General features: G+C 47.5%; 4 protein-coding genes and 3 pseudogenes across 5 annotated transcripts; 3 read left to right on the forward strand and 4 right to left on the reverse strand.

Annotated features, from left to right (window-relative positions):
• Positions 1 to 10,377: 10,377 nt before the first annotated feature.
• Positions 10,378 to 34,580, forward strand: RELT (RELT TNF receptor). Its single transcript, XM_066621797.1, has 10 exons — positions 10,378 to 10,423; positions 11,967 to 12,080; positions 14,057 to 14,235; positions 19,395 to 19,480; positions 20,087 to 20,338; positions 29,819 to 29,899; positions 30,576 to 30,657; positions 31,267 to 31,491; positions 31,737 to 31,917; positions 34,506 to 34,580. Exons 3-10 carry the CDS (start codon positions 14,084 to 14,086, stop codon positions 34,515 to 34,517), a joined length of 1,071 nt encoding a protein of 356 aa, XP_066477894.1. The 5' UTR covers positions 10,378 to 10,423; positions 11,967 to 12,080; positions 14,057 to 14,083; the 3' UTR covers positions 34,518 to 34,580.
• On the reverse strand, positions 25,460 to 25,576 carry LOC136646289 (5S ribosomal RNA; annotated as a pseudogene).
• Positions 34,581 to 40,648: 6,068 nt separating the features above from the next.
• Positions 40,649 to 41,369, reverse strand: LOC136644009 (zinc finger protein 79-like; annotated as a pseudogene).
• Positions 41,370 to 50,645: 9,276 nt separating this feature from the next.
• On the forward strand, positions 50,646 to 55,344 carry LOC136644010 (zinc finger protein 502-like; annotated as a pseudogene).
• Positions 55,345 to 57,182: 1,838 nt separating this feature from the next.
• Positions 57,183 to 77,628, reverse strand: ALG8 (ALG8 alpha-1,3-glucosyltransferase). 2 transcript variants are annotated; one of them, XM_066619123.1, is made up of 13 exons: positions 77,538 to 77,628; positions 76,404 to 76,482; positions 73,685 to 73,878; positions 72,324 to 72,433; positions 72,042 to 72,109; positions 71,007 to 71,133; positions 68,980 to 69,083; positions 67,693 to 67,813; positions 65,994 to 66,133; positions 64,916 to 65,055; positions 62,831 to 62,928; positions 58,966 to 59,038; positions 57,183 to 57,709 (listed from the first exon to the last, which is right to left on the reverse strand). In XM_066619123.1, exons 1-13 carry the CDS (start codon positions 77,618 to 77,620, stop codon positions 57,478 to 57,480), a joined length of 1,569 nt encoding a protein of 522 aa, XP_066475220.1. In that variant the 5' UTR covers positions 77,621 to 77,628; the 3' UTR covers positions 57,183 to 57,477. The 2 variants fall into 2 exon arrangements, with proteins under 2 accessions (XP_066475220.1, XP_066475221.1); XM_066619124.1 differs by lacking the exons at positions 76,404 to 76,482; positions 77,538 to 77,628 and having other exon boundaries at positions 73,689 to 73,760.
• Positions 77,629 to 82,671: 5,043 nt separating this feature from the next.
• Positions 82,672 to 84,312, reverse strand: KCTD21 (potassium channel tetramerization domain containing 21). The gene has a single exon (XM_066621896.1). It carries the CDS (start codon positions 84,285 to 84,287, stop codon positions 83,505 to 83,507), a length of 783 nt encoding a protein of 260 aa, XP_066477993.1. The 5' UTR covers positions 84,288 to 84,312; the 3' UTR covers positions 82,672 to 83,504.
• Positions 84,313 to 89,871: 5,559 nt separating this feature from the next.
• USP35 (ubiquitin specific peptidase 35) lies at positions 89,872 to 121,246 on the forward strand. Its single transcript, XM_066620629.1, has 11 exons — positions 89,872 to 89,946; positions 99,898 to 100,594; positions 102,472 to 102,607; positions 107,482 to 107,611; positions 108,682 to 108,783; positions 109,859 to 110,017; positions 110,906 to 111,099; positions 112,304 to 112,397; positions 113,363 to 113,469; positions 118,097 to 119,333; positions 120,062 to 121,246. The coding sequence occupies exons 2-11, from the start codon at positions 99,913 to 99,915 to the stop codon at positions 120,233 to 120,235; spliced, it is 3,015 nt and encodes a 1,004-aa protein (XP_066476726.1). The 5' UTR covers positions 89,872 to 89,946; positions 99,898 to 99,912; the 3' UTR covers positions 120,236 to 121,246.
• Positions 121,247 to 121,896: the final 650 nt, after the last annotated feature.

Consider the following 121,896-nt stretch of genomic DNA (forward strand, 5'->3'; position numbering starts at 1 on the left):
CTAGGAAATCGTCTCTGATGTCCTGTGACTGCCTGGTTTCAGATGGATGTTTGTGGTGCTCTAGTTGGGGGATGCTGAGTAGGGCGGAAGAAGAGCCTGCATCAAACTGACCTACTTTTCCTCTGGGCCAGGCCTGCTGAGTCAGCACTTTTGTCTTCTGCAAGGACTAGCCAAGCTTGGGGATGATCTGGAGACCAGTTCTGGAGCATGTGCCTTACCTGCAAAGTGATGCAGTTTCAGCCCCTGCATTGTCAGGGCCAAGTTGCTAGGGACCCTGGGATAACCTCCCCCTCCCCCATGGAACCCCTGCATGACCCCTGATGGCAAATTTGCACTGAGTTCAGGGGGCAAGGTGACCCCTCTGATGGGTGTGAACCCTTAGCCAGTGCTTGATCTTGATGCCACACAATGTTAACTGGATATTCTTGGGGATGTGGCTGTAACTCAGTAACAGAGCACTCACTTTGCATGCAGAAGGTCCCAGGTTCAGCATCCCCTGAGAGGACTGGGTAAGAAGATCCTCACTGCTCCAGTCAGTGTAGATGTGCCTGGGCTGTAGGGACTGGCCTTTCTCAGTTGCAGCTTTTGATTTCTGCAATTTCTCAACACTAATTTTGTCACATAAGGACTAGAATCTTGACTTTCACTTGAAAAACTGGGAAGAGGGGAGGGGTTTTCAGGAAACCGCCTCATCTGTGGTCTGTACTTACACAAAATCTATTGCATTGGCAACCTTCAGTCTCGAAAGACTATGGTATCGCGCTCTGAAAGGTGGTTCTGGCACAGCGTCTAGTGTGGCTGAAAAGGCCAATCCGGGAGTGACAGTCCCTTCCACACCGGGAGCAAGTGCAGTCTGTCCCTGGTCTGTCTCCCTGGCTACAGGCTTTCCTTCTTTGCCTCAGTCTGTTGGTCTCTTCAAACTGGGAAAGGCCATGCTGCACAGCCTGCCTCCAAGCGGGCCGCTCAGAGGCCAGGGTCTCCCACTTGTTGAGGTCCATTCCTAAGGCCTTCAGATCCCTCTTGCAGATGTCCTTGTATTGCAGCTGTGGTCTACCTGTAGGGCGCTTTCCTTGCACGAGTTTCCTTGCAAAATCTATACAGTCCTCCTTAAGGCTAATTTCTTCAGCAAACTTCCTGGCCTGGCAGTCGTGTGCTGACTGCCAACCAGGCTACCTTTGCTCTCTCTGGCCTCTCGCTTTCTCCCTGGTCACAGTGCAGAATTTAATCCCTGTAGGGCAAGGTGTGGGTATCCCCTATATTTTGTACAGCCTCTGTGCGCTTCTTGCTACCAGCAGCAGCTTGAGTTTTTAGCCCTTTTGCCACCTTTCCAGCAAATTGGTGGCTGCCATCTTGATAACAGCCAGCCTCCAGCAGTGAGCGCACCCTGCGCATGAGGGAGTTAACTAAGAAGGAAAGCCACTCAAGCCCACTTCGGAAATGCTTGCCCCACTTGGCAGCTTGCCACCTTGTCTGGCCTCTCCTTGCTCCTCTCTCTTGCTCTACCAGCCACTGGAAAGAATGGCCACTCCAGTGAGGAAAGGCTGGGTTTTGGCCAACATGCTGTTGTCTTTCTCCTGCGGTTTGCAGAGGCCTCCTTGGAATCTCACAGCCTCGTAACAGAAGCGCCTTGTGACACCATTTCTGGGAACAATGACGGGGCCCACCCCGCCCTGTCACACGCGCGCACTTGGCCTCTCACACAACAAAGGAGCCATCTGTGCCTTCTCCTAGCAGGAGGAGGGTGTTTGAAATGCCACAGCTGGATGCGGGGGGGGGGGGGCTGTGTGCATGTGTCAGATGGCAAGAGAGTCTTGAGGATTGCAGCATTTAATCTAGTTGATTGACTGAAACTGTGCGCTCAGTGAACGAACAGCAAACTTCTTTAATACAAGTACTTGTAAGAACTGCTGATGGTTGTTGTAATCATAGCCACCCCCCATCTGTGAGACATGGGGCAGTGGCATAGCTTCAAGAGGGTGGAGCGGTTAAGTAGTGCAGGCGCCTTAGTGCACCGTGTAAGCAGCCCCTCCCATACCGGGCAGTGGCAGCAGTGTGCAGGCCTGCGCATGGACACATGGAAAGATACACAGTGTGTGTAGGATAGATAACATGGAACTGTAGCCTTTCTGCCCTAGGCACCTTTGCCAAAGTTGTCACGGTTTTGTGCCTTGATCACAAGAAAGGTCCTACGGATTTGCCATAAAGTGTTTGGGGTCAGGAAGGAAATCTGTTTAAACTTACTATTAAATGGAAAGGAAAATGAAAACAAGATTACAAAGCGCAGGGAGGTTAACCTTTCCCTGCTGCTTATGGCTTGGCTCACTTGTTTGAATCACCTGAAGTCTTGCAGGTACTGTTTGGTGTAGCTTACTTAGTTCACGCCTAAGAAAGTGCACACAGGATTGGTCCCACTTTGGGAATTAGAGGAAGCGTGGTAGGTTTATCAGCTGACCAGGTGAAAGCTGTCCTGACCTGCTTCTGTGGCTCTTAACAGCCATTTGATCTGTGGAAATAAACAGATGAGGTTCCCCTTGGCTCTCAACTGTTAATGGTTGTGGTTGAGCTGCTGTTAAAAGCACAGGGGCAAGTTAAAGTTGGCAACCCTAGCACATGCTGTGCTGTGAAGAGCTTTAGGTTAGAATATGGGTGTATCTTTCTTCCTCCTGAAAAGTAAGAACAGTGTGCTGTTTTATTTGCTTACCAAATATCTTTGGGCCCTAGATGTCCTTTCCAACTTCCTGCTAGAGAAGGGGAAAATGTGGATGTCCTTTGAGATGCATGTTGGAGCATGAGTCAGGGAGTCAGAAGGTTTTTGGTATTTCCTGTGATCTGTGAGGTGGGCCAGCAAAGGTGAGATTCATTGGGGGAAGGCGTAGCAGCAGGGATTTCGAGCACCAGAGTTTAATTCTTGTGTGAGAGACTAGGACAGATAAAGGAGAATGTTTCCTCACTGAGGTCTAGTAACTTGGGATCTGCTTCATCAGGTAGAACTGGGTGCACACAGCTTGCTTTACCACAGGGGGCAATTGTCGTAAAATGCTAACATATAATCAGGTTAGTAGCCTTCCAATCCAAGACTAACACTTGGAGTGGCTGCTGCCTTCCTGAGTAGATCAGACTTGTAAAGAGCTGTGCAGTAAGAACGGTCTCCAGGAAACTAGGCAAGGAAGCTTTCAGGGGAGAGAAGCTTTTACGTAAACGTCTGTGTCGAGAGCAAGTGGGACTAGTGTAGGGATGTGTGTAGAGGGAAATGCGTTATTGTGATATGTGCAGGGCTTGGCAAAGTGTGTTACCTGAGAACGGAGAGACTTCATCTACTGTAGAGCCAGACCTCCTTTCCTGCCCTTTGGTCCATCTCTCCAAACGAGCCTACTGATCTTCCCTCTCTGGAGGAGGAATTAATGTGACTGCTGCCCCTACTGAGAAGCTTTTGCTGCTGCGCAGGCGCTACCAGGCCCCCTTCCTTCCCTGGAGGCTGAATGGCCACATCCTGAGGATGTTCACTTTCTGAGGAGATGACAGCTTTGCTGGATGGATCCTCATTAAGGGCCTCTGCAGCAGCCCCAAGCACCTTACTTTGGCAGAGGTTCCCTTGGATGCTCTGAAATGGGGGGGGACGGACTTCTTTGCCTGGTTTGAATTCTGCAGGGAGGTGCCAGGTGTTTATTTCAAGGTAACAACTTCTCTAGGGATCGGGCTCCACAGAGGTCCTGAAGTTGCTGCCTCCTGTTTTTACTGACAGGCCCTGCTCTTTTAGGGGCAGCCTGGCCTGTAGAAATTAAATTGGTGGAGCCATTCTCAATAGCCATAGCTGCCTTGCAGGAGCGTCACTTTCACATGCTGTTTAAAGGCACAGGACCATAGCAAATGGAGAAAGGTTGCTGCTGTGCCTGCAGACAAAGGTTCTCCAGCAAGCACAGGGTTAATAGACCAGTACCATTCTGCTTTACAGTAATCTCCCCCAGTAAGCGGGCAGTCAAAACCAGACCTCTTGGCTGCCTCAGGCATTCATTTTAGCTGGAAAGAATCTACTAGTCTGAACCCAAGGAGAAAATAGAGCTTTTGGTTGTCTACACCGCATGCAAAACCTGCTGCAGAGGGGAGGCTTGCTCAAATTGTCGTTTGCGCTGGGATCCTATAGCTTTTCTTGCACTGCCACATATCCCTAAACAAGGGAAAGCTTGTCAGGATCCCAGTGGAGGAGCAGTTTGGAAACCTGACTTGCATGGAATGGAAAATGTTGTATGCGTTGCCATAATTCTGAAGGCGACCCCTGGAGGCTGGGGATAAGAATAGGCCCTCGGTTTGGCTGTACTTGTCGTAAGAGGCGACTAAACAGCCACCGGGTAGATGGGACTCGTCAGCCTGGGAAGGCAGCTCATCTGAGAGAAGGAAGACTCTGATCCCAAACCTCCACTGCCTTGTGGCTACATCTAGTTATGGAAAAGGCTTCAGGAGTCAACCTTGAGGCAAAATCCGGAGCCGGAGTCCCTGAGGCAGTTCATGGCTGAACACAGTCATGTTCTGGCAACTCCTGCGACGCTGCTGGAACCAACCGTATTGGCTTCTGCCTTTCCATTGGACCATTTCAGCGACGTGGAGAGGGGGGATTTGCTGCATGGGAAACAGTCTATCCTCCATATCTACTTTACCCAGGCTTTGTGCACTGGAGAGGACACTGTTCCAGAACCGCCATTCAGAGCGCGATCCCATAGTCTTCCGAGACTGAAGGATGCCAGCCCTAATTCTGAAGGCAAAGTAGGTGGGAAGCTGGGACTGTCTTTCAGGGTTCTGTGTGTCTCTCCAAGCGTGTCCCTGGGTGCCTGCTGGGTCAAAAACATGTGGTGGTTGGGTCAAAAATGCGGGTGGGGGGCTCTGAACATGGCACGGGGTGCTTGTGACCTCCTGTTACAGCCGTTGTGATCAGCTCCCAATCTTAGGAGGACTCTTTTAGGAAAGACGGTTAATCTTGTGGACCCCCCTGCCCATTTCTCCAGCCTCTTTTCTCATAGGAGCATCAAGTGTCTAATTAAAGCCTTTGATTTGCTAAGGCTGGAGAGTCGGGTTGAGGTAATTACCTGGAGCAGTGCCGGAAGGGGACCAGTTCCTGAGGGACAGACTGGCCTCTTTGCATGGTGTGCAGCCCGTTCCTAATGTCTTCTACTTTTTATGGTGTTTCACAAGCAGGATTGTTAAGTTCAAGAAGGTGGCTGGAGAGTTGACCTTCCAGGGTAGTTGATGGCCCTGATCAGCCACTACCATGTTTTCAAGGGAGCCAGGGCTGAAGGGCCAGCAACGGTAGCTCCATCCATGAGCTGACACTCTGAAGAGGGGTGGCAGTGGTCCAGAATAGCTTTCTGACCTTCTGCCGGAGTTTGAAGATCCCTGCAGAGAGCCTTTCTCCAAGCCTGTCTCGGTGCTGATTGTGCCAGGCAGCTGAAAGCTCCTCTAGGCTTGGCACTTGAGCAGTTTCACAGCCTCCTGGGCGGCAGTGCCACCTGCAGTGCATCCAACAGCCAGGGCCCGGGATGAGAGTTCAGCACTACGGTAGAGAGGCCAGCTGGGCCCCTGGCCATGTTCCCAGGCTGCAAGTTCCTGCTTTGCCAGGGAGCTCTGGCAGCAAAAGGGCGTCTAGCAGTGTTAAAAGTGTGACAAATGGGGCTTCTCCAGGGAGCAAATCAATCAGGTTAAATGAATACTTGGCATTTCATTGCAGGCTCCCTTTGTTCATTTAACCTCCTCTGGTTCACTCTTTATGGCTGCCATCTTGGTAGAGGTCACTTCTCTAATGGTGCAAAGTTCCTCTAAAAAGTTGTTGCAGCAGAAGACTTCTGATAGTGTTGCATGGCCGTTTCAGAGGGGAATTTTGGTTGGCTGAATTTCTTTGAGGCTGACAGTTCTGGGAATGGGGCTGAAATATTCCTGGTTCTAGCCTGGAACTGGAGTACATATTTAACTTGCATGCCCAATCTTGTCTGATCTTGGAAGCTAAGCAGGGTCAGGCCTGGTTAGTACTTGGATGGGAGACCGCCTGGGAATACCAGGTGCTGTAGGCTTATACCATAGTCTTTCGAGACTGAAGGTTGCCAACCATTTAACTTGTATGATGATATAATACTTAATGGTTTTTTTCCCCCCAAGCATCTTGTACAGGGGACTTTCTTGTGCTTGTTTCTGACATTACATTTTCTACAAATTAATGTTGGGGAAGGTACAAGGATAAGGCAGGGTTGCCTTGTGGTTAGCTTTTTACTGGGTCAGCAAGTGAATGGGGAGGACAACTGGTAGTTCTATCCACTGCCACAATCCCAAGCTAAAAAGATCAGGTGGGGGGACCATCTGGGGAAACTACCCTTCCAGGAGAGCACAGAACTCCAGGACCCCTTATTTAAAATAAAACCCACAGTAACATTTGCAGGATGAAGAGACATGACAACCCAGTGAATTACCCACGAACAGGAGCTAAGCTGGCAAAGAGTCAGAATGTAGCAAGTTTATTAAAAATCCAGGTGAAAAGGAATTAAACAAGAAGGGAAAAGTGGAGGGAGGGAGTCGAACAAAGTCTAAACAGGCAGATGAAAATTGGCTGAACTGGGTTGGCTGAACTCAACAGTATGGGTGCAAAGAAAAAACTTGACCAAAATTTTGGTCAATATCAATAACTTTATTGATACAATAAAGTAGCCACAGCTAGCAGAGAGAACTGGGATGCCAAGCTACAAGACCTCCAAGGCATTGTGAAACCATCAGGTTTGCAGGCTGGTTTAGAGTGAAACCAGCAAATCCAGAAGCATCTGGTGGGCCACTGTGGGTTGCTCCACTAAGTGGACTTTTGGTCTCCTCCAGCTGGGCTTTTCTGCTGTGTCATATTTTGGCAAAGAGGCTGCCTTGGAGAATCGGAAGGAACCAAGAGGTATCCGATATTCAGTTATTGCACAAGCCAAGGGGGCCCATATAAATAAACCCGAAACGGAAAGATGACTCCGGCTGCGGGCGGAAGCCTCTACACCTCTTGTTTCCTTTTCTTTTAACTTAATCATAGTTGATTGGCTTCCTCCGCAATTGGCTGTAATTTGCCGAGATAAACAGTACTGCAACAGCGTGTATGTGGGATAGAGGTAAACACCAATATTAAAGGGAGGCCACAGTCTGGTCAGATGACAGGGGGCCTGGATTTGCCAGACTAGCCGAGCCTTTGTGGCTAACACTGCCTCCTTCTTCCCAACAGCTTAGTCGCTTTGAGACGACCATCGCAGGATGAAGAGGAGCCTACGTTTCTGTTCTGTCATTGGTCTACTTACAGTAAGTACAATTTGCGGATGGGCTGCTAGTCCCTGCCGTCCCCCCTCCAGTTCCCCCAGTTCTTGTGGAAGGGTTCCAGATTCTTTGCACACTCAGACTTTGAAGTCTGTATCAATTCTGCCACATGGATGCTGTTTTCCAGTTGCACAACGGAGGGCATCTCGGTGGCAGTGGTGGTAAGCAAGCCTGCCTGTTGCGTAATTGCTTGTACCAGCTTGTTCCGACAAGGCAAACTTTTCTGCCTGTTCCTCCAGTGCATTCGTTTCTGATTGATGCAAAATCATTATAAAATCAGTGAATCTGTTTAGAGCTCCGTTCTTTTGGGACGTTTTCAGGCTGGGAGAGGCCTACAAGACCTCTCCAAGGATTTGCGCAGCAGATGACTTTGTTAGGCCAATATAATAATAATAATAATATAATACAGATATTTCTATACCGCCTTTCTAGGTCCTCAGATTTCTCCTCAGACTTTATTCAAGGTGGTTTACATGTGCAGGCAATTTAAATCCCCGTAGGGATTTTTACAATTTGAAAGGTTCTATCTTTCAAGAAACCACAACATTCAGATGTTTCTTTCTGATCTGGTTTCACATTCTGGCCTCCATCCTCCCACACTCAGAGCAGATGGAATAACTCGGCTCAGCTTGCCAGCTGCTTCAAGGTCGCATGGTGCTGGTGGCCTCGAGCTGGCGACCTTCGGATGTTATCTTCAGGCAAATGGAGGCTCAACCTTCTAGACCAGACCTCCTGCCCTGAGGTATACACGCAATATACACGCAAGTGCTCTCTCTCTTTCTGGGTAACCTGCCTTTCAAGGCAGTTGTAGGGGCAAAATGACAACCCATCTCAAGAAGCCCTGAGCTCCATGGCGGAAGAAGGGGTGCAAATGCAAAAAACGCAACACGGTGAAATCAAAACTGTGGCTGTTCTGTACAGAGAGCCAGTGTGGAGTAATGGAGTTCAGGCTTTCCTTGGAACTCTTCTGTTCAAATCCCACTTGCAGCATGAAGTTCACCAGCTGACTCTGGGCCAGTCTCTCCTCCAGTCAAACCTAAGTCAGAGTTGCTAAGGAGGAGGTGGGGAGGGCACATACAGCACCTTGGAGTTCAGATGATGCTTTATTGTCGCAATCAACCTGACACAATTAAGGGTGTGCATGCTCACCGTACGTGTGTGTCCTCCACTTGTGCCTGGTCAAGATTGCCTGCCTGCGTGTGTGTGTGTGTGTGTGTGTGTGTGTGTGTGTGTGTGTGTGTGTGAGTGTGAATGTGAATGTGAATGGGGGAGGCGTTTATCCAAACCTCCTCTCCATACAACTAACCAGCGGTGCTTGGGTGAGGGGGAGGATGCACATGAACCATGAGGAAGGGTGCACCTCCTTTATTACATGGAATGGTTGGGATGATAAAGTATGGTCTGAACCAGGCTCCTGAGTTCCCTGGAGGAAGGGTAAGATGAAAATGTCATGAATAAATAAATGGCAGGCTTAGGGTGCAATCCAAACCCCTTATGTCAGTGCTTTCCAGCACTGCAGTGCAGTGCAGCACAGCAGTGCAGTGCAGTGTAGTGCAGTGCAGATAAGGGCAGTGCAGCTCTGAGGTAAGGGAACAAACATTCCTTTACTTTGAGGAGGCCTCAGTGAGTGATCCCCAACTGCAAGATGCAGCACACGTCCCACTGGCACCGCTATGCTAGTGCTGGAAAGCACTGACATAAGGGGTTAGGATTGTGCCCTTAGTTTGTTAGAGATGATCAGTTTTTGTCTTTGGTGAAGGGGTCTCCAGTAAGATTATAATTTACGAGATTGCTGCTCCATATCTCCAGTCTTAGGGAGATGGTGATGTTTTGCCCTGTTAATGATTTTATTTGTTGTTGTTTAAGTTTTTTTCTTGTTGAATATTTGCCATAATTTCAATTCATTCATTTTATACCACCTCAGGATAAACAATATTAAAATAAAGAAATTACAAATGAGCATTTTCCCATGTCCAAAGCCATATTGAAACCAGCCGTCCAGAAATGAAACATAGAACTGTGTCCACCAGAGACAGAGCTAGTGTTGTAGAGGTGCATTCTACTGGGTATGTCTATAAGTTTACCGTAAACATGTGGCTGTCCTAGATTTCAAGGGTGGGGTGATGCTGAGCTGGGGCAACAAGCTGCAGCCTTGGTGAGTCATGCCCAGTTAAACCAAGACCGTAGGGGACAAAAGCCAGACACACTCTTAGGTGTCTCCCAAAGATCAGAGTCTCCCAGAGATGGGCAAATCCAACGCAGCTTGACTTGAGTCAAGTCACAAGTCTCTGCCCCTTTAACTTGACTTGAAAACTAGCCCTAATGGGTGTTCACCTCTGTTTTGCTCCCACCACTCGGGGAAGGGGAGGGACTGCTTGCACACTGCAGTGAGGCTCCCTGCAATACTTAGTGCTTTGCACCCCCTCTAGCTGTGCCGCTGGTTTGAACCCAAATCAGTGGTTCGAAACCTTAAGACACAGAAAGATCTTTCAGGGTGGTTAGAAGTGGGGCCTTGATGGGTCTCCCTGGAGAGAGAATTCCCATATTGCGGTGTCTTCACTGAGAAGGCCCTGGTACCTAGCAAGCGGATCAGAGTATGTGGGCAATTCAGAGAGCAAGGTGCGGGGGAAGTCACAAAATAAACTGGTCCCAGCAAATTAAGTCTTTGAAGATTAACACCTGCACTTGAAATTGAGTCAACAGTCAAATGGGAAATAAATGTAATCTGGGCAGATTGCCCCCCCCCCCAAAGAAAAAAAATCATGGTGGCTATGCTTGGAACCACCAGTAGTTGTATTTAAGGCAAAGTTCATATAGGGGATGTAACAGTAGTTCTGTCTGGACTGTGCTATTTTCTTTTCCCTAGCGTGCAGCTTGGGAGTGCCTGGTTGAGTTGATAACTTATGGGAGGCACAATGAATGAAGCTTGTTAAGACCGAGGCAGCCCCGAGCAGCCTTGCACTTAAATATCCCATGGGACTGGCAGGCTGAACTTTGCTCTCACCTCCTTTCCCAAAATAGACTGCCAATTGAGGGCATGTGATGTATGAATCCCAGCCAACAAAGGGGAAAATTTGAGGGGAAGTGAACATCGCTGTAATGGCAGGTAACAATGTGATCTTAACCATAGCTTTGGATGCCACATGTGCTAGAAAGCGGAGCAGACCATCATTATGGCAGGGGGTTTCTCTGTAATCTTCAACTGGCCATGAGTCAGCTTTTGCCAGCGTAGGCAGATCTAGACGCTAAGAAATGCTGCTCAGGGAATGCGGTTTGTAGGAATCTATAGGATGGTTGCTAACAGCTGATACTTCAGTTCCGGCAGAGCAGGAAAGCAGAAAGCAGCATTTAGAATGGGCCTGTGGTCTGTTCTGCTCACTCTTCCGGTCAGGGATGTGACTCTGTTGGGCATCTACTGTTAGAGTTTGAAGGGAGTGATTGACTTGTGCAGGGATGCAGGTGCGGGTTGTCTTCTTCCATTGATATAAATGAGGAAACTATTCTAGATGGTGGGAGCTCCAGGTTAGTGTCGGAGTCCTCTTGGCTGGGACAGGTTCTTGGATCTGGCAAGAAGACCCTCTACTGTTGCAGAAATATGCACGCTTGGCAACGGGAAAGAATAGCTGATGAATTCACTCTGAGCTTTGTGTAGGCAGTGGAGTTAAGAGCAGTCACTGTTTTCTTTGTCTATTTTCTTTTCACCCCCGCCCTGTTCCAAGAGCCTCCATCTCCCTTTGGGCTGTGTTGCTGCTAGGCAATGCCGGCTATCGTGCAATACCGACTGAGTCAGCAGAAGGAACCAAGAGGGAGCTGGGAAAGAGGGGACTTATTTGATTAGGGCAAGGCTACATGTCACACGGACCCCCATCTTTGCAGTAACCCAGAACCAGACTTGCTGCTCTGCTGTTGCCAGGTTGAATGTGAAATCTTGACAGATGGAAACCTAGGAAGGCTTGTCCTGGCTCTCCTAGTTGGTGGTTGGTGTTTTTAATCTGGAATGATTACACTGGATGCTGGCAGTTGCCTGCTGCATTAAGGCTTACTGCCTGTTGCCACATTTAGCAGACCAGTCCTATTTCAGGAGCCTTCACCATGACTAACAGACATCTCGGCCCCTCTGGCATCTGTATTTACCCCATGGTTGCTTTTTTGTATTTGTGTCAATTTGCATGATGCAGTGGCGTAGCTAGAGGGGGTGCAAGGCACTAAGTTTTGCAGGGGGCCTCGCTGCAGTGTGCAAGTGGCCCCTCTCCTTTGGAGCCATTGCAGGAGGAGGGGCTGCAAAACCCCTTTGCACCCCTTTGCACCCCCTCTAGCTACTTGACCGGTGCTGAGCTTGAAAAGGCTCTTGGATAGTGGGATGTGAGGCCCCGGGGAGCTGCACATTTCTCTGTTCCCACTTGCAGCCTTCAAACCAAACCCCAACTTTTGTAAAGTTTTTCTGGTCACCTGGGAGCCATTCACAATGTGCCACAGACTGTTGGCAACCTGGTTGCTGGCCAGGCTTCTTATGCGCGGGGGGGGGGCACTCCCTGGGGATTGAATGAACCATTTGAGCCTGACTCATGCGCGCGCACACACACCTTTGTTTCCACTCCAGAACGATGTGAACCTGAGTGAATACCAATTTCTCTCCCTGTGCTCCTCAGGCTTTCTGCTGGCATCTGACAGGGGTGCAAGCGTGTGGAGGGCAGGAGTACTGGAGCACCGAAGGCCGCTGCATCCCCTGCCAGGGGTGTCCGCCAGGAGAGGAGCCAGACCGAGTAAGCTGACTTATCCTTGATGCTTCTAGTTGCACACTGCACTGTAGGTGTGTGGAGGGGAGTTCCTGTGCATGTCTTCCTCTGCCTGTGGCCAGGACTGCAGTTGTGTTACCAATCTGTGGGGGTCCAGAAAAAAAAAGACTCCAGCTTTGAGAGCAGGATTACGGTGTCTCTCTGCATTCATCTATTTATTAAACTCATTGCGTAGCTAGAGGGGGGTGCAAAGCACTACGTTTTGCAGGGAGCCTCACAGCAGCATGCAAGCAGCCCCTCTCCCTCCTCTTTGGAGTCATTCCGGGCAGTGGGAGCAAAAAGGAGGTGATGGCTCCGAGGGGGAGGGTCCACTTGCATACTGCAGTGAGACTCCCTGCAAAACTGTGTGCTTTGCATCCCCTCTAGCTATGCCACTGACAAAACCAACCAGGTTTCTAGTCTTTGTGGATGTGCAATTATGTTTGAAAGTGTGACGGGGATTCGTACTGAAGTCTCCAAAGCTGGAGAGATGGTGTCTGAATCATCTTCCTTGTGGTTGGGCCTGAGTGGCACATGCCTAGTAGAACACCAGACCATAGTATGCAACTTTGTTCAGTTTGCATAACGATGCAAGTGTCAGAATTCAGCAGATTCAGCCCAGAATTTTATTCGCCTCCGCAAAGAATTTGTTAGCGCACAGAAAATGCAACCCTGTTTAAAACTTTGGTTCATAACATGGGCTGCCCCCAGTTTGTTGAAGAAAGCAATTTCAGGCTTATGGGAGGGGAGGGTTGATTTGGGAAACCGGCCTCTGTTGTTCTTGGGCACTGAGTGAGAAACCCACTGTTTAGTCTTAGTCTCCCTGGAGCCTTTGAGATGTCAAAGACAAAGCTAAAGCCCAAACCCTTTACAGTCACAAATTTAAATTTCTGTTTGAAAACTAATGTTCTTGTGTTCCAGCATGGAGCCTGCAAGTCAAAATGTTCCTCTTCTGTCTCCCTGGGGACATTTGCTGAGCCATCTTTTCTGTCTGGTTTTGTTAGCTCTCTTCCAAAATGCCTCTGCAATTAACACTTTCCCATAACAACCAACTCCAGACTAGCTGTATTTTGTGAGCCATGCACCAAATATGCACCTCTTTCTGAACAGGCTCCACCATCTTCTGTTTGCTCCAACGTCTCCATTCTGGGGGAAGTCCTTCACTGCCCCTCTTTCTTCCTGACAGCTGAAGTCACTGCAGATGCATGGATACTGGCAAAAAAATGTACAAGAAACTATACATCTGTGCAGAAACGACTCATGCGCTGTGTGCCCCTGCTGCATCACTGAGCACCGTTTCCTGCAAGTGACGTGCGCCACCAAGCCACAGCATCTAGATAGCAAGCCACTGTGATCAGTTGGCTTTTTCCAGGCTCAGCATGTCGGCAGAAGCTGTGTCAGCTTTGTGCCTCGGCAACCAAGTCTCAAAGCGATGGCGGCATGAGTTGCAGCCAGGTCTGCGCATATTTCATGCTTTCGTAGTTCTGCTGCGCAAGCACAGAACTCAGCGTTTAATAACTAACCACCTCTTTCTCTGCCCCAGCTGCTTAAAATTACTCATGAGGATTCTATGACATCACTGCAGTTCTGTCAATAGAGGGAAGGAGACAGTGGCGTAGCTAGAGGGGGTGCAAAGCACTAAGTTTTGCAGGGAGCTTCACCACAGTGTGCAAGCAGCTCATCCCCCTCCCCTTTGGAGCCATTCTGGGCAGTGGGTGCAAAATAGAGGGAGGGGGAGGGGCCGCTTGCATACTGCGGTGAGGATCCCTGCAAAATTTAGTGCTTTGCACCCCCTCTGACTATACCACTGGAAGGGGCAGCGTGAAGGTGACTTATAGCAGCAGTTGATTGTATACAGTACTAGAAATTATCGCTAGAAAGAATGCATTTAAAAGTGCTGCTGCCCCTGCCTGATGTGTAATGGCTTCTTGTTCTGCATTTTGTTGCTTTTTTTCCCTCCATAGAAATGTGGCTTTGGGAAAGGACTGGGAATGATGTGCAGGCCTTGCTCGGCAAACTCCTTCTCTTCCAGTTATGGGTTGGACCTCTGTTCATTGCATAGCCGCTGCGAGGGCAAGAAGAGGGTTCGTGCCAGCTCTGGAACTGCGACGGCAGACACTTTGTGTGGAGACTGCATGCCAGGGTAATGTTGCGTACTGCTTGATTGCAGGGCCACCATGCCTGCACTAACCTCTTATGCGGTGGGGGGCTTCAGAGTGTTGTACTAGCCAGTGTGGAACCTCACGTGGGATTCGGTAGACCCCACATCTGTACAAATGCTTTGCACAAATGTGGTATTCCGGCAGACTGTCTGTGGATTTCGATTTTGGTTGGATTATTAAATTTATTTCATAAATTGCATCAACCAACTTTTATAACAGGAAAGAGAGATATGCAATGCCTAAGGCCAAATTGCTAAAATGTGGCAAGACTGGAGGGTAAAGACAGGTTAAAAATCAAGCCTGATATAACCAATAGCCAGAAACAAATTGCATTGATGCACAGAACTTGTGGCGACTACAGTATTTCAATTATTTGGTCTCCTTTTTAATAAGTTTACATTTTGCTGTGGTTGATTAAAGGCAGCGCATGTGTTCTGCCACTATGCTGTTCACCCTCTGAGGTCCTCCAATTATTTCTTTGAACGGTTCATTTCCTCTTGTTGAAAGTTTGGCTTGGAGGGATAGTTAATAAAGCTTTTCAAGGGAACAACTGTGGGAGCAAAGCACCTCCCTAGGCTCAAGACAGACTACTGTGTATCTTGTGATCTTGTGTTTTGCCCCACCCACACTGCTCCACCCTCTGCCTCAATTTCCTCTGTGAAATCCAGAGGGGTGGCTACAAGCACCTGGGGCATTGAATGAGTTGGATCCAAAGAAGCATGAACGAAAGGGAGATGACTGCTAATGCCCTTCTCCAAAGGCTTGTTCTAGCGGAAGTGTTTCTGCAGCTCTGTCATAGGTAGAAGTCATAGCAGTTCTTGTCCTTGTGCAATTGGAAGACTGTCTCTGTTCTGGGATCCAGTTTTCCTCTGCTTCCACAGCATCCTTGCGCGTGAATAAAACAGCCTTTTCATGAGTGGCAGTTGCCCCTGCATGTTGAAAGGAGCCTTTTAGAACCAACTTGTTTCATTAATAGGCACCAGTGAAACATTGCACAATTCAGCATCCTGTGTGACACTGCAATGAAGCTGAGATAAAGTTGTCATGTGAGAATTTTCCTTGAATTTTGGGTGGTCAGGAAAGAAAAGGAGGGCTGAAAACTACAGTCAAGTTTGGGGAGAAGGGGGAAGAGAACTTAACACAGACTTTTGTAATGCTCTGGGTAGTGGGCATCATTTTCCCAGAAGCCCCTGCAAGAGTGACACTGCATCATCCTGTAGCATCGTTCTGGGAGCTTTGGGAGGTGGGGAAGGGCTGTCACTGGAAGGGCATGTCTGGAGCTGTGAGTTTAAGTATTGCCATAAGCCACCTTGGTTTATCCCACTTCCACAACAAATGTTGCCCCCCCCCTCCAAAATTCCCAAAGTGGACCTCCAGTTTCACAAGTGGTGAATGGAGCTGTGGAAGTGTTTGTGGGCAGAGGTGGGCTCCAGCTCTACTAGTCAAGGGGATTGGGTTGAATGATGTAGCAGCTTGGGGTGACCAGACATCTCAGATCTGCTCTGAGCAGCATCCCAAGACTAGCATGGTTGGTTGGTTAGCATGAAGGTACTCCGCACTATAAGTAGTTTCTGAGACCTAGCAAATGGCTACAAATCAGAGCAGACTGTGCAGGGCTGGGGGAGCAGAACTTGGAACAGGGCTGGTTCCCCTGTTTGCCCATACAGAAGGGCACTGGTGGACTGCCATTTTGAGGGCCAAGAAGAAATTTCTTTCAAGATCAGATTGGCAATGAACCCCCTTGTGTCTTGTGGGTGGGTTTGGGGGGCTCAATATAACTTGGTTTTGTCTATCGAATTCTAAATAGTTTCCTTTCCACCGTCCCTTTGCCCTTGGAATGCAATGACCCAGGTGGTGCTGCGAGTTCCCTGGCAGCTGTCTGCATGAGTCATCTCCAGCCGTCTGCCCCGTCAGCACCTCTCTGGGTCATGCCTCTTCTTGCTCATGCTGGCAAGGAATGGGGTTTGCCAAACTTGCTTTTAGGGAACTGTTTCGGCAGAAAAGCATGTATGGAGCAGAAGTGCTCCGTGGCTTGACTGCCAGGGTACAGGAACACATCTGCCCAGGGACCTCTGTGTGGATTCCAGAACATTACAGAGTGGACTGTCCATTTACACGGGGTGCCAACTGTCCCATCAGGCTCTGTCACTGTCCCACATGAACTGACAGTGTCCCAGCACTGTTCTGGAGCTGTGGAGGACATGGATGGAGGCCACCCAGAAAGAGATCCATGCATTCACCAATTCTTTTTTCAAGGGAGCAGATCTAGCCATGGCAAGAGATGCCACAGCTACATTGAGACCGATAACAGCAGGGACTCTTCATGGCCTTTGAAAGTGTTTGGAAACTTCAACTATGTCGAGAAGTGGCTGGATTGCAGGGTTGTGCATTGTGGGGGCGGCAGGTGGCGTAGAGCTGCCCCACCCATTCGCATGTGGGTTGAAAGTGCATGCACACCTCATATGGTGGCAGCACTTTTTGAAGGACTTGGTGGGACGGCTCTACCTCACCTGCTGCTCCCATACTGCATATCCCTGCTGGGTTGGTACCCAAGATCAGTTTTATGGAGCATGTAACTTCACTTTCGAAGAGGGGGTTTTCCCCCCCATGAGCACAGTTTAGCATGTCAGTTACCACTTTCAAAGATCTAAATGGACTGGCCATAGGATACCTTCAGTGTTATTGCTCTGTGTGTGGTCCTGCCCACTCTCTCAGCTGGAGGCTTCCATCGCTGGCTGAAAGTGCGCTTGGACGAGGGAAAAATGCCCCTTTGGTGAAGATGCCCAGAATCATTTTATTTTGGTGGTCTTTATTTAGCAGGTTTTATGTCCTGCTCTTTGCTGTTTATGGTAACGTGGCTTATATATGGAAGGGAACAATGAAACCAACACCAAAAAGCAGAACACTGCAACATCCAGTGAAACCCCCATAGCACAAAACTGGAGTCCAGCAAGATTTAAAGGCTTTCTAAAACAAGAACTTCCTGCCTTGAGAGGGTTAATCTGATCCCTTCCCAGCAACAATCTGCTACTGCTCCACCTTTTTGACTCATAAAGTGTTTGATACATTTTTGGGGGATGGATTATTTTTGAATATTATATGCCACCATTGGGGTTGCTGCTCTGGCAAGACATTGTATAAATCCCCCAAATCAATAAAATAAATAAGCCCATAACATGCATACAAGCAAGTACAAGCCATGATGTGTATGCGCAACCTCCTGATTTTAGGAATGGGTTAAGTCAGAATGCCAGATGTAGGGGAGAGCACCAGGATGAGGTCTCTTGTTATCTGGTGTGCTCCCTGGGGCATTTGGTGGGCCGCTGTGAGATACAGGAAGCTGGACTAGATGGGCCTATGGCCTGATCCAGTGGGGCTGTTCTTATGTTCTTATGTTCTTATGTTCTTAAGTAACCCATTCTGAAAATTGCTGGATTGTGAGGCAGGCTGAACTATCGAAAGCTGCTGATGGAACCTCCATTGCTTCAGGACTTAGAAGGCCTGCTTGGTCTGGGACAGGGTGTTAATTCTGCCCCTCATAAATGACAAAATTTTTTGGAAAGATCAGCTGCCTGGAAGGCTTGCAAGCTTGCAGACTGGGGCCTAGGAAATAGTCTAGGTTGGAGCATCCAGTGAAATCAATAGGTGGTCACAAGAATGACGTATACCAGCTGCCTCCAAACTCTAGCCCATGGGCCGGATTTGGGGTTCAGGAGAAGCCGTCTGCTCTGTGTGTGAAACTTACTGTTCCAGCACACCACAGCTTGTCATCCTGAGATTGGGATGATGCGATGCTCTGGGCAGTTGGAAATCTGGTTGCAGTGCCCACTGAGGCATCACTCCATAGGTGTGGTTGCCCAGAGTGTCGCATCATCCTGCTGTAGGGACATGATGAGTTGCAGCATGCCAGAATGGTAACAGCCGGTCACACTGGGCAAGCAGCGGTGCGCAGCGGTCTCCAATTTGGAGACCGCTGGTGTGTGTGTATATATATATACCAAAAAGACTGCATACAAGGCCTACTGCACCCCCTCGCTGCATAGCCCTTCTCTTTAGAGTGAAAATAATTCTTTCCATTGACCTTGTGGGTGTGCTTGCCTTTTAGTTCTTGCAGCCCTCGTGTTCACTGTCAAGAATACAAGAGCAAGCAGGCTCATGTGTTTGTGACTCTGGTTTGAAGTCCTTGTCTGGGAGGGGTATCCGGTTAGGGCCTATCTGCAGCGAACCACTGCTGGCAAGGTGAGTTCTTGCAGAGGATGGCTAAGCAACTCTTCCCAAAAGCCACATTCTGTATATCAAAATCGTGCCACTCTTGCGCACCAGGAAGCGTAACAATCCCAACCCCTTGTTAGGAAAGCAGCAGGGAGGAAAAGGGGGCCGACTCAGTGAGTCATCCCAGGCCTTTGGCTGAACCTGGTGGAACTTGTGTGCTCCAAGCCAGAGGGAGGCAAGAAACTGGAGGCTTCTGCTGCGGTCATATTTTGCTTTCTCGAGGCTGCTGACTCCGGTGCAAGTAAGCCTGACTAATCTAAATTCCCGTCCTGATTTGTAAAAGGGTGGAACAGGAGAACTGCCGGCTTTTTTTCCCTGCTTCCTTAATCTTCAGCATCTGGGTTCTTGGTGGGAATTGCTCACGACCACGTCACAGTAACTCAGCCACCTCTGCATGGAGCTCTGCAATTTTTGAGCAACGTGGGGCTCTATCCTTTGTCATAAGATAAAACGCATCCTTTATTTAAAAAAAAAAACTTTCATGTATAAATGATTGTGGCAGCAGACAGTATCAAGATAAAAACAGTTGTATTTGTGTTGGTGCAGAAAATCCCATTTGGAATGCTGACTGAATATGGTTCTTGTGTTCTGATAGTATCTGGGCTCCTCCTCTGGAGACACGTGGCTCCTCGTGCACTAGAAAGTAGTGTGCGTGACACAGATGGGTTTGGAAGTGTACCATGGAGTCTGGGGTGAGTCACACATGGAAACTATCGTAAACTGCTTCTGTGAAAGCAGTGATGTCAAGCCCCAGAAGAGGAGCACTTTAGAAAATGTGTAGCAATTTTGTTCCTGATGGAACAGAGTGGAGTCTCTGGACAACTTGGGCTGATCAGCCACTCACCCAATGCTCTCTTGCCCCTTCTAGGTATTACAGTCCAGAAGGAGAGACAGATCCAACAGCCATCTGCCTGCCCTGCTCCTCTGCCCCTAAAGGCATGCCTGGATGCCCAGGTGAGAACAAAGAAAATGAAGGGTCCTTTGGCTGCTCCTGCTCGTCTTTGGTGCTCTCAATCAGCCCATGTCACTTGAGAATCCTGTCCTTCCATCAGACGCCATCACAAGCCGCTTCACCTGCAGGCTTTTTGGGCCCCAGTAGCATAGCCACAGGGGATACTGTAACTGCAGTGGGCACTGCAATGCACCGTGTAAGTGGCCCCTCCCCCTCGCCATGAGACCCATTCCAGGCAGCGATGGCAATGTCTCAGCACCTACAGTACTTACTGCGCCACCCCCTGGCTATGCTACTGTAGTTCAGCATTGTCTGCACCAGCAGGCAGCAGAAGGCAGGGGCCTCTCTCCTCTCCTGCTGCCCGACGCTTTGAATTGGCTGCTTGGGGCTGGACTGCCAACCTCCTGCATGCAACCCCTGTTGCTTTCTGATGCAGTGGAGTGCTTGGCCTCTGATTTGTGTGCCAAATCTTTTTGTCATGAATGGGCTCTTCTGTGATGAAAGACAATATGTACCTCTCCAGGGGTCCTCTGGCTCTTCATCCTGCTGCAATGGTTTTGTAGCTGGCCCTTGATAAACCACTTTTCCTGCCCCCCCTTGTCTCCCAGGGTCCAGGAAGTGGCTGACACGCCTGGCTCGGAACGCTGAGGCCCTGCAGAGACGGGATGAGAAGGTGGCAGCCAATGGCACCCGGGAGGGGAAGCCGGAGGAGAGCACCACGCAGTACGCAGTCCTGGCCATCGTGCCCGTCTTCTGTGTGATGGGTCTGCTGGGAATCCTCTTCTGCAACCTGTTGATGAAGAAGGGCTACCATTGCACTGCCCAGAAGGACGAAGAGGGAGCGAAATCCGAGAGGAATGGTGAGGACAGAATGCAGTTGGGGTGGGATGTGAGGCCGCCTCAGTGGCAGGTACAAAGCACTTGTATTGTCTCTGGCACAGTTCCGGCATCACTGTTATTGAGGCTCGCTCTTAATGTGGATCAGATGAACATACACATGAAGCTGCTAACTGAGTTGAGACCATTGGTCAACCTAGTTGAGTTTTCCCACACTGACTGGCAGCAGCTCTCCAAGGGTTCAGGCAGGCTTTTTCCTCCCAATCCTACTTGGTGATGCTGCAGGGATTGAACTTGGGACCTTAGAGCAAGTGCTCAACTCTTCTGCAAAGTGTCACTTGTGAATGTCATTAAGGCAAGAGAGAACATAAGAATATAAGAACAACCCCACTGGATCAGGCCATAGGCCCATCTAGTCCAGCTTCCTGTATCTCTCAGCAGCCCACCAAATGCCCCAGGGAGCACACCAGATAACAAGAGACCTGCATCCTGGTGCCCTCCCTTGCATCTGGCATTCTGACATAACCCATTTCTAAAATCAGGAGGTTGCACATACACATCATGGCTTGTACCCCGTAATGAATTTTTCCTCCAGAAACTTGTCCAATCCCCTTTTAAAGGCGTCCAGGCCAGATGCCGTCACTACATCCTGTGACAAAGAGTTCCACAGACCAACCACTCACTGAGTAAAGAAATATTTTCTTTTGTCTGTTCTAACTCTCCCAACACTCAATTTTAGTGGATGTCCCCTGGTTCTGGTGTTATGTGAGAGTGTAAAGAGCATCTCCCTATCCACTCTGTCCATCCCCTGCATAATTTTGTATGTCTCAATCATGTCCCCCCTCAGGCGCCTCTTTTCTAGGCTGTAGAGGCCCGAACGCCATAGCCTTTCCTCATAAGGAAGGTGCCCCAGCCCAGCAATCATCTTAGTCGCTCTCTTTTGCACCTTTTCCATTTCCACTATGTCTTTTTTGAGATGCAGTGACCAGAACTGGACACAATACTCCAGGTGTGGCCTTACCATAGATTTGTACAACATGGAACATGGAAGGCATGGAAGGCAGCTAGTTTGAACCCAGCTATGCATGTCTGCAAATGCCACCCGCAAATAGGTGATGGTGACTGTGATGTGGGCGGGTGTTGCAGCCCATGCCCACCTGCTGTGAAGCTGACCCCAGTCCCAGCCTCCCCATATACATATTGGCAACCTTCAGTCTCGAAAGACTATGATATCGCGCTCTGAAAGGTGGTTCTGGCACAGCGTCTAGTGTGGCTGAAAAGGCCAATCCGGGAGTGACAATCCCTTCCACACCAGGAGCAAGTGCAGTCTGTCCCTGGTCTGTCTCCCTGGCTATGGGCCTTCCTTCTTTGCCTCTTAGCCTCAGACTGTTGGCCAAGTGTCTCTTCAAACTGGGAAAGGCCATGCTGCACAGCCTGCCTCCAAGCAGGCCGCTCAGAGGCCAGGGTTTCCCACTTGTTGAAACCCTAAGGCCTTCAGATCCCTCTTGCAGATGTCCTTGTAGCGCAGCTGTGGTCTACCTGTAGGGCGCAAAACAGATGGGGATCAAATGGCAAATCTGACAGAAATTCATCAGGTTACCTTAAGCCAACCATTTTCTCAGGGTCTCGGCCCCCCTTTGCAAGATGGTGATTTTAGAAGAACTGGATTTGCTTCTAGATCTTTTGCAATGGGTTACAAGCCATGATGTGTATGTGCAACCTCCTGATTTTAGAAATGGGTTATGTCAGAATGCCAGATGCAAGGGAGGGCACCAGGATGAGGTCTCTTGTTATCTGGTGTGCTCCTTGGGGCATTTGGTGGGCTGCTGGGAGATACAGGAAGCTGGACTAGATGGGCCTATGGCCTGATCCAGTGGGGCTGTTCTTATGTTCTTATGTTATGATGCATGTTGAGAGAATGGGTGTGATGTGATTTGGAGTACTTAAAGCAAGCTACACTTTCATTTTAGATCCTGTCTTTTTAGCAAATTGCATGAAATGGCTTGCCACATAATCAAACATATAACACGCGGCAGCAAAGATTAAAAAAACTAATACAAATAGCAGCTGCCTAAGATGACAGCATTGGAAAAAATGGTGAGCTTCTCATTGAATCAAAATTCAGAAACATATCAGCCTCTGGCACTTAGTCTGGATCTTAACCCCCCTCCCCAGCAGCCTGGCATTACACTGGGCTGCTTAGATCTCTGCCAGCAATTGAGCTGGCGCAGATCTGAATAGCCCCATTGAGTTGACTGAGGTATTAGTCAGGGTAAGGGGGAAAAACATCCCCTTACTCCAAGTTGCACGGCAGTCACGTCCAACCCTGCATTGCGTACAGTGCAAGCCAGCTGGCCTACCTGTTCTAGCACAAGGTAGGATTGGGCTGCCCTTCTTGCCTAGTATTCAGACTTCCTATGTGAGTGGAGAATCTGGCATCTGCCACAGGATTCTGATGATCCTCCCCGGATTTAATTTTTATAGCAAGTTTCTATTCCTCATGAAGTGTAGTTGGAAGCCCTCTGGGAGCAGCAAGCATTTAGTTACTCTGCTTGATGCCCACCACGCATTCATTTCTCCCTCTCTTCTTCAGAAGAGGTAAAGATGGCTAGGTGGGGCTGATGAACAGCAGCAACTGCATAGGGCACACTGTACAAATCTGCCGCTTCTCTGGTGAGAGATCAGTCTTCGGGCTCCCCTCTCTCTCCCTTTCCCCACCTTCTGCCTCTATTCCGAAATCTGATCTTCCCCTCTTTGTCCTTGTTCTGCCTGGTTTCCTCTGCACTGAGCGTTTCTCAGCAGTGCTGGTGGGAATGAAGACGAGCTGTCCTTGCTCGATTACAGCAAGGCACGCTGCAAACCTTTGTTTCTCTGCCAGTGAAGTCAGCAAAGCAGCAGACAGTATTTCCACTCAGTTCAAGACCTCAGCTCCTTTGCCCCTTAATTAAGGTAAACTTTGCTGAATCTGAGCAGCTAGTGCATGCCTTGCTAAACCTGAGCTCTTCTTTTAGCTGGGTCTGTGCTACACCATCTGCAGTTCTTGACGACCCTCTCATGAGAGCCACTGGACTTGGAATACCGAGGAGGAGGATGTTGGGATGGAAGTGCTTTGCATTCTTCTCCTGGTTGTGCCGTCTGCCTCTGGTCTAAGCCCCTAAGAGTCACCACATTTAAAACAGTGGGATGCTGCTGCCTAAGGAAGGGCTTCTGCTGGTAGCCAGTTTTGCAAAGCTAAATGGAAAGGCTAAGTGGACCTCAGTTTCCATCACTGGCACCTTTGGGTAAAGGATCTGGGATCAGATGACAGAGAAAGACCCTGATACCTGAAGCCCTAGAGAGCCCACTGCTGCTCAGGGTAGACTGCACTGAGCTAGGGATGGTCTGCCTTGGAGTAAGCAGCCGTATATACGTATGTAGAAGCTGGCCAGTCCAGCACCCACAATGGCCAGCTTTACAAATGCTCCCATCTCTGATTGGAGCAAATAGAGACGTGATGGTGGCAGCAGTGTTTGGACCCTCGCCAGGGCATGTTTTATCCTCGCGTGGAGGGACTGGGTGGTGCTGATGTGAGGCTGCTTCTGTGAAAAGCTGAATATTGCTTGGGCAGCACTGCCTGGAGAAGGTGAAAGATTCTGAGGCTGAATGCTTGGCAGGGGGTGGTTTGGACTCCAGCAGTGGTGCTGCCGTGAAGGCCAGCACGCTGCGTGGGCTTCATTTCACCCTCATTTTGAGGTCCCTGTTTACCAAGAAAAGTCCCCAGGAGGTGTCAAGTTCCTTCATGGTATCTCCAGAAACTCTTCCTGTAACCCTTTTTCTCTTTCTTTGGCTCACAGCCAGCAGGATGTTAAATGGAAAGCAGGAAACTTCTTTGCTCACAGCTCTGGGAACCACTTTTGTTGTGTTGCAGTGTGGCTCCTGGCAGAGTTGGGAGGTGTAGCCCACCTCTGATCTGGGAGAGAGTCTGGTTAGTGTATTTGCTGTACACCCAGGCAAAGAAGGGGTGGGACTAGTGTGTGTGTGTGGGGGGGGGGAATTCATTGCAAAAATGTGCTGCTGGTTGCTTGGTGATACCAGTGGCGTAGCTGGGGGGTGCAAATCTCCAAGTCTTGCAGGGAGCCTCACTGTGGTGTGCAAGTGGCCCCTCCCTCTCCCCTTTAGAGCCATTCCGGGCTGTGGGTGCATGACGCACGCCTCTGTTTTGCTCCCACTGCCTGGAATAGCTCTGAAGGGCAGGGGCCTCTTGCACAGGGACCTACAAAACTTAGTGCTTTGCACCCCCTCTACCTACATCACTGGGTATGCCAAAACTTTCTGGCATGTAGCATTAGTGGGGAGTTTTCTCTCCTTTTAAAACATGAATCAGCTATGAGGCATGCCTCTCCCTAGATGTAGAACTCTCTAATTATTTGGAAGGATGAGGACAAAGATTTTAAAAAAAATTAAGAGTATCTTTACAGTTGCATGTGATTTTACAAAATACAGGAGTTAACTTGTTTGTTGGTAAAATTAACAAAAAACCAGGAACTAAAAAAGCTATTGGAGCCAAATTTAGGGTGTGGGCTGATGGTGAGGGACTAGCAAGTCTCCTTTAGCAAAGCCCCATTTCTCTAGGGAGGGGAAGGTGGAGCTGCTCTGAACCAGACTCTCTTCTTTCCATTTGAGCTCCCTGCTCATGGATGGCTCGGCGCAGCATTCTGCAAAGTAGATCACACACCGCCTGTCTCCTCCTTTATGTGTGTGCTCAACATGCCCAGGAACCCACAGCCTGTCTGCTCAGTGCGACGGAGGAGAGAAAATGCACTTTTGTGTCCGCTCTCTTCTCCCTTGGTTCATCACCCAGGCAGAATGTGACGTTGCCTAACCAGGTGTTCACCTTTTGGCCGTTTGCCACAGCTGAAAGGTGTGGTACCAGAAGACATTCAACACCCCAGTGGAGGTAGTCTTCCTGCTAGTGTGGGCATTGTGGCGCAAGCACGTGCACTGTAGCGTCACGTGGAGAGCTAGCTGCAAATGTGCAAGTGCATGCATGCTCTGTCATTCTGCCCCTGACTAAGACGAATGCGGTGGTACCTGGGCCATTGTGCAGGATACATCTGGGTCACCTGCCTGGTTGGCAACCTTCAGTCTCGAAAGACTATGGTATAAGCCTACAGCACCTGGTATTCCCAGGCAGTCTCCCATCCAAGTACCAACCAGGCCTGACCCTGCTTAGCTTCCGAGATCAGACGAGATCGGGCATGTGCAGGGCACCAGTTGCTGCCTGGCGCTGTGTCAATCTCCCAGCCACTTTGCATAGGAACAGGCCAGCCCAGAGTAGCTTTTGAGCCGGAGATTGCCCATGCCCAGCCAAATAGCTGTCCCCCCAGGCTGTCCCTCAGACAGTGAACCATCTGTGGGGCTGCTGCCACCAGCTAGGGAGAGGGGCACTAGCTAACGACAGCAATCTGACCAGGCACAGGACCATGATAAAAAATGAGGGGGGGGGGAAATCCCTGTCCAGAAAGGCTAGTTGGGTGAAATGTAAAGGTTGGGGTAAAGAAATGTGCAAACTACTATCTCATGCAAACATAGAATATTTGCAACAAACAATCCTGAAGTGTATTTTTTAGACAGCTGAAATATGCACATTGATATTGTTTTCAGAAAAGCAGGAGACAGGGAAACATTCAGTTCTCCAGAGACTGACATGCTGGACCTCATTGGAACACCTGGAGTTCCCATGGCCAAAAATCCTGGACTAGAGACGCCAGGCTCACTTGTAAATAAAAGGAGGCAGCCCTTCTTTGGCCCCTCTCCTAAGCCTTGTCTTCCTTTGCATCCAGAGGAACTCTGAGTCACTAGGGTAGCCAAGATGTCCCATGACTGGGGCATGGAGCACAGTTTTGCCTTCTCCAACAATTATTTTGTGGGGACTACAACTATGTACCGTCTGAAATACCCAACGGAAGCACCTGTTGTCATAGCTACCATCGACACTGCTGAAGAGCGCATGCCACAATGAAAGGTTGCCCTGACCTAATTTGGCAACAAAGGGCTACTTGCCACTCCATGGCTGTGGAATAGTATCTCTTGGTGTCTGTGAAGCAGCAAAGACTCTTTTTGGCACCTGAAGGATCCACTCCTTTGCCACACCAGTGGAATTGGACTTTGCGCTGTGGAAGCCAACACTGTCAGGACTATGCCTGCCTTTTGGGTGCAAGAGGGCATCTCATGAATGTGGCCACTCTTGTGGAATGGGGCTGCGTCTCCAGGGTCCTTTGGCAGACAACCCAATATGGCTTCAGGAAGCCTGAGTTCAAATGTGGGACTTTGTGCAGCCTTGAGCCAGCTACATGCTCGGCTTCCGCTAATTCAGAGGGTGCTTATAAGCAGGAAGAAAATGGGACAACCCCCCGCCATGCTGCCACCCTTCCTCACCTCTTAGAGTTAGGGCAGGATCCAAATGCAGGTTCTGAGACGGTGGCAATGAATGAGTCACTGGTGCGTGGACTGGCAACTTTCCTCTGTGCTAAAGGGCACTACTTGTGGGAGGCTTTGTGTCGACCTTGTAGGGAGTTGTTTTTGTAACCCCCTATATGGGTGCAGTTTGTGTCACTCCCTCCCCACCTATTCGCTGGATAGCTACAAGCAGTGAAAGGTGATATGTGAGTCTGGAACCTCTTAGAACAGGGGTGTCAAACATAAGGCCTGGTGGCTAGACGCGCCCCCTGGAAGCTTTTTATCCAGCCCTCAGCTGCTGAGGTGTTAACAACTGAAATGGCAGCCCACATGAAAATGGGGCTTTCCCAAATCTTGAAATATGATCAAGATTTGCACACTTTCTCTTCTGTCATTTGCACCTAATGAGTTTCTATATGAGAACAGGGTCTGGTTTCTGGCCATTAGCTGCTTAATGATGTCACTTTCTGCTTAATGACATCACTTCCGGCCCTCAGCTGGAGTCCTGAATGCTAACTTCCCCTCTGTATGAAATGAGTTTGACACCCCTGCCTTAGAACAGTGTTTCTCAACCACTGGTAGGGGTACCACCAGTGGTACTTGAGGTGGTGTCTGGTGGTACTCATGGAATCCCAGACCCCTGACGCTTGGCCGCAAGACCAGGAATGTGACGCAACAACGCAATGGAGCTCAGTAGGCAGAGCTCCAAAGTATGCTTTCCACACTTGAAAAAGTCCTCCCATCCACACTGAGCCTCTTACTGGTGTTTGTCATGTCGTATCTGGCCTTTCAGCCCAGAAGTAACTGGTGGTGATGTCATCGCCGCTTTTGGTGGTACTTTGAATAGGTCCACCATGTGAACATAAGAACAGCCCCACTGGATCAGGCCATAGGCCCATCTAGTCCAGCTTCCTGTATCTCACAGCGGCCCACCAAATGCCCCAAGGAGCACACCAGATAACAAGAGACCTGATCCTGGTGCCCTCCCTTGCATCTGGCATTCTGACATAGCCCATTTCTCAAATCAGGAGGTTGCACATACGCATCATGGCTTGTACCCCGTAATGGATTTTTCCTCCAGAAACTTGTCCAATCCCCTTTTAAAGGCATCCAGGCCAGTTGCCATCACCACATCCTGTGGCAAAGAGTTCCACAGACCAACCACACGCTGAGTAAAGAAATATTTTCTTTTGTCTGTCCTAACTCTCCCAACACTCAATTTTAGTGGATGTCCCCTGGTTCTGGTGTTATGTGAGAGTGTAAAGTCAGTCAGACCACAAATGTCAGGCCGGAGGGGAATCTCAGCAGCAACACACACACACACACACACACACACACACACACACAAGATCTTATCCCCCCTTTTTCAGCCCACCCCACTCGCTTTCTCTCCTCAGATTTACACCAGTTTTGTGGCTGGTGTGCGTCCAAGGAGGCCCATAGGTCATCGGGGGCCTTTAAGCAGAGATAAACTGAAAATATTTTTAGATACCTCTGGTTCCACAGACCGACTACACGCTGAGTAAAGAAATATTTTCTTTTGTCCGTCCTAACTCTCCCAACACTCAATTTTAGTGGATGTGATTTGTACAACAGCATTTGTACAACGGAAGTGGGACGGTGGAGGGCAAATGTTGAGAAACACTGTCCTAGAATCCTGGAGCCACACTGATTTCATCATTAACTCCTAATAGGAAGAAGGTTGGGGTTTTGGGGGGGCGAGGGGGGCAGGTTGCTGTTTTGGGATTGTGTGTGTGTCTGGCCACTGGCTCTTCTCTCTGCTGTTTCAGCCAATCATAATGGTGCAGTAGTGTAGCGGGGGGGGGCTTGCTGTCAGAGCCTTTGGGGCAGTGATGGCAGTGCGCTGTCTGGCTACACTATTATAATAGTGTCACGTGAACGACCAGCCGGCTTGGAGCAATGTGGCAGGCGGCCTTGCACAGGACCTGAGGCCCTGACTTTTTTCAGAGATGCGACAGCTCCATCTTCTGTCTCAGGCATGCAACAGTGCAGGGAGACCGGGTTGGCTTTGCTAACATTTCCTCTGCAGCATTGTATTTAGCCCCATCGCATTTAAACAAATGAAAAGGGTTGTTTAAAAAAAAAAAATCACCTCTCTGTTTTAATGAAGCAGAATTAAGAAAATCATGCAAGGTGCCCAGTCATCCCAGTTCTGTCTGTTATTTGTAGAATTCTAAAGAAATACAGTATTAGTCTTTTAAAAATATTAAAAATTCTATATTGAAAGTTCCATCCTAGAGGGTGGGGGGTGTTCCTACTAGGCTATAGCCCGGCCCAAAGCATTCCTTGCAAGTCCAGTTCTGGTATGGCAAGAATACTGGTGTCTTAAAGGATCTCCTCTGTGGAGAACTTGTGCAAGGAAAGCGCCCTACAGGTAGACCACAGCTGCGATACAAGGACATCTGCAAGAGGGATCTGAAGGCCTTAGGAGTGGACCTCAACAGGTGGGAAACCCTGGCCTCTGAGCAGCCCGCTTGGAGGCAGGCTGTGCAGCATGGCCTTTCCCAGTTTGAAGAGACACTTGGCCAACAGTCTGAGGCAAAGAGGCAAAGAAGGAAGGCCCACAGCCAGGGAGACAGACCAGGGACAGACTGCACTTGCTCCCAGTGTGGAAGGGATTGTCACATCCGAATCGGCCTTTTCAGCCACACTAGACACTGTTCCAGAACCACCTTTCAGAGCGCGATACCAGAGTCTTTCGAGACTGAAGGTTGCCAACAACATGCCGGTTTGTTGCACTGGAAAACTTCATAAAGTGTGAAGCAGAGAAGGCAGGTTCATAGACCTGTCTGGGTCATTAAATGGCTCCCTGCTGCACAATCACACATGTCTCTCCTTCATTTACATGTGCAAACACTGTACTTCCCGTGGCAAATGCTCAAACTGCAGGGGATCCTTTGTATTAAATGGTTGATGCAGCTGCCTTAAGTACGAGCCCTTGGGCCGAGTTCAGTTGTGAACTAAGCTGGGTGGGGGATGGAACCACACCATGCAGAGCAAATAATCGGAGCATCCCACTTCAACTTGCCACCCTCTCTCCTTAGGAAGCGGTTCGGCATACAGAATAGAAGATGCCAACGAAGACACCATTGGCGTCCTTGTGCGGCTGATCACGGAGAAAAAAGGTACATCTAGACAGGAGTTGTTGCTTTGCAGTGATTTCTGTTGGCTGACATGCTGATTGGCTTGGCTTAGTTCAGGGTTTCCCAAAGTGTGGGTTGTGACCCTCTAGTGGGTCATAAGCCCATGCACAGTGAGTCACGAGCTTCGCCCCCCCCCCCCGTGCCCAACCTTGCTTCTAGTCAGTTCCAATTGGAGCCATTCCGGAGACATTGGAAGGACCCGGAGGCCTCTTCAGGGTTGCACTGGGCTGACGACCCACTCTACTGGCCTCCATGGGCTTCAGATGGCCCACAGCAGCGTCCAGAAGTAACTTCTGATTTTTTGGGATGCGACTTCCAGTTTGACTTGAAGTCACTTCCAGATGCTTCTGCAGGCCAGTCTATGGCCCATGGAAGCCGGGAGAGTAGGTTGCTGGCCAGGCGTGACCCAGAAGAGGCCTCTGGACCCTCCCATATGGCTGCACCACAAGGAGCATTGTGCCGCAACCCACCAGGGATATGAGCCCCCCTGCAGTTCAGTGTGTTGCAGCCCAGAGACAGGTTTGCTGCCTCATTTGACAGGACGACCCAGTCCAAGGCACCTCCCCCCCCCGGCCCTGGGGCAGTGAGTTCTCTGCTGTTTTTCTCCTCCTAAATGGTATTTTTGTTGGTGATGGTTCCTGTTGTTTTCTGCCCACAGAGAATGCTGCTGTCCTGGAGGAGATGCTCAAGGAGTACCACAGCAAACAAATCATGCAGCCCACCTACAAGCCAGTTAACAAGTAGGACTCTCCGCCTTTTTTTGCCTCTTCTCATGATCCAGGCTTCTTCTTCTCTTTGCAGCACCCCAAGCTAGGAAGCAAAGACACTGATGGCCCAGCTCCATCCAGCTTTCCAGGGCTGATGTAGCCTTGAAGGGAACTAATGACCTTGAGCGGCCTGTTTGACTGCCCCCGCCCCACCACAAGATGCAGTGCACACCCCATTGGCACGGCTGCACCAGTGCGGAAATGTTGGATAGGATTGGGCCCTTAGTTTTAGCTGCTTGCACTTTGGGGAGACCATCTCTTTCCTGCAGAGGGGCAAGGGAGGAAGTGGTGCAGTGGACTGTATAGGAGGCTTTAATAACATCTTTGATGGTACAGGCAGAAATTTAACAGGCGAAGCATTTCCTAACCCAAAAAGATGGAAAGAGAAACAGATTCACCCGTTAAATTTCTGCTTTTAAAGCAGCTGTAAAGGCACAGGGCAGTTCTCACGGGGGGAGGGGGGGGGAGTCTGAAACCTTCATTTTAATGTTTAATGCTGCAAATACATAGAAACTGCTACTATGGGATGTCCTGGGGAGGAGCTCCACTCCCTATAGTAATGGCCTTTTGCCTCCTTAATAGGTTGCATATCCTGCCTCAGTTACCCCACATCTGCCGACACCAGCACCACCTGCACACAGTCCAGGGTGTCGCTCCTCGCTCAGGCCCCACCTGCACTCGGTGTAGCCAGAGGAAGTGGCCAGAGCTACTCTCCACGGAAGCCACAGCCGCCATAGCAGTCAAGCCACAAAAGCCCAGCTCGAAGGCGAGCAGGCCAGGCGAGATCACCATCCTTTCTGTGGGCAGGTGAGCATGTGGAAGAAATCTGGGGTCCAAAGCTGTCTGACTGCAAAGGTGAAAACTCAGAAATGTTTGGAGTGTCCCCTTCTGTCCCCTGGGATGGCAAAAAAGTGTTTCCAGCCCATGATGCGTTGATAGGCCTGAAGATGCATTTGAGTCAAGTCCTGAAAGAAACCAGGGGGAGGCCGCTGTGAATTGTTTGTTTTATTAACAACGGTTTTATGCCATGTCATCCTTCCATGTTTGGTCAGGTTCCGAGTTGCCCGCATCCCTGAGCAGAAGCCCAGCCCCCCAGAAGTGAAAACCATCTCGGAGAGTGCAAAAGCGGAGCCCGCGGAAGCCCCTTACGCCTGCCTAGTCCCTGAGCAGAAAACCCTCGTCGGCACTGAAGCAAGACCAAAATGGCTGGTGACGGCAGACAGCCAACAAGAGGTGAGTGGCAAAAATTCGGGGGCCGTGAACCTCCAAAAGATGGTATGCCCTTTGGGCTGTTTGTCAGTTCTCTGGCATTTTTTCTTGCCCTTCCTTCAGGGAGCTCAGGAAAGAGCAGCAGGCTTTTTCCCACCTCCCTTTTAGTATTCACAATGATCCTATGAGCTTGGTAATGCTGGGAGCGGGTGATTGTGCCACCCAAGGCCACCAGGGTAGCTTTGTGGTTGGGCTGTGGAACAAGGTCTCCCCAATTCCAGTCATCTTCTAGCTCAATCAATCAATCAACAACCTTTAATGGCATCACACAGAATAAATAAATACAATCACATATAGCCCACAGATTAAAAACCACAAGAATGAGATCATTAAAAATTACACATACTAAAACACCAATCAAGACTGCCTTAAACTGTTAAAGATAAAAACATTTGCAAGAAACTTAGCAACAGGAAGCGTGATTTCTTGCGAAAAATCACATAAAAGAAACGCTGCAAGAAGGTTAGGGGGGCCAGAATAACTAGAAATGACAGGGCCCAAAATAGAGCAGCGAAGTTTACTCATCTTCTAGCTAGTACGCTGGGCTCTCTGGTGCCCAGACCATTCCTGCATTTCAAGGCAAATTGCAAGGCCTTTGGGTGAACCTGCAGCGGCAGCTCAGAGGGAAGCAAGATGTGTTCTGTGCCTGAGACAGGCATACACGGTCACCACTGAAGAATGTCCCTTTCCTTCTGTGTCCTTCGTGAACTTGTTCAGAAGCCCTCAGGATGTCACTTCCTTGCAGCTGTATTTATTGCTTATGGTTTATCTACTCATAGCTGTTTACATTTTATGATAATAGCTTAAAATCTAGGCCAGTGATTTTCAACACTTGCCCTCAAAACAGAGCCACAGGACCCAGAAGAAGTTTTCCAACCTCTGTGCTTCAAAGTCCTGTGGCACACTTTCACGGCACATCAGTGTGCCATGGCACGTGGTTTGAAAATTGCTGCCCTAAAAATAAGGGTGCTCAAACTGGTTTACATTTAAGTGCAGTAAATAGAATTTCACTGCAAAATAAATGAGACACAGCCTGGCCAATAGCGTAGCTAGAGGGGGTGCCAAGCACTAAGTTTTGCAGGGAGCCTCACCGTGCTGTGCAAGCAAACCCTCCCCATCGGAGCCATTCCAGGCTACTAGAGCAAAACGGAGGCATACACCCAGAATGCCTCCATTTTGCTCTAGCGCAGTGGTTTTCAAACGTTTAGCACCAGGTCCCACTTTTTAGAATAAGAATCTGTCAGGACCCACCTGAAGTGACATCACTGAGCAGGAAATTTTTTAACGATTCTAGGCTGCAGTCCTACCCACACTTACCCAGGAGTAAGTCCCGTTTACTATCATTGTTAAAAGCATATACATTGTAGCCTGTTGAAGTTTCCATTAAAAAACTTTCTCAAATGCAGTCAGATACGATGGTAACATCGAGTCTAACATATTAAAAATAAAATGTTGATATGAATGGGGACTCACCTGAAATTGGCTCACGACTCGCCTATTGGGTTCCGACCCACAGTTTGAGAGACACTGCTCTAGCGGTGTGGAATGGCTCCGAAGGGGAGGAGGGGCTGCTTGCGTGGCGCAGTGAGGGTCCCTGCAAAAAGTGCTCTGCACCCCCCAGCTATACTATTGAGCCTGACTCCGCTTTAGACAGCAGCGTCCTCTGAGACCAGATCTGTGGTAGCTGCAGATTTTCCCTCTTTGCAGTGTGAGCAAATCCTGATTCTGATGTCACTCATTCATTTCCTAGGCCGGCCCATTTACTGTTAGACTTGGGGAGAGCAACCTGATTCTCTGAAGGTAATCCAGTGGTTTCTAGCTTCTTGCTGCCAGCTCAGAAGGGGCCCTAGAGCTTTGCTTCTGGAAGGACACCAACTCTTAGGACTCTTGCTTTTGGGAACTGGGCTATGCTGGGCTCTGACTGCTGGAGAAGCTCTTTCCTCTGCAGGTTGCCAGTGTGCTGTAGTGGCTGTGGGACAATAGAGAGGGGGGGGACCACGCAACTTTCGGCAGGGAGGAGGACCCTCTGGGGTTCATGGTGACCACAGTGCTGGTGAGAGACAGCGCTGTGATAGCTGCCATCTCCATTCACCTTGGCCTCTAAGAGGAGTGTGCCAGGCACAAATTTGGGGCAGTGGTAGCCCTCTTCATAGGGTTGCATTGATGGCAGATTCAGCTGTTCTGAAATGGGAAGCTTGAGGGCCAAATCAGGCTGATTCTAAACACACCTTCTTGCCCAAGGTGGGTTTGTTTTTTGAATGGTGGCGGGGGGGGGGGGGCATGTGATGATTGTTGAAGTTACTTAAGGGAAATCTCTCCTAAGTGGATGAATGAATTGAATTGGTCTGTAATTTACTACCTGCTCCTCCGTGGCAAGTGCTCTTGTGAAATCAGCCACGATTGAATGTTAGCCGGGTGCTTGTTGGCGGGATGACAGTCGCCCTCAAAACCTGCAAGGCAACTCTATTCAGCTCTTCCCCCTTCCAGTCCCAGTCCCCTCTGCATCACTGCCCCCTCCGCTGGCCTCATCATCTCTCTCTCTTGACTTGCAGGTGATCATCTGACTCGGCCGTGCTGCAGCAGAGCTGGATCAGTGGTTCCACTGGAAGCCTCCGGCTAAGCAGTCCCTCGGAGAAATGCACACGCTGGGTGTTGTGGAGGGCAAAAGACGGCCCTTGTTTTGCCCCCACCCTTTGGGAGGTTACCAGCGCCCTGAGGCAGTGTGGGGCGGGTCCCCACGGGTAACGCCGTCCGTGCCAGCTGGAGTGTGATGCTCCAGAGGACACCCCTGGCATTGCACAGACTGAAAGGGAGGCGCAAGGGGGTGGAGGGGAGGAAGGGTCCTTGAGCTGTCAAGCTGGAACGTCACTACCTGCACGCCTGTTCACGCAGCACGGGATCCACTCTGTTGTTCCCATCTCCCTGGCCAGCTGTCCAAAACAGAAAGCGACCAGGGGGACAGTTTCCCGGAGGCCCCACTCCTCACCACAGAGCCAGACTCAACTGAGGCTCAGATACACACACACACACACACACTGGCGAGGAAAGGCACCTGGCAAGCTCTTCAGGCTGTACACTTGACACAAGCTGGTGTGCAGGACCCTCAGTAGGGGGGGGGGCATCCCATCTCCAAGGTATCCAAAGAGTAGTATTTTGTCACTGCAGAACTGGCTTTGCCCCCTCCAGTTCCTCAAGAACATAAGAGCCCTGCGCATCAGGTCAAAGGCCCATCTAGTCCAGCTGTCTGTATTTCTCAGTGGCCCACCTGAGGCATCTTGCTCTTCCAGCTGGTCCATTGCAAGGGGGAGTGCAGTGCAAGTATTAATATTGGTGACATTGAGTGACACGCACACACCCCTATTAGCTGAGAGCAGGACATTTCTCTGCTGGTCTGATCAGCCCATTAAAGTAGCTTGTCTCATTTCATCTGTGCCGATAGGGTGGCACATCTGAATTCTCTTGCACACACCCCATTAAAACACTTGCATAGCTCATTTCGCTAGAGGACCACCTAGTGGAGCAGCCCACAGTGTCTTCCTCCTGTGAGCAAATGATGGGTGGTGGCACCACATACTCTCTCATGCTCTTGGCTCCGCACCCTGGGGAGTCAGACACTGTACCTGTTCTATGTCACGTCAGCTGGAGAAAGAATGAAAGTGCAGGAAACACGAGTGTCCTCGGGCGGGGGGAGTAGTTACTGACGTTCCACCAAGGAAAGACCTAGACTTACAGGTAGGGCTCAACAGATAGGGGCCTATCTGCTTTCTTCATGGTCCATTTCTCATCCCACAATAGCTGCCCCATGCAATGGTACATCTTTTGGTATGGTCTTGGGGGGGGGGGCAATGTTTTGTGAATTCCATACCCAGAAGAGCAGATCAAATGACCATCTAGCCCAGATGTCTATTTACAGTGGTGGCCAGTCAAATGCCTTCATCTCCTGCTGGGGAACTTCCCGACTAGCAAAGACACCCCCCCCCAGTTCTTTGCCCTCCAAGACCAGGTACCCAGGGGCATACCCCACATATCATGTGTTTTCAGTAGGGCCGTGGAATTGGATGCAGAAACCAGCATCCAAAACCTTCTGTTTTCTTTCTCCAGAGAACCTGAATGTGTGCATGAGCTCTGCACCAGCTAGCACACTACTGCAATGACATCAAAGTTTTGCACCAAGGAATCTGGTTTGGTTAAATTTTGCAACTCGGACCTAATTGCATAAATTTCCTTATCCTGCACAATTCATTCCAGGTGAGGCAAAAAAATAGAAGTGGCTTATAAATATAGTGCTAAGGCTTAGGGCAGTGGTTCCCAAACCAGTGGGCCGTGACATGGTTGTTGGTGGGTCCCCGAAAGTTGATAGAAAGAAACTAATTGCCTCAAGTCCAGGGGCACTTCAAAAATCAGATACTGTAGCTGCTAATTGCCCTGCAAGGAGCTAAGCTCCTGAAGTTTGCAAGCATGTATAAATATAGGGAGCTAACTAGAAAAATGACCATCAACCATTTATTATTACTTAGAAATAATATTTTATTTCTAGCTCTCTTTTTCATTAAGTCTGGTATACCTCGGTGGGTCCCAACAGAATGCCATTTTAAAAACTGGGTCCTGATGATAAAAAGTTTGGAAACAACTGGCCCAGGGCCTCTTGGTTTTAATTTGAAGTTTTCAAACAACAAAAGCTGACGTTTGCTAGAATAGGAAATCCTTCTGTTTTTAATGCTGCACTTTATTAATTAGAGAAAAGGTTTGTCTCCCACCTCCTTTCAGCGTAAAATTAAAAAGATAAACCCAAGCCTAAAATGTAGCAGACACAGGGCACAATCCTAACCAGGTCTACTTGGAAGTAAGTCCTATTTGGTTCAAAAGGGGGCTTACTTATTTAGTTCAAGGATTGCAGCCACAGAGACCCAGCCCCATGTGCACATCTGACTTGGTCTTGGAAGCCATCTCCCTCTCTCTCCCCCCCACCCTCAGTGCTTGTCCACAGCGTCCTCTTCCCCGGGCTTCTTTTGTGGAAGGGGACGCACTGCACATAAGAGTGGAGTGCATAAGAGTCGGCGCACCTCCTGTTTTTGCAGTGGGGAGGGGGTTGGGCGAGTAAACCTGCTGGCTCAGGCAAAGCAGCCCTGGAGTCCAGCACCCATCCTGTGTCCCACAACGGCCAGGTCTCCAGGGAGCCCAGAACCCAAGCCTCCAGGCACTATCGCTCCACAGTGGCTGTCCTGCCCCTGAACAGGGAGATGCTTTAGCACTTTAGTGGTCAGATGCCATCACATACCTGCCATTCCTGCATTTGCCTGAGCCCTTTCGCAGGTCACAGGTTCTGGCTTGCAGCAGTTTGATCCCTGACCCCACTTAAAAATGAGACCGGTGCCCTTAGCGGTGGATGTGGTGCTTGCCGGACAGACGTGGATCCCGAACTCTGCTCGCTTTAGCCTGTTGCTGTGAACTCCTTTATACATACCTTGACACATGGGGGAGCTAGAAGGGGGGGGCAACTGAAGCTCAGAAGCCTCCCGGTTCCAGCTGTTTCCATCTAGTTGTTTACAGACCCTTCCTGTTGTAATTAGAGTTCTTTAAGCAGAGATCCTTGGGGAACCAGTGTTTTGTTACCTGTTGTCTTAGAGATTTTTTTTGTTTTTTGCATCAAATGATTTGTTATTTATAAGGGCGAAGCAGAGGAGGCATTCCTCTCCTCCAAGTGCCAGCTTTGTCCTTTGTTCTTATTTATTGTGGCTGGTTTGTGGTGGGGGGTACAATGGGTGATGGAGATGAGGGATTCTCTTTGTACGTTAAGAGGCCTGGGTAGCTTTGAAGCCTTTTGGTTTGATTTCTGTACATTGATAAATAAAAGCAATTCTGAACACAATGGCAGCCTGCACTTCCTCACCTTTCCCTCACAGCTGTTGCTTTCATCCCACAGGTTTGGGAAAGGGGGCCCTTGGCTAGGGTGCAAAGAGTGAGGTGGCTTGTCAAGTTCCTGAGGCAGTGAGTTCCGCAGCTTCTGAGCTGCTAGGACAAAGACCCAAACTGAGCCTTGGATCTCAAAGCTGGTCACTTGGCACCAGGCCCAAACACCTCCAGGCACCCACTAGCAAGCAGTCCTTGCTCTGTGCCCCTCTGCAACTCATTTCCTTAGATGTCTGAGCCAAGACAGCAGAGGGGCCTTCCATACAAGCCTGGACACTGTATGAGCAACACAGGCCAGGAAGGCCCTCAAGCAGCTTCAGACACATCTGACTTGGCTGGATTTTTTTTCTCCTGATCTATTTGACAGCCTGGAGCCAGGAACAAGAAGGCACCTGTTTTTGCACATCCTCTAACCACTGCAAGACAAGTCTTTGGGGTGGGAGTAAAAGGGGGATGGCACCGTTTGGGGGGGGGAAGCTGGTAGAACTGTAGAGGGGTGGTTGTGCTGGCATCCTAAGTAGGACCAATTGGCATTTTTCTTCCTCAAACAAGCTTGTACCTGCCAGAACTATATTTGGTTCATTGCCTGCCTAAGGCTGACAGGGTTCACTATCCTCCACACGCATAGCCAGCTGCAAAGGAGGTTTTGTTCCAGGGATGTTTTTAGCCAGACAGTAGAGCAGGGGTGCTCAAACTTTCAACTTTAGGGATGCTGAACCTTTAACAAGTGTATAGGAGAGAGAATTGCAGCAGGTGCAACTTGTCATCCCACAGATGACAAGCTGCACCTGCTGAAATTCTCTCTTCTATACATAAGGACAGCCCCACTGGATCAGGCCATAGGCCCATCTAGTCCAGCTTCCTGTATCTCACAGCGGCCCACCAAATGCCCCAGGGAGCACACCAGATAACAAGAGACCTCATCCTGGTGCCCTCCCTTGCATCTGGCCTTCTGACATAGCCCATTTCTAAAATCAGGAGAAATTTTAGACACTTGTTAAAGGTCCAGCATCCCTAAAGTTGAAAGTTTGAGCACCCCTGCAGTAAAGGAATCCCATGGGGCCAGGGGAGGGCAATGTGGATAGCAGAGATGGATGTCATCCCCTGCACCGTTCGCTCTGGTAGCAAGAGCCCCAGCAGCCACCCAGGAGACGAGGCAGCACTCATTACATTCATTTATTTCAGCGTTTCCCAAACTGTGAGTCACGACCCACTTGGTGGGTCGCAGTCTGAGGCAGATGGGTCATGAGTTGAGAATGCCCACCTTGCCTCCATCTGATTCCAAATTGGAGCCAAATGTGTGTGCACTTGGAGGCTACTTCTGAATGGTGACCCACCTCCGGAAGCCACTCCTGTATCTCACTGGGACCAGGCTGGCCTTCAGAGCCCTCCACAGGCCATGGAATGTGTCTGGAGGTGACTTCAGTGTCACTTGTGGTTTCGTGAAGGCAACTTCTGGTTGCGTCCAGAAGCTTGTTTTGGGTTGTGATGGCACTGCTGGAAGCCAGAGTGGGTCGTGGCTCCGGTAACTTTGAGAACCACTGATCTATTTTAAAGCAAGATGCAGTGCTGCTGCAGCAACCAGAGGTTGAGGGGCCCTTGGGAGCACACAGGTGGATGGGTGGGCATATTTAGCAGCACTGCAAAGAGAGTGACTGCCTACTGCAGCTGCTTTGTCTGCTCAGAGCCTCATGCGCTCCTTGCCCTGGCTTCTCCCTGTGGCTTTCAAGGGCTTGCTTCCTGGCTCCAGCAGGCCCAGCCTGCCAGTGAATGTGGGACTGAGCTGGAGGCTACAGATAGATTTTGGTAAATATCAGGAGAGGGAACCAGAGCAGGCCATTCTCCTTAGTCTCCCAGCTTGCCACTGGGCGATCACAGCATAAGCTGGTAGCTTGGGAGGGATGCAACTCCCTGTTCAGCTCATTCTGCTCTAATACAACTCTAAACTGGCTCCAAAAATCACATAATCATAGATGAAGGGAAATAGATTTTCAAACTTGATCTACATTTTCCCTCAATTTTTTTCCACTTGGGAAACAGGTTGAAGCCTGGGCTGGACTCTGCTCCCCCCCCCCAAAAAAAAACAACTTCTGGGCCCTAATAAAGTATGCAGACACACACACACACACACCTAAAGTTTCATTTCTCCAGGCCAACTCTACTTGGCCAACTCTACTTCCTCTCAAGTTCAGTGTGATTGTGAAAACCAAGCAGGATTGCAGACAAACAATTATTAGGGAAATAGTAGGATGTCAAGAGGGGCAGTGGCTGAGTGGTTAAAGGCACTAGAATGTTGGCTGGAAGGTTGCAGCCGAAGAGTTTGAGACCCTGGTGCTACGGAACAGTGTGAGCTCCTGCTCCTGGCCTCAGCTCCTGCCAACCTAGCAGATTGAAAGCACGCAATCCAAGGAGATAAATAGGCACCACTTCGGTGGGAAGGTAAGAGTGCTCCGTGTGCTTTGGCCTTTAGTCATGCTGGCCACATGACCGCAGAAGATGTCTTGGAGAACGCTGATCTCGGGGTTCACTGCATCATCCTGACTGGTGCTAGCCCCAACTTGACAGCAATGATAGCAAAGAACAGTCCAGATTCCAGCAAAGAATAACGGGCAATTTTGAAATGTTTTATTTTTTGAAAAACAAGAAGCAAAATTCTTCACCTGCATTTCAAATGACCACTGAAGAGGCAGCAAGATGTTTCCGAACCAAAATTCTCTGATGCAAACAAGGGACTCAACAGCTGATGCCCAACTGAGCAAAGTCATTTTAACACCCCTGAACTGTATTAGGGTTCTCTGCTGCGTGGCTTCTCTGGTGGCTGATAAGACTGATTAAAGTTCATTCCACACTCCTGGCACTTATAGGGTTTCCCCCCTGCCTGGGCCTCTGGTGGATCTTAAGGTCATTACTCTGACTGAAGGTCATTCCACACTCCTGGCACTTATAGGGTTTCTCCCCTGTGTGGGTTCTCTGGTGGCGCTTAAGTGCATTACTCCAATTGAAGGTCGTTCCACACTCCTGGCACTTATAGGGTTTCTCCCCTGTGTGGGTTCTGTGGTGGCTTATAAGAGTACTACTCTGACTGAAGGTCATTCCACAGTCCTGGCACTTATAGGGTTTCTCCCCTGTGTGGGTTCTCTGATGGGTGTTTAAGTACATTATTCCGATTGAAGGTCAATCCACACTCCTGGCACTTATAGGGTTTCTCCTGTGTGGGTTCTCTGGTGGTGCTTAAGTGCATTACTCCGATTGAAGGTCAATCCACACTCCTGGCACTTATAGGGTTTCTCCCCTGTGTGGGTTCTCTGGTGGCGCTTAAGTGCATTACTCCAATTGAAGGTCGTTCCACACTCCTGGCACTTATAGGGTTTCTCCCCTGTGTGGGTTCTCTGGTGGCTTATAAGAATACTATTCTGACTGAAGGTCATGCCACACTCCTGGCACTTACAGGGTTTCTTGCTTGTGTGGGTTGTCTGATGGTACTTAAGTGAATAACTGCGATTCATTGTCGTTCCAAACCCCTGGAACTTCAGGGACTTCTGTCCCGTGTGGGCTCTTCGCTGTGAAGACTGAGCCTGCTCTTTCTTTATTCCACTCTGGTCCCAAATCGATGCTGTTGAAATAAGAAAAAAAATCCTGTAAGTGACCAAAGGAAAAAAACATAGTAGTTGGGGAGGTGTGTTGTCCCTGACCCCCACCCCTAATTAAGGAAGAGTAGAGTTTCTAATAGGAATCCGTGAAGCATGGCCGCAGCTTTCTAAGTTCCCCCTCATCGCTGGTGTAAGGATCCACACCAGACAGTAGAAAGCGGAGCCCTCAGCCTTGCATCCTGCCACTACCACCTAGTTACTGACAATGACTGAAACCCTTATACTGGGGTGTGCTGTACAGGAGCGTATTGCCCGGCTCCTTTCCAGCCCAGAACCCTGTCACCTAGTCTAGGTTCCTGTCGCCTAGTCTTCCTGTCACCCGGGCAACTAGGAATCCTGCCTGGGGAGAGACTCAAGTAGTCTCATGACCCGCTTGTGGTCCAACTATGGGCAAGAATGCTCCCTGTGGGGTTAGTGACTTGTCTGTAGCTGTACGCCACTTGATTGTCTAGGTGTCCTAGATCGGGGCTCGATGACTAAATGGGTTCAGGGGGAGCAGCAGAACCTCCCTGATAGCTTGGTAGGCACAAGGAGAAAGCGATCACTGCTTGTGATAGCCAAAAGGCTGGAGCCTGGTGTTCCTCCTCCCTCTCCTGGCTCTCCCCCTGCTGCTGGCCTTGGAGCCTGTCTCCACCTTGCCTTGAGCTCCCCTCCCGCCCTGCAAGCCTGTTTCCTCCAGGTTTCCCCCAGGTAAGTCAGGGGGACCCTCACACACACATATACTTATGCAAAAACAGGAAAACAAAGCGTTAAGCTTTGGAGCCATCGAAGACAACAGTACCCTTCATGTCCTTGTGAAAGGATCTGATGATGCTGAGGAGCCTGGGTGGACATCCAATCTTGGGGAGGATCTTGAAGAGGCCGTCCCTGCTGACCAGGTCGAAAGCCTTCGTGAGATCTATGAAGGCTATAAAGAGTGGCTGTCGTTGTTCCCTGCATTTCTCCTGCAGTTGTCTAAGAGAGAATACCATATCAGTGGTGGACCTGTTGGCTTGGAATCTGCACTGCGATTCTGGATAAATGCTCTCTGCAAGTACCTGGAGCCTCTTTAGTGCAACTCGGGCAAACAGCTTTCCTACATCTCCTAAGGAGGGAGATGCCAGGGTAGTTGTTGCAGTCACCCCTGTTGCCTTTGTTCTTGTACAGTGTGATGATGTTTGCATCCCTCATGTCTTGAGGTACTCCACCTTCTCTCCAGCAGAGACAGAGGATTTCATGCAGCTCAGTGACGATGATCTCTTTGCAGCACTTTAGGACTTCAGCAGGGGTGCTGTCTTTCCCAGGTGCCTTGCCAAAGGCAAGGGAGTCCAGGGCCACGTGAAGTTCTTCTAGGGTTGGTTCACTGTCAAGCTCTTCCAGCACAGGCAGGCACTCAATGTTGTTCAGCGCTTCTTCGGTGACTACATTTTCTCTGGAATATAGCTCAGAGTAGTGCTGCACCCAGAACTTTTGATAGAAATGAGATATTTCACTCTGGTTTTTTCATTGCATTCTCAGATAAATTCTGCATCCAACGGTATATAACACAAGGGTGGTATTCCTAACCAACACGATTTTAGCGTGTCACTCACCAGTTTGCGTCACCCCCCTTGCGCATCACCTGATGTGGCTTATCTTCACACTGGGTCAAATGAGCTGTGTAAGCAGATGAGGTCATGCATGAAATGTGTTTCTTCCACATGCCTGGCCTGATTGGTAGAGTCAGGGCAGGAAGGGGGGGTTGAATGCTCTGGCAACTGAAAGTGTGGCCTTCCTAGGCCTCTGAGCCTTCTGCCATCATTCCAGTGTCAAAGTCATGCTACTGGTCTGAGAGAACCATAGAACCAGAATCAGAGAACCAGAATCAGAGAACACGGGAATCGAACAATCAATCTCCATCACTTGCAAATACTTCTGAGAGCCATCCACAAACTACAATTCCCAGGATCCTATAAGGAGAGCCATCAAAGCACTACACTGATAGAAGTCTGCAGTATTTTCCTCCTTCTCCATTTTGTACTCCAACCCCTTCCTCAAGGAAAGACATTTTTCATCCCTGTTCATTCCACATGAGGAAGTTCCAAATTCCCCAGAGACATCTGTCCTCCGCTGCTCTCCCATCGGAGCTCTCAATGCCCCTTCACTGTTTATGGAGGAATACTTACACTGTTCCTGTCTTGGGCATGTCCTGCACACAGAAGGAGAACCCAAACACAGGGGGGAGCACCCTCTAAAACACACCCACCTCCTCCAAAGGGCAGCCAAGGGACTTCCATCTCATTTATGGCACCATGTCCCAGGCTAGGGCTACCTAGATCTATCCAGCAAGAGACCCAGATCTGGGCTTGTCAGAAAGGGAGGGTCCATCAGGTGTAGCTGCAGCAATGCCCAGGTCATACAGCCTGGTCAACAACTCCCCTTAGCAACATTCAAAGGAGCCAAGGTTCCAACCTGGGGCATCTATCAATGAACAGTCAAAGGATCCTCCTTACCTACAAAGATTACATTGTCATGATTGTCCATCATGACTTCTTCATAGAGTTGCCTCTGGTATGGACTCAGGAGAGCCCACTCTTCACTGCTGAAATGCAGAGCTACCTCTGCAAATGAAATTGGGCTCTGCAAGAAAAAGGAGAAGTGTCCTATTAGCAACAGTTGACCTGCCTAGGCCAGGCCTGCAATCCAAAGGGAGAGGTGCTTCCAGTTCCAGCTTCCAAACTGACACCACAGCCCTGTACACACAAGCCCAAAAGTGAGCCCCACTGCTTCCAACGGGATGTATTCCCAGGAAAGAATATCCAGGACTAAGAAACCTAGGCGTTGTGTAGCTGCTTTCACACATTATACTCCCCATCACTTCTCCCACTTTCCAAAACATGACCTCAGTTTTTGCTGCTCTGGTTGTGGTGGTGGCTTGTCCAAGTGGGTATCTGCCCATTGAAACCCCACACACTATATTACCAGCAGTGCTTTCTACAAACACATGTAACATGCAGACGCAAGAGAGAAAGCAATGGCGTGCAGGGATCACATGTTGACAATGACCAGTCTATGTACTTTGGCACGAGTTAAGGTGTACCAAAGTTTAATGAAAATGTTTAAGGACCAAAATGGGGTTTCAACGGGGACTAACTATTCTGACACACTCACTCTTCAAGTATACAGGGGGGTTCCTACCACAAACTGGAATGTACAGTTGAGCAATAAGGAAGACTGGCTAGAAGGAGGTGAAAACGAAAGGGAATGAGAGAAAAACTCCTTCGAAAGAGCTGTGCAGAGATGGGGAGAATGCAGGGGTTGGAGGTAGATCAGCTGGGCTTTCCGGAAGAACCCTGGAGAAGGAAGGGAAGACTTTGCAGTAGAGAAAAGGAGAACATCAGTGGCATTAGTAGGAAGGAAGAGAACATTTTCTCTTCTGTCATTTGCAGCTAATGACTTTTTATGTAAGAACAAAGTGCTTCTTTCTGGCCATTGTCTGCTTAACAATGTCACATTCTGCTTAATGATGTCACTTATGGCCCTCAGCAGGCACCATGAATGCTAACTTCGGCCCTCTGTATGAAACTGTTTGACATTCCTGGTCTATACTGAGGTGAAAAGGTTGCAGCTAGGAACGTTACAGGAGGAGAAGCCAAGCTGCAAATCCCCCTTACCTGGCCTGAGTGAGATGGGGAGGTGCAGAGATGGGGAGAATGCAGGGGCAGAAGGGATGGAGGTAGATCAGCTGGGTTTTCTGGAGGAACCCTGGAGAAGGAAGGGAAAACCTTGGGGTACAGGGAAAGGAGAACGACAAGGGGGTTAGTAGGAAGGAGGCACAGTGCAGATAGCCCAGACTGAGGCAAAAAAAGCTGCGGCTGGGAACAATACAGGAGGAGAAGCCAAGCTGCAAATCCCCCTTACCTGGCCTGAGTGAGATGAGGAAGTGCAGAGATGGGGAGAATGCAGGGGGAGAAGGGATGGAGGTAGATCAGCTGGGCTTTACAGAAGAACCCTGGAGAAGGAAGGGAAGACCTTGGGGTACAGGGAAAGGAGAACATCAGTGGGATGAGTAGGAAGGAGGCATAGTACAGATAGCCCAGACTGAGGCAAAAAAGCTGCGGCTGGGAATGTTCCAGGAGAAGCCCCAGCTGCAAATCCCCCTTACCTGGCCTGAGTGAGCGGCAGCCATTTCCGTTCCCAAACAGGGTTTGGTTTCCTTGGATGTCGTTTCTCTGCTCTCTGTCAGGAAGAGAAAGGAGACCTGTGTGAGTTTTTAACCCTGTTCACCTGCTTCATGGGCCTGCTTGAATTCCTTGCCAGGGTTTAAGGTGATGGTTGCCCAGGGAGGTGGGAAGGGTCACAGAGGCTTCATGGCTACAAGCTGACTATCTTCAAATGGGGCTGTGTTCGTTTTTCTGCTTCCAACGCTAGAAGCGCCAGAGCAGCATTCTCAGTGTTTGCCCTCCACTGTACCGCATCACACGGTCCACCTATTGGAAGTACCACAGGAAGTAACTGGCCATGATATGATCACCAGTTACTTCCAGCTTGGAGCCCAGATGTGACGCAACAAACGCCAGTAAGAGGCTAGGGGTGGATGGGAGGGTTTTGTGAGCTCATGAACAGCACATGCTGGAGCTCTGTCCGCCGGGCCGAGCCTCCTAGCGCTGTCTGTTGCATTGTGTTGCTGTTCTTGCTGTCAGGTGGCAGGGGTCTAGAGGTCCTGTAGTACCACCAACCACCACCTCAAGTACCACCAGTGGTACAAGTCCCACTGGTCAAGAAACACTGCGCTAGAGGGCTGTTCTTTCCCCTCCTTCTAGCACGCTAAGGTCCTGTTTGCTTTTCCTCTTCTAGCACGCTCGCCAAGCTAGCTGTTTTTCGTTTGAGCTTGTGGCTGGAAGACATGGTGGCCTCCATGCCTTTGGGGTCAATGACCAGACCCCATTTTGTCCTTTGTGAATAGAATTGCTAAAGAAACATGCTAGTGATTTCATTTCCAGCTCTTTTCTAACCAAAAAACGAAGGCAGCCGTAGTCTTAGTTAAGAGGAGGATTGGGAGAGCAGCTTGGCCTCTCTGCAGAAACCACAGGCGTTCCTGGGGGGGGGGGGGCAGATTAGGAGAAATATCCTGAGGCATAACCCAGGAGTGTGGTGGTGCAACCCCCTCCACGCCGCTGAGTTTTTTAAAAAACCAGCCTCTACAAGCCCCAGAAGGCCCGCTGGGACCTCCAGAAGACTGAAAACTAGAAATGACCTTCTTAGGTCTTTCAAAAGTCTCGAGTGTGGGTGGTGCAGGATGGGAGGGGAAGCAATATGGGTTTTTGGCCTTGAGTGGCACAGGGGCCAGGATCGCAACTGGCACTAAAGCTGGTGGAGGGGCAGCAATCACTCTGATACCTGGGAAACCAGAAGAGATCGTTTAAGAGGGGACGGAAGGTCCTTTCATCAGGTCCTTCACCAAAGGGAGGAGGATGGGAGCTTTGCCACTCTGCACTAACACTGGGGGGGGGTCCAGCAATCCCCCTGACATCTGGTTCATGAGAAGAGATGGTTCAATGGGTCAGGCAAAGGGGGGGGAAGTTCCTGTGGGGGGAATAAGAGCACAAAGGGGGTTACATCAGGTCCTTCAGCCGGCACCTGTGGCTGCCTGTCCAGCCAGGCCTCATTTCACAGGTGCAGGAGGAGAGTCTGGACCTGGCCATCCCTGGAGGGGCCTGGGAATAGGACCCCCACACGGGGCTGCGTCAGGTCCTTCACCAGGTGCCTGTGGCTGCCAGTCCACCCTTGACAGTGCAGGAGGAGAGTCCAGCAGCCCTTCTCCCTCCTGGCCTCCCCAGTGCAGAGCCCCAGGGCCATCTCCCCCGCAGCCCCCCAGGACCTGCCAGTTCCCTTCCTAGCTTGGCCGTTCTGCACACACCTGCTGCTCTCCAGCTGCCCCTCCCTGCCCACCTCCCTTCCTCCCTGGCTGGGCTCAGGCCCTCCTGAGGATGCCCTCCTTGAGCCAAGCCTGCATCAAGGCCTCACGCTCCCTCTTCCAGGTTCAGAGTCCTGGTCACAACACGGCCTGCTGGGAAATGTAGTCCCTGGACCCAGCAGACCTCCAAACCTCATTCACAAATCTCTCCCCCCTCCCTCCTGCACAAGCTGCAACTCTAGTTAGGTCTCTCTTAAGAACATAAGAACAGCCCCACTGGATCAGGCCATAGGCCCATCTAGTCCAGCTTCCTGTATCTCACAGCGGCCCACCAAATGCCCCAGGGAGCACACCAGGTAACAAGAGACCTGCAAGGCCTCCTGGGAATTGTAGTTAAGAACATAAGAAGAGCCCCACTGCATCAGGCCATAGGCCCATCTAGTCCAGCTTCCTGTATCTCACAGCGGCCCACCAAATGCCCCAGGGAGCACACCAGGTAACAAGAGACCTGCAAGGCTTCCTGGGAATTGTAGTTAAGAACATAAGAACAACCCCACTGGATCAGGCCATAGGCCCATCTAGTCCAGCTTCCTGTATCTCACAGTGGCCCACCAAATGCCCCAGGGAGCACACCAGATAACAAGAGACCTGCAAGGCTTCCTGGGAATTGTAGTTAAGAACATAAGAACAGCCCCACTGGATCAGGCCATAGGCCCATCTAGTCCAGCTTCCTGTATCTCACAGCGGCCCACCAAATGCCCCAGGGAGCACACCAGATAACAAGAGACCTGGATCCTGGTGCCCTCCCTTGCATCTGGCATTCTGACATAGCCCATTTCTAAAATCAGGAGGTTGCGCACACACATCATGGCTTGTACCCCATAATGGATTTTTCCTCCAGAAACTTGTCCAATCCCCTTTTAAAGGCGTCCAGGCCAGTCGCCGTCACCACATCCTGTGGCAAGGAGTTCCACAGACCAACCACACGCCGAGTAAAGAAATATTTTCTCTTGTCTGTCCTAACTCTCCCAACACTCAATTTTAGTGGGTTTCCAGGAGCAGCAATGGGGGGGGGGGTGACAGAGAGCGAAGCCCCCCCCCCCCATTCCATATACTGGCCACCTGAGCACTGATGGGTCACTGACAACCAAGGCCAATACCATCCTTGGAGGTCATGGTGTTTCACAGCGGAAGGAATTCGTTGCCAGCGGACTGCAACGGGGCAGGCTGTGCTGGGCACCCACTCCCAGGAGGAAAGCCCTATCAGGCACCCAGCGGGGTGGGCAAATGCACAAAGAACGGTTGCTGCTCTCCCAGTGCACAGGTGGCCAGAATATGAGATGGGGGCCTTGCTCTCTGTCATCCCCCCCCCCCAATTGCTGCTTCTGGAAACCTCTAGCAAGATGTCAGGGGAAAGCCGGGGCTGAATGGGACCGGGGCTGGCCAAGGGCTTTCTTGCACACGAACTCTGCAGCCCCGCCTAGGAAATCCCCTGTAAAAGACAGACGTGAGTAGAAATGAATCCTGAGTCTGGCCGCAAACTCCAAGATCCCCTTGCCGGGGGGGGGGGGGAATGCTTTGGTACTTATGGTCTCATCAAAGACAGCAGCGGTTTGTGGGGGGGGGGGAAGAGAGTTTAATGTAGTTCATGTTGATGAGAGTTGTCAGTTTGGGTCCCCTGGGACCAGGGACTACATTTCCCAGCAGGCCCTGCTGTGGCCTGGACTCTGAGCCTGGAAGGGTGAGCAGCCGGCCTTGAGTCTCCTCTTGCACCCCTTAAGTGATGCCTGTGCTAGACTGGGAATCCATTTGTCTGGTGAAGGACTAGATGCAGCCCCTTTGGGGGGTCCTGTTCCCAGGCCCCTCCAGTGATGGCCAGGCCCAGGCTCTCCTCCTGCACTCATGCTGTGCTGGACTGGTGGCCACTGGGGCCTGCTTAGGGACCAGATGCAGTGCCTTTGGGGGTCTGGGCCCTTCACCCCTCCAGTAATCGCCAGGCCCAGACTGTCCTCCTACACCCGTGGAGTGGGGCCTGTACTGTAGTGGCAGCCACTGGGGCCTGGTGAAGGACCTGATGCAGCCCCTTTGGGGGTCCTGTTCCCAGGCCCCTCCAGTGATGGCCAAGCCCAGACTCTCCTCCTGCACTCATGCTGTGCTGGACTGGTGGCCACTGGGGCCTGCTTAGGGACCAGATGCAGTCACTTGGGGGATCCTGCTCCTAGGCCCCTCCAGTGATGGCCAGGCTCAGGCGCTCCTCCTGCCCCATTGAAAGAGCACTTTTGCCTCTTATTCTCTCCACCTTGAGTTTTAGCCCCTCTGCCATGCCTGACCCATTAAACCATCTGTTCTCAAGAGCTAGATATTAGGGTGATTGCTGCCTTCCCCAGTGCCGGTTGCACTAGGACAAGGGTGCCCAAACCCCGGCCCGGGGGCCACTTGCGGCCCTCGAGGCCTCTCAATGCAGCCCTCAGGGACACCCCAGTCTCCAATGAGCCTCTGGCCCTCCGGAGATTTGTTGAAGCCTGCACTGGTCCGACGCAACTTCTCTCAGTGTGAGGGCGACTGTTTGACCTCTCGTGTGAGCTGTGGGATGACAGCTCCCTCCACTGCTTGCTGTTTCACGTCTGTGATGCAGCAGTGGCAGCAAAGGAAAAGCCGGCCTTGCTTTGTGCAAGGCCTTTTATAGGCATTGAGCTATTGCAAGACCTTCATTCATTCATATAAGTTCATCTTTAATATATTCATTTATGTAAACTTATGCAAATTTATTCAAATTTTAAATGTAAATTAATTCTTTTTTTCCCGCTCGGCCCCCAACACAGTGTCAGAGAGCTGATGTGGCCCTCCTGCCAAAAACTTTGGACACCCCTGCACTAGGACCACAAAATGCCATCCCACTGCCCACCAGATACATCCAGAGGCCTTTGGAAGGTCATTCCTGTATTTTGGTCTTCCAGAGGTCTCAGAGTGCCTTCTGGGGGCAGGGGAGGCTGTGGGCGGCTCCCTGGCCCTCACAAGGTCTTGGAAAGGCCTGGAAAGGCCAGTTCCTGGGTTGCCCCCCGGGACATTTGCCCCTCCACCCTGTTCTGCAGGACACCAGTGGTTAGTGCAGAGAGGCGAAGCTCCCCTCCCAACCCTCCAACCAGTTAAGACTAGGGCTGCATTTGTTGTTTGCTTAGAAAGCAGCCGGAAGTGAAGTCTTTTGCATGCTTCTATCACAAATGACAAAGTGGGATCCAGTCATTGAACTCAAAGGCATGGAGGCCGCCGTGCTTTCCAGCCACAAGCACAAACGAGAAACAGCTGGTTTGGTGAGATGCTTTAAGAGGAAAAACGAAAGCGACCCTTTTGTGTTCGCAGGAGGGGGGAAAAACAGCTCTCTGGCCCTTCTGGTGTTGGAAGCAGGAAACCGAACACAACCTATGTTCAAAGATAGCTTCCAGCATCAGGACCGACAGCCATGATGTTCCTCCAAGAACCTGCCATATCTCCCTCTGCAACCATCACCTCAGTAGTGGGAAGGAATCCAAGCATGTACTTGAAGCAGGTATACAGGGTTAAAAACTCACACAGGTCTCCTTTCTCTCCCTGACAGAGAGCAGAGAAGAGGAATCCAAGGAAACAAAACCCTGTTTGGCAACAGAAATGGCTGCCGCTCACTCAGGTCAGGTAAGGGGGATGTGCAGCTTGGCTTCGTTCTCCTATAACGTTCCAGACCACAGCTTTTTTGCCTCAGTCTGGCTATCTGTACTATGCCTCCTTCCTACTCATCCCACTGACGTTCTCCTTTCCCTGTACCCCAAGGTCTTCCCTTCCTTCTCCAGGGATCCTCTGGAAAGCCCAGCTGATCTACCTCCATCCTTTCTCCCCCTGCATTCTCCCCATCTCTGCACCTCTCCTTCGAAGGAGGTTCTTGTCCTCTCTCCTTTTCACGTCCTGCTAGCAAACCTGCCTTAGGGCTCCACTGTGTGTGCATGTTGGTGATAGGAACCCCCTGCATAGTTTATGAATGAGTGTGTTTCAATTGAAACCCGATTTTGATCCTTAAACACTTTCATTAAACTTTGGTACACCTTAACTTGTGCCAAAGTACGTGGACTGGCCATAATCTTCAACATGTGATCCCTGCACACCATTGCTTTCTCTCGAGTGTGTGTTTGTTACATGAGTTTGTAGAAAGCACTGCTGGTAATATAGTGTGTGGATTTGAGTGGGCGGATACCCACCTGGACAAGCCTCCACCACCTCCAGAGCAGCAAAAAATGACATGATGTTTTGGAAAGTGGGAGACATGATGGGGAGGATAATGTGTGAAAGCAGCTACACAATGCTAGTTTACAGAAAGCAGCTAGTTCTGGGTCTGGCTTTCCTGGGAATATGCCCCATTGGAAGCAGTGGGGCTCACTTCCGGGCTTGTATGTACAAGATTGTGGTGTCAGTTTGGAAGTTGGAACGAAAGGAAAGGATCCCTGAGCCTCCCCTTTCAGGAAACTTGGGAATTTTCAGTGGAACTGGAAGCCCCAATGATGGAAATGCCAAGTTGAGAGGGAATGTGTCTGAGAATGTGTTTTCAAATGTAGAAATGTTTTGTCCTTTCATGGAAACTGGAGTGTAGCTCTCCCTTTGGATTGCAGGCCTTACCTAGGCAGATCTAATGTTAATATGATTTTCTTTTTTCTTTTTCTTTCAGAGCCCGATTTCATTGCTCTGTATTGCTCTGTATTTCAGCAGTGAGGAGTGGGCTCTCCTGAGTCCATACCAAAGGCTCCAGTATGAGGCCGTCATGATAGAGAATTACGACAATGTGATCTTTGTAGGTAAGGAGGATCTTTTAGCCCTTCACTGATAGATGTCCCAGGTATGAACCTCTGCTCCATTGGATGTTGCCAAAGGGAGTTGATGAGGAGGGTAGCCCCAGCCTGGGGCATGGTGCCATGTATGAACTAGAAGTCCCATGGCTGCCCTTTGGAGGAAGTGGGCTTGTTTTAGTGGACACTTCCCCCTGCACTTGGGCTCTTGTTCTGTGTGCAGAGTATACCCAAGAGAGGAACAGCATAAATAGTGAAGTGGCCTTGAGAGCTGCAATGGGAGAGCAATGGAGGGCAGATGTCTGTGAGTCATTTGGAACTTCCTCATGTAGAGAGTACAAGGATGACAAATGTCTTTCCTTGAGAAAGAGGTTGGAGTACAAAACAGAGAAGGAGGAAAATACCTTCACTGCAGACTTCTATCGGGGTAGTGCTGTGATGGCTTTCCTTATAGGATCCTGGGAAGAATCCTTTCATGCATGACCATACCTCTCTTATACAGCACATTTGACCCAGTGAACAAAACCCACATCCTGGGAGCTTCCTGACTTGGAACAAACACACAGGAACATTTGAAAACCATAGGTGGCCTCAACAACTTTGTGGCCCTATTCAGTCAATGAGCCCATATTGTTTGTAGTTAAGAACTTTATCATTTCACTTTTGTACTGTGTATCAGTCGTATATCGGATGTTTCCAGAAAAAAATTGTAACAGCCCCTGCCTTTCACGTGCCAAGTCACTTATGAGACACTGCTACTCCCCCCCCCATAGGCATTGAGCAGGATACGTAGACAATCAATTGGTGTACTGCTAGAAGCTGGTCACTCCACAGAAAGTATTACTGCCTGTAGGTGGACCACGAGTGGGATGTATGTCTCTCCCAAGGCAGGATTCCTGGTTGCTAGCATGACAGCTACACTGGGGAGGCAGGTTTGGAGCTGGAAAAGGGCTGAGGCCACACATGCCTGTGTCAGATTCCCCAGTATAAGGGGTTCAGTCAGGACCAGTAATGAGGTGGTGGTGGCAGGATACAAGGCTGAGGACCCTGTCTTCATAGCCATCTGCTCCCTGGTCTGGATCCTTACTCCAGCGATGAGGGTGAGGCCATGCTTCACAGATCCGCATTAGGCACTCTCTTCCAGGGGTCATGGACGTCACATGTCCCCAACCAGTGCTTTTTTTGTAAAAAAAAATAGGTGCAGGAACTCACAACTTTTTATTTATTTATTTTTAAACCATTTTTATACATGCGCGCGCGCACACACACACACACATTCATCCCGTGTGAGCTCCCTGATAGCAAAAGCACTCCTGCCACAGCTGGAGTGAAACACCCCATTTTTTTTTAGGTGGGGAGGTGCTCCATTGGGCTATAGGAAACTCTCTCCACTGGGCTATAGGAAAGCCTATAGTTAAAGTGTTCAGAACAAATATATAAGGTCTTGAGCCCAACTGGTGGCCATCAGTGCCTCAAGTGTTAGTTCCAAACACTTTGAGCCTAAGAGCTCTGGTGGCTCAGTGGTTAAACTGTAGATCTGTGAAGTCAGAGGCTTGGGGTTCAAGTCCCACTGAGGAATAATTTTTTTTTTTTTTTTTAAGGTGGGAAGGGTGCTCCATGGCTGCAAAATATAAAGGTTGGTTGCTAGTTGCCAAAAGGGGGGCCAGTTGAGGCTGCAAAACTCCTCAAAGTTCAGTCCCAGGCAGGCTCTTTTTTGAACTTTTTTTTTTTTTAAGTCCCAGGTAGGACTTAACCCATAGCCTCCAGCAGGCGGCTCACTCCAGGAGCTTAACTGTGGGTTAAGTCCTAACTGGAACGTAAAAAAAAAAAAAAAGTTCAAAAAAGAGCCTGCCTGGGACTGAACTTTGAGGAGTTTTGCAGCCTCAACTGGTCCCCCCTTTTGGCAACTAGCAACCAACCTTTATATTTTGCAGCCATGGAGTACCCTTCCCACCTTAAAAAAAAAATTCCTCAGTGGGATTTGAACCCTACAGACCTACTGTTTCACCACTGAGCCACCAGAGCTCTTAGGCTCAAAGTGTTTGGAACTAATAGTTGAGGCACTGATAGCCACCAGCTGGGCTGAAGACCTTATATATTAGTTCTGAACACTTTGACAATAGGCTTTCCTATAGCCCAATGGAGAGAGTGCTGGGCTGTGGAGCATAAGGTTGGAGGTTCGAATCCCTCCCTAGCCAGCAGTGCAGAGCGGGGTGGTGCAGGCAGGGGAAAAAAGGTGGGGGCAAGGCAGAGGGAAAAAAAGGGGGCGGGGTGGTGCAGGCAGGGGGGAAAAAAGGTGGGGTCAGAGAGGAGGGGGGAAAAAAAGGTGCCGGAACACCGGTGCGTTCCATTACAAAAAAAGCCCTGTCCCCAACTATCCGCAGTTCCTTTGGTATCTCACAGCATTTCTTTTCTTATTTCAGCAGCATCGGTTTGGAACTGGATTGGAAGAAAGAAGCAAGTTGCCCGCACACCAGAAAAGCCCCATAAATGTCAGGAGTGTGGAATGACCTTCAGTCAGAATAGTACTCTTATAAGCCACCAGAGAACCCACACAGGGGAGAAACCCTATAAGTACCAGGAGTGAGGATTGACCTTCAATCGGAGTAATGTACTTAAGCGCCACCAGAGAACCCACACAAGGGAGAAAGCCTATAAGTGCCAGGAGTGTGGAATGACATTAAATTGGGAGTAATGTACTTAAGCGCCACCAGAGAACCCACACAGGGGAGAAACCCTATAAGTGCCAGGAGTGTGGAATGACCTTCAATTGGAGTAATGTACTTAAGCGCCACCAGAGAACCCACATAGGGAAGAAGCCCTATAAGTGTCGGGAGCATGGAATGACCTTCACTCAGAGTAGTACTCTTATAAGCCACTAGAGAACTCACACAGGGGAGAAACCCCATAAGTGCCAGGAGTGTGGAATGACCTTCTGCCAGAGTAATGTACATACTTAAGATCCACCAGAAAACCCACATGGGAGAAAGCCTATAGGTGCCAGGAGTGTGGAATGATCTTCAACTGGAGTAATATACTTAAGCAGCACCAGAGAACCCACACAGGGGAGAAACCCTGTAAGTGCCAGGAGTGTGGAATGACCTTCAGTCAGAGTAGTACTCTTATAAGCCACCACAGAAGGCAGTAATTGGCACACAGATAGGACACTGTTCCAGAAAGAAGTGCATTGCTGCTCATGGCAAAAGGACCTGGAGCAGCACAATCTATACGACTCAATTGGATACACATCTTGGTTTGTTTTGCGCATGTAGCCAGCACTGTCATAAACCAGCAATGAGAGGCTGATGTAACAGCTTTTCCTTTTCTTTGTCAATGATGTCACTCAGGTTTGGGCTGGCAATGCTACAGACAAATGCTGTTTTCCATCAAAAATCCAAGCCAACAAGCATCAGGAAGCTTTGCTTTTCAGCAGAGAAGTGGGGCCTGGCCAAAGAGGCATGGGATTCTTTTCCATTGCTTTTCTACTGCAGTTTTCTTCCAGCCCCATATGACTCTGCTCCTCCCTTCTCCATAGAAAGGTAGTAAAGATAATAACTTTCAGTTATCGGAATTTTCTTACCTAGAGTTGCATATTATATGGAAAACCATTGCAACTCTCCCAGGTTTAGCATTTTTAAAATCTCCCCTTAAGGGGGGTGGCAAATGGTGGAAGACCCAAAGGTGATGGCACCCGTCATTTCCAGGTTATGTTGCTTCTGCCAACGGGGGGGGGGGGGTGTAAGAAATATGTTTTATTGGGGCTTCTCACCTCCCTGTTAAGAGCGGTGGGGAGAACTCAGAAGTGATGGGTTCTGTCGTCTACGGGTCTCCCAAAGGCTCCCAGCTCTGTCTTAAAGGGACCTGAGATTGGGAACCATTGGACTAGAGCCTACTTTGTCAGATGGACAAAAGGTTTAGCAAGGGGGCAAGCTGTGCTCCAGTCCACAAAAGCTTATACAAAAATAGATATGTGAATCTGTAAGTGGCTACATGATTGCTGCAGCGAACAAAACAAAACCAAAGGCAAAACATAGCTACTCTTGCAAGATATTATATATAGTCATGTTACTAAAGGATGAGATAGTAACTATCTGATAGTAGATGCTTACACCTGCTCTAAGCACCCCTGCCCTGAGCTCTTGCAGAGTATGCACACACAGACACAGGAGAGACAGAAAGAAGAGCCCAGCAGTTATGAGGCTGGGTAAGCAGATGAGAGGCTGAGGTCAGCCTCAGCCTTCTAGGTACCTTCCTGAGGCCCAAGAGTGCTCTGGCCTCCAGCAGGCCACAAAATAAGAAAAACGCTATAGCAAAAGTTCATATGTGACAAAAGACAGGCCTAGGCACACCTGCATTTTCTGCTCAGCTGCGTTATTCTCCCAGGGCCTGGGCAAATAACAAATTGCCAATCTGACATACACAGCTGTCTTTCCGGAAGTCTGAAGGAACGACACAGGCTGCTGCAGGAACACGAGAAAACTGTATAGGGAGGTACACTGAGGATATTTCTGAACAGACTATTGTATCACAACCCAAACAGAAAGCCATCCATTATTATATCACACAGGTAGCTCACAAACTGTGTAAACGTGCATTGTGTGACAGATGCACGCAACGAAACCATAGTTGTACAAGCATGCACCTACACACAAATAAAAAATAAAGTACTTTATTCCCATATTCCACCATGCATGATTATAACATTTCTTTTCTGGTGATCTTTTAATACAAGTAACCATTCAGGCTACAAGTAAAGACGGAGCTGAAGCTAACACTGGTTTTTTTTCAAGAAGTCCACCTCCAATTTAAAAGTTGCAGTCCAAACATCCTTTGATAAACAAGAGGCTTCCCATATAGCAGTGGTTCCCTAACTGTGCACCATGGCGCTCCAGGACACTGTGGCATACTCACAGGGGTGCTGTGGGATGTGCACAGCAGCCTCTCCTTAGTGGTAGTCCCGGACACCGTCAACTTGGCTGGGCCACAACCTCCCTGTGACAGGGTACCGTGAAAGAAGAGCACCACGGCCACAGTAAGTTTGGAAACCCCTCTCATGTAGGCTTTCCTCATTTCGGGCAAGAAATATCACCTGCTTCCTTAAGGGCACTGAACAATGACTTACTTCTTCCAATGTCCTTAAAGAAGCAGGAACTACTTCTGAAGCAGGATACAGCACCCTAGACACATGGGCTTTGGGCACTGCATCCCAGGAACAGCCTCCACTTAGCAATGGTTAATCTTCTGGAAGGATCCCTGCAGATTTGCTTTACTGTAAACATCATTATTCTTCCTTTTGCCTGACAGCTGGTTGTCCCACGAAGGCAGAGACATACAGTTTGAGCCAGGCATATAGGATGCCTACAGCACAATACACAGAGGTGAGTAATAAAGGGAGGAAGGGGAACTTCAGCTTCCAGGTGGTGAAGGGAAACGCAACTTCACAGAAGATTTCCAGAGGTATTAGCCCAATGAGGTAGATGGTTTCCAGCCAGTTCAAGAGTGGTCCTCTTCTCCTGTGAGGGGAAAGCAAGACAGCAAAACATGAAACAAAAGAGTTTCAGTACAATTGCTTCACGGTGATCAGTGACTGTTGGCCAAGATGAATCCTGAGTTTTGCAAAGCTGCACAGATTTCTTGGGGCCAAACCACAAATTATATCACCTGCAACGTTTGACTATGCATATTTATTCATTGTTAGAGCAGCTGCACTAGGGAAGAGGGAAGCACAAATGGAGTTGCTACAAAGCGGGATCTAATCCTTTTTCCTTCCTCTGCAATCCTGATGAAAGTCTCTTTCCACTCCTGAAACTGCCATTGGCACTGAGGACAGCTTGGGGTGGGGTGAAAAATCATCAGGCCTGTGGTAGAATTATCTGTCCTGTGGCTATTTATGATTAAAGCATTAAAAAAAAAAGGCCAAAAACTGCCTGTAATGTCTAGTCTAGAAAGAAGGAAAGCAGACGACGCCACTCTAATGGCAGAAAGTGAGGAGGAACTACAGAACCTCTTGATGAGGGTGAAAGAGGAAAGTGCAAAATGTGGCTTGAAACTTAACATTAAAAAAACTAAGATCCTGGCATCCGGTCCCATCACCTCATGGCAAATGGAAGGGGAAGAAATGGAAGGCTTGACGGAGTTTATCTTTTCAGGCTCCAAGATCACTGAAGACAAAAGACGCTTGCTTTTTGGGAGGAAAGCTATGGTAAGCCTTGACAACTTAATGAAAAGCCAAGACGTCACTATGTTGACAAAGGTCCGTATAGTCAAAGCTATGATTTTCCTAGAAGTAATGTATGGTTGTGAGAGCTGGACCATAAGGATGGCTGAGCGCCGAAGAATAGATGCTTCTAATTACAGTGCTGGAGAAGACTTTTGAGAGTCCCCTAGACTGCAAGGAGAACACATCAGTCAGTCCTACAGGAGGAAATCAACCCTGACTGTTGACTGGAAGGACAGATGCTGAAGCTGAAGCTTAAATACTTTGGGCATGTCATGAGAAGGGAGGACTCTTTAAAAAAGACCCTGATGCTGGGAAAAATTGAAGGCAAAAGGAGAAGGGGATGGTAGAGGATGAGATGGTTAGATAGTGTTATGGAGGCAATGAACATGAATTTGGGTACACTCTGGAAGTTAGTGGTAGACAGGGAGGCCTGGCGTGCTGTGGTCCACGAGGTCACGAAGAGTCAGACACGATTGAATGACTGAACACCACCACCACCACAACAACAATGTCTAGTCTGGCCTTTACAACAATTTGTTTGGCCCTTACCTGAATATTGCGTTCAGTGAGGAAAAGCTGTACACTGTGAAGAGCAGCATGAGCAGAATCTTAATTGGCAGTTCTGAGACACAAAAAAATATTTGACAAGTTGGAAGCAGCTCCATGCATCTGCTTAACATCTACTTATGCCTAAAGTAACTGTTGAAGCAAATACTTTTTTTGTTCTTTGAAGGTGTAATGTTCTAACAGGCATACACTAAGAGGCATTCCCTTCCTATGATGCCTACCCATCTGCTGCTTTTTAAAACCAAGCCCTTGTATTTAAAATAACCAGGATTCTTGGTTTGAAGAGTGTTGCATACTTTAGTAATCTCTAAAAGTGAGTGTTGCAAGAATCCTTGATCTCACCCTCATTTTTGGATCATTCTGCCCCACCACTTCTGTGGCACACACATTCACTTTGCCACACTGTGAATGTAGATCTTGGGTTCACTGGAATAGCAGGAGTAGGCAGGGCAAAAGCATTGGGTTTGCTTGTCTTTAAAGCTTTGTGCTCACCTCCTGCCAACTCCCCATCTTGGTCAGAACTGTTGTAATGCTGACATGTATTTTATCTTTTGATCCACTGTATCCCGTCCCTATTTCTTTGATACAAAAGCCTAAACAAATTTTTAAAAAATCTGCTTTGCACTGCTTTATTGCCTTCTTGATCGCAGTTTCAAAACTGGCAAGTTCATCATAGAGGAGAGACCTGAACCAGAGACTTCCTGCTTTTAGTCAGTCTCTGTGCCACTATGCTACCCCAGCTCATCAAGTAGTAGAGCATTATGGAGACAGTTCAGTTCAGGAGCAATGAACATTAAAAGCAAAGCCTCAGAAACAGAACTGCCGAAACACTTATGCTTGTATTACTTTTATCACAGAAGCAGCAGGTCTGTAAGAAGAAAAGCGTTTTTCCTTTTATTCACCGTACATACTTGCCTATAAGGCGAAAAATTTCTTCCCAGAAAGGCAGCTTGAGTCATTGCCTGGCAGGCAGGCAAGCAGCGAGGGTGGGGGGAGGCTGTGGGGAGGCGAGTGAGCCAACCAGCCAGCCAATCGCTATTGTGGAAGGGAGGGAGGAGGGAGGGAGAGCGCGAGCGAGCAAGTGATCTTCTGGGAGAGGAGGCTGTGCAGGCTGGGGTTGCTGCTGAGCATTCACAGCTGCCTGCAGGTGTGGTGCGGGCGCGCTCCACGTGCTCCTTCAGGCTGTTGCCCAGCTGCAGGAGCTCCATGCGCTGCGCTGGGCTGGGTAGGGGCAACTGCCACTGCAGCCATCAGCAGCCCCCCCTCACTCAGCACCAGTGCCCATCTCCAGCACCAGCACCAGATGCCCATCAGAGGCATCTCTGGAGCGGCACCCAAGACAGAGCAGGACGCAGGAGACAATGAGCTGTGTGTGGGAGGGGGCGTCTGATCGAGGGAGAAGCAGTCAGTTGAAACAGCTCTCTCTTCTTTCCTTCTTGTTCCCCCTTCCCCTCCTTCCTACTGTATATAAACTTCAAGCACTCTGTTGGAAAGCCCAACTTGCTAACCCCCTTCCCATCTCTCTACAAATGAAGCTGGACAGGGTGGGGAAGGGAGGAGAGTGATCTTTTTAAAGAGAGAGAGGCAGCCTGCAGAAGGCTGTACCTTTGTTTCTCAAGTCATTGAAAGGGTTAAGTCCATCTCCAATTTCCTTCTTGTTTTTGCCCCCTCCCCCTTATTGAATCCAAACTTTAAACTCTCTGTTGCAAAGCTGAGGCTTGCTAACCCCTCTCCCCATAATCACTGACCACTGATGAAGTTGTACTGGGGGGGGGAAGAGGAAGAGTTAACTTTTATAAAAGGAAAAGTATGTGTGAGTGTGTGAGAGAGAGCACTTAAAACAGTTAAGGCTACAATCCTAGCCTCGCTTTCATGGGAGTAAGCCCCACTGACTATTAAGGGACTTGCTTCTGAGTAGGCATGCCTAGGATTGGGCTCCCAATCTATTCCCTCTTCTTGCTTTCCTCTCCACCTCCCCCCTTACTGTATACAGTCATACTTCAGTCTCTCCCTTGCAAGGCTTTTTGCAAACCTCCTTGCTAACCTCATTTCCCCCTATCCTCACCAATGAAGTTGGACTAGAGGAGAAAAGTCCCTGCATTTGTGTATGTGGGGGTAGGGGAGCATCTGTGTGTGAGAGAGAAGCAATCTCCCAGTGTGTGTGTCCTTTTCACTGGAAGAGTCCTGGAGACCTTGCAAAGATGCAAAACGCAGGAAAAGCAGAGAGTAGAATTTAAAGTAGAATTATTCTGCAGCAACAGGTATTTTAGCCAGAGATCTTAGCTGCATGCTGGCAGGAGCTAGGAAGCACTTGCAACAGCTGCTTATGTTGTAAGCTTTTAGGAGAGCATGCTTGCTTCCGCAGCATCCCCAGGCAATCAGGCATTTATGCAGCAAAGTTTAGCTGCCTCTGAGATCCCATTGCAATGTTCTGAGCCAATGCAGGAGCCACTGAAACCCTCCTGGGGGAGAAGTAAGGGATTAATTGCCATCCCTGAGGTCCCTACCCCCCACTTGGGGTTGTGTGTGAATAATCTTATTGGCTTGCTCAATTGTACTTCACACTTTGGCTTTTTACTAGTTGTGTTCCTGCAGCCTTGCTAGTTGTCTGTTGTTTATTATAATATGGATATTTTAAATTAAATTTTTGTATATGTGTTTCTAGAGGCTTTTGATGCTACATTAACCACGAAGGGGGGGGGGGAGAGAATAATCTTATGCTTGAGAAATAATCTCTGAGTATTTTCTTGATCCTTACTAGTAATAATTAAATTTTGAAAGGGTCAGGAGAGAGAATAATTCCTTTAGGTGGAAAAGGTGCTTTGATGGCTGCTAATTCTTGCCTTATTTCCAGTGGTCTTCCTTCACCTCACCCTCTTTCAATAGTCAAAAGTGGAGATAACTGGACTAAATTGTGGGTCAGAGCATGCTGAATTTCATAGCAAGAGATTGATAGCGGATTAATGCTTCTTAATAATATATTTAAATTAATTGTAGATTATTTAATTTTTATTTCATTGTATGGGACATGCCAAAAGCTTATGGGCCACTGGTGCCAAATGACCTTCGCATGCCACTGAGTCAGATACCTCCCTAAGTTTAACCCCTGACTTCTCTGAACTGTTGCCTTCAGGTAGACGATACAGAACTATTAGAGCAGCACCACACGACTCCTGAACAGTTTTTATCCCACAGCCATAATTACGTTGAATAAGGTGATATAGTCATGCTCCTGGGCATTATGGTCTGTTATACTGTTTTTATATTATGATGCATGTTGTATAGAATGTGTGAGTGAGTGTGTAGAGTGTGATTGTTGGAATTGTAGTATATATTTATGCTTGTATCTCAAAGGTGCATAAATTTCATTGTGCCATAGCACAATGACAATAAAGTTACTACTACTAATCAGAGGGTCATAGAAAATTCCATGATTTATGGCTCAAAACCTGCCCTCGACTTATCTATGAGGTTGACTTATACTTGAGTATCTGTGTTATGTAAGCAATTTATAAGTTGTCCAGCATATGATTCCCAGAGCAGTAACAGTTAAAACAGGTAAATACAATAAAGCATCAAGAACTGTTTAAGAATAGTTTTAAAAACTTTTTAAGCTGAACGGTGTGAACTATATTTTTAATCAAACATGAACCACCTTGAAGTTCTCTTAAGAGGTGGAAAGGCAGCATGCAAAGATCCAAATACAGTAAATAAAATTATTTCTAGGGACTAAACACTACTCAGTGCAAGCAGAACCAGTTCTAAACAGTGTGCCCTCTGGTTGGGCACCAAATCAAAACCAATAAGCATGAAGTAAACAGACAGAAAGGGAACAGAGTGGGCTTACCTGGTGCTGTGAACAGCAGTGGGAAGAGGGAGAAATGCCCTGCAGTAGACAGAACCAGATAGATGCTGGCATCTCTTGACCTCTCCACAGACAGCAAGCTAAAAAGAAAAAAGAAAAGCCTTTTTTGAATGCAACCAAGATGAAATCTTAGTTGCAGCAAGGGAGAGGGTGTATGTTTAGTAGCAGACTGGGCTAAGAAATGGCATGTAACAAGCCATATGATGGATTCTTTGGCACAGTGCCATGATGAAGAATCCACACCTCAGTGGAGTATTCCATTGGGTGGGTGTATTCCATGCCGAGGAAAAGAAATATTAAAATTTTGCATCAGGGCAATACATTCTGGGTCAAGAAAGCCTCAAATCTGCAACTAGTATAAACTGCATCAAACAAATTGTACGTATTAACAAATATGGACAGTTTGTTCTTGCATTGATTCCTCCACTGCAAAAGTCTCTACGAAACCTCCAAAGGTCGTATACTTCTGAATATCAGTTGCTGGGAAGAGATCAACAATGGACTTTTCACATTGGCTATGCAGCACTGGGTTGGCCACTACAGGATATAGGATGCTGGAATAGATAGGCCTTAGGTCTGATCCAGCAGGGCTTTTCTTCTGCTGCACTGCATAATTTTCTCTTGCTTTAGGGCAGGGGTCTCCAAACTTTTTGGCCAGAAGGCCGCATGGAATATCTGGTGTAGTGCTGAGGGCCGGAAAAAATTTTTAATATAAAATTTTAATAAATAAATTAGAGCTGGAACTTAGATGATGGAATAAATGAATGAGTGGGCTCATTCATCAGCCTCTCCAGCCCTCAGAGCACCCTCCAGATGCAATCAGAGCACAGCTCTGGTCATGTTCAGTCGAATGGGCCAGAGGCTTTCAGGGGACAAGAGGCTGGCCGCAGGCCAGAAAGAGGCTCACTGCAGGCCACATCTGGCCCCCTGGTCCAGAGTTTGGAGACCCCTGCTTTAGGGGAAACGGAAGGACAATTAATGCTGAACGTTTTATCCAGCTTTCTCTCTGGCTTTTCAGACTTCAGCAGGAGTTGCCTATGTGCTTTCAAATCTATTTTTGAACACACAAGGGTCAGATACTGGTTTTTTAAAAAGAGAGAGAGAGAGCACAAGCAGACAATCTCAGGAAGCTGAATTCCATATATTCTACTTCACGCTGCACTATTTTTCCACTCCTATGCAAATGAACATACACACATAACCTAGAATACCTTTCTGTCCTATACCAGTGTTTCTCAACCAGTGGTACTTGAGGTGGTGTCTGGTGGTACTCGTGGGACCCCTGGACACCTGCTGCCTGACAGCTAGATCAGAAACGCAACAAAACAAACAGCAGCAGGAGGCTCCAAAGCAAGCTTTTCCACGTTCAAAAAAGCCCTCCCATTCACCCTGAGCCTCTCACTGGTGTCTGTCGCATCGCATCCCCAACCCAGAAGTAACTGGCGATGATGTCATCGCCAGTTACTTCCAGTGGTACTTCGAATAGGTGGACTATATGAAGCGGTACAGCAGAAGACAAATGTTGAGAAACACTGTCCTAGAGACAACTGTAGATGCTGATTCTCATTTTTTTACAAAGAGGCAGTCATCATGCTTGGTGAAAATCTGCCTGGAACCAGGTCTTGCAAAGGCTGTCTCCAAACACAAATTTGTCATCCCATTCAAATGGATGCATTATGACCATATGAAGGCACCTGCTAAACGGACCCATCAAGCCCAATACTGTCTACTCAGATTTGCACCACCTCTCCAAGGCCTTTCCCAGTTCTCTAACCTGATGTCTTGCATTAGAGATGCCAAGGACTGAATCTAGGACCTTCTATATGCCACGCATGTACTTGCCACTGAGCTACAAGTGTCACACGGGGCTGGTGGAACTAGAGTTTTGGTAAACCCATTGAGAAGACTACACCCTACTTCACAAAGCAGGTTGAAGCAGACCCTCCACTTGACTGTAGCAGTTTTTGTCATGGTCCTATATAGCCAGTAGAGAGAGTATACTGGTTGGAATGAATAATGTGATGAAGCTCTCAGATGTAATCAGAGCCTCTGATCTCTATCTCTTACCTCAAAGGAAGAATGGCGAGGAGAATGGCTTTCTCATGCACATGCCACCCGAACATGAAGGAGCTCAGTGCACAAAGAACCAGGCACCGTAGGAAGCCTCTGGGCCCTTGGGGTTTAAACCAAAGACAGAAAATAGAGGGCTAGAAATGACAGGCAGAAACAAAGCTTCAGTGGGGATTTCAGCATAGAACACAAAAGTTTGCTTTCAAATGGAACTTCCCATTTCTGTTCTGCAATAGGTTGGCGGTTGCCATTTTTGGTTCTGGTTTTTATTAACCTGCTTTACATTAGCAAAAAAAAATTATTATAATTAAACTTCAAAGATGCCAGACACATCATTTGAATGGACATGCCCCTCCCCCAAACCAAGAAAGCCTGGGAACCATAGTTTTGAGAGTATGCAAAAAATGCTTTTCCTACTCCCACAGGCCCCAAACTGGGCATGCAGCATTCCAGGGTACTGCAACAAACTCAAAGGGCCACCATGGGATAGTTTAAAGGTGCCATGGGATATTTAAAGGGAAACACAGTGAGGGGCACTGTGAAAGAGAACATTTGGGAACCAGTGGCCTATCCCATTGACCTTCAGGCAGCTTGAGAATCTGTAATTGATGAGGAGGGCAGAATGCACATGGTTCAAGGTCCACAGCAGCACGACTGGCTAGGGAATGAACTTACTATTATGGTGAATTACATATATAGTGTATACATCTGTGTACATGGTGCTTTGCATCAAATAAAAGGTTAGGTCTCTGCCTCAAAGGCTAAGAGCAACCTTGAAACAGATGCAAGGGATATAACAGAGGAAGAGGAAGGAAACAGAGGTAGCATTTATCTAATGCCATTTCAAAACTGTTGAAGCCTGTGGCCTCCCCCACATTCAGTGGTGTTGAATTCCATAAATGAATATCTCGCAGAACCACAGTTCCCAGGATTTCTTAATTGCAAGTGACCAGCTTAATTTCTACACGTCAAGCACAGAAGGAGGGTCAGTACAAAAAATAATGGGTGACAACCCTATTATAATTATATTATAATGACAAAGTGGACTGGCATGGCAACAGTGATTTGCATTTACCAGCATAGAGAGGGCAGTACAGGCTAAGGCTACCAAAGGTGTCACTGAAGGAAGGACAGCATGTTGGAATTCTTGGACCAGCCCTCCTGTCATGGCAGCCTTGGGGACCTTCGCAGGATCGAGGAGTTTATATTTCAGACCTGCAAGTTGAACAAGCAGAGTTAGGTAAGGACCAGAGGCACAACATCAGTCTCATGCACACAAGACCTAAACCTTTTTACCTGGAAGCAAGGCCCAGGGATAGGTTTTTATAATACACAAAAGAAGTTTAGAATTGCCACCCTAGGTTTTGTTTCTAAAAGAGTTTAAGAACATGCCCAAATGAACATTTTCAGAGGGAGTGGTGACATCAAGAAGCCTCTTCAACTGCAGCAGCTGAGACTGCATGCTATTTGCCTCCCTCTCCAGAAATGCCTCCATCTGCAGCCATTCCATCTGGTTTTTCTGTTAATTCATTAAGGAATGTTATGAAAGTTTCAGTACCAGAATGTGTTTATTTCCCCCCCTGCCCCCTTCCTCTTTTATCATCTCTCTTACACTGTAGTTTGAAACAGAAAACCACCTCAAATGACTTTTGTAGAAAGACAGTATATGCAGGTCGTGCTTCGTTATCCACAGGGTTTCTGTTCTGGAACCCCCAGTGGATAAAAAAATCAATGGATACCAAATCAGTGGAAAATTAGCTTTAAAGACCCACTTCCAGGTTTCTTGCTCCTCCACTGTTGTCCCAGAATGCATTGGAATAGATGCAATGCTGCATTGAGCCACTAGATGGGGTGAATAATTGAATGAAATTATATTTAAAAGCACAAAGGTAGGAAATTGGATCTTGGTGCTTTTTCATTGTAACAATGTATTTAAAGGTAAACCTCAGTATCGGTGGTGAGTGAAATCCATGGATACCGAGGTCCCATCTCAACGGAGAAAGTAAGAAAACAAATGGATATTTTACACTTATGCTGTGTAAGGATGGCAACGTGTTCAAGAGCAAGAATATGACAAAAGTTTTACAACTGCAGCTAATTTGCAAGCATGTTGTAGATGCTACAGAAGTGTTTTCTATTATGCAACAGCTTTTTAAAAATTTGAAATCTGAACCAAAGTTGGGGGGGTGGGGGAGAACCAATCTTGCTATAGGAACTTTAGCACTGCACCTGATGTTTTTACTCCAGCTGCTTTTGATCCTTTACATTTAGGAAGGACTAGAAGTACAGAAACAGAAAAGCTGGATTTCTATTTAGAACTGGAGAATTGTGCCGAGTGTCTTGAGGCCATGTTACCAATTCTGGTTTAGCAAGCTGCAAACGCAGCATTTTCTGAACCTTCTGTCTTGTTTCTCGAGCCAGCCAGATCAACAAATTTGCCATGAAATTTACTGCTGCCATTGCAACCAATGCAATGCATCTGGTCAGAGACAAGATGCTGAATCAGACAAACCCCCTTTGTGCGCCAAGAGACAAGTGTGCCTATATTGATATATACTTATGCACAAACATTTTGCAACTGGAGATTGCTGCAGTTCAATCAAAGTTGAACTGTCTTGAAATGGAAACAAGAATCTTGCAGTGCATTTGTTGGTATTTTCTATTTATTATGTTTTAGAAGCTGTTTGGGTCTCTGTATGGGGAGAAAAGTGGGATAAAAAAATAAATATTAAATGCAAAGAAATACTGCACATATAAAGTTAAATGTACTGTACCAATAACTGTGAAGGTTTTGTCCACGGCATTATACACTGCCCAGAAGTTAGGGGCCCAGTAGGCATGACAGAGGCCTCTCTTGAAAGGGAAGAGGCGAGAGAGGATCTGAGGAAGCTGACCCTAAACGGAGGAAGAAGAATGTCAATCTTTCGTTAAAGGTTTTCTTTTAAAAATTCAAACTGGGAAACAAAGCAAGACACAGCTTAACTAAAGAACATTTCCCAAATTAAAATTGCTCTTGATCATAGAAGTTCCCAGAGTGACACTCTAATATAAAGTGACACTCTAATACAGTGGTTTTCAAACTTTTAGCACCAGGGCCCATTTTTTAGAAAGAGAATCTGTCAGGACCCACCAGAAGTGATGTGATGACTAGATGTATCATCATCAAGCAGGAACATTTTTAACAAACCTAGGCTGCAATCCATACCTAGGAGTAAGCGCCACTGACTATCATTGTTAAAAGCATGCACAGAGTAACCTGTTAAAAGTACAAATCTGTAACATTTCCCCAAATGCAGTCACGCACCATGGTGGCATCAAGGCTAAATACATTAAAAATAAAATATTGAAATGAATGGGGAACCATGTGAAATTGGTTTATGACCCACAGTTTGAGAAACACTGCTGTAGTAGTAAACATTAAAATGCTGCAGTCCTGTTTGACCAGAACCATCACAGACTGCATAAGGGGGCAGAATTTGTCAGTTTGAAAGCATACTAACATCTCGCTCTTGGGGAAAAGGCTAGGCAAGAAAAAAGTGTTTGCAGACCAGGTTCTAAGACCTAGATGGTTATCTATTCCATCTCCACAGAGATTCTTATCCTTCTCCATCCCCCATTCTGAAGGTGATATTGCCTCAAAGAGGCCTGGACTATGCTGCGCTCCTAAATGCCTGAATCAACTCTAAGGGCCCAATACTAATTGCACCAATGCAGCCCCGAGGTAAGGGAACAATTTGAGGAGGCCTCCATGACTGACTCCCCCACCGCAGGATGCAGAGCATACCCCACTGGTACAGCTGCATCAGTGCTGGAAAGGGGATAAAATTGGGCTCCAAGACTGTTACATGGGCAGGAATTTAGCCCCAGGATTCTGTGTACAGGACCCCCACCTGTATGTATGTAATACATACATGTACAAGTATGTAATACTTGTAGAGAAGTGACTTAAGACTAGTCTCCTTTACAGCTCACAGAAGCAACCTGCAGGAGCATCAGCTGAGAAGCAGTAGCTTTAAAAAACCATATAAAGGTGCCTGCTTAGGCGAGATCAGGGTCCTTACCCAAGCAATGAATGGTCCCAGTGAAAGTGCAGAAACAAGGGAGACAATTAATCCTAGGGCAGCCAAGCGAAGAATGCTGAAACTGCGCCATTTGAGGGATCCATCTAGAGAAAATGAAACAGTATAATGAAGACAAAATAGAAGGTGTAGGAAGAAGAAACTCTTGCATCTTATTTTACATTTTCTGTCAGCTATGAATAGAACCCCTAATTGGCCAAATCAAATTATCACCATGGACCACCAATCCCCACATTCCAAGAAGCCACAGACATGGTTGTGGAAAGTTAGTACTGTTGTATGTTTTTTGTTTTAATATTAAAAGATTAAGGGCACAATCCTAACCAGGTCTACTCAGAAGTAAGTTCTATTTTGTTCAATGGGGCTTACTCTCAGGAAAATGTGGTTATGACTGCAGCCTAAGAGAGTTTGCCCAAGCAGCATGAGTCCCATGGCCATTTCTAGTTATGCAAAACATGAATGTGAAAATACAAACATATCTGCACCGCTTTTTGCTGGTCACAGGGTGGGGGAAAAACTATACATGACACTGGAACTCTGCCTTAACCATGTGACATCCTGCCTCCACCCCCCTTAAAGGCATTGTCCACAAGTGAAAGACAAGTTTGTCAGCATTTGAACTCTGTGCCCAACAGAAGTTCTGTCCACGTGAAGTGCAAGACAAGCATCACCATGGCCAAAGAACAGCCAATGTGCAGACAGTTATTGTGTGTCACAGAGGAAGGAGCATTGGTACCTAACCCATTTATTCTCAGCCCCTGCGGAAATCAAGTTTTAGGCACATGTAATCACCAAATCCAAATTGCCAAATGTGTCCCTGGTTGCACTTGCCTCCCCTGTCATCTTCCCCTCAGCCAGCTTTACATTAGAGCAGGGGTGTCCAAAGTTTTTGGCAGTAGGGCCACATCAGCTCTCTGACACTGTCAGTGGCCGGGGGAAAAAAAGAATTAATTTACATTTAAAATTTGAATAAATTTACATAAGTTTACATGAATGAATATATTAAAGATGAACTTATATGAATGGATGAAGGTCTGGCAATAGCTCAAGGCCTATAAAAGGCCTTGCACAAAGCTAGGCTGGTCTTTCCTTTGCTGCTGCTGCTGTATCACAGACATGAAACAACAAGAAATGGAGGTAGCCCTCGTCCCACAGCTCACATGAGAAGTCAAACAGTTGCCCTCATGCTGAGAGCAGTTGTGTCGGGCCAGAGTGGGCTCCAACAAATCTCAGGAGGGCCAGAGGCTCATTGGAGACTGGGGGCTCCTGAGGGCCGCATTGAGAGGCCTCGAGGGCCGCAAGTGGCCCCAGGGCCGGGGTTTGGGCACCCCTGCATTAGAGGCTACTCAGCATCAGGGGCCCATCTTTTGTCATTAAGAAACTCCAAAACTGCATGTATGCTGATGGTGCTGTAGAAACAACTAACAACAGGGCTCCAGCTTTCACCATAGGAAAGAACAAATGAACAGTGCCTGTGTTTCCTTTTGTATCTGTCCACTTCTTGCAGTTCTGTATTTGTGCTAATGCACACAACAGATTATGCAAGAAGTCATTTTTCTGATAATCCCAGACAGAGAAAGGACATTCTGTGTAACCTAATACATACTCACACCTGCATGCTTTTCTCTTCCCTTCCCTCTCCCTCCAAGCAGCAAGAAGAAAAGCAAAAACCCAATGAATGTCTCTGCTGAAGATCAGAGACCAAAGACCCCGTTCCCCCAGACTGATTCAGCCCCAGCTGATCCCCAGCAAAAAGCCTGCACAAAACTCAAATGGTTGCTCTACTAACCCCTAATGCCAATGACAAAGAACATGCCACAGAACCCCTTGAATTGCACTGGTTAAGAGAGTCATCTTGTAGTTTCTCCCTTGGCTCAATCAGGATACCCAGTGGGAAGAATTCATGTTCATCCCATTCCCCCCACCCTCAACACCACTGGAACAGATGAATCATTTGCCAGCAAACAGGACCAGCTACCCAGAAATGTGTATAGCTGTCAACAACATGCCTGGATTATTTGCAGTGAAGCAGTAGGATCGGAAGAGGTACATGGCATATGCTGGGGCTACATAGAGGTAGATGTGCTTGAAATGTAGGAGGACAGCAAAAAGGAAAGCTCCCTCCAAGTGTCTTTTCTGAAAGGGGAGAAGAAGATAAAGGTCAGGAGGTTATTCAAAGGAATAAAATATCAACAACAAAGAGATTTTCGCAGACCAAAATTGACAGCCTTCCACACAGCAGGCCCCAATATAACCAGGATGGGCAAGTAACCATATGATGCTGCCTTATACCAAGTCTGACCACTGGCTCTCCTGGCCTGCCTACTCTGATTGGCAGCAGCTCTCCAAACCTCAGGTAACTCAGATCTTTCCCAGTACTGTTACTCAAGACCCTTTCCAACTAGAAATGGTGGGAAGAGAAATTGTACTTTGTTCTCTTGGATGCAAGTTACTGTAGGGTTTTCTTTTCATCTGCTGAAAAACAACAGGACCAATATCCTTCAGGATCAAATTTATATGATTAAACTGGTGCTATGAGAATGAGTATTGCAGGCAACTGTGCAGAGTTCAGCACAGGATTTAGCAATTCTGTCCATGCATGTATGTGCCAAAAATGCATGCTGTAACTACATTCTCAGTATACCAATATGCTTGCAGAGAAATTCTGAGCTGATACAGAAATCCTCTTACACACAGTTAAAGATTATGACAGGTTTACAGGATCATGCACTTCCTCTCTCCTTTCTCACTACTGTTAGGGCTAGCTTTTGCTTAAACTGGGATCTGAAACCATGGTTTTACTATCAGCTTCTGGATTACCAGTAAATTGAAGCCTTGGTTAGCCTTACCCACTATTAATATTGGTGTTGACATAATGCTTAATTGATACCAAGGCAGGAAAGTGACATTTACTCCTGGAGAAGGGAGTGTACAATCTTTCTGCCCACTCACAATTTCTTTGCTATGGTTGGGATCTGTAACAAAATGATGCTTTCAATAAGATCCAAGAATGGCTTGTTTCTTCTGGATTATTTCTACCGTACCTGGAATAGTCGTGCAATAGAGAGCAGCATTAGCCCAAAAAGGAAGCCATTGTACTGAAAATGTATATCTGGGTTTGGGTCAAGGAAGGAATTCCACTTTAGCAAAATGAAGATCAGATTATATTCTGGGACAACATTTTAACTTCTCTAACATGACTTCCAAGTTACACAAATAAACCTACTCAATTCAAACACATTTAATGGTCCCTAGAATCCAATATTTTCTTGTTTGGTTTAACACAGCCAGATCTGGTTTCTTTGGCATACAAACTATAAGGATACGGTCTACAATTAAGAGGCCAAAGTTCCACAAGAGGAGAACTGCAAGAACAAACAGGGGACTCTCCATAAGTTCTTTGCTGGCTCGCTTCCCATTTATGCACCGACAGCATCTGAACAGAGAGAAAATCAAGACACAGAATCCTACTGATCTCATTTGGACTTTCCACACACACATTTTTAAAGGATCACATGCAACTTATTTTTTAAAGAAGAAAAAAAAACAGATTTCCTTTGTTTTTGAAATTTTTTAAAAATTAACTTATTTACATGAGGAAAGATCTGGTGCCCACAAATTTTGGTTGGGCTTGGTAGCCAACGATCACTTTAAAGCTTAGGGCACAATCCTAACCAACTTTCCAGCTCCAAGATAAGGAAACAACTATTCCCTTGAGGTGGCCTCCATGACTGCCACCCAACTGCAGGATGCAGCACATGCACCATTGTGCAGCACATGCACTGACATGCACAGCTATGTCAGTGAAAGGAAAGTTGGTTACGATTTGGGCCTTAGTTCACTTCCTGCTCCACTGAGACAATTCCTTTTGTACCCACACCTCAGCAAGGGAATGGGGGGGGGGCAGCATGTGTGCATATTTGGAATTTTTATTATTTATAATTATTTATGTAACAATCCCTCCTCTCAAACCTATGACACTGATACCATTGACAGCTCAGTACCATTTTGGTGGATGAGGCACTCTGCCTCCCTTTATCACTGGTGGCTTCCAAAAACCTATTTGTGGAATAATACTTGAGCTTTTCCAATAGGTAGCTAGAATTAGCCTTCTGGGTGCCACTGGTGACATATTTGTGGCCCCCTGATAAAAGCATTTTATAAGGAATGGAATGTATGTGGTCACAGAAATACAGCTAAATGGCTGTTTTGTTTTTAAGTTTGTAATTTTCTTCTCAAGACTCAAGACAAACACTAGCACAGTTTTCATCACTATTGTATTTTAAAATACACATATGTACGGCTGCACTATAATAATTTTAGGAAAGTCTGATAGGTGAATATAATTTGCAGAGAATTAGGCTCTCCAAGGTCTCAGGCATAAGAGATTCTTCCCAGACCCACTGCCTGAAATCATTTTGATGGGAAATGTCAGGACTTGAACACAGAGCCTTCCACATGCAAAGCATATCCTATTGCCCCTACAGAACAGAACAGCAATCAAGTCAAGGGGACAAGAAGGAAGGGCAATTCCATCTTTCATTTATTCCTTGTAGAGATTCTGACTGATGTATTGATTGCCATTTGCTAAAGAGTCACAAACAGAATTTTTTTTCCAGATATTGATAATTTATCTTCATCCATAACAGACAATAAGCTGTACCCAATTCAGAACGCACTGACGTACTCACGAACTGCGTAGATAAGAAGAACATCCATAAAGATGACTGAAAGTCTCTGGAAGAAAATAGTCGCATGGCTTGAATAGTTAAGATTTTGGACCACCAGCATCTCCTTGTCAAAGTATTTGGCAACATGAGACAGAACATACTCAAACCAAGCAAAGAAGGGAGGGTAGTCCAAGGTCCATTCGGATGTTGCCTGAAGTAAAAAACATGAAACAAGGACCTAAGACAGGAAGCCACTACTGAAAGGCTAAAGCTATCTGCTGGTTCATATAGGAATGTTCATCACATGGTGCTGCACTACCAAGGATTCCTTTATGGAACTACATTTCTGTATGAAACTCATTTTACATAAACTTCTTGACGTACTAGCATGGACAACGAGGACAATGCAATCTATTCATAATACAATTTCTTTCATTGAACTGAGCCACATTACCATCACAGTGAAAATGACACTGTGCTTTTGAACGTAGGGTTAACTGACCTCCATTTACATGAATATTCAGTGTTTTTCATATTACGGCTCTGCTCACTGATCATGCATATGGATCACTAATGGCATACTGGGTGCTGAGGGGTGAACACGCATCACACATTTTACCCCATGGACAGACTTGTCATATCAAGTGCAGTTTTCAATGATGTAGTTCATACAGGCACTGCCAGTGATAAAGTAATCTTACTGAGAGAATTTAGTATTGTACGTACAAACCAGGGGAAAGCTCAACAGCAGACTACTTCCTTACATGAAAGAAATCTCAAGGTCAACTCACAATTAAAAGAATTTCAGGAGGACTAGGCAAGATTTCTGTCCAAAGCCACTACTGGTTGTACACAGCAACAGATTCCAAAGACTGGTGGTTGGAGCTCAGTAGAAAGCTGCATAATTTGATTTTTGTTGATATATTTCAATTGAAGGCACGGCTACCTAATAGTAGAGCTGTGTGAATTCCATGATCATGCTGCACAAGCAGAAAATTTGGTATTGGGTGCAGGATGCAGGTCTGTAGGAATCTCACTTTTCACTTTAAGTTTCTAGCCCTTGTGACTAAGACAGAGTTGAAGTGTGTAGACGGCCAGGCAGACTGTAAAACACCAAAGAACAGGGGAACTGAGCAGAATTTCAAATTGTGGTGGCAGTAATCATAGACCTTTGCCCCTTCCAATGACTATAGCAGGAGTAAATTATGTAAAATGAGATCACATGCAAAAATTATTGGCTTGTTTCAGTTATACAGGCCACAAAGTCTAGCTTTACTTGAATCAGTTTCGTTACTGCAGAATTTCAGTTCAGGATTGCTCAGCAGGAACACTACAAGGTCTGGGCTCAAAACCTATCCCAACCTTGTTATTGGCAACCTTCAGTCTCGAAAGACTATGGTATCGCGCTCTGAAAGGTGGTTCTGGAACAGCGTCTAGTGTGGCTGAAAAGGCCCATTCGGGAGTGACAATCCCTTCCACACCGGGAGCAAGTGCAGTCTGTCCCTGGTCTCCCAGTGTCTCCCTGGCTATGGGCCTTCCTTCTTTGCCTCTTTGCCTCAGACTGTTGGCCAAGTGTCTCTTCAAACTGGGAAAGGCCATGTTGCACAGCCTGCCTCCAAGCGGGCCGCTCAGAGGCCAGGGTTTCCCACTTGTTGAGGTCCACTCCTAAGGCCTTCAGATCCCTTTTGCAGATGTCCTTGTATCGCAGCTGTGGTCTACCTGTAGGGCGCTTTCCTTGCACGAGTTCTCCATAGAGGAGATCCTTTGGGATCCGGCCATCATCCATTCTCACGACATGACCGAGCCAATGCAGGCGTCTCTGTTTCAGCAGTGCATACATGCTAGGGATTCCAACCATAGTCCAACCATATCCTTAGGAACTATCCCAACCACAGCCTTAGGAAAAGTACTGTTTCATAACATTGTACACTACCAAAGGTGTAGGAGCAGTGCACTCTTTCACCATACAATCATGAACAAGCCAAATACTTCACACCTACATCCTTTGAGCAAAAGTGGATTTTTCCCCCAAAGGAGAAAAATCTCCAGCCACAACAAGGAATACAAATTTAGTTATATTTAAAATGAAAGTTTTGATTTGACCACCACATAGGAGCTTCCCAGATTCTACAAGAAGTGTCACATTCTGCTCACCATCAATACTAGAAACGGAGAATCTGAATGCAACACAACCAATATTGAGCAGATATCTAAGGGTAGTCCCTGGACAACTCAGGATGACAAGGCATGCAGCCCGTGATTCACAGCTCCCCCCCTCCCCAGAGCTTCCAACATTGGACCTCCACTACATGTTTGCAAGTCTAACGTCATCAGGCACAGTCAGTTGCTACAGTACTGCATTATGTTTAATACAAGGCATGTATGTGAACATGAATAAGCTCTAATAACCACATGAGAGCAGTAAGATAGGAGGAAATAGCTTGTGGTTGTGGTAGCAGTGAGGGGGAGGAGGGAAGAGGAGGAGAATAATGGATGACGAGCCCTGAAATATTCAGTGGCAAGACTAACATGTGTTCACATAGGGATTTAGAGGTTGTGCCAAGCACCCCTGCAAAGATATAGGGAATTATGGACTGTACATGTGCAGCACAATCCACGTACAGGGACATCAGAATGCAAAATTCACCCTCTACTATAGCACACTCTGCTATACAGCAGGTGTGTACAGATGTGACCCTTACTGTAAAAGCAATGCCGCAAGACAGGCACACTTACCTCATAATACCATTGAGACACTGGTAAGCTGTGGGTGATGGCAAGCCAATTTCTATGCACTTCAAAATCTGTGGAATGACTACAAGAAGTTGGCCATTAATAACGTGATGCAAAGCCATCAGGCCACAGAACAATTTTATATGGAATTTTCCAAGCAATAAGAGATGAAAAAGACTGGTAAAAAAAAAAACAAAAAAAAAAAACCCTCTCAGCATTGCTATAACAAAAGACAATTTCAGGAGCTGTGCTCATACAATTAGGATGAGTCTTAGCAACATCTGGGGTGGGAATTGCTTCTTTAGTTGTTCACATAACAAAAGTTTTGCTACAGTTAATTCATTTTCCTAATTTCAAGAGCATAAGTCAAGAGCAGATTAAAAAATAAAGGTTGTAGCTATTAGGCTATGACAAGTAATAGTGACATGTCCTTATTCTGAAAGCCAAACCCAGCTAAGCAAGAAAGAAAACACATGTGACTATCCAACATACACGCTACAAAAGGAGCAGGGCTCTTCTTATGTTCTTATGGAAACAGAGCTCCTCTCAGCTCTGAAGGGTAGAGGGGAAGCCATCGTCCATATCCATGGTTGCATGGGCTCTTCTTATGTTCTTACCTTACAATGTGCCTCACCGGCATGGGACTGTGCGCTGCACATGAATTTTAGCTGCTGCTTATGAAACCATTTTTAATGTGCTTAAACATTATGTACCTAAAAATTATCCCAAAAAATTTAAAAAAATTAATTTTAAAAGTTAATTAAAAAGTTAATTAATGTTTAAAGGGGGAAAAATTCAGTTTCAGAATTGCAAACAACAGTCTTGACTTTCCCCCCCTTTCCTTGACCTTTTTCCAGGAAAAAAACCAGAATCAGCCCAGCAACAGGATGGAAAAGAAGCTATAAGGTCTTGAAAGGGTTAAAAAGCGGAGGGGGTGGCCACGCTCACTGGAACAGCTAGGTGGCAACATCCACACCCATAGCAACACCCATAGCAACAGAATGGCCGTTTCCACCTAGGCCTCCTCCCCCCGCTCTTCCGCACCTTCACCGTTTCCCACCCCCGCCTACCGGCCGCTGCCCGGTCCCCACCCACTTCCACCGGCCGGAGGAGCGATAACGGGCACGGGCGCCTTACTAGGTCGGTATGAGGAGCAGCTTGAGCAGGGTGACCCCCAAGGCCAGCACCGGGAACCAGCTCCCTGCTTCGTGCGCCGCCATGACAGTCCGTCTCTCACCTGACAGGACCGGCGATACTGCGCATGCGCAGCTCTTTGGTAGTCCAAGCACTGCGCATGCGCGGTCGCAACTGCACGTGCAGCTTGCCTCCCATTCATAGACTCACTTTGCACAGCAGCATCCAAGCCGGGGCAGACCCTACTGGGGTCCAAGGCTCTGGCTGCAATCTGTCAGTATTTACCTGGGAGTAAAACCCATTGGCTGCAATGGGACTTACTTCTGAGTAGACCTGCCTGGGATTGGGCTTTCCCATTTTCCCATGGGAAATGTGCACTGGTTGCAGCTAAGCATGCTCCTGCTGCAGCTTCTCTGCAGGTGTTACTCAACAACAGACCCATTCATTTCAGTGAGGTTTAGTCCTGCGTAAGTGGGCACCCTGCAGCCTTCGGGAGCCAGCCTATGTGCGTCTACCTAGAACAGGGGTGGCCAACCTTTAGGCCACTTTAGGGCTCTGGGGACCTCTAAGGGCCCAATCCTATCCAATGTTCCAGTGCTGCTGCAGCCACAATGCAGCCTTGAGGAAAGGGAACAAATGCTCCCTTACCTGAAGGAGTCCTCCACGATTACACCCTCACTGCAGGATGCAGCACATGCCCCATTGGCATGGTTGCACTGGTGCTGGAAAATTGGATAGGATTTGGCTGGAAAGCTGCAATCCTAACCACACTTTCCTGAGAGTAAGCCCCACTGAACAAAATCAAACTTACTTCTGAGTAGACCTGGTTAGGATTGTGCCCTTTTTCTCACTAGATGGCTGTGCAAGTTCCTCATCTCTGCCCCAACAGCTACAACAGGGAGCGGGATAATACTATTTGTTTCTATGGCAGGGATGTAGCATGTAGCTAGTTATTAATAAAATGTGTGGGGCATTCTTGATGTTCACTTCCTGGCTGAACGTGGGTGGGCTTTAAATGCCATTGGAGATACTTGTAGTAAAGGACATGAGGATCACAGGATAAGAAAACACCAAACCCAGGTTTTGGGGAAGAGTACCCTACCCCCATTCTGGGGTAATTATGGTAATTGCATAAATGAGTCACAGCCCATTCCTATGCATGTCTACTCAGAAGTAAGCCTCACTATGTTCAATGGGGCTTACTCCCAGGAAAGTGTGGATAGGATTGGGCCCTCAGCCAGGAACAAAATGAGACCCAGTATTTTTATATTAATAAATCCAGCAAGTGTTTTCTCATCATAGGTCTGTTTTGACTGCCACTGCTTAGACCACTGAACCAACTTAACGCTGCCACAACCACATATAGGCTGTGCTGCACCAAGTGTCTATGTCAGTGTTTCTCAAACTGTGGGTCACAAGCCAATTTCAAGTGGGTCCCCATTTATTTCAATATTTTATTTTTAATATCTTAGACTTGATGCTACCATAGTATGTGACTGCATTTGGGAAAATGTTACAGACCTCTACTTTTAACAAGCTACTATGTATATTCTTTTAACAATGATAGTAAATGGGACTTACTCCTGGGTAAGTCTGGGTAAGATTGCAGGCTAGGATTGTTAAACATTTTCCTGCTTGATGACATCACTTTTGGTCATGACATCACTTCTGGTGGGTCCTGACAGATTCTCATTTTAAAAGTGAGTCCCGGTGCTAAATGTGTGAGAACCACTGGTCTATGTCACTGTGTGACAGTGGTGGTTTTGCTGCTGTAAGTCAGAAAGGGACAGAAGTATAAAATCCTGTTTCATGAGTTTTCCATCAGTTGGAGCATGTTCGACTATGTGCATCAAAACAAGGCAGAACAGCATCTTCATCTGTGGTGGTGGTAGAGAGATATCAAGATCATGCTGCCCTGCCTTCTCTATAGGCTGCTCCTGTGGTGCACCTGCCATTGTGGCTGCCTAGGAACATGAACCACAGTGTATGCACATGGCAAAATTGGAATGTACAGATCCCATGGTTCATGTCTATGTGTGTAGGCCCCCATACATGTAAGGAGCATCTTTCATGCCCCTGTCTGTCCGTTTGTTCAACTTTTGATTCTGGTGCCATGGTAGCCCCTTTCACAGCTTTGTCGCACACTCTTTAGACATGCATGATTCAGGGCCCAATCCTATCCAAGTTTCCAGCACCAGTGAAGCTGCAATACAACCCAGAGGTAAGGGAACAAATGTTCCCATACCTTGAGGAGGTCTCTGTGACTGCCCCCCCAATACTGGAAGCAGTGCATACCCCATAGGCACAGCAGCACTGGCACTGGAAAATTGGATAGGATCGGGGCCTTATTCTGTCATATCTGATAATAAATTTTGCACACATGTACCTGAAAATCTTTATTCATATATATATGAATAAGGCTGCATAAGGCTGCACTGAGGCCCAAGCAACTTCAGAAAAGAGGGAGTTCATGCTCCATCTACTAACCTCTTTATTATAGTAGAGCTGCCCATGGGGTGTTATGATCCAGCATCAACCAAGCCCCGAAATAAATGCAGAAGTCTCTGAGGCTCATTTCAAAAGGTTAACAAGCTGATTTATTATAAACATCTGCCATACCCAAGACACTTTTAGACAGGGTCTCATGGATCCTATAATTCTGCAATAATAGACATTTTTACAGAATTTGTCATGGAGTTTGGCATTTATTGCAGGCTTTAATGACACCCATGATATTCATTCAGCAGCTACAGAACAGTCATGTTAGCTGCCAAGGACTCATGTTAAAGGGCCATTGGACATGGTGACCAGGCAGACTTCCAAGATGATGGCGGTTGTTCTCACACAAATGCTCGGCTATAGCAGGATAACCTCCCAATCTCTTGGCCCAAACCACATTTTGAAGCTTTTTCCAGGAGATGGTGAAGCACAGCTTCTTTCATGGGACTAACCAAAAAAATCAACTGGCCAAAATGTTCATATTGAATGAAATAAAGAAGTCCTACCTCACAAATGCCCCCCATGAGGCTTCCACCACATCCCCTTGCATCCCCAGAATTCAAATAAACATATTCAAAATGTGGTGGCAAGGCACACTGTGCTTCACATGAAGTAATTTAAAACCCTGTCCCTATTTCAGCCTAGTTCTGGTTGCAGCGGGAGATTATGTCTGGATTGTATGACTTCAAAAGTGTAGGTGGGAGTTCGCATGGCTCAGTTCCCTGCCATATAGAAATCTTCTTCATACTAAAAACTATATGACATAGAGGAGTGTTCTGATCTAGCCTCCCTTCTCTACATACTAATTTTCTATGCACAGGGATTTAAAATTTTTTTATTTTTGTATGGATAAGCATTCAGTCACACGAACCCTTCCTTGTAATCTTGGTTCAGTCCAGACACAGGTTTACCACCTTACAGCCCAATCCTATCCCCACTTACCTGGGAGTAAGCCTCATTGACTCTAATGGGACTTACTTCTGAGTAGGCAGGCATAGGATTGGGCAGTTAGTGAGAACTTGGCATAGGTGAGTCAAGCCTTTTTTTTCTGCCAGAAGGCACAATCTTAACCCACTTTCCATCACTGACATAAGGGCCATGCAGCTCCAAGGTAAGGGAGCAAACATTCCCTTACTTTGAGGAGGCCAACCTTTGAGGAGGCTTACTTGAGTGAGTGCCACCCAACTGCAGGATGCAGCACATGTCCCATTGGCACAGCAATACCAGTGCTGGAAAGTAGTTTAGGATATGGGCCTTGATTTCACAAGTGATTAACTACTCATTTTCTCCATACAATTCACTGCTTTTATACAGTTGTAAACAGTTTTGTTTTCTATAACCAAACCTCATGCCTGGTTGTGCTCTTATTTTACTTGTCTAAGGATTTCTATCCTACCTTTTGACCCTATAAAGGGCTCCCTCTGTATTTCCTCTCCTGGAAAAAGCAATCTTTTAATCAAAAGACATGCATCAGCCATGTATGTTTTTTAATAGTTACACAGTGAAACTAAAATATCTGTTGGCAGTGATAACCAGTGTTTCAAACGCTTCCAACACACTGGTGCTGCAGGTGTTATGCTCTGGTTTGCTGTGATGCTGTCCTGGAGATATGATCCAGCATTATTTGCTGTGCTATAAAATGTGAACACCACCACATATAATTCTAACAGGGGTTAAGTGAACTGGCATATGCCAAGAGTAAGTACAGAGAAAGGACCCTTGAAATCCCATGTGGAACCCAGGCAAGGAAAGTCATTAAATCACTTCTGTCTGCTCTCTACACATCAAAGAAGAAACAAACAGCAGGAAAAATGAAACCCCTACCCCTCCTTTCACTCTGGGAGCCAACAAAACACATAGTAGAGGCAGATATCTCTAGCAAAGGGTCTGGAGCTGGCCCCCTTCTGCCCTACGCACAGGTCAGTCCAAAAACTCAGGAGGGGAGTATCTTCATTTGACCACCATTCACATTTCTAAAATGGATCAGTCTGGTGGAACCGAGCAGTTTTATGTCTATGTGCTGCAGCCACGGGCAGTGTCGGAGAGGAGGGAATCAATTCCAGTGGTCATCATGCCCTCCTCGACTCAAGCCTCTTTCACTCAGAAAAATCACTGCACAAGCACATCTATGTCCTAGTGGCACAGCTAGAGGGGGTGCAAAGCACTAAGTTTTGCAGGGAGTGTCATTGCAGCGTGCAAGCCCCCCTCTTCAGAAGGGGGGGCTCGCACGCTGCAATGACAATCCCTGCAAAACTTAGTGTCTTGCACCCCCTCTAGCTACGCCACTGCTATGTTCCGTGATTTTAGCAACACAACAGCCCTTGCAGATAAGGTTGAATAAGAACATAAGAACAGCCCCACTGGATCAGGCCATAGGCCCATCTAGTCCAGCTTCCTGTATCTCACAGCGGCCCACCAAATGCCCCAGGGAGCACACCAGATAACAAGAGACCTGCAAGGCCTCCTGGGAATTGTAGTTAAGAACATAAGAACAGCCCCGCTGGATCAGGCCATAGGCCCATCTAGTCCAGCTTCCTGTATCTCACAGCGGCCCACCAAATGCCCCAGGGAGCACACCAGATAACAAGAGACCTGCATCCTGGTGCCCTCCCTTGCATTGGCATTCTGACATAGCCCATACGGCTTGTAACCCATAATGGATTTTTCCTCCAGAAACTTGTCCAATCCCCTTTTAAAGGCATCCAGGCCAGACGCCGTCACCACATCCTGTGGCAAGGAGTTCCACAGACCGACCACACGCTGAGTAAAGAAATATTTTTCACCCAATCCTCCTTTATAGAATCCCCAAGCCTCCTTTGTCAATGTGAATGCTGAGGCCAAAGGGTTAAAAATAAGTCACCTACCCTTACACCAGACTGGAATCTTTTCAACTCCCAGTCTCTGCACCAGCCATTAAATAGTGCTAATTTCCTTTCCAGAGCAGGAATGGGCATCATTACTTGGACTCCGGGCCATTTTGTTAAGGAATCGAATCCATCGCTATCCAACCAACCTCCACCCTTGCGGCCATAATTTCTGCTGCTTCTCCGCAGGGCACAACAGCGTTAAACAAGCAAAAGGGAGTACTGCACTGGAGTCCTCCCCTGCCCAAATACTGGTATTGTTGCCAACCTAGCCATGAAATAATGGGCATAGCTTCCTACTGACGCTTCTTGGAAGGGTGGCAATCAGTGTACATGGAACCAGAAATCTCCATGGGGCATACTAAGGAGGTTTATGTTGCTCCCTCTCCGCCATGTATCCCACACACCCATTTACTGCCTGTCCCTGTTCTAGAATTTCAACATCTATTGGTTAGCCTGTTAAATGGAAACTGACTTCCAATTAGCAGTTCACAATTCAGATTAGTACAGGTTTTCATGAAGTGGGCTCCAGCATATAACTTGTGTCAAGGCATGACTTCAACATATCATTACCGTTACAGTGGAATGGAAAGCAAAGGAGCGACGCCTACTTGTACCGAATTAGCCGGATAATTTTGTTATTCATGAAATCATAGGAGTGTGGGTGAGAGGAGTCAACACAAAAGCCGTCACTCATGGCGATTTTCAGTACTTCCTCCACAAACACTTGGAAACTGTTAATTTGCTTCTTGGTGGGCAGCACCCACAATCTCTTTAAGTTCTGCCTAGTGTACTCCTCTTCTGGCAGGCCTTCCACACTTGCTACCCAATTCAAGGTCACATGGTAGGGATCCTGCAAGTAACTGGATATTGAGGACAGGTTGCCATTGAAACAGTAGCAGAGTTTGGAGCCCAGGAGCTTCAGGAACAAACTGGAGGTGCTGAATATGTGGGCGTTGAAAACTTCCATGTTGGAAGAGGACAAGCTGTAGATCTGGGGAGCTTCCCGGACAGTGAAGTGAACCGTTTGAGTCCTTTGATCCAAAGTGATGTTGAGCATGGCATTTTTTTCAGCTTTGGAAAGCTCAACCTCTTTCTCCTGCAAGGCCTCGATCAGTGGCTGAACCTGGTAAAAATCAGCTTCTCGTCTAAGCAAGCCCATCTCCTGGAAGTCCTCAGGGAGATCCAGGTGAGAAGTTCTCAGAAAGTTGAGGATATAGCGGAAAACTTTGCCATCTCGGTCAATGAAGCAGTTACCTTGGCTGTCCCTCTTGGTCGGCATGTTCCCGCTGAACATGGCTCCCAGCATGGAATCAGGAAAGCTGGTCAAGGTGGACAGCGAAGTCGTGTAGAGCTTCCCACCAACATTTAGGGTTATCGGCTCTGACATGATGGGGAAATGGTACAAAGGGAGGAATATTCTGGAGGAGAAGATTAGGAGAACCACATATTTAAGTGCAAGGATCATTTAAGGTTTGAAGGGAAAAAAATACTGGAGTGCATAAAATGGGGGGGGGTTAAATACCAATGAGAGTTTAGTGGCAAAACTAGATGGTCCAGTGACCCTGTGCGGCACATGTGGGGGAGCAACGCCACTCAGCCATGCCACTACCACCTCCAGTCGTGCCTGCTGTCTCCCATCCTGAGGCCTTCAGAGGGCCATAAAACGGCACTTCCAGTTTCTTGGGGAAACTGGAAGTGACTTTTTAATATGTTTTGTGCTTCTTAGTGCCTCACCGGCCCTAAGAAGGCCTTCTAAGTTCATAAAAATGTCTCGGTTTTCAGCCCTCTGAAGACCTTGCAAGGACTTCTGAAGGTTGGGGAGGCCGTGCACAGCCCCTCTCGCCCTCTGAAGGCCTCAGGACAGGAGGCAGTGGGAGTGACTGGTGGAGGGACAGGCAGTGCAACTGGTGGGGGGGGGGGCAGCAATTTGAGATTGTGGTTGCAGGCAGCACTGGGGCCAGGATCGTCACTGAAAGTTTAGAATGTTCTATTAAAAATCCAAACGTCTACATGCATAGACACAAAACACCAAAAAGAAGACACATTATGCACATCAATCATGTAGTCTTTACATGAGCGAATATCCTTGGGGAGTAAATGGGGAGGAGGCAGGATAGGTGCCTGATAGACACCCCATATCCTGGAAGAAAAAACCCAACTTCCTCAACAAGAGGATGGTGCATGCATCAAAAAAAGAACAGCCCTGCTGGATCAGGCCTAGGTGGTTTTGACCTGCAAAGCCCTGTACAGCTTGGCCAAAGACTGCCAAGGGCTCACTGTTTGGGCTCCTGCCTCTTTAACCTTGTTGAAAGGGAAATTTCACAAGGTGTGGCTTACTGCATCACTGTGTTTACAAGGATGTGCCACACCTGAAGCATCACCTACATAACTGTCATTGGTAGAACAGCCAGCAGTTTAGCCACCCTGGCTTGTGTCCTGCATACATCAGAGAGGAATACCATTTGCCTAGCACTTTCTGAAGTGCAAAGTGTTTCCTGTGGATTATCTTAATGTAGTCATTACAACAGCTCTGTAAGGCAAGTTAGTATTATCCCCATATTGCAGCTGGGAAAGACTGAGGCTGAGCAAGAGTGCCTTGCCTAAGGCCATGTTGTCAATTCATGGCAGAGGTGAGTTCAAACCAGGGAAGTCAGGGCAAACATTTTTCTTTTTCATCTCTTTATTTTTAAAAAATTTTTATAATCATAAAAAAGTCCAAACTGTTAATAACAGACACTTTCTAATTAAAAGATTTCAGACCTACCAGACTGCCCTTGAAAGGTGTTCTAGAAAAATGTGGAGCAACTGGACAGAGCTATTCTGTTTTTACCCTGGAGCGAGCATTTCATTCTAAAATGCAGAACAGGGCTTCCTGTTGAGTGACTTAACTAGCTCGAGGACAGGTTTTGTGACATGGGCTATATTTTAACCATGAATGTAGACTGACAACATACCATACCTTTCCATCAAGGGCTCCTAGTCTTTACACACCATCATTTTACATCAAGGGGATTATGGTAACTGTACAAATTCTGATAGGAATTTGTAATAGAGAATGCTCATTACTCTTGCAGCGGTACTGTTTTTCCGGGACTCCTTGATAGAAGCCATGAACACCTAACTGGTTTCAAACTTGATTTTGGTTTATAGTGCATGAGCATTCTAAATAATCTTTGTACCAGCATCTTTTCTATCTCATTTTTATATCGTGGGCACCTCAGAAAACACATACAAATCAGTGATAAATGCCTTCTTGACTGTTCCATTCAAGTCAGGCAACAAACACATGTGGAAAGACTTCAAGTTGCCCCACAACTATGGAATGCCATTTCTCAGAAGACTTGCAAAGACCAGCCATCAGACAAAAAACAAATTTTGAATGTGACTTTGGCACCAAGTTTTATGCTTTGAAAAATGTGCATTTTTATCGTGTGTTATTTGTGTTCTGTCTTACCCTGCATATATTGCAATTGAATCCTTCTACAGCAGTGTTTCTCAACCAGTGGTACAGGTACCACCAGTGTACTTGAGGTGGTGTCTGGTGATACTCGAAGAACCGCTGGACACCTGCTGCCCAGAAGTAAGACCAGAAACACAACAGTGGTAGGAAGCACCAAAGCATGTTTATCCGTGTTTAGAAAAGCCCTCCTGGCCACCCTAAGCCTCTTAAGGATGTCGTGTCGAATCTAGCCTTTCAACACAGAAGTAACTGGCAATGATGTCATCAACAGTTACTTCTGGTGGCACTTTGAATAGGTGGACCATGTGAAGTGGTATGGCAGAGATCAAATGTTGAGAAACACTGTTCTACAGCATATTATTATATGGGTCTACTCAGAATTAAGCCCCCATAAGATTTACTCCCAATTAAATGTGTACACAATTGTCTTACAGCCCAATCCCAACTAATTTTCCAGAACTGATGCAGCCACAATCTGAGGAAAGAGAGTTGATGATAAGAAACAGAGCACCACAGTTATACAGTGATGTGGGAATGCCACACATCTGCAGGGGTCCATAAAAATGCAGCTGAGCTAACTAATAATAATAAAAGTATTTAGTATTAGTAAAATAACTAGTATTTTCTAGTAGCCAAGTGAGGGCCACCGTACAATTTCACTGGACCTTAACTTACCCCATCACACTGAAAGAAAGTTCCAGAGCTACGCTGTGTGTCAAACAAAGTTCTCTGTGTTTTTAATTTATGGTCCACCCTAAGCCCTAGAGGTGAGCACATTAGAGAGGTAATTGAGATGCCTCCAATCTTGTTTCAGGCATGTGGTCAAAATAAAACAGAATTTCCAAAATCCCACTCTGCCTTTTTATGAGAGGTTCTGGTAACCCTTAAATCCTCCTTTCAAACTTCTCAGGCCTAAATCTCCATGCAAAGCACAGCTAATTACCATCGATTTGCACAGATTTGCAAGCTGACTTTTTGGTCCTGTTCTCCCACTTTATACTTTTCATGTTCAAAGCCACTCCTACCTTAATAGATAAGATCAAGGATGATCCAGGGTGGTGCTCTCAGATAAAGGGAAGCAGCTGTGGGTTAGTAGATGATTTATCAACTCTGGTTTGCAGGCTGCTCACAGAAACAAGAATGTTAAAAGTTGCTTAAGAAATCAGGTTATGACTTTGCTTGTTTGTACATCCCAACTGTTACTAATCTGTATTGCCCAAACCTATTTGTGTTTCCTTGCAGAAAGTCCCACTGAATGGCTAACTATTAAGTACCTATACATTGCAAACTTAACTTCACATTAACTCTCATGTGGTTTGTCTAGCATATTTTTCTTGGAAAGGAGCAGTGGTCATGCTAAGTGCTCTGTTGGCAGCTCAGGTTCTGCAAAGTTGCATCATCTGGACTTTCAACAACCTTGCGTTTAGAACAAACGCCCATGTGAAGGGAGTGGTAAATTGGGTCCAGCAGCTATATCAAAAGCATAGATAGCATTGTGTCTGTGTGAGGTCTCACACAGTGCTTCCTAGCATCTGTAAGAGGTTGCTGGGGGCTTTTCTAGGGCTAAGCTCTGAACTGGGTCCCCCACAGTGGACCCTCAACCAATGCCTGACCTCGTCAACCCCTGATGCCACCCTGGCACCTATGTCTCCCTGTGACAGGGTAAAATTTTCCAGTAGGTAGAAGGGAAAACCCAGGTCTATTTCTGGCCCTGCTATGTCTCAATTTTTCCCACCTGTTTCCAAGCCATGGTCTGTGGGTACAGGATGCTACCACCTGTTGAAGTTAAGGAGGTCTAGGTTTGGTCAGTGCCTGGATGGGTGACCATCAAGTAAGCCTTATCAGTGTCCCTTTGAGTTTCATAATGGAAGAAGGATGCAAAAATCTCTAAAACTGAAACAATGACCTACCTCTAAGACTTGATTTATATTTCACTTGTAACCTGAATAGCACTTTTTAAGCTGAATAGCATTTTTATGCAATAATGATTTAAAGAGGTAATCAAAAAAATGGCAACTGGTCCTAGCATCAGGGATGTGAACTTGGTTCCTATGTATTACTTATTATTAAATATAAAACTATATTACATATAATTTATTTATTAATTACAAGAAGGCTATGAGCTGCTTGCAGAGGCCTGCTCACAGGGAAAAGGAGTACATTTAAGTTCTTATCCAGGACATGTGGCTAAGAAAGAGGACATGTCCCCCCATGACAAAATTTTTGCCCCCTATGACAAAATCACATAAACAGCACTAGCCTATTCATATTTACTCAGAAGTAAGTTTCATTGTATTCAATGAGGCTCACTCCCAGGAAAGTGTGTATAGCACTGTAGCCTGAGGGCCAATCCTATCCAACTTCTCAGCCCTGGTGCAGCTGCAATACAGCCCCAAGGCAAGAGAACAAATGTCCCCTTACCTTGTGGATGGTTCCATAACTACACTCCCACCACAGTGGGGTATACAGTGCATACCCCCCCCCCCACTGCACCAGTGCTGGAAAGTTGGATAGGATTTGCCCTAAGTAAATTAAACGTTTACAATAAGTATAAGTTTAAAAATTTATTTGAGATCAAGAAGACTCCTCCTAACTCTCCCAAGCAGTTGCTGATCTGCTTAAAAAAAATTCCCCCACATCCCAAAGGCTGCAATCCTATCCACACTTACCTGGGAGTAAGCCCCACTATCATTGTTAAGAGAATATACATAGTAGCCTTGAAAAAGTCTAGATCTGTAACATTTCCCCAAATGCAGTCACATTCCATGTCTTAAGATACTGACATGCCATCAAGTCTAAGATATGAAAAAGAAAATAAATACTGAAATGAATGGGGACCCACCTGAAACTGGCTCTCAACTATCTAGTGGGTCCTGACCCACAGTTTGAGAAACACTGGCTAAACATCATTATTGGGGGGGGGGGAGGAACTTACCCCAACAGTTTTCATGGACTATTCCCCACCTTACCCAAGCAGGCTCTGCAAAGGTCTTGGCTTCCAGCATCAAGGTAGCAACCCCTGCTCCAAGGCACCCCAGTGGGGTCTCCCTTCCCAAGGCAGGGCCCCGATCTCTCTTGGTCCCAGCCCTCCAGCGGTGCTGATCCTGCCTGGTCGAGCTGCAGCTCATTCATAGAGGGACTTTTTTCCCCCAGGTCATCCTCCCCCCTCCCCTGGACCTCACGCACCTGGCTGCCTGGCATCATCACCTACCTGGTGGCAGGTCAGCCCTCGGGCGGGAGCAGGGCGGGGGGTACGGTGCGGTGGGTGGCAGTGGCCCTGGGAAGGTCCAGCTGGGAGGAGGGAGGCAGCACCAGCCAGCTGGCCCGCAAGGCTCCCCGGGAATTGTATTTCGCAGGTGCAAGGGCTGCAAGCCTGCCGGACCGGAGAGGGAACTACAAGTGCCAGGAGGCAGCAGGGCGGCAGCACCGCCTGGCATGTTAAAGGAGACGCCGGGCTAGCGAGCTCTGCTGCTGCCGCCGCCCGGTGCAGTCCGCAGTGGGAGTCCCCGGCGCGCGCCTCGCCTGCATCAGCCGCCGGGCAGCCAGCACTGGAGCTGGGCAGGCTGGAGCGCCGGCAGCCGCCACGGTGAGTAAGCCGCCTCCTTCTCCCCGGTGGTCCTGGTGCTTGCTGGCTTGGAAGGGATCGGTGGCATAGTCAGTGGGGGGGCAATGCACTGAGTTTTGCTTGATGGGATCAGTGGCGTAGCTAGAGGGGGTCAAAGCACTGAGTTTCCCTTGGAAGGGATCAGTGGCATAGCTAGAGGGGGCAAAGCACTGGGTTTGCTTGGAAGGGAGAGGTGGCGTAGCTAGAGGGGTAAAGCACTAGGTTTTGCTTGGACGAGATCATTGGCGTAGCTGGGGGGCAAAACGCAGGGATCGGTGGCATAGCTAGATGGGGACAAAGCACTCAGTTTCGCTTGGAAGGGATTGATACGTAGCTAGGGGGCAAAGCACTAGGTTTGCTTGGATGGGATCAGTGGAGTAGCTAGAGGGGGGCAAAGCACTCAGTTTTACTTGGAAGGGATCAGTGGAATAACTAGAGGGGGCAAAGCACTTTGCTTGGAAGGGATCAGTGGCATAGCTGGAGGGGGCAAAGCACTGAGTTTTGCTTGGAAGGGATCAGTGGCGTAGCTAGAGGAGGGCAAAGCGCTAAGTTATGCAGACCCCTGAACGCACCATGCAAGCGGCCCCTCTTACTCCCCTTCAGAGCCATTCCAGGCGAAGGCTTCCATGTTGTTCTTCCTGCCTAGAATGGCTCTGAAGGGGTGCGAGAGGGGGCCCCTTGCATGCCACACTGAGGCTCCCTGCAAACTTCGTGCTTTGCCCCCCCCAGCTATGCCACTTTCTCTGAGCAATGAGCATGTCAGATGTGCTCTTCACATGCTTGGTTTTTCTCTGGTTTGTGTAGCATGACATCATCTCTTCAAGAGATGAGCCCTGGAATTGGAAACCAGTTTGAGGGTGTGGATCATTTTATGCCTTGCCTGTAGTCTGCCTTTGACTCCATCTCTTAGTCCCTGGGATTGATGTGGTACCAGATTGTCTGATATATTCCAAGTGACTTTGACAAGCTGGGCAAAAGCTTTGACTTTGACAAGCTTTGACTTTTCCAAGATGGGCAAAAAGGGAGTGGCCAATGTAGCAAGAGGGGAAAAGTTGGGTGTTGGAATTACGTATTAACCCAAGAGAGAGGGTGGCCAGGCTTGGGAGAGAGCATTACATTGAACTTCCCCTCTTTGTGGGTGCCTCTGCTACAGAAACTACAGCAGCTACAGAACCGTGTTAAGGCTAAAACAGAAATTCCAAAACTGTGTACTACAAGAAATGAATGAGTTCAGGGCCCCTATGAGAGGTATTCCTGTATCCACCCAGGGATGAGTTGCCTTCTGCATAAATCATTGTTTTTGGACTAGTCTCCTTCTAATCGGCCTCCGCAGGGACTGGGTAATTCCACTCCATCTTTGTGATTGTACGCATATAAGCCACTCAACTGCTGTTGCAGTTTAACAGAATTACTTGCTCTCTGAGGAGTTTCTCTGTTGCATGTCTGCATGAATTGCTGCTCTATGCTTATTGCTTTCCATTCAGAAGGCACAGCCAGATCATAATTTTAATTTTTTTGTGCGGAAACACAGTGTGATACATCCTCAAAAGGTGGGCATTTTTTACTCTATCCCACTCTAACGGTTCACCTTTTCTAAAATATAAGAATGAACTTCCAGATTTAATTCAGAAAAAAGTGAACCATGGGCTTGGTAAGGGCTAGCCCAGTGGCGTAGCTAGAGGGGGGCAAAGCACTAAGTTCTGCAGGGAGCCTCACTGCAGCGTGCAAATGGCCCCTGCCCTTTGGAGTCATTCTGGGCAGGGGAGCAAAATGGAGGCAGAATGAATGGCTCCAAAAGGGAGGAGCCCCTTGCATGCTGCAGTGAGGCTCCCTGCAGAACTTAGGGCCCAATCCTATCCAACTTTCTGGCATCGATGCAACCACAATGCAGCCCTGAGGTAAGGGAACAAATGTCCCTTTTTCTTGAGGAGGCCTCTGTGACTGCCCCCATCTAGTGGTATAGCTCGAGGGCATCAAAGCACTAAGTTTTGCAGGTGTCTGAATGTGCCATGCAAGCAACCCCTCCCCTTTGGAGCCATTCTGGGCTGTGGGGGCAAAATGGAGGCAGAATGAATGGCTCCAAAAGGGAGGGGCCACTTGCATGGTGTGTTCAGGCCCCTGCAAAACTTAGTACTTTGCACCCCCGTTAGCTATGCCACTGGACTGGAATGTGCTTGATCATCCAGGTTCCTGCTGCAGCCTCCCTAGGCCGAACTTCCTTCCTCAATGGCCCTGACTGCGCTTGCTTACAAAATACTCTCCTTCTGTCTCTGATTTTGTTTTTGCAACGAAATATTTTGAAATGCAAGTGAAGGAAGGAGACTCTGAATATTTAGTTGCTCTTGACTTACCTTTGTTTTGCATTGGAGTAAGTGGACATGGGGGGATTACTGGGGTGAAGCAGAAACTGGGAGAGTTTTCTATTCATGAGAAGCCTTGGTGGTGTACAACAGCCTGTATGGGTAAGTAGTAAGAGCTCACTTTGATTTCCTGGCCAGGGAAACAGGAGTCCTTGACAGAGGGTAATGATGTTTCTGGGCAGCCCTAATTGGGTGTTGGCAGCGCTTTGAATGTATACAGGGCAATACGAACAGAACGTTCATCACATGTCAGAATTTGAAGCTTTTTGCAAAGTATATAAGGATTTGCCTGGTTATGGGACCAAACAATGCTCTTAGTCCAATTCTATCATTTTGTAGTGGGATTGCACCACTCGTCACCAGGTTCTGTATTGGGGCCTTTCTCAAAGCTGTATAGTTTTTTAGATATTGAGCTCTTTAGGTACAGGGAACCATTTATTTATTTGTTTAGCTATGTAAATTGCTTTGGTAACTCTTCTTGTTGAAGAGCAGTATAAAAATATTCTTAATAATAAATAATAAGGCAAGTCCATTAAGTAGAAGCCATGGGATCATAACAGAGGCTTATACAATTATACATGCCATGAACATCTAAGGCCGAGTCAGGTCACTGGCTGATCTCACTCAGCATTGGCTGCAGAGTCCTGAGCAGGCCTTTCCTAGCCATACTTAAGATAAAAAGGATATTTAAAAGAATTTACTTGGAATTCCAGGGATTGAACCTGAAACTCTAGGCATGCAAAGCTCTACTGCTAAGTTGTTGCCCCCAACTTTTACAAGGGGAGAGCATGAAATTAATATTGGGGAATTATCAGTTGTCTCAAGTGAACTCTTAAGAATTTAGAGAAGAAACAAAAGGAGAAATTAACAATTTGGATGTGTTAAATAGATTTTAAGCTTAACTGAAGTCAAGACAGAAATATGATAAATTGTGAATGGAAAGGGATTAGGGACATTAAACAGGATAGTTTTCTATACTTCATTGTTCAACATCATTGTGTTATAATTTGTTAAAGTTGTGTTTTTATTTTTGGATAACATGTAATTGTAATCTTCAGTAAAGGCTTCAGAAACATGTATGCATGCCCAAGGGAAGAGAAGGTATTGAGAAAAATCCTTCCTTTTCTCAGAACAGCAGAACTCAGTGGCTTCAAATTAAGCTAATTGGTGGTAGATTCGTGACAATGAAAAGAAGGCACTCGGTGATGGTACTCATTGAATTGCCTGACTTCATTGGCACAGCTGTTAAAGAGCAAGGATGGTTTGTTAAAAAGGAGTTGTCAGACTCATGGAGTTGGGCCTGTCAATAGTTGTGAATCACAACAGCTAAAAATGGAATTTCAGCCTTAGGGCAAAAATACACCTCTTACTGTTGGTGCCAGAGGCAAACCACAGGGATGGCTATCTCCATCATTCACTGTTTGTGATTTCCCAGGGACTTGCATAGGCTAGTCACTGTTGGCAGGGCCAGCTTTAAGCCAGTTGGACCAACTGCTCTCAGTTGGACCCAGTGCCTAAGGGGTCTCCATGTTAATCTACATTACTTGTAGAGAATTGTATGCAATTCTATATTAAAATGTGCTTGGATCCATTTGGTCTATTAACTCACATGCACTTTTTAAGTGCATATTTTGATGGTTGTCTATTCTACCATAGAGATATAAAGTCGACAATAAATTTTATTTATATCTCTAAGATTCTACAGACCTTGGATGCCCTGCAAAAAGTTTCCCTTTGGGCCTTGCAGCTCCTTAGGCTGACTCTAACTGTTGGAAATGAAGGGACCAAACTTTGGTCTGATCCAACATGGCTGCTCTTAAGATACAGGGCTGATGTAGGCATATCCAGTGACATAACTAGAGGGGGTTGCAAAGCACTAAGTTTTGCAGGGAGCCTCACCACAGTGTCCAAGGGGCTCCTCTCCTCTCCTCTCCTTCAGAGCCAGGTGTTTTGCTTCCATCACCTGGAATGGCTCCAAGGGGGAGGAGCCACTTGCATGCTGTGGTGAGGCTCCCTGCAAAACTTAGTGCTTTGCACCCCTTCTAGCTACACCACTGGGCAAATTGCATTCATTCTGTTAGTTAGGATTTCTTTAGATAGTTTCTCTTGGTTTGAAGAGCCACAGATTAAGATTTGAAATCTTTCTTTTGACCAGTCCACACTTCTGTCTTGGACAAAAGATGATTGGACAAAAAGTGGAGTGTGCAATGTCATAACAGTGTTTGGTGGATGTGTTTGAATGTGTTTGGATGTGTTTGGAGTACCTGAACCAGAGCCTTCAGGTACTCCAGTGTTTGGAGTACCTGATGCATTTAAAATTCAGGGTGCACAGGTATCACTCTGCACAGGTTGGCCCTAAACTGAGACCCATGAGATATGAGAGTGGTGCTGTGTGTGTCTCTTCACTTGTCCATCCTATCTGCGTATAAAGCAGGATGGAGGTAGGTTGACTCAATGCAGTGGAGGACAGAGTGCCTATACCTTTAACCATCATACAGAAGAGGGAATTTTGGCAGGTGCAACATGGAAGGGTTTAAAAAGCTGCACCTGCCAAAATTCCCTCTTCTATGCATTGATTAAAGGTATAGGCACACTGTCATAAGAACATAAGAACAGCCCCACTGGATCAGGCCATAGGCCCATCTAGTCCAGCTTCCTGTATCTCACAGCGGCCCACCAAATGCCCCAGGGAGCACACCAGATATGCCCCAGGGAGCACACCAGATAATGTCTGGTGTCCTCCATTGCATTTGGATATGCAATGTCCTCCATTGCATGAGGATAATGCAATGTCCTCCATTGCATTTGGTCACGCTGGATGGTGGTAATCTAACTGTAAAATGAGTATGTAGAAAATGAATGTATAAGTCACAAGAGTAATAGTTCCACATTACAGTGAACCCTCAGTATCCATGAGGGATCTGTTCTAGAACCCTCCATGGATACCAAATTCCATGTATAATTATGTCTGTGGAGGTCTTACTGGAAAAAATGGAAGTGCCTTTCAGAAGGCTCCAGCAGGCCTTCTGAGGCAGAGGGAACTTTCTCGTTGCATCCCCGCAGCCCTCCAGCTTTGGGGTCAGCACCCATGGTTAGTCCAATCTGTGGATGCAGATAAGGAGGACCCACTGTTTTCTACAGTAGCTACACCTCACTTGGAATACGAAGTCCTGTTTTGGGCATCACATCTTAAAAAGAACATTGATAAGCTGGAATTGTTCAGAAGAGGGCAACAAAGTTGGTGAGAAACGAAACGAAAGGAAACAAAATTCTGTTGACTTGAGACTGGCTCCCTCTCTTGAGACTTTTCGGCAAGGCCTGAAGACCCTTTTGTTTAAACAAGCCTTCTGAGTTCATGGCCTTTTTAACATCTTTTCTACATCTTTTAGTATTTTTTACCGGCCTGATTCCTTATGATCTGCTGCTATATGCTCTTTTTACCTGACTTTTTATCTGACCACTGTTTTTATCATATTTGTCAATGTGTTATTATGTTTTTATCTGTTTGCTAAGTCATGTTTTAATCTGTTTTTAACTGTTGTAAGCCGCCCTGGGTCCCTTTGGGGAGAAGGGTGGGGTATAAATAAAGTTATTATTATTATTACTATGAGAAAAAGTTAAAGGAGCTTGGCATGTTTAGCTTGGAGAAGTCATAAGAACATAAGAACATAAGAACAGCCCCACTGGATCAGGCCATAGGCCCATCTAGTCCAGCTTCCTGTATCTCACAGCGGCCCACCAAATGCCCCAGGGAGCACACCAGATAACAAGAGACCTGATCCTGGTGCCCTCCCTTGCATCTGGCATTCTGACATAACCCATTTCTAAAATCAGGAGGTTGCGCATACACATCATGGCTTGTACCCCGTAATGGATTTTTCCTCCAGAAACTTGTCCAATCCCCTTTTAAAGGCGTCTAGGCTAGACGCCAGCACCACATCCTGTGGCAAGGAGTTCCACAGACCGACCACATGCTGAGTAAAGAAATATTTTCTTTTGTCTGTCCTAACCCGCCCAACACTCAATTTTAGTGGATGTCCCCTGGTTCTGGTATTATGTGAGAGTGTACAGTTTACTTCTGACACCAGTGAGCTGTCTTTTGTTGGAGGTTTTCAGACAGAGGCTGGATGGCCTCTTGCAAGGAACCAAAAAAGTGACCCAGAGGGGCAGACATAGAAGGAAGGTAGGCTCAGCCTAGGGATTTTTTGTCGGTATCAGAACTGAACTTCTAGTCTTCTCCCACAAACAATCATTACCTTTCTGTCCTCCACAAGCTTTTTAAAAGTCTAATGTAGGAACTAAAAGTCTTTTTCTTGTTGTTACTGCTGAAAAATGATTTGGAAATCCTGTCTGATCACAAGCAATTCATCTAGAGACTTTTCAGTGGATCCTGATCTACATTTTGCCTGCCTGCCCTTGATGTATATAATTGATGAGGGGTGCAACCCCTTGGACATCTCTGACAAGTTCACGAAAGCCACACCTCATTACAAAATGCAACGAACGGTAAACGATGCGTGGTTTGGGGTTGCCCCTTTATGCAAGTCGCAAGTCAGCACCAATGTTTCCCTAATGGTGTCAGCCCCCCCCCCCCACTGTTCAGGGACTCCCGGGGTGCTCAAAAATTTGCTGCATCCACTCTAAATTGCTGAGCAATCCTGACAAGGCAGAAAAATAATGATGTAATATGTTGGCTGACAGAGCAGCGTTGTTCAAAGAAGGCTGAAGGACAGGGAGGTCAGGTGAATTTTAGCTTTGCTTTCTTTTTATGCTGCTCCAGATCTTCAGAGGGATGGAACGAAGCAGAGGAAAGAATGTCTCTCCTACCTGCCTCTCTGAATAATTGAATATGTAAGCAAATTAGCCCTTCTGTCATCAGAGTTTTATTGGATTATAGAGGATTATTTCCTAAAAGGACAATCAATTTATAGTGAGATCATCATGCATTTAATTTTCTAAGATGAACCAGTGGAAATAGAGATTTCCTTTGAGGCTGCTGGAATGTGTGTACAGTGTACATTTTCAGTCCATCTCTCCCTGAGCTAGATCCCGATAAGAGACTACTCGATGACCAGGTCCAGATATGACTGGAAAACTATGGTTTCCCAGCACAGCAGCAATTTCCATTGTTTTCCTTCTCAAGGCACACTGACCCTATGGTCTTCTCTATGGTCTTTGCCTCTTGTGATGTCACTTCTGGCTTCCAGGAGATTCTTCCAGGTTCTGCGGCTGTTTCTAGGCACTGCCTGGCGGAGGAAGAGGGACAGACAGTTCATGACTACAGACAGTTGCTCTAGAAACAGAGCCCGCAACAGTTTTTCACCTACAGAGGGCCCACGGATCCGCAGACCCCATATCTGCAGTTTCAGTAAACTGCAGATGCAGGGCGCAGTGGCACCGCTAGGGTTTGCATCACTAGGGTTTGGAGGCACCGCTAGGGTTTGGAGCAGGAGGCCAGCATGTGACCCTATGAAGGACCTCCTCCCATGCAGTGGGCAGGGCAATGCCCCAGACGGTGGGTGTGTCATTACCCTTCCCCGCTGGTTTTTTGGCTATAACTTTTGATAGAGTAGAGATATTTCAATGACGTTTGTTGGATTCTGCATATTACCCATTGATATATAACATGATGGTATTATTCAAAAATACCAAGATTTAAAATTTTTTAGCCGGTAGTGATGTCACCCACCCATGCGTATCACCCAGTTCAGCCTGCAGTCCTTGCACCTTCCTAGTGACGCCACTGGTGGGAAGGTCTCCCACACCCTCCAGAGGCGAGGGGAGCCTCCAAAGGACCACCTGAGTCCTGCAGAGGCCGTGTACGTGTCCGCCATGGAGTCTGTGGGCCTCAGAATGGCTGTTTAGGCCAAAAAAAGTCACTTCATTTTTTTTTTAGTAAAATTGGAAATGACTTTTTTTTGGCCTAAATGACCATTCTTAGCCCCACAGTGGCATGGGTGGATGCATGCAGTCTCTGCAGGGCTCAGAAGACTCTCCGGAAGCAAGGCTCTGGAGAGCAAGGGCATCCCAGGTATCTGCAGATTCATGTATTCATAGGGGGTTCTGGAACAGATATTGGGGCATGCCCATATTTTCAACTGCTGTACTCCAAACTCAAAGACATCTGCAAGAGAGATCTGAAGGCTTTAGGAGTGGGCCTCAACAGGTGGGAAACCCTGCCTCTGAGCGGCCCGCTTGGAGGCAGGCTGTGCAGCATGGCCTTTCCCAGTCTGAAGAGACACTTGGCCAACAGCCTGAGGCAAAGAGGCAAAGGAGGAAGGCCCATAGCCAGGGGGACAGGCCAGGGACAGACTGCACTTGCTCCCGGTGTGGAAGGCATTGTCACTCCCGAATCGGCCTTTTCAGCCACACTAGACGCTGTTCCAGAACCACCTTTCAGAGCGCGATACCATAGTCTTTCGAGACTGAAGGTTGCCAACTAACTCCAAACTCCCATGGCGCACCTATGAACCTTTTGTGGCGCACCAATGTGCCATTGGAAGGGATTGTCACTCCCGGATTGGCCTTTTCAGCCACACTAGACGCTGTGCCAGAACCACCTTTCAGAGCGCAATACCATAGTCTTTCGAGACTGAAGGTTGCCAATACAATACATAATGTGCCATTGCACACCAGTTGAAAATTGCTGCTTGGTAGGAATGAGCCTAGCAGAACCTTGATTTTTGCATGCTCCCTGCTACCTTGTGTTTTGAGAGAACAGTGAAAGTGTTTGCTTTTGGTTTGAAGAAAATCACAGAATTATTAAAAAGTCAGTAGTGTTTGTTTATACTGTTTAAATTTTGTAAGCTTTTTTTGTTGGTTGGCAACCTTCAGTCTCGAAAGACTATGGTATAAGCCTACAGCACTTATAGAGCACTGTGCAAATTTATTTCTCTGAAAAAGCTTCTGATTGGGCCCTGCAGCTCCTAAGGCCAGCCCTGACTGTTGATTTTACATGATTTCCTTATGATTATTCCACCAAGCAGTCAAGGTATGAAAGGAAACATCATGAGGTCTAGTGGCTTTTATTTTCAGTGGGGATACAAGACTTGGATGCCTCCTTGGTTCCCTCTTTCAACAGAGCCGTTTGCAGGATTCCTGCAAGGGTTGGTTTAGCGGAGATGCTATCATATGTTCTCTACTGCTATTAGGGGGCAATCCGAACCAATTTTCCAACACCAAGGTAAGGGTAATGCAGCTCTGTGGTAAGGAAACAAACGTTCCCTTACCTTGAGAAGGCTTCCATGACTGCCACCCAACTGCAGGTTGCAGCAAATGCTCCGTTGGCACAGCTATGTCAGGGCTGGAAAGTTGGTTAGGATTTGGGCCTTAGAGTGTTATTCCTGTCTTTGCTGTTATGTGCAGTAGCTCCATAGTAGAGCACATGATTTGAATGCAGAAGATCCCAGAATCCATTGCTGGCAGCATCGTCAGGGTGAACTAGGAGAGACCCCTGTTTGCAACCCTAGAAAGTCAACATGGGCAACCCTGAGCTTCAGCCTAAATGGTGGGAGATGGCAGACAGTGTAGTGTTCCTTAACTGAACTTCTGATGGTTTGGTTTTCGCTTTCAGCTTTCTAAAGTGAATATGGATAAGATTCTTGAAGCCATCCTGATGTCTTCATACCCTGACCATGTGAAACAAGGTCTGGTGCGGCGAGTCATAGAGGCGTCCAAGCAGTCTATGGACAGCGAACAGTGTTGGTCTATGCTTGAACTTTCCACCAAGTTCTTTCTTGTGGGCGATACCAAGTTCAAGAGGCTGGTGGGCAAAGAGGTCCTCGAAGCCTGTGGTCTGTACCACCGGGAGGAGTTTGAGGAGTTCTTCAATGTTCAGTTCCTCTTAAGCCTCCTCCAGGAGGGCTATGGGCCTCTGGGGAAGAGGAGCCTTTACGTGCTGGATTATATACACCTTGGCTTGCCATTTGTGTTGGACAGCCGGTCTGCCAACGACATCTTCAGTCTGCTGAGAACTGAGGTTCTGAGGAAGGTCTGCGAGAGGCCTGGGCTGAAGCAGTGTGTGAAAATCAGTAAGCTTTTAACCCAGTATCCCCAGTGTATTCCCACTGGCAAACGCCAGGCCCTCTTCTGCCAGCAGCTCATCCGGTGCATCGGGCAGTTTCGAACCACGTCGGGAAGGGAAGAGGCCATTGTGGACTTCCTAGACCAGGTGATCAAGGTTGGCCTCTTGCTGCAGAAAATCTGGAAGGCTCAGATGTCCTCCATTCTCCCATCTTTGAAGGAGCTCTTTGCTATTATTTCTTCAACAGGTAAGAAAGAGGGCAGGGGAGGGGTGAGCAAGAGACCTCCTGGGTTGCCAAGTTGGGTGGGGGAGAGGGTGGTGAGTGGTTTAGTTATTCTCAAAACATAAAAAGCTCCCATAAGATTAAAGGAAGCAAGTTTGGTTTGATTTGTTCTGTATATGGCCTGAATAGGTACATTTGCATGCATTGATCTGTAAGTCTGTGTCCTTCTATGGCAGAGATGAAACATGCATGCAGGTGGTCCATCCAAGGATTTACTTGGGGAGCTGGTAAGGACTCATGGTGAGGCCATCAGCTGGGAAACTTGAGAGCCCGAAGCCAAGCTGAGCAGGCACTTGTCTGGGCTTGCTTCATCTACCACAAATGAGCACCCAGGGGGAGCACCTGGGAGAGCAGGGAGAAGACGGGAAGGGAGGGGAAAGGCCAGCGGGTGGGGAAACTGCAAAAAAACCTTGGGGGAAGGGACTGAGGGGTGTAAGGAGGCCCAACTTGTTGGGCACCAGCCACAGCCTCCCTGGGAGGCTACAAATTCCCAGGGTGAAGTAGGAGACGGTGTCTCAGCCCCCTTCCTACCCCAGCTCTGATGTGCCACTAAAGGATCTGTCTGCTCCAGGGACATGTGGTGGTAGTGGGGAGGCATGTGAGGCTGCCTCACATGCCTCCCCACCCACTGCACCTTCCTGATCTGCCCCGCAGCATATTATTTATTTATTTATTTATTTATTTATTTATTTATTTATTATTTTATTAATTTATACCCCGCCTTTTTGCCCAACGGGCACACAAGGCGGCTTACACAGACTTTAAAAAAATACAACATTAAAAACAATCATTAAAAACAATTTACAATAATTAAAAAATCTAAAAATAAACAAACAAACCCTGTGGATTTTCATATAAAAAGCAAGAACGCCAGCCTGTCAACAATTAAAAGCTTTTTGAAATAAGAAGGTCTTCAGTCCACGCCGAAACGTTAGCAACGAGGGAGCAGTTCTCAGTTCTAAGGGGAGGGTATTCCACAGTTCGGGGGGCCACCACCGAGAAGGCCCTCTTCCTGGCCAACGCCCCTCTCACTTCTCTTAGTGGTGGCACAGTCAAAAGGGCCCCCCAGATGATCTAAGAGCACGGGCAGGATTGTAGGGAAGGAGGCGGTCCCTTAAAAGGAGGCGTTTTACCACAATTGCTTAGTCCTGAAGGGGGTGCAGTCCCCCAGCCCATAATTGTGATAGGTGACATGTGAATTGCAAGGACTGCATGGATGTGTTTGTCTATGTGAAATCTATGCACAGGGATGCATTGAGCTGTGCTGCCTTGCAGGATCTCTGGGTTTCACGGGAAAGGACTTTTAAGTCTTCTCCTTTGAGAATCCAGCCTATTCCTATACAATTGTGTACAGCCCTATTCTGTGTTCCCTTTTTTGCTTACACTTTGGAGTGTGGTAGAAAGTTGGGGACTGAATTATAGATCAGGATAGATAGGACAGAAACCTAAGATTATTATATCTGTTTTCAAGATAGCATAGAACCAGTAGCGTAGCTAGAGGGGGTGCAAAGCACTAAGTTTTGCAGGGAGCCTCCCTGCAGCATGCAAGTGGCCCCTCCCCTTCGGAGCCATTTCTTTTTGCTCCCCCTGTCCCAAGGGAGGCTCCCTGCAAAACCTAGTACTTTGCACCCCCCTCTAGCTATGCTGCTGCATAGAATTTTCCTCCTTTCTAAAGATGCATAAAAATGTAATAAAAGCTCCTATATAGCTCACATGTGTACATCTTCTGTCTAGTCATCCCAAGGTTAAAAATATCTCATTGTATGTATAAAGGGTGTGACCATGAAGCAATTTAATCTTAATGCCTGCTTGGTTCAATCTGTGCCTTAATGGTTTTGCAGAAGAGAGGGAAACACCGTCGATTGCCTTAGCCAGCGTAGTCCAGTACGTTCCACTTGAACTCATGGATGGGATCCTAAGAAACCTCACCAATGATGACAGCATAACGGATGTACAGATGTTGATGTCTATCAGCAGGTAGGAGGTTCTGGGAGCTAACCGTCCTTGAAGAATCCTTCAGTGTGTAGTCACCATAGGCTGCTTTCACAAGTGATTCTAAACTTCACAAGTGGTACGGAGCCTTTTGGGTGCAAACCTGCATGGCCCATGAACGCAGAGTGTGTACGGAGCCACCATGTAGGAATCAGCAGGATCACCCTGTCGCCTCCACGCTTGGAGAGGGGCTGTAGTTAGGTGGCAGAAGACCTGCTTTGCACATAGAGAGTTCCCGGGGCCAGTAAAGGTTAACCCTGCCTGAGACCCACAACACTGCAACCTGTCCATGACTATTCTGAACTAGATGGACCAACTCAGTGAAAGGCAGGCTCTTATGCTCAAACTGTCCTTCAGTTGTACTGCCAAGCGTGCAGAATTTGTGACCAGGCCAGTTCTTCTAATGGTGTTTTTGTCCTCCAGGCTTGTCCTCCAACCATCAATATTCTCATTCTCTCGTTGACCAGGATGCTCAGTTTCCTAGGAGTAGCTTTTACATTGAAGGCCTGCGAGAGAGTGATCTTGTGGCTTCTTGTACGGGGAGCATGGAAGGAGTTTTGAAATGAATGGCTGGCCACAGTGCTATGCATGGGCTGGGGGAGGGGGTCTAGTGGACTTTGCTTTGGCTCATTGGGGGCCATATGGCTCCTCTCCCAATCCTGTGAACCAACTAGAGAGATGCTAAATCCTACACGTGCACATTGAAACTGAATTCTCTTCACCGCAATGCACTGACTTATCTCAGTAATTCAGGCCAGCAGGCAGGCCTCCTTGTCCTCCAGGCCCTTTTCTGCAGGCACTTAGTGCAGTACTTTTTTTTTTGCTGTGTTCTGAATAGCTAAAGTGCTACAAGGCAGTGCTCATGTCTGTGTCCTTCTAAGCTTGCTGCAGTCTTCTCAGGGAGCTAATGTCCGATACTCACTGGCGATGCTTTCACTAAGAGGCCGCAAGCTTCTAAAATTAGCTCTTGGAAGATCGATTGGCTCTCTTTGCTTTTAAAACAACTCTTTCTTCCCCACCCCCTTGCTAGGGCATGGCTAAAAAGACACTAAGCAGAGCCTGGGAAGTGCAGTTATGTTCATCTGAGGATGGGCGAATGGTTTGGCTTTCAAAGGCTTGTCCAATTGGCGTGTCAAATCATGTTTGCTTCTAGGGTCCTTTCCAGACACTCTTCTTCTCTGCCTGGACTGCCCTGAAATTGCATGTCACTGAGATAAACTCCCCCACAAGTGCCACTTCGCAGAAGTTGGACAGATGCAGGAGCCAACATGACTGTGCACTTCTTGTTCCCCCAAGCAGTGTGCAGCTCCTTCGGCTGCCTGCGGTTCCTGCGGCTACCAGGATTTGGATTTCTTTAGATGAGAGAAGTGTGGGTGCTTGGAACCCTTGTGTCATTGGCTTTCTTTGCAAATGCACATTTAGAGCAGGAGTGGTGACCAACCGCAAACATTTCTCCCAAGTAGCAGATCTTGTTCCTGAGCCCTCGGGGTGGCTTCAGCCTCCCTCTCAGCTTGCCTGCTCTCACTCTCCGACTTCCAAACTGCAGGCTTTGTTCTTCACACTCATGCATCTTCCCTGCCCCCTTAGTTGTGGGAGGGCTGTCTTCCTCACTTTTGATGTACTCTGAGGGGTACTCTGAGGGGTACTTCCTCACTTTTGATGTACTCTGAGGGGTAACTAAACGCATGCACAGAGATTCCCAAACATCTCCTAACCGTTCTGGACTATTAACCTGCAATCTGCCTGACAAAGAAATGGTCAGCCAGAAGCCTTCACACTATTTTTGTTGCCAAGCACATTCCGGGCACATTTTGAACATAACAGTTCTTCCCTGAGGGAGGAAGAGGAGGAACAACCCTTTAATCCGTATCCATATGCGGACTTACCAAGGAGGCTGTAAAGGACTTCTGCAAGGCCAGAGGCTCAGGAGTCTGAAGGCAGGCTGGAATCTGAGGAGAGTAAGGAGGCCCAGCTTGCTGGGTGTGAGCCACAGCCTCCCTGGTTGCTTGATTCCTCAGGGTGGAGGAGGAGACAGGGTGCCTCAACCCCCTTCCTGCCCCAGCTCTGATGTGCCACTAAGGGTTCTGTCTGCCTCACAGTGGTTTACAGCCCCCTCCCACAATTGCTCTGTCCTAAAGGGGGCTCACTGTGGTACTTTGGGGCTGCGATACTCTTCGCTAGAGCAGGGGAGGCAGCAATGCGTCCTTACAGTCTGCTTATTTTTGTTCCAGATTCCACCAAAGCGCATTGACTAATACTGTCATGGAGCAAATGCAAGAACCATATTCAGTCACCGCTCCCTGCCTAATAGGGCCAGCCCTGGAACTGCCGTGTTGTCTTCTGAGCAAATGCAGGATGACTGCTGTGTGGTCTGCTCAAGAGGCAGAGGCTGCCTGGAAAGACTTTAGAGGGCTCTGAAAGCTGTGGATACTTTGTAAACATTTGTTAAGTGTTTTAAGAGAACTGTTCCCTACAAAATGCTCTTACAGCTAACAGAATCAACACTCGTGGGAATAACCATGTCGCCTGAAAAGGCGGTCTAGAGGTTTTGTTTTAAAAACATACCCCCAGTGACGCAGCTTAGAGGGGGCGCAAAGCGCTGAGTTTTGCAGGGAGCCTCATCGGGGTGTGTAAGCAGCCCCTCCCCCTCAGAGCCATTTTGGGCAGGGGAAGCAAACTGGAGGCATTTGCATTTGCCTCCAGTTTGCACATCCTCTAGCAATGCCATTGCAAACCCTTTGTTTTCAAACCATAATACTCTCACCCAGTGGTGTAGATATAGGGGAGTGGCGCGGTAAATACCGTAGGCCCTGCAACATGCCATGTAAGTGGACCCTCCCACTCAGTGGTGTCGCTAGGGAGGAGCGGGGGGGCGGGCCACACCGGGTGACGCGTCCTGGGGGTGACATGCTAAAATTGCGCCGTTAGAAGCTGCTGCATCGTGCCATACACCGTTGGATGCGGAATGGCCAGCGGAATACAGTGCAATAAACCCCGTTGAGATAGCGCCTTTCTTTCAAAAGTTATGGCCAAAAAACTGGAAGGAAAAACTGCATGAAGCCCTATGGAAAGTGAAACTGAGCCATATTGCACATTTACTCATGAGTAGGCAAACATACCTTAGTGCATTGGAAAGGGCAGGCTGAGAGGAATCCAATGACATCTGAATGGTCCCGATCCAGTAAATGCAGCCCCCCCCCAAAACACCAGAGAAGTAGGTACCTATTCAGCCCTATAGGAAAGCAAGCGAAACCATGTGGCCATGTTTAATCGTGAGTAGGCACACTTGCCTTAGTCCTTTGGAAAGGGCAGGCTGAGAGGACTCCAAGGATGTCAGAATGGTCCTCATCCAATGAGTGCAGCCCCCAAAAAACACTGTAGAAGGAGGTTCCCCCTCCCAGCTGTGAGTGTATTCAGCTCTATGGGAAGGGAAAGGAAGCCACGTGGCCATGTTTACTTGCAAGTAGGTTACCTTGCCTTGCTCCATTGAAAAGGGCAGGCTGAGAGGACTCCAACTCAGAATAGTCCTGATCCCCCCCCCCCCCGCTGCAAGTGTATGGAGCCCTATGGGAAGCGAAGCAACCTCACGGTAGCATTTACTAGCAGGTAGGCAGAGATGCCTTGGCTGGTGGTCAGGCCAGGCAAAGGGGAATGTGAGGACACCAGAATAGTCCCAATCTGATGGGACTGGAGCGCAACAAAAACCCCAGAAGGCAGCCTCCCCCCCCCCCCACTACAAAATGGACCAACAAAGAGGCTTGAACTGGTAAGGGGAGTGTTTTCTATTTTGCACTTGCAGTTTCTCTCACAGCCCAATCCTACCCACACTTTCCTGGGAGTAAGCCCCATTGACTCTAATGGGACTTACTTCTGAGTAGACAGGCATAGGATTGGGCTCTCAGACTTGTAAAGCCAGGTGGGTCTTTGTATTGATGTTCTTGAAATAGAAGGACTTTAAACTGGGCACTGGGGAGGGATGAAGATCTCACTGATTCTTTGGGGGGGGGGTTATTACAGGCAGACTACAGAGAAAACTCACTTGGTGGAACAGGGCTGGCTCCCCCTTATTTAATTATTTCTTTCATTTTAATTTAGCTGTTTATAATTATTTATTTTAATTTACTTGATGATGTCACTTCTGGCCATGGCATCACTTCCAGTGGGTATTGGACAGACTGTCATTCTAAAAAGTGGGTCCAGGTGCTAAAAGTATGAGAACTGTTGCAATAAGGTGTTAGTAAGTTGACGTGCGTGTATGTGCGTGTGTGTGCGTGTGTGTGTGTGAGAGAGAGAGAGAGAGAGACCCTACAAGTTATCAAAATCACTAAAATCAGAGTCTGGAGGAATAATAGCATCATGATATATATCAATCAATGCGTAATTTCATGCGGAATGCAATGAAACAACCCACATTGAAATATCTGTGTTCTATCAAAAGGTACAGCCAAAAAACCAGTGGGGGCAGGGGGATGGTACATCACCATGCCCACCACCTGGGGTGTTGCCCCACCCACTGCATGGGGTGATGCGCAGGCCTCCCGCACCGGGTGACGCGAATCCTAGTGACGGCACTGCTCTCACTTGCTGTTGGAGCCATTCTGGGCAGTGATGTAACATGCAGGCATGCTTGCATGTTACCCTGGAATGGCTCCAACAGCGAATGGGAAGGGCCGCTTACATGTACCTTGTGGTGCCTGCTATACTTAATATGCCACCCCCTTTATCTACACCACTGTCTGACCACAACCTGTAGTGCCATCTGGAAGTACGTCAATGTCTGAGCTTGGAATTCTGAAGGGGAATTATGTCATGCAGTTATAATTGTTAAGTAATATGTAATCTTTTTTTCCCCTTTGCAGAATGATTGAGTGGGTTTCTTGGCCCTTGGGAAAGAATATTGACAAATGGATCATCGCCTTGCTGAAAGGCTTGGCTGCAGTGAAGAAGTTCAGCATTTTGATTGAAGTCACTCTTTCCAAAATCGAGAGGGTCAGTTTGCTCCTTCAGATAGGCCCCTGCCCCAAAGAGAACACCCTTGCGTGAGCACTAGTGAGGAAACTTTATCCACCCTTGAGATTTCTCTTTGGGAGTAATGGAAGCATAACATTTCTAAACTTCATTGCTCCAAAATCTCTCTTGCTTTATCTTGCAGACGCAACTCAATGTTTGAACATAGAAGCCCTAAATGACTGAGACCTAACATACCTTTAGAGCAGGAGTGGAATTCCAGGTTTAAGAGTCAGGCAACATATTACAGTGATCATGTAAAAGGTGGCTTGAAGCCTTTTCCTCAACAACCAAAGATAGTTGGGGTAATTTGAAATCCTGCTCACAGTGGTGGAGGAACCATTGGCTGGCTTTGGTGGTGTAGCTAGAAGGGGGGCAAAGCACTAGATTTTGCAGGGAGCCTCACCACAGCATGCAAGTGGTCCCTCCCCCTTCCCTTTGGAACCATTCCGGGTGTGGGGGGGGGGAATGGAGGCGAATACCTCCATTTTGCTTCCCTGTCCAGAATGGCTCCCATGGGAAGGGGCCATTTGCACACTGTGGTGAGGCTTCCTTCAAAACTTAGTGCTTTGCTCCCTGTCTAGCCACACCACTGGCGGGCTTCCTTGTCATGTTGTCTCTCTTTCTCTCTCTCTAATTGCAGCTAATCTTCCCTGCTCCTTTCCCTTCCAACTACTAGGGAAAATTTACTGCAATGAGAGAGAGAGCTGGAGATGCCACCGGACCATGACTTCTTTTCCCTTGTGGGCATGACTTTGAAGGCACTCCCTGGACAGGCTGAGCAAGTTGGAAGGCTCTGAAGAGGCAAAACCAGACCACTTGTCTTGTGGTAAACATTATCTGTAGCCTGATTCTAATTTGCCCAAAGGCTAGGGGATTTTTCCATCATGCTTTAATGGAAAGTTTCGTATTCTTCTACCCTTTCGTGATCTGCCCCAAGCTTTCAGGATAGGATGCATCTAAAGCGCAGTGCCCTGGGGTGGGGATCTTGCTCTTGTCTGTTGCCATCCTTGTGTTGATGTGTCTGTCTTCTTCCTGGCTCTCCCCCTTAGGTCTTTTCCAAGTTGCTGTACCCAATTCTAAGGGAGGGGGCGCTCTCCATTCTACGTTACATGCTGCTCAGCTTTCAGCATTCCCATGAAGCCTTTCACTTGGTAAGCTGTCAGCTGGTGGTCTGTTAAGCCTGTAATGTGTTGCTAGGTCTGAATGGCAGCTACATCAAATGGTTCCAGAGTTTTGAAAGTCAAGACACCCTTCTCGTGTTTTGAATTAAATGGGTTGCAAACTTAGCTCTTGCATCCCTCTAAAGGATTTCTTGTGTGCCTGGCAGCCCAATCCTAACCAACTTTCCAACACCGATGCAACCATGCCAATGGACATGCGCTGCATTCTGTGGTGGGGTGCAGTCACAGACGCCTCTTCAGGTTAAGGGAACAGTTGTTCCCTTGCTTTGAGGCTGCATTGTGGTTGTGTTGGAACTAAAAAGTTGGTTAGGATTGGACTGTAAGACTAAGGGCACAATCCTAACCCCTTTTGTCAGTGCTTTCCAGCACTGACAAAAGGGCAATGCAGCTCTGAGGTAAAGGAACAAACATTCCCTTGCTTTGAGGAGGCCTCCGTGAGTGACACCCAACTGCAGGATGCAGCACATGTCCCATTGGCACCGCTATGCCAGTGCTGGAAAGCACTGATGTAAGGGGTCAGAATTATGCTCCCGCAGAGAACAGCACTTCCTACGTGCCTGCGTGAGTTGTTTTTCTGAGATGCATCTTGTGTAGAATGGGTTGAGCCCGGAGCAGTGATCATGCAGAAGCCAGATGGCTATGACTGGGTCATGCTGCCTCTGGTGTCTCTGCATCAGGTTCACACAATGCACAGATGTGGCAGATTGACCCAGCCTTGGTAGAGATGCTCTTGGGCTTTGAATCTGAGCCAGATACTGAGCTATGGCCCTTCTTTCATTCCATCCTGTTGTATTCCACTGTGCATATAAGCTGGCCTCACCCAAGAGGCAAAACTTCTTCCACTGAGGCTCTGCTGATTTGGCCTCTACTGTAGGGTCAGTGAGGTTACCTACAGCAGACCGAGGACAAAGCTGAGCCAAATTTAGCACACAAGACTCTTGGTTTCAAATTGGTCAATACAGGTGGTTCTGGCTAGTTGTTGTTGTTGTTGTTGTTGTTGTTCTGGACCCATTAAGACTGACTCTGCTTTCCCCTGCTTTTTAAGCTTCTTCCACACATCCCCAGAGTGGTGGCCTCCCTCGCCAAGGAAGATTCCAACTCTGCGGCAAGCTGCCTTGAACAGCTGGCTGAGTTGATCCACTGCATGTTCTTCCGGTTCTCAGGATTCCCCGACCTCTACGAACCTGTTGTTGAGGCAATAAAAGTAACTGCTCCTTTTGAACTGCATGCATGCAACAAAAAGGGGGTTGGAGGAGGGGGAAGAGATGAATAAGCAGCCGAAGCTGAATTCAGAAGACTTATATTTGCAGATGAGCTCTAAGCAAAATTATTTTGTAAGTCGCCTTGATGGCCCTTAAATGGGGTGGAAAGACAGGGTATAAATTTCATAAATTTAGAAATAAATAATAATAATCAGCTATTATGATTAAGAATACTTATATGCTACTTTTCATCAAAAACATTCACAAAGCAGTTTATATAGCTAAAAAAATAAATACAGCTACCATATGAGCGAGTCTGGTTAAGCTACAGTTTCATTCTATTGAGTTCATGCCTGTCATCATCTTGACAACGATTTCTTATCACCTATGTTATTTAACAAATTTTTATAAATGTCATTCCCCCATGATTAAATTAGTAATACCTTATAGATTTTGAGATGCTGAATACACATATTTACTTACTTACTTACTTACTTACTTACTTACTTACATTTGACAATTAAAATGCAAAATTGGCTATGGTTTGTAAGAGATCCACAGCTCCAAGGATGTGTACTGGTAAATGTTCTTTCTCACCATCTATGTATACTTGTACTGTGTATCCCCTAAACTAGAGCCAATTGACAGATTTCATTGTCATTTTTATGTTCAGCACATCAGAATTAGTAAAGATTAGCTATTTTCATCTCAGAGGCAAATTGTGTTTCTGAAAAAGTGACCTTTGCAAAGTGATCTTTGCAACCTTAAGATGAAATCAGTTAGTCTTTAAGATGCTATGAGACCTGTCAAAATTTGCAAGTTATTGATAAAATTGAAAGAATTGTTAATTCTGTGAACTTCAGTCTGTGCTTTTGGTTTATTCTTTTAAGGCTTTTCCAATTCCAAATGAAGATCGAATTAAACACCTGCTTGGACAGAATGCTTGGACCTCCCAAAAGAATGAATTGGCCTGTTTTTATCCCCGCCTGGCTTCCAAATCCGAAACAGGGAAGATAGGGTTAATTAACCTGGGAAACACCTGCTATATGAACAGCATCATCCAAGCTCTTTTCATGGCCTCTGAGTAGGTTTCTTTCCAGCCCTAGTGCCTTCTGTTTCCTGCTCTGTTTCTTTGGTTAATACGTTTGCCTGTTGTCATACTTTACTGTAGATCCTGGAGTTCCAATATGGCTCTCAGTATGTGATGTTGTTGGCCATAAGGTTTGGGGTCATGGAATAAATACAAAGGTTGGGGCTTTGTTCAGATATCAAGACAGATCATGGCTTCTTGTGACAAAAATGAACTGTCCTGAACAGGCTTGTGCTCTTTTCCATGTAAAGGAGAAGCTTTTCAAGAAATTGAAAGCTTTTTGTTTGCAGTTTATAACAGTTTCCCATTAAGTCTGATTTTTTTCTCCAAAAAGCAGCAGTGTAGGGTCTCCAATCCAGATCTGGACAACTATATGTGTGTGTGTTTTGCTGAAAATAATCCATCTGCTCCATTTACCTAGATTACCAAAAGTTATATAAGTTTGAGAGAGGATTTTCAGTGTGTAAATATGGAAGGGGGAGGGCTAGCTTCCCTACAATGCAGTATCAATCTGGATCACGGCCTTTCACAGATATTTTTGAACAGTGGAATCTTGGTATCCACTGGGGTTCCATTCCAAAACCCCCAGTGGATACTGAAGTCAGTGGATACCAGGGACTACATTTAAATGCCTTGTAACAAGATGTAGATACTATACCATATTCAGCCATCAGATGAAATGAATAATGGAATCTAATGGAATGAAATTATTCCATCATTCACCCCATCTAGTGACTGAATGCAGTATGGAGTCTATATGATGTGTTCTGGGTCAACAATGGCGGAGCAAAAAACCTGGAAGTGGGTCTTCAAAGCTATCTTTAACCCAGAAAAGCTTGCAACCAGTGCAGTTTAACAGCAAGAAGTAGGAAAAGGGATTTTGGCACTTTATTTATTTATTTATTTATCCTTGTAACAAGGCATTTAAAGGTGGATTCTGGTATCAATGGTGTGATTTTTATTTTATTTTTACCTTGTTACACTTAAAGGTGGACCCCGATATCAGTGCTGAGTCAAATAGTGGATGCTGAATCAGTGGATACCGAGGTCCCACCTGTAAAAGCAAAAATTTGAGAAGAGTTGCAGTCATGAGAGTCCCACAGGTTCTTAGCACAGTGCCTACTTTAGGCCCATAATGTGACTCTTTCTGGCGGAGTATGCTTGCCATTTCAATTTTCTTCCTTTAAACCCTTTCTAGTTTCAGGCGTTCAGTGATGAATTTAGCAGAGAACAATTCTCAGCCCTTGATGGCGAAGCTCCAGTGGTTGTTTGCCTTCCTAGAGCACAGTCAGGTAATTTAATGAACCCAATAATGATCACAGCATTTAGGGCAGCAGCCTCTGTGAGTGTTCCAAGCATGTTACCCTTACAGTCACAACAACACTGTAGAGTGGGCTGGTAGTATTTTCTCTGCGTTGCAGATTTTGGGAGTACGGGCTGAGGCTTAAGACTGTGTAAGATTTGGACCAAGGGCTTTCTGGTTCACGGATGACACACAAATGTAGTTCACATGTGGCTGAAAGAATGAGTTGCAAATTCAGACTCCCTCAGCTCAATTCTTGGCTCTGCCATGAACTTGTAGGGCGAATAGGCAGAGAATGTCTGAACCTGAACCCACAGGTGCTTGTTTGGACCAGCATATGTTAAGGTGAGGGAGGAAGGTTACAGAATGCCTGAGCTGTAGACTTGGCTGCCTCTGAAGCAAAAGAAAAATGTGCTGCTTGTTAGAATTATCTAGGACTAAGACATGGAGGGCTTTCTGCTCAAAATTTATGTGAAGTCAGGGTGGGAAGTTTCCCTGAAATCATACACCACCACTCAACTTTGTCTCTTGCTGCTGTGACTTGCCTTTTTTTAACCCTAAAAACTTGTGAGGTTTAAAAAAAAATAATGTGACTATCAGCACTGATGAGGAAGAGCAGTGGCAGTAAACATGCCCAGTTCTCATCCTCCGCCAACACCCCCACTCCAGTGTCACTGCCTGCAAATGAGGTGGGGAAATTGAAGGAGAGGCACATCGGTTCAGAATTGATGTATACCTTGCTGTTAGACTTAAAGTCCACTGAAGTTGCTTACGAAAATTAAAATAACCTGATATGTAAAAATAGCCTACAAACCAAATCAAATGATTGCATCAGTCTAATCATTGGGTGACCTAAGAAGAACAGGGTGGACTTTGCCTGATGTTTAATGGACAATAACACATACTTTCTTTTGTCACTTCCCCCCCCATCTCATGTCTTAAATCTTTTGCTAGCGGCCTGCCATCTCGCCTGAGACCTTCTTTTCTGCTTCGTGGCCTCCCTGGTTTACCCGGGGAGCGCAGCAGGACTGCTCTGAATACCTCAAGTACCTGCTCGATCGGTAAGACGGATCTGTCTCCAAGAAATGTCTTTGGACTTTTGAATAGTGGACTTTGAAATATGGGCATTTTGGGGAAACCTGTTACTTGAGTGTTGACCGAGTCCTTGCCAACTTTCCAGCACCGATACAGCCATGCCAACAGGGCACTTGCTGCATTCTGAGGTGGGGGAGCAGTCTCATAGGCCTGCTAAAGACAAGGGAACATGTGTTCCCTTACCTTGGGGCTGCATTGGCTCTGGAAAGCTGGTTAGGATTGGGCTATGTGTTAACAGTTTCCTGGCTGGTGCTTCCTCTTTGGGTTGGCAAAGTCAGTACTGGAACATCCCCTGCTAACTGGGCAAGAGGCAGTTTTTCAAGCGGTGCTCCTCTTATATTTAGCAGGGGGAGAGTAACTGTCCCTTTCACCCCAGCACAGTGTCTTTTCTAGTGGCTGTTTGCTGGTGTCCTTCTACATCTTTTTACATTGTGAACCCTTTCGGGACAGGGAACCATTTAGTTATTTGATTTTTTTTTTTGCGTAAACCGCTTTGAACTTTTTGTTGAAAGCAGTATATAAATACTGTTAATGACAACAACTGTAGCTGTAAAGCCAAAGACAAAAAGGAAGGGCAGGAAATGCATCACATGAAGTTGCTGACAAAAATGGCAGCCTTGTGGTTTTGCTCTCCATCAGTCTTGCTCTTCTGTATCTAACAAGGCGCAGAGAGTTGGAACGCATGATAGTGTGGGTGAGTTGCTGGCCACCCCCAGACTTTGTAACTCATTGCCCAGGGAGACCAGGTTTGCCTAGGGGAGGAAATGCAGCTGCCTGCCATGGCCTCACAACATTGGTTTTTTTAGTGCAATACCATAGTCTTTTGAGACTGAAGGCTGCCAACTACCTACTGTCTGTGCTGACTAGCAGTGGCTTTCTAGGATTTCGGTGATAGATTGTGATAGATCCTTTCCTCAACTCTTCCTGGAAGTGTTGGGGCCTGAATCTAGGACCTTCTTCATGGTAGAGTCATGTGCCCTTGCACTGAGCTAGAGCCTTTCTGCACTTCCTTGAAAGCATTTTCGATGGCTAGTGCAGTAGCCCTCAAAATCTTTCTCTGATGCTCCAACAGTGAGTGGGAGGGGCCACTTACATGGTATTTTGCAGAACCTGCAGTAACCTCGCCACTCCCCCACCCGGCTACACTACTGCTCCTGTTGAACAGATGTGTGTCTTGATGTCCTCTGTTCCTCCCTGGCACTACCCATTGATGAGGAGCAGTGGTGGCAAGGAAATATTCTGCCCTTGGGATATGGGTAAATTCTACTGAACTCCCCTGAAGCCAGGACCTCAAAGGTAGCGTTCTCAGAAGTGCTACCTGTTCCACGCGCAGGGCCAGCTAGGCAGGCGGAGATCAGGGGTCTCAATGCGTGGATGAGACGGTGGTGTAGGGAGGAGGGGTTTAGATTCGTTAGGCACTGGGGAACTTTTTGGGACAAGCGGGGCCTGTACAAGAGGGACGGGCTCCACTTGAACCAGAATGGAACCAGACTGCTGGCGCATAACATTAAAAAGGTGGCAGAGCAGCTTTTAAACTGATCCCTGGGGGAAGGCCGACAGGAGCCGAGGGGCATCCGGTTTGGGACTCCTCATCCCTATGGGATGAGGATGGGGAGGTTAGAGAACAACAAGACAAAGGCAGAGTAGGAGAAGAAATTGGGAAAGGTAGTGTGATGGGATGTGATAGACGGTTTGGCACAATGAGAGGATTCGGGGATAAAGGAGTGAATAAGCAGCCCATCCTGGGGCATTCCATGCACAAATGCTTTTATGCGAATGCCCGAAGTCTCTGAGCAAAGATGGGAGAACTGGAATGTCTGGTGACAAGGGAAAACATTGACATAGTGGGCATAACGGAAACCTGGTGGAATGCGGAGAATTAGTGGGCTACCACAATCCCGGGCTATAAACTCTACAGGAGGGACAGGCAGGGGCGTGTTAGAGGTGGGGTGACCATTTATGTTAAGGAAAGGATAGAATCCAGCAAAGTAGAGATTGAAGGTGGGTCCGAGTCCATAGAATCTCTATGGGTTAAATTACCAACCCTGAGGAGTGATGTAATACTGGGGGCATACTATCGTCCTCCAGACCAGAAACCGGAAGGGGACCTTGAAATGAAGAAACAGATCAGGGAGGTGACAAGGATGGATAGGGTTGTAATCATGGGGGACTTCAATTATCCTCATATTGACTGGGTCAATTTGTTTTCTGGTCACGAAAAGGAGACCGGATTCCTTGACATGCTAAATGACTGTGCCTTAGAGCAGCTAGTCATGGAGCCCACCAGAGGACAGGTGACTCTGGATTTAATATTGTGTGGTACTCAGGACCTGGTTAGAGACGTAAATGTTACTGAGCCATTGGGGAACAGTGATCATGCTGCGATCCGTTTCGACATGCACGTCGGGGGAAGAATACCGGGCAAATCTCTAACAAAAACTCTTGAGTTCCGATGGGCGGACTTCCCCCAAATGAGGAGGCTGGTTAGAAGGAGGTTGAAAGGAAAGGTAAAAAGAGGCCAATCTCGCCAGAGTGCATGGAGACTGCTTAAAACAACAGTAATAGAGGCCCAGCAGATGTGTATACTACAAAGAAAGAAGGGTTCCACTAAATCCAGGAGGGTGCCCGCATGGCTAACGAGTTAGTTTACAATGAGAGGCTGTAAAGGGCAAGGATTAGCTTCCTTCCGTAAATGGAAATCTTGCCCTAATGAGGAGAATAAAAAGGAACATAAACTGTGGCAAAAGAAATGTGAGAAGGTCAAGAGAGACTATGAGGAACGCATGGCCAGCAGCATTAAGGGGAATAATAAAAGCTTCTTCAAATATGTTAGAAGCAGGAAACCTGCCAGAGAAGCGGTTGGCCCTCTGGATGGTGAGGGAGGGAAAGGAGAAATAAAAAAGACTTGGAGATGGCAGAGAAATTGAATAAGTTCATGGCAGAAGACCTTGGGCAGACACCACTGCCCAAATGGCCCCTCCTGACCAAGGAATTAAGTCAGGTAGAGGTTAAAAGAGGTTTCAGACCTCATTGATAAATTAAAGATCAATAAGTCACCGGGCCCTGATGGTATCCACCCTAGAGTTACTAAGGAATTGAAGAATGAAGTTGCTGATCTCTTGACTAAAATTTGCAACTTGTCCCTCAAAACGGCCATGGTGCCAGAGGATTGGAGGATAGCAAATGTCACACCAATCTTTAAAAAGGAAAAGAGGGGGGACCTGGGAAACTATAGGCCAGTCAGCCTAACATCTATACTGGGTAAGATGGTGGAATGCCTCATCAAAGATAGAATCTCAAAACACATAGATGAACAGGCCTTGCTGAGAGAGAATCAGCATGGCTTCTGTAAGTCTTTCCTCACAAACCTTTTAGAATTCTTTGAACAGGTCAACAGGCATGTGGATGCAGGAGACCCGTGGACATTATATATCTGGACTTTCAGAAGGCGTTTGACACGGTCCCTCACCAAAGGCTACTGAAAAAACTCCACAGTCAGGGAATTGGAGGGCATGTCCTCTCCTGGATTGAGACCTGGATGAAGACCAGGAAACAGAGAGTGGGTGTCAATGGGCAATTTTCACAATGGAGAGAAGTGAAAAGCGGTGTGCCCCAAGGATCTGTCCTGGGACCGGTGCTCTTCAACCTCTTCATAAATGACCTGGAGACAGGGGTGAGCAGTGAGGTGGCTAAGTTTGCAGACGACAGCAAACTTTTCCGAGTGGTAAAGACCAGAAGTGATTGTGAGGAGCTCCAGAAGGATCTCTCCAAACTGGCAGAATGGACAGCAAAATGGCAGATGCGCTTCAATGTCAGTAAGTGTAAAGTCATGCACATTGGGGCAAAAAATCAAAACTTCACATATAGGCTAATGGGTTCTGAGCTGTCTGTGACAGATCAGGAGATAGATTTGGGGTGGTGGTGGACAGGTCAATGAAAGTGTCAATCCAATGTACGGCGGCAGTAAAGAAGGCCAATTCTATGCTTGGGATCATTAGAAAAGGTATTGAGAACAAAACGGCTAATATTATAATGCTGTTGTACAAATCGATGGTAAGGCCACACCTGGAGTATTGTGTCCAATTCTGGTCACCACATCTCAAAAAGGATATAGTGGAAATGGAAAAGGTGCAAAAGAGGGCAACTAAGATGATTGCTGGGCCGGGGCACCTTCCGTATGAGGAAAGGCTACGGCGTTTGGGCCTCTTGGACAAGTTTCTGGAGGAAAAATCCATTACAGGTTACAAGCCATGATGTGTATGTGCAACGTCCTGATTTTAGAAATGGGCTATGTCAGATGCAAGGGAGAGCACAAGGATGCAGGTCTCTTGTTATCAGGTGTGCTCCCTGGGGCATTTGGTAGGGCTGCTGTGAGATACAGGAAGCTGGACCAGATGGGCCAATGGCCTGATCCAGTGGAGCTGTTCTTATGAAGAAAAGGAGGAAACTAGAGACATGACTGGGGTCTTCAATAACTGCTGCGTTCACATGGAAGCATCTCATCTTGGGTTTTAGGGGAATGGCTTCTCTGGTTACGTTCCTGAAAATGATGTTTGTTTGCCTTTTATTTCCCCCCCCCCCCCCAAAAAAAAGACTTCATGAAGAAGAGAGAACAGGAAGAAGAATTTACCAGAAACTCAAAGAATCCACAATGATATCTCAGCCTGGCCAACGGCACTCCACAAACAAGACTCTAGTTGAGAGAATGTTTGGGGGCAAAATTACAACCAAAATTCGCTGTTTAAAGTGCCTAAAAGTCTCTTCCAAAGAAGAAGCCTTCACAGACCTCTCCTTGGCGTTCCCACCAGCCGATCAGCACGTGCCTGTACCCAGCCGAAGCAATGCCCTGACTTTGCCTGTGGAAGACATGGGCCCACAGATAATTCAACCTAATGGAGAAGTGCACAGTCGGGCAAGTGATTCACCAAGGAGACTGGGGACCCATCACATACCTGGAGAAAATCCTGCGAAAGTGTTGCCGGTTGAAACGTTGAGGCCAGAAGGTCAAGAGGCCTCTGTTCCTTTGAGGTCCACGCCAAGTGCCATCGAAGCGAAGCCTGACGAAGACTCCGCGTCGGCTGTGCGGGAGCCAGTCCCTGCTCGGAGAGCTTCCAGATCAGTTCCTGACCTGATCAATTACTTCTTATCTCCCGAGATGCTGACGGCAGAGAACCGGTACCACTGTGAGAACTGCGCATCCCTTCAAGATGCAGAGAAGTTGGCGGAGCTGACCGAAGGGCCTCACTACCTCGTCCTCACCCTCCTCAGATTCTCCTTTGACCTGACAGCCATGAGGAGGAAGAAGATCCTTGACAACGTCTCAGTCCCATTGGTGTTGACTCTTCCAGTCTTGATGCCCTCAGAGGAACTGAGAGATGCTAGCCCTGTGAGGAGCCGTGGGTGCGCTGCTCCCTGCAGTGGCTTTGCTTCTGTGGTGTACGACCTCTGCAGTGTGGTGGTGCATTCTGGGGTCTCCTCTGAGAGCGGTCATTACTACTGTTATGCCCGGGAGTGTGAGGATACCAGTGTAGGAAGTGACCGAAAGGGTGCCTCTCAGGATGTCCCCTCGGAAAACCCGCTGGATGTGGCGATCCAGTGGTACCTCTTCAATGACACTCGGGTTTCCTTCTCGTCTTTTGAGTCAGTTAGCAACGTGACCTCCTTCTTGCCCAAGGACACCGCTTATCTGCTGTTCTATAGACAGAGGATGACTGGGCCAAAGGAGGGGCAAGGGGCCGCGGCAGAGTCTGGCTGGATCAATGGAGACTTGCATTCCCCAGATAAGAGCCTGATGGAAGCCATTGCAAAAGATAACATCTTATACTTGCAGGTGACATTTTACTAGTGAGGTTTAGAATGGTTGCATAGATGGGAAAAGTGTCTTAATACTGATTGTGATTATTTTAGGGTTTTTATGTTTGTCAGCTGCCTGATAAGCCATTGGAAGGGTGGAATGGCTGGGCACAATAACTAAGGTTAGGACTGCAACTTTTAATCTGTCAAATTAATCCACAAAAACAGGGTTCCACCTGCTGGTCCTGCTCTCCACATGATCTGTAGGAGGTGTGCAGGGTGGCCCAAGGTGGTGAGAAGAGGGTTGTTGTCTAGGGCTGGCCAGCCATGTTTGTGGGGTAGTTAAAGTGCCAGGGCTAAAACAGCCTGCTTTCTTTGCCTTTTTCACTGCCATCTGCCTCATGGCTGCCATCTGCTTTATGACAGTAGTGGCAGTGCTTCCTCAGAGACCAGCCACCTCCATGCCTCCCTTCCCAGAATACCCCTTGGAATGTTGCTGTGCATTTAGTGTGTCTCAGAGGGACATTCTGGGGAAAAAATGGCAGCCCTCAACCAGTAGTTGCTGGAATGAACACCATACTGCTGCCAGTACCCCGCACAAATGAACCAGCAAGGGGAGGGAGAGGGAGGTAGAAGGGGTGTGTGTGTGTGTGTGTGTGTGGCTGTTGCCATTGTTTTCTACTCTTGCCCTGTTGTTGTCCTCCTTACCCAACGTGAGATTAGTAGACCTGCTTGGACCTTGGTTTTGTGTTTTTCCCCTCCTAGGAGCAGGAAAAGGAAGCCAGAAGCAGAAGTGCCTACATTTCAGCCCTGCCCAAATCCCCCTTGTGGTGGAAAGACTTTGATGGGGAGGACGACGAGGACGGCTCTGCCGGAGGCTGCGGGCACTCTCCTGGCGGAGGAGGAGGATCGAGTTCTTTCCATGGACTTGTCTTTTAGTGGTGCTGCTGTTAACCAAGTTAGGCTGTTGCTTCACCATTAAGCAAGGCTCCAGCGTGCTCAACCTTGTGGTCATTTTAATAAGGGGAGAACTAAGCCAGAAGGGCTAGGGGAATGCCACAGTGGCTTAAACATTTACCCCTCTCTCTAGAATGCCGGGATGGGGGGGGTATGAACAAAGAGGTTTTAATCCCTTTGGAGAGCTAAACTCCCCAAGGTTTGCTGTAAGGAAGAGGTCATGCAGTTTGGCTTAGTCTGTGGTGTCCTTCATGGGAATGAGCCCCAGCAGCTTTTCTCCACAGGAGTGAATGGAGGGCATAAAATGCTGCAAACTGGACTTCATCAGCAACACTTGGATGCTTCCGGGGCTTTCTCTGATGTGAACTCTGCTCCTGATGCCTCCAGAGCAGAGTTTGAACCACATGCTGAGCCAAATCACTACTGTGTGTGTCTAAAAATATCCTCAGAAAGTGATGGAAGCAGAAGCTTTATTGGTAAAACAATGTGGGCGCTTATGACAGGGCAAAACAGTTAATCCCAATGATCTGGGCCAGGTTTAATGATCTTAAACCTAAGACTAAAATGACACATCCTTCTGCTTCTTTCAGATAGCAGAGCTTGATGCTGCTGGATGCTGCTGGACCTTCTCCAGCATCTTGTCTGGGCCTGTGGCATGTAGGGCATCAGTCCGACCCCCCCAGGCCTTCTCCCATTTCCCACAGTGCTTGGAAAGGCAAGTTTGAACCCACCGGCTGCTGTCCTAGAGAGTCACCTGGCCTGCATCATATTAAGACTAATCCTGGCCTATGTCTTCCCTCAGCGGATAGGAAGACCTTTTTCTTTAGTGTGTTAAGACCTTGGCTCATGTCTGAAGTATATAACAGGTCAGCCGTATAGCTGATTTAAAATATGCCTGGCTATAATCCGGATGTCTTTAGCTCTGGAAAAATCCCCGCTACAAGTTTATTAGTTGCCCTAGTTTAGGGTTGAAGGCAGGCTAATATTTTAAAATTTCTGTACCATAAAATAAAGTAATATATACAATATAATTTTTTATCATTGTTTGCCTTGTTGAACAGCAGCAAATATGTGTTAATTTCTTTTTTTACCTTCTCAGTTTATTTAGGAGTACCAAGCACAGCCTACACACTGCGGATGAGAGGCAGGAAGGTGCAGCCTAGTGTTAGAACACAGGCATTGCATGATGGAAATCTAGAGTTCAATTCGGTGTTTGTTATAAAACGGGAACTCTCTTGCATAAAAGGTTGGGGCCCAAGACCTTAGAATGTGGCTGCCAATCAGCCTAAACCGGTGGGGGGGGGGGGGAGGACGACAAGCTCGTTTCATACAGCGGGCTGAAGAACATTCATTGTGCCTAATGAGAGCCACAAATGGTTAGTTGGCAACCTTCAGTCTCGAAAGACTGTGGTATAAGCCTATAGCACCCAGTATTCCCAAGCGGTCTCCCAACCAAGTACTAACCAGGCCTGACCCTGCTTAGCTTCCAAGATCAGACGAGATCAGGCACGTGCAGGGTAACAGAAGTGATGTTGTTAAGTTGGTCATGCCCAGAAATAAGCACTTTTTTCTCACTTAGCAACTCATTAGTTGCAAATGACAAGAGAAAATCTTGATCCTATTTGCAAGATATGGATAAAGCT

Source organism: Tiliqua scincoides, chromosome 3 (genome assembly GCF_035046505.1).
Source record: "Tiliqua scincoides isolate rTilSci1 chromosome 3, rTilSci1.hap2, whole genome shotgun sequence".
Classification (NCBI taxonomy): domain Eukaryota; kingdom Metazoa; phylum Chordata; class Lepidosauria; order Squamata; family Scincidae; genus Tiliqua; species Tiliqua scincoides.

Coding starts and splice junctions, on each gene's coding strand:
- RELT (XM_066621797.1), top strand. CDS start 14,084: ATGATGTGCAGGCCTTGCTCGGCAAACTCCTTCTCTTCCAGTTATGGG. Junction 29,900..30,575: donor GCTGATCACGGAGAAAAAAG/GTACATCTAGAC, acceptor TTCTGCCCACAG/AGAATGCTGCTGTCCTGGAG. Junction 30,658..31,266: donor ACCTACAAGCCAGTTAACAA/GTAGGACTCTCC, acceptor CCTCCTTAATAG/GTTGCATATCCTGCCTCAGT.
- ALG8 (XM_066619123.1), bottom strand. CDS start 77,620: ATGGCGGCGCACGAAGCAGGGAGCTGGTTCCCGGTGCTGGCCTTGGGG. Junction 69,084..71,006: donor CTTCACTGCAAATAATCCAG/GCATGTTGTTGA, acceptor CATTTTCTCTAG/ATGGATCCCTCAAATGGCGC. Junction 66,134..67,692: donor CAAAACCTTCACAGTTATTG/GTACAGTACATT, acceptor TTCAACTTGCAG/GTCTGAAATATAAACTCCTC.
- KCTD21 (XM_066621896.1), bottom strand. CDS start 84,287: ATGTCAGAGCCGATAACCCTAAATGTTGGTGGGAAGCTCTACACGACT.
- USP35 (XM_066620629.1), top strand. CDS start 99,913: ATGGATAAGATTCTTGAAGCCATCCTGATGTCTTCATACCCTGACCAT. Junction 108,784..109,858: donor CCCATGAAGCCTTTCACTTG/GTAAGCTGTCAG, acceptor CTGCTTTTTAAG/CTTCTTCCACACATCCCCAG. Junction 119,334..120,061: donor ATAACATCTTATACTTGCAG/GTGACATTTTAC, acceptor TTCCCCTCCTAG/GAGCAGGAAAAGGAAGCCAG.